The sequence below is a fragment of the Clytia hemisphaerica genome, unplaced genomic scaffold (genome assembly GCF_902728285.1).
Source record: "Clytia hemisphaerica strain Z4C2 unplaced genomic scaffold, Clytia hemisphaerica genome assembly, whole genome shotgun sequence".
NCBI lineage: Eukaryota > Metazoa > Cnidaria > Hydrozoa > Leptothecata > Clytiidae > Clytia > Clytia hemisphaerica.
This window is the reverse complement of record NW_027103528.1, coordinates 2099560-2243738: the sequence shown is the minus strand read 5'-3', so window position 1 is coordinate 2243738 and position 144179 is coordinate 2099560. Positions and strand designations below refer to the sequence as shown.

Genomic DNA, 144179 nt, shown 5'->3' with positions numbered 1-144179 from the left:
CGATTCGGTAATGCTGAAAAACATGTAAAATTTCTGAGATATTTAATCCAAAAAATACAGGTTATATTTTACGACACTGGTAGAATCGAAATAGATCGCTCCATTCGAAAAATCCCCCCGAATGTCCCTTCATTCCATACGCAATACCCAAAAATTGCTCAACGGTCCATTGAGACTCGATTTGTAGAATAGTTTTCAGTTTACTCAATAAGGAATTATGTTACAAAAGGTCGCCATGTCACCACCTAATTAGAAATTTACCCTAAAGTTTCAGCGCCCCACTTGAGATTCAAGGAAAAAGATTGCACCCAAAGACCATCTCCACTGGATTTTGACTTTGAAACAATATAGTTTCCATCCCCCATCGAGACTTCGATAGAAATCTTCAAGCCCTCTGTGGAAAAAATTCTCACCGGGGCTGTGAGACAGGGGTGTTACAAAGGCGTGGACTTGAAGGATGTAAAATTAGTGATTTTGTAGGACTTTATATAGTCTATGGAGAGAATAAATTGAAATAAAGGCAACCTGCTTTCGAATAGCTTTTATACATGTTTAATAGACCAACGTGAAGTAGGAAATCAAGATGTAAAAGGGTCACAAATTTCTCTAAATTCTAAAAAATACAATCGAAATAAAACCTTTCTATATGGGAAAAAATTCAAACAACTTGCTTCGTATGAGGAAAATAAAAAAATAACCTTAAGCTACCGCGCCTAACAAGGCTTGCGGTAACTGTGGGAACACATAAAGAAAGAACCGAATTTCGATAAACATTGGAAAAATAATTGAGTGTCTTCAATTCTTATGTTTGCTTCAGAGAAAGAAATTTATGAGCTGATAAATGTTAACTGGACCATAAGGTGCATACTTTTAAAGAAAGGGAAAACTTTCCCAAGGAAAACATGATGATTAAATAACAAAACTGGTTTGAAAATGAAGTGTTTGTAAGTTTGCACTATACTTCAAAATAAACATAGATTTTGTATGGTGTGGTTGAGATATTCCATGAAAAACTAGAATGCGACTTTTGGAAATGCTTCCCATCCTTGTTTGTCTGTCGTTATATTGTCACTTTGGATGTCACCAGCTTGCATTTGCATCCAAACCATGGAACCGTGAACACGCAGGTTCATCAATGTTAAAAACGCCATCCAAATGGGCGGAAGGGTTCCGTCAGACATACTACCAACAAAAGGAAGGGCCAGAAGCAACACACCAGGTCATAGAAGTACCCACTGTCGACGTTTTCGAACTGTTCGCAACTCGATTAACAAGGACTTTACTATCCAAGGAGTACGCATTGGAGAGAATAAAGCAAGGTGCAATCCACTCTTATAAAACGTTCCATTTCAATCCACATTTCAAATACCTCGATTCAACTAAGGTGAAAAACATGACACAAAAAGTGGTACAGTTTTCAACACATTTTAACATAAGTTATAACACCAGTTTTGTGCATGTCCCCGTTGAGATTTATGATCGTAGTGAAGAAGTAGTGGCTGCATCTATTTTTACCAAGGCATTAGATCAAGTGTTCATTGCGAATCGAGCCAACGACAAACAACTGGTTTCCGCCTGGCAACATTTCGGAAGTTCATCTGGTTTGTGGAGAAATTTCCCTGGTAAAGAAAGGGACAGATACACGTAAGAATTCAGTTACCAGAGTTGGTGATTTTTGTGGGGAAAAAGTGTCGATTAATGAAACAAAACTGTTTGAAGAAAGTGAATATTGTTGTTAAGCTCAGTTGTAGAATATCCCTAGAATGTGAAGCTGTAAAGGGGACCATTCAAAAAGTACACACGCTAATCGGTGAAAACTGACCACCCTCATGTACGCTCTCGCCCCCCTTGCGTACGTACGCTCTTAATATCACCCCATCAGGAACGATTTGAGGTAGTAGTTTTTGTGTTTTTGTTAATGAAATATTCACTACATCTAACCAAACCTTGGCTGAATTTTCGTTCTATTATTTAAAACTGTCACAGCGTACGTACATTTCCATCCGAACTCCTCCTCCCCATGTACACTTTTGGTGGTACCCTCCCCTCCCCCTAGAGCGTATGTACCTTTTGAATGGCCCCAAGAGTGCTCTTGAATATGTGATATTTTGAACTCGACGACTAGTTCACCTATTTCATCTGTAAGCATTGCACCTTTCTTTTTCTGTAGGTTCGAAATTTCAAGGTCAACAAGGTAAGAAAAGTCCATTTAATTAGAAAGCATAACATAATTGTTGAATTTGGATATAAAATACCTATGCATTAAACGGTCAATTTAGTAAGAGTAAGTAAGTAAACACCTCACTCACTTTGAAAATTGGCCAAAAAATTGTTCCCAGTACCACTTAATGAACCAGCCCAATTTGAAAAGTTAGAGTAAATTCTCATTTTCATCGGGAGTATGGCACTAGAGGTTTGATAGGTTTTCTGAAACACTCCCAAAAGGGTACTTGATACTCAGGAACTAAATAGGCGAAACAAGTGGGGGCAATCCATGGAAGAAGTGGCGCCCAAAGAAGAGAGACAGTCAGACAAAAGGGAGCCTTCGAGTCGCCTTCGTGACTGCGCTCGCAAACTTGCTACTAATCTCGTTGAAGATTTTTTTGCACCTAACAATCTTTAAGGATTCACTCTATCTTTTAGTTAGACGATAGATCTAGATATTGGTGTTAAATTAAATTTCCGATAATGCTTTTTACTAGGAACAAAAACAAAAAGCAACACTTATTTCCTAAATAGTTATCAGTTCCATGCAGGGAAAGGATATAATAGGGGAAAACTTTTATTCGGTGCATATAAAGAGACTACTGGCGCGAAGTAGCAGTGATTGAAATGTAAACAACCGGTCCAAATGCTTAGTATCTTACCGAAACAGAAAAATGAGTTTTGGTAGATTTAAATAGAAATGGATCGTTTTCGATTGTGATTTATAGATTGGATATTTCTACAAGCGAATCAAGGGGAGGGAAAATAGTGGTTTCCAATTCAAAAGAGTTTTTTTTGCTTTTTTGAAGTAGGTCAAGGATAAAGGACGAAGATATAAAAAATACTTTTGATTGATTTGTAAAATAGGTTACTGAAGAAAAAGATGTGAATAATAAAGAAGTAGAAGTCTAAAAATGAGATTAATTCCCATTTTTTCCAATTTATCAAACATATAAGGTCTTCGGCCATAAGAAATGATTTAGCCGATTGAAAACTAGTAAGGAGCTTTATAAAATTATTGGCATTTTATGAATTAGTGGTAATGTTCGGAGAGACTTGGTTTCTGGTCATTCTTTACACCAGTGTGGTTATAGCAACTCAAGCAAATGGCGACTGTCTTGGTGAACCTTATTGCATTCAAGGTTTCCTAAACTCATTTGGTCACCTCAAAAACCGTTTCTCACGGAGTATTAGAGAAGGAAAAACAATGCAAAAATATTTACATCCTTCAGGAATATGTCGAACATTTGTTGATGATTTGTATTCATTATTGAAGGAAAAACAGGATGAGGTTGATAATATTAAACAAGGGGCGCAAGACTTGGAAGAGAGTTATTTATTTGATGAAGAAATTGAACCTTTTAATTACTTCCATCGCAAAAATGACCCTCCGAACCTTGTTGGAATCCATATCCCTTTCTCCTTACAAGTAGCAGTCAACATTACACGGAGTCACGTACAAGTTCCAACCGAGATCTTCAAAAACGACAAACAAGTGTTGAACAATGCACGGATGAGTGAGGGTCTGGATGAAACATTCATGAGCAACTATGCGAAAGACCCGGCCCTTTTGTGGCAATATTTTTGTAGTGAGGCTGGTGTTCACCGTGTCTTCCCTGGAGAAAAGTAAGTTGTTGAAAATCTTAGTTCTTGAAGATAACATCGTTTGACCGCGTCGATAGATTCCACCCTTTGACGTCATGAATCACGAAGATCACGCATGGTTAGTTCAAGATTGCATTCCAGCTAAGCCCGGTTGAAAATCAAAGTCAGTAACATTTCTCTCTGTATAGGTAGGAAATACTATTGGCTGTCGTGCGAATTTAAGCTGCTTTGCATTCAAAATAAAACATCAGAAATAAGGCCTTTGCAATTACTTGAAATTATCGCATGTCAGACGGTGTCATACGAGTAAGAAACCCATGTCTCACAGCCCCAATTGAACTTTTTTCCACAGCGAGGATAAATCCCAATGGGGATAGAAATTCTATTGTTTTTAAGTGCAATTTTTTTACATTGAATTTTGAATTGGGATAAAATCAAAGTCAATTTCCCTCCAGGGAAGAAATTTTAGCCAATTTTCAAGTGGGGCTAGGGTCCCAGCGGGTATAATATTTGCGATGTCCTTTATCTACTAACTAGTTTCCAAAATATGGCCTTAGGATCTTTGGATTATTTATACAGTAAGGCCTCAGATTATTTGCTTCTCCTCGGTGTACATTGTGAAAGGTTCTCTCTAATAGATTTAATCTAACATTCTAATATAATATATTTTCGTATCCGGCTACTAGGGAAAAGGTTTTGATCTACTAAATATTGACATATCTCATTTATAACTTTTCTAAGATTTTGATAAGATTGGAAACTTCTAAAAAGTTTTCAAATTCGTGCTTTTATCTCTTACTTCACTTGATAGAATCTACGAAAGGGGAAAGCACTTATCACTAAAACTTGACTTATGAGCAACCTCAAAAATGAAAGATAAAGGTGTCATCTCATTTCTTTGGTGAAATGGAGGTGAACCCTCATGGTTAAACAGAAAATCTTCTTATTTTGAAAAGGTGCAAAGAAAATGAAATGGTAAAATAAAAAAGAAGAAAATTAAGTCAAAATAAAAAGATTTTGAGGTCAAACTTGATACGAATCTTAGGATAGAAAACATTTTGATGATGAAGATCTGTAGAGCAAATATTTTGACGAATTGATATCAATTAAAGGAAATGCTTTTGAAGGTATCACAAATGCAAACATTACGAAAAATGAAATTTGTTATGCTTTTGTTCACCTTAATAATCACAAAACATCAAACTCAATGCAGCAAAATATTGGAAGAAATCGGTGTTTTAAACACTGCTCGCCATTTACAAACAGAATCGCAAACACGACATTCTATAAGACTTACCATTGATCCTAAAAAACTCACCACGAGATTCAAAGAGGGCTTACAGAGATCACTCAAACCTTTTAACGATAATTTAAAAGCCATACAACGAAGAGCGGAGAAACTTTACTCCGAACATCAAAGCATCGAATTAAAGGACAGATACTATTATCACCGTCGTATCAATTACGATCTTCCAGTCAGAAAGGTGATCTCATTTTCTGATAATACCAACATCAATGTAAACGAGAGTTTCATGCAAGTACCGACCGACGTATATGATCAAAACAAACTACTTGTCAATCAAGTCATCTGGTCCAAACGTCTGGATGCAATATTCCAAGAACAGTACGATTCAAATCCACAATTCTCTTGGCAATATGTTGGCTTCACAACAGGCGCTACCAGACAATACCCTGGATCACACTTGGTGAAAGAGTAAGCTATAATTTTCTCACAAATAACTGAATAAATCCGTAGTATTGAGTGAGAGGTTTACACTTCAGTTTTATAGCACATAGCCGCTACTGTCAATTGAAGTATTGTTCATGTTTACGTTAGTGTTAGTAGTTCATTTTTCCTCTACATAACATCAGTGTTTCGATGTATGTATGTACTGTGTAATCGCAGTAGAGGCGATGTAATTATCAGCGTTGTCATATTTCTACCCGCACCAAGCTGCGGGTAGAAATGGATTGCAAAAAACTTGATTTTTTTTCTTGATATTAGGTTTGGATGAATATAGCTTTAACAAAAGAGCTCTATGATTCGCTTAACCAAATTAACCAATTGCAAGACAAATCAAGACATGGCGTTATAAATCCAGATTTAGACACACCATGGACATAGACTACTAGTAGTAATTTTCAGCGAAAAGGGCTTACGCAGATATTTCATGTTTTTAGAAAAACAAAAGGTCATCTGTTCGTATCTAACCGACTCAGAAGAATCTGCTCGGAGACCAATTTCTTCAACAATTTCTCTGATTGGAGCTTCATGTAAGGGTTACGAGCCGGGAAGTATCTTATCCATTTGGTGGACTAACTTTCTTGGGGTTTTTCTTGTTCCTTATGGTAATAAGAATATTTTAAGCTTCTGGGCCACCTGGATTTCTCACCTGGGTATCCATAATGGCGGATTTTTGGTCATGTGACCCCTGTAGGCAAAACTGAAATTTTTTCCAAACCAAATATAGGCTTATCATATATCAATCGATCGGAAATTTGATACTGATTAATTTTGAGATAAAAAGTTAGGTCCGAAAATTTTCCTATCTCGGGATATAAATCACTTTCGTTTTCTCAGGTTTGGCTGCAGTTGTAGGCGGGCTTTCATGGAGTGAGGCAATTCTTTTAGTAATATCTCAAGAAATATGCTTTTAAACATATCAAAACTTTATGTGCTCCTAGAAAAGGCATTAAAAATTGTTTTTGCAAATTTTCAATAAGTTTGCAGTAAAAATGTGTATTTTGCAGACCAGAGTACAATTTCCTTACCTTACCCTTTTCTCTCAAAATTGGCCTTTTTGTCTGAAATGAATGAGTGAAATGATTCTTAATAAGGTTTAGAGCCACTCGATTCTTTATATTATACTCAGAGAGGTATTTGGGGAATATATAAGGGCTAAATGTGTCTGGTCAGCACTTTATAAGCATGTTTTTTTGGTAAGATTTGATCCCAAAAACGGTGAAATTTCCAAGTTGTCACTCAAAGATTTGACAAAGTCTCTCATTGTATCTCGACATTAAACAAAGTTGAACCTTATTCCTTAGTTTGACACATGCAAAGAATTAAGAATACATGTAAATCGTTGTGTGTATTTTACAGACCAGAATTAAGTGCTTCTAAGTGGTTATATTGCTCTAAAATGTTTAGACTTACCACGGGAAAACCCGAGCTGGAGAATTTTACTGAGAATAATCCGTCAAAATCCTCTAATTCTTATATCTTTATTATTCATGCATGTAACGAGACATCTGTGTAGCCTGGCTTTGAGACTTCGAGAAGTGCTTAAAAATTCCAGAACTACGTAGCTATCAAAGCATAAAATTTTGATGAAATTAGTCTGGCTTTGAGCTCACTAAGCCTGGATAACCTTGTATACGGGAGACGTCAGACGCTTATTATGTATGTATTATTTTCCAAAAAAAGAACAAAGCCTGAAAGTTTTTATTTCTTGCATGCTTGCTAGACACTAGCACAGATTTGTCACACAGTCGTTGAATGGCCTGTAGAGTTTCTGTCCACCCAACGACCCTCACGTGGTATGGGTTAGTCCTAGAAAAGTAGCATTTACTTTTCATTAAGTGAAACACAGCACCGAGTTGGAGCTAGTCCTGATCTCCTAGACGACGGTCAATACTTGGTACACTACTGTGCCTTCACATGGGATAAATCATAACTGGACGTCTGTCTTCCATTGTGTTTTTGAAGTGAGCTTCGTTGCCGCCTGCATTTTAAAATTGGTATAAAAAATCCGATAATATTCCAATGCTATTTCTTTGAATTACAGGTAAAATGATTGATAGATAGCTTGATAGCTTGAAAATTCTATACTTTAATCGTAGAAATTTTAGCGAAACTAATTTTTGCGTGTATATTAGCGAGTCAGAAAAATCTTGATTTTTTTGGATTTATTTTAGCGAATCACGATTTCGAAAAATTTCGCGTAGATAAATTTTATCGAATACTTAGCGTGGATTAATTTTGGCGAGGGCAATGATTTTGGAGAAAAAATCAATGTACGAAATGTTTCCCTGAAAAAAGTTTCATCCTTTTCAATGCATTCACATGTCTTTGTAACACATTTCTTGACTGAGAACGGATAAACTCGGAAATTTACGCGCCCATCCCCGGTTACTAGTTTTTGAAAAATAATGAAAATGATAAAAAATGAAAGAAAAACATACTGAATTTATATAGCGTATCAGCTTTTCGAAAAATTTCGCGCGGAAAAATTTTAGCGATCTGTCGATTCGGCGTGTTTTAGCGAGATTTATTTTAGCGAAAATAGGGAAAACTTGCTAAAACGCTAAAATTAGTCTCACTAAAATTTCTACGATTAAAGTATATTAATACGCTAAAACGTGTGTGTTTACAACGTTTTGTAAAAAGTTTTCAAAAATCTAACAAAGCTCTGCAAAGCCTCCTTCATGACGTTGAACTTTTTTCTCCTTTCTTTTATAAAATCAAAAGCTTCTCATCAATCGGCAGCTATCTTTCTTCCATTAGGGTTTTTTAGATGTATAGCGATTTTATGGATTGGGACACGGAGCGTGCGACGCTGCGCATACGGCTAGTTACTCTTAAGTCACAAAATGATCATTTTCAAATTTTTCATACGCTGAAATAGAGAATTTCAACTGCGTGTATACTTTTGAATCACTTTTGTCATTCCAATTAGTTTTCTTATTGATTTGAAAAAAAAGTATGCCAAAGTTGAGAGCCTGTGTCATAAGAATATCATAATTTGAATTTAGAAATATTAGTCGGAGTTTTGACAAATGACGATGATTTCGCATCTGTTATCTTTGTTATGATATAGATAAAAGACTTGAGAAGAGTAGAACAGCAGAGACTTTTGTCGAAGTTTTGACGTTGTTAGCAAGGTATTCCCAAGGTAGATCATCAAAATTTATTGTTTCATTCTATGTTTTAACGAGGCGGCTACGAAGGTAGCAGTGCTTTCTACGAAAATACGAAGGAGAAGGATGATGTCCAGTCGTTTATATGTTTATGTTCTGAGGAAGCCACAGAAACCAGATGATTATAAATAAAACCTTAAAACCTCATGAGGGGAAAGGAAAATGTAATCACCGTCAGCAAGCCATGTCCAAAACAAATAAGAATTTTAAAATCAAGATTTCTTAATATTATACTTAGATTTTTGTAAGAAAACGAGGATAATTTTGACATGTAGCTTAAGAGGAAAAGGGAAGCATTATTTTATGTGGCAATAATAACTTCTTGAAAGCGCTTTTAGTTAAAATTTCTAGAGTCTGGCTTCTTCAACCAGCTGAAGGTGTTGCATTCATGTAGTTAAAGCGGATATACAATGATGCATTGGACCATTATACGCCTCTTATAATTGTAACAGTAGCCAGCATAGCCCCGAGCAGGTTCACAAATATAGCTCTATCACTAGGCTTCCATTACAATGGCCTAGGCTTATCGTCTCTAGAAGCCATATTATGCCGAATTTTGTGGCCCTACAGACAAAACAGATTCTAAGCCCTCTAAATCTCGTTACATGCATGAATATTAAAGATAAAGGAATTGGTGCAATTTGACGGATTAAACTCAGTAAGTTTTCGGGTATTTCTGTAGTAATCCTAAGCGCTTTAGGACAAGACAAGCTCCTAGAAGCACTTAAATCTGGTCTGTAAAATACACACTGTAACGATTTACATTATTCATAATTCTTTGCATTAGTCAATCTAACGAACAGAAGGTTCTCATTTAATGTTAAGATGCAATGAGAGAATTTTCGATTAATTGTTTGGAAATTTCACCGTTTTCGGGATCATGTCTTACCGTAAATCATACTTATAAAGTGCTGACCAGACACATTTAGCCCTTTTGTTGCTAAGTACCCCTTTTGTTGCAAAGTACCCCTCTGAGTGAGATTACGAAGAAGTAATTGGCCCTAAACCCTGTTGGGAAACATTTCACTCATTCATTTCAGAGAAAAAGGCCAATTTTGAGAGAAAAAGATCTTTTTTCTACGGTAAGGAAATTGTACTCAGGTCTGTAAAATACAGGTTTTTACTGAAAACTTATTGAAAATTTGCAAAAACAATTTTTAATGCCTTTTCTAGGAGCACATAAAGTTTTGATATGTTTAAAAGCATATTTCTTGAGATATTACTAAAAGAATTGCCTCACTCCATGAAAGCCCGCCTACAACTGCAGCCAAACCTGAGAAAACGAAAGTGATTTATATCCCGAGATAGGAAAATTTTCGGACCTAACTTTTTATCTCAAAATTAATCAGTATCAAATTTCCGATCGATTGATATATGATAAGCCTATATTTGGTTTGGAAAAAATTTCAGTTTTGCCTACAGGGGTCACATGACCAAAAATCCGCCATTATGGATACCCAGGTGAGAAATCCAGGTGGCCCAGAAGCTTAAAATATTCTTATTACCATAAGGAACAAGAAAAACCCCAAGAAAGTTAGTCCACCAAATGGATAAGATACTTCCCGGCTCGTACCTGTATATGTACTGATATGTCAGGCGTTCAATTCCACAGGGTCATCGATGAATATTAAGGAGTCTAATTAGTCTGTGACAGTCATTTGGAAGGCTAATACCAACGATTCAATAAATATACGAAGTATTTTAAGATGAAGATCATTTTACAAAATAGAAAAAGAGAAAAAAACCAAAAATGTCGTTCTTCATCGACAAAGAAAGAAATTAAGAAGAAAACGTGAACGAGTGAGAAGCCAGAAGAAGATAACATATTTCTCATTGCGATTCGATCAGGCTCGCCCTAAACGCATATGTTTATGCTTACGGAATAGAAAACTAAAGATTTCTGGTAATTTGAAACAAGTCTCTTTTGTAGACCCTCCTCTAATCCGAAATTGAAATGAAAAACTGATTAAATAAAGACATAAATTAGACTAATTAAGAAGATTAGAAGGGAAATAGGAGCTGGATTATTGTTTCACCGGTAAAAAGCTTTCTACTTTTTAGTAGAAACTGTTTGAAATTGAAGTTAGTGTCTTCGTTACTGTAAATAAATGTACGAGGAAAATATGAGAACACATAAATAATGAATTATTTGGTAGTTGCTAGGACAAAACATTATATAATGATACATTAAAAAAATATGCTTGGTTAACTATCACAGTATTGAAACATTTTGATAATTATTCAACAACCATTCGCTTTTTTTTTGAAGAAGAAGAAGAAGAAGAAGAAGGAAGAAGAGAAAACAGAAGATTAACATTGGAAAAAAAATGTTCTCGACGATAAGTTTTTGAGAGCAAGTCAAGCAGTCGTTATTGGAGGCACTAAAGATAACTTTTTTTTCAGCCAAGACCAAAGGAAAAAGACCGTCGTTGATGTTTGAGAAAATTCAACAGATACATACAGATCATATCAAACTCGCGAAGTTGTGAAAAAGAAGTCAAAAGCTTTCTCTTTTTTTAATGAAGTTTCGTGGGAATGAAAAAGAGAAGGGATGCAATGGTCCAACAACATTGAACAAACAGTGAGAAGGGCGTCCTTTTTGAAAGAAGAAACGCCACGGGTGGTTATTGCTTTTCAATCTTTTTTAATGAAGAAGTTGAAGGAAAAAGAATCAATCAGTTTATAAGTTTAGAAAAACTCACTTCATTTTCTATATATTGATTGCTTTGGAATGACATTGTTGAAGTTGAAAGAGAGAATTCTGTTGGAATTGACCTTACGAAATTTTGGAATTTGTTGATCAGTCAAAAACTTATTTGTCATTATGGGCAAGAAGCATATTCAAATGTTCATTCGACATCTTCACATGATGTGCATTTGGTATGTCAAATTAACAATCCTAATTCATTATTGTCAAAGCGTGAATAGCAGTATGATCGGAAGTTTGGATCAAATGTTTAAGGTGGAGAAATTCGAACAAATTTACACAAATAACCGCAAAGAAGTTTTCCAAATGAAGGAAGTCAAAGTTGGTGAATTATCGCAAAAATATGGGTCAGACTTACGCGCGTTTTTACTGTCCCACATTAATGAACTCATGGAAATCAAGAGAACTTCACAATTTCTTGAACAGAAGTACACTTATGATCCCCTTTTGAAACCTTTTTATCAGTTTAACGATAAAGACCCGAATCCTGACCGCTTGGAGATCAGTTATTCAACAGAATTCAACGTTAACATCAATAACAGTTTTGTGCAAGTACCAACTGAAATCTTTCGTAACCATACTACCATTTTGAATGAGATAAATTGGTCCAAAGGTTTAGATGAAGTATTCAGAAGAAATTACGAACGTAATCCAACGTTACAATGGCAATATATCGGTAAAGAGACAGGGGTGATGCGAACATATCCAGGTGTAAAGTAAGTAAGATTTTGGGTTGATCGAGTCATTGCTAAGTCCTTCAATCCAGAAATTATATTTCAAATGGTTGAGCATTTACAATTTTTTCTTTCCTGTAGTAACCTTTATTTGATCTTTGACGCTTATAGAAGGAATTTATTGGGGAAGGTGGATTCCATATCAACATGGAACACAAATTTCTTTTGTCCTTTGCGCAATTCATTTCCTTCTTACTAAGTTCTACAGTGAGAGTCGCACATTGACTGCAAAGTCAATAACCAAGATATGACTGCTGGCAATGATGATATACCAAACAGAAAATTTATAGTGAATTTGTGAGAGTGATAACGCTGCTTTCAAATTTATAAACTTAAAGACAGTTAGTGTGAATTTATATTCTGCGAACTCGTCATTTTTACACCTTATTTCTTTTATAAAAAATTTAAGACCTAAAATTTTCTATTTAGACTGTTTCAGCACATATTGTGACATAATAGACAAAATATTCTAGAAGGTCTTTCTCATGAATTATATACAAACTACACAGATTTTATTCGTTGAAAAAGATCGAAGAAGGTAGAAAAGGAATATTGATTTTTAAGATAGGACACCCTTAACATATGGTAGGAATCGTATAAGAAATAAGAAAAGTTCGAAAGATTTGAAATAATTAGACACTTTAAATACATGTTACAGTGGAGTCTCAATAACTCGAACACGTTCGGAGAACTAAAACTTGTTCGAGTTATACCGTTATACAATATTCGAGGTTGTTAGCAGAAGAGGCAGTAATATTTGTTCATGTAATGGAAACATCCGAGCTACGAAGATTCTACTGTATGTCGAAACTTCGCGAAACTTTCATTGCAACAATTCTACCACTGTCCTATGTTTTAGCACTTGTCTTTTTCCACGGTTAAAGAACAAAGGCACAGTATATAAAGAGAAATTTGATTTTTTATTACAGAACGATGTTTAGGAGTCAGGGTTTTCTGTTATAAAAATCGTTTATCACAATCAGTTTATTTATCTATTTATTTGAAAATATTAGAACGACATAAAATCATGGCTGCGATTTCAATCTTGATTGATGAAAGTAGATTGTGTTCCTGTTCAGTACAAATGAAATATTTTATTTTCCCCTTCAAAATTTTCCTCCATGTTCTTAAAGAAGATAGATGTTCCATTGAGGTTTGAGACCTAAAATACATTTTGAAATTGCAATGGTCTTTTTCTTTTTCCCATAAATTAGATTTGTTTTTTTTGCGAGAAAGGTTTACTTGGTTGAAGAATGTTGTTTCTTACATTTTTGTAAGGATGAGAACATTCCTTTTTAAGACTTAGTTTTTGCAATGAAGTATATAATTTTCAAAATTCTTTATAAAATATGAGGCGATATTTGTTTAGCATGAAAGCCCGAGGAAAACGTTTGTGATGAATGGTACAGGTTATTAGGGCTAAGATAACAAAAAATATTTATTAAAATAAAACAGAAAGATTTGTATGAAAAGAGGAAAATGAAAATGGAAAAGTCTAGATTGCCAACAAAACAACTTTGATTTAGTTGGTGGTGAACGTTTGGAAAAGATCGAATCCACCATCATGGAAAAACGTTTGATAATCTTTCTGTATTGGATTTTGACAAGATTTACAGTGAATATGGAATGCAGTACTGAAGACCTTGTAAAGAACACCTTTCAAATCGTAAAACACCACGCATACCAAAATACTATACAAAATACATTAACGAAAGGGTTGGTGATAGAACAGTCCATTGATTTGGAAAATATCAGTGTATCATTTGAAAGTGATTTACGCGCATTACTGATGCCACGAACCAATCTACTAAACAACATCAAATATAAAGCTAGAGAGCTGATAGACAATTACAAATGTGACCCGGATATAGAAAATTTCAACTACTTCAACCGAAGATATCTACCTCCGAACCCTGTACAAATCCATCCACAATTTTCAGAAGAAGTTCCTGTTGCCATCAATCGCAGTCATGTTCAATGTTCGACTGAGATCTTTCAAGGGTCCAAAGTTGTTTTGAACATCGCCAAAGCGACCGAAATGCTAGATGAAGTTTACCGCACAAATTACGCTCAAGAGCCAACTCTTTTGTGGCAGTTCTTTTGTAGCACAATAGGCACACATCGGGCTTTTCCTGGTAAAAAGTATGTAGTTTTGCCGGTGTATGGAAATGATCTTTATTAGGAATGGATATTTGCAAACGAGTCTCTCTGTTTTTTTTTGTATCTGCTTCCTTACTCTTTGTCCAACATGTTTCTATTTTTAATGGCACGAATAAATCGATCCATTAAGCTTCACTGTGGAAATTAAAGCAATGACATTTCTTCTTCATATCATCCAGGGGATTAGGTCTAATTATTTGAAGAGGGAATTATTGCCAATATCGGGGATAAATTCATCAAAATTTACATCCACAAGTTTTCAGAGTACTGCACTCATCTTTTCATTGTCATGTTAATCTAATATACACATTAGTGCCAATTTTATCCAATAATATCGATCGAAACAACAATAAAGTGAAAACGTGTAAAGAAAGAAACCAAAGAGTTTGAAAACAATCATCTATTAATTAAACAGATAAATTGGGATTTGTTGCATTGGATCTTGAGGTCTGAAAACAAAACAACATTTTCATTTCTAAACATAAGGCGAAATACCATGAGTAAGGATCAAATGAATGTTATGTTACGAAGCACATTTAGAGAGAATAATCTAAAGAAAGTCTGTTCACTAATACACAAATGAACCGTATCGTATTTTCTTTATTGATAGCTCGAACCGGAAGATCGATTTATACGACTGCAGACGTCGATTATGGTACAACCAAGCCATCAATTCTCCCAAAGATGTGGTCATTCTAATGGACATGTCCGGATCAATGACTGGTGCTCATTTCAAAATCTCAAAACTAATCGTCCAATCACTGCTCGATACTTTACAACAAGATGACTTTTTCAACGTTCTCTACTTCAACCAAGCAACAGGCTTTCTTATCGATTGTTTAAATGACACACTAGCCCAAGCGACCTCTTACAATAAGAATCAATTCAAACAAGCAGTAACCAGGCTACAATCACCGAAATCAGTTGCCAATTTCCCTACAGCACTGAAGAAAGCTTTTCGCTTGATTAACAAGGTAGATAATGAAACAAACAAACGAATATGTTTTGAAACCTGAATGTAATTGAACAAATTTTTAAAAGAAAGCAATCAAGGTATCCAAATGACTTTAACAATGATGAAACGATGAAAACCACAGCATGCCATAAGATTGCTATTACTTTTGCTATAATTCCAGATAATTCACGATATTCAAGTCGTAAAGTTTTTTATAGAAACATCACGTTTTGCCAGTAATGGCAAATTTAAGCTAGAGAGAAATTTGCCACTACTGACAAAAATAGTGGTGTTTGCCGTGGAAAACATAAAACGAAATAAAAATCAGAGATGCCAAAATATTTAAAACAGAAAGATTTCAAGTATTCTGTAATCCAGCAAGTGAAATTCTCTGTCCGCCACTCCTCATCTTGTTTTAGTGTAATTCTAATGCCTAATTTTAATAGATATATTTTGCCTCTATTTTTTACCGCAGGTTTCGACACACCGAGCCACGTCTTCATCGAGCTGCAACAAAGTCATCATGCTCATCTCAGACGGTATTGATTTTGATGAACACACACATGAAATATTGGACGATGAGAATGCAGAGAAAGAAGTCGTTATCTTCTCTTACATCGTTGGTCAGTCTACCGATGAAGGACGGGCGGAGATGAAAGATATTGCATGTCAGAGTGGCGGTGAACATTATGATTTCCCAACCGTCGGTAAGCTCGTTTCCTTTCATCTTGCGTATTGCAAGGAGTATATACTATCGTACCAGAATTGAGCTTGATTCCTTTGCAAACGTGGCCCTTTTGATAATTTTGAATCTCAAATGCCCAATAAAGGCCTCAAACCGTTTATAAATTTATCAAAAATAAAGTTACAAAACCAAAAGTTTCTTATTTTGCATTACGTAGTCCGATTTTAGTACAGATTTTTGCCTTATATACAGGAGTACAGTTTGCTAACTTCACACAATATATGTTGCTTCCTGGGTTTGTTTTTAACTAAAAATATCTCGTTAATTTAGTAAAAGAAAATGATTATGATTATGATCAAGTTACTCACTACGCATCTCTTTTTTAACAGGCAATGTCTTAGACGGAGTGCTAAAGTACCAAAAACGTTTAAGTCAACCGCTGGGCCAGAGTTTGGATGATCACGTGATTTTCACACCTTTATATCTCGATGGATCGGGGTTAGGGATGATGACCACTATATCCACAGCTGTATTCAGCAACAAAAATGGTAGCGATACCCGAGAGCTGATTGGTGTAGCTGGAATGGATATTGTTGTCTCGTTGCTACAACAACAATACCCTGTCCAAAAGATGGGCGTTTTCGGACATGCTTTTGCGATCAACAATAATGGTTTGTTTTTAATGCACCCCAAGTTTAAAGACCAGTCAGGTTATTTGCCTGACCCAGCCACCGTTTATTTGGACGAAGTTGAATTTACTACCAATCCATCAAAAGGGATCGAGTTAAAACGAGCTATGATCAACAACGAGACGGGATGTATGAGTGCCGAAGCTGATTGGCTGTTTCCCAAGCATTCCAGTCAACGGGTGGTCCGTTTAAACAATACCTATTGTTATCGACCAATGGAAAAGACTCCTTTCTTCGCAGGTGTTTCTATGCCACAACAAAACGCTATACAGATGGTGGCTGATAAAACGAAAGCTCATTTATTCCGTCGATCAGGTATCAATGCGTTACATTCTGATGATCCGAATGTCATCATTGAAGTTGCTGAATGGTCTTTTTGTGACATTCGAACGGAAGGTGAAAAGAAACAACCCGCTTCCATCAAGTATTATCCAACAGCTGAAGACTTGTATCAGTACTTGAAAAACAATGATGAAGATCTAGACGAAAAATGTGACGAGGAGATGTTGTTAACTTTACTTCTATCAGCATCAGTGGTCGCAAACTTCACCAGAGATCACTGGTCTGTTGAAGAGCTCACTCATAACAACATCACTGACGCTTATATTATCACCTCCTCCGGTTTCACCTACATCTTATCGACAGATGTCAACAATACTAAACGATTGGATCGAGACATCTTTGAAGAGATTCGATTCACACATCCCGCATCATTCTACCAAAAAGAATTTCATAATCAGCTGACTTTCAGCGTCGACATCAAATCAGGAAAACCACAGAATCTCCATGATAAAGAGGTTTTCAATGACGAGGAGATTGGGAATATAGCGATTGGTAAATCAGTTTACACGGGAGATGAAAATACGATGCTTGGAGTCGTCGGAATGTCAGTCCGAGTGGATTTTATGAATCGAATCATGCACGAGGCTGCACAAAATATCACTGATTCTGATTGCAGTAAAAATTCGTCACAAAAATGTTACTTAATTGATGAAAATGGGTATATTGTTGCTACAAATAGACCAGTTAATCGGGTCGGTTATTTTCTTGGTTGGTATGAAGGCCAACTCATCGAGGACATGGAAAAAAGAGAAATTTTGGAAGTGCGAGAATACAACGATACACAAGCAGAATGTCCACAACAATCGGATACTTCATCCTCCTCTCCAGCTAATATCTTGAAAACATTTTACTACACTGTCTTTCAGTTAGTATACAACGTGTTGGCACATACATTAGCAATCACGTGGTGGATGTTGACTAGCCTACTGACCGTCAGTATGAACGCTATTGGGGTTTCAGCGGCTAGTAGAAATGTCAGTTGTACCAAAACTATCGAAATCTATTTACTTAAAAACAGAAGTATTGATACAGAGGGAGCTTTTAATTGCTCCTCTAATTGCAGTCAAAAATATATCATCCAAAGTATTCCAGATACTAACTTAGCTCAGGTCATAATAAATAACAATTGCCGTGGGGCTGACGAATGTCCATTATTTTCAAAAAACAATGAGCCGAAACGGACAAGGGATCTCACTGTATGTGAGCAGCCTCTTCGCTATCGAAGGGCTTTGTCAGTTTGTTATAAATTGACTGGAGAAGACAAACGAGCGTGTTTTGATGTTAATGAGAACAAAGAATCGAACATTATCATTTATCTTATCGTATTCATTTCCATCTGTTTTGCAATCATTATAGCGATTAGTTTTAATATGTATTTTCGTAAATATTTTCATGGCAGGTGTATGTAAGATATCTAAAGGATAATTCTTAATTCTTGTGCCAATTCTTAAAAAAATGGAAAGGGAATGCTGCTTTCCTTAAGCATTGGACCAATGTTTGATTGAGATTTCATACATTAAAGGAAAAATACTCGGCGCACAGATATGGCATGTGAGAGTGAAGGAAAGCGATAAATATTTGGAGGGGTCTGGACACACCGGCAGCTATTTTAGTGCAAAAGAATGTATTAGCAATACCTTTACAAGTTTAATCTTATGCGATTCTGATAAGACATTCTATTAATATTCTGTTTCGACATCAATTACCAGTGCTCCAACTCAAAAGCAGGTTCCCTAAAAGTAAAGAAATTTCTTATAGTTAATTTATTTTAAAGTATATTTTCCATTATGTAGATACTGTAAATTTTATTTATATAAAGCACCACTGTTGCATCGTTGCATTTAGAAAAAAATATTTTCATGAAGTTTGTTTAATAACAATATATTATACTGTATTTTGAAAAGAGTGAAACTAATAATTAACTGACCGTTCATACCTGTTATGCTCATAAGCCAATAATGACGTTCCATAATTGTGATACACCAGTTGTTGAATTTAGACAATCTCTTTTCTAATTTCACTTTATCTTTTATATACACTGGAAACAAGATGGACAAGTAATGATATAAAAGTAAGCAAAAGATCCAGTAAAAAAATGTTCAGGAAGAAGATCTAGAAGAACCCCAAAAACAAACATTCAGAAAACGATCTTTCAAAACCTGTACTGTCCTACACGTTTCTTATTGACTAAAAATAGAGTGTTTTGACAAAAATTTGGGTTAATTTCTAAAGTTACAAAAAAGGTTAATTTTTGCGATCCAGTAATTATTTTTAATTTTGGTGAGAATTAGGCAATTTTGAAGAAATTCGCCGATTAGTTAGAGTCAAATATAATATCACTACAGTCATAAAATTACGAGCCATAGAAAAAAGAAAACCTTGGGACAGGATAAATTTTGATTGTTGATTGTTGAGTTGATTCAAATAATTCTAATCAAAACAATTAACTAAAAATTATATCTAAGTACAGATTTACAAGACAATTTTGGTTGAAATCCTTGTGTCGAAAAAAGGAAAGCTTCCTTCAGCGTTCCTTTACACTGGCGCTTGGATTTGCCGATGACATTGACTATAGTGAATTAAATAAAATTGTTAGCAGTGATTCCCAAGAACAATGTACAAGAAAACATAAATGACACTTTATATAAAAAAGATGAAAAATAACAATCAATATAATATTCATGTGTGATTTTTTCGTTTTATGATGGTAGTTCAGGTAATCCGAATTCATCGACTTTGACACCATCCTGTGTAAAAAAATTGCAAATATTGTATTTAAAACTAAAATGAAACTAAAGTGAAATAAACCAACCAAAAAGGTATCATCAATATGATCTCTCTCTAAAAATTTAACAAAATGAATGAAATGAAGGGGAACAAAACTTTGTCTCATTTTTCATGACCAGCTTTTACCTTAGTTTTGGAACCAGAAGTGTCAGTTTCACCAGGAAGTGTTCCTGGAACAGAAGGTGCACTGGAAGCTTCATCTAAATATGCTGCATCATCTTCCAAAAACATATCATCACCCAAAGCATCCAATTCTAAACATTATGGAAAAATGAAATAATTTGGAAATGTTACAAAGAGCCATTTGTCCTGAAGCTGATCACAAGAGGAGATGAGAAATGTTGACATCGCTACTTTCTTAAGAGATTCTCTTGTCAGAAACAGGCCATGTGTATCAATGAAGGTAGAGAGTCAATCATCATGCTTCTATAACACTCTGCCTGGAAGTATTTGGGATTCAAACACATTATTTTCACCATTCGCAAAATTTCAAATCTCAAATGTAGAACGAATAACTTGCTATATATTCACAGACCTTGTATATTTTTGAAATACTTGTTAAAGAGATTAGGAGCCCAAAAACGTAGATTAAGTAATTTGTTATTTTATTGATTTTGTAGCTCTAAGAAAGACTTTTGGAGAATGTGAATAAAACTGGCTGTTACCATCCACACATGGCGAAGGTTTTTCCACAAACAAACATAACGTTTTCTTTTTAAAGTAGAGTCTAAGAATCTATAAACAATCAAGCAGATCTTTTGGCATACCAGCATCAAGGTCAGCATCGTCCATTTCAGGCATTCCATAAGTTCTTCCTAATGCATCTTGTACTTCATTGGCTTGGTCTAACATATCTTCCATGTCGTCTTGTAAGTCCTAAAGACACAAAAACGTGCTAATGTACACACTTTTTTTTGATGAAATTACATTTTCTAGTGGTCACTTTATTTTTTAACTAACAAGGTAGTAAATACTGAATAAACTTTTAGCAATTTTTACAGTTCAACAGAATAACACGAAGAATAAGTAAAAAGGATTTCACCTCAATTTGATCAATGTCAACTTTTTTGTATTCTTTTTTCATTTGTTTGACACCTAATTTCATTGCATCCACCTGAAATGAAGAAAAAACACATCTATTAGACAAAATACAATTTATGCTTCTAATACTTTCCTTTTTGAAACCACATTTTTGTGATGATTATCAGTTTTGTGATAAAACCTATTTAGTATAAAATCAAGTCAAATAATATATTAGTCAATATTGGAATCACAATAAATAATTAATAATTCTACTAATTAAAGAAGATTCGCTCTATTTATGCTCAACATTTAAAAAAATAGTATGAAACTTACAGTAGTTTTTGTATCTTTGAGTGTCTGAGTAGCGAAATTGGCTTGCTCCATATTGAAGGATTGGTTTCTAAGATTTTCCAGTTGACTTTCATACCTAGAAAAAATTAGTACTTAATATTTGAACATCTGACATGAACCATGATTGATAGAATGGAATTTATTTGATATTTTTCTGAGGAAAAATTATTCTTTGTATATTGCTTCCACCTACAGTGAAGCTAAGCTAACCAGTTCCTCGTTATCAAGTTATCCCCTTTAAAAAAGTCAAAAGTCAAATTTTCTATCTTACATCTTTTTCTGCTTCAGGACTCTCATAGCTTTCTGCTTTACCATATTCTGAAAGAGAAAACTAATTATTAGGAGAATAAAAACTTTCAAACCTTTTAGAAACAAATATCATAAAGCAAGACTATAAATATGATAAAAAGGATTATGGGAAATGAAATCATGAAAAATACCTTTGATGGGCCTTCTCTCATTTTTTTCATCTGCTCTTTGTATTTCATCAATTCTTTGTCCAGCATGCTAATTTTCTTCTGAATTGATTCTCCTCGGCTATCAACCTAAAGATAATTTTTATGTAACCAAAAATTAGTTGAGGTCACAAATTTTACTCAGCGTGACAGGAATTACAATCACTAATTAGGTTTTATCAAAAAATTAGCAAGATTTAAACATTCTTTTTGATTTTTAAAAATTCATTTACAGGGGACAATCTCAAAAAGTAGACTCTTTTGAAATTTGTGTAGTTTTTTCAATACCATGCTTTCACTCTTTATAAATTCTTGAAACAAAATGTTAACCCTAATCTAACCAGATCTAACAAATCTTGTAGACAATATTAAATTAATTAATAAACTTACAGTATTGATACAATCCGTAAGATTAGGAGGTGGAGCTTTGGGTTTTCCTGTTCCAAAAATTCTATTCATTTTAATTTCTATCTAAAAGTAAGAATGAAATTTTTTCATTAAACTTTCAGATGGTTTTACAATATATACATTTCGGCCTTATAACTTTGAGCACATTTATAGTTTACGATTACCAATTTTATGACATACACCTTGAAGAAATAGGGAGATTACGCTTAATTTGTAATATAAATCTCTAAAGTCCATTTGCTGTAAGTGTGAACTAATCTTTTTTTTTGCTTGCCAATTTTCAACAAATGTATCAACCTAACTCTACTATACTAAAAAAAACTCAGAGCACTTTAACCTTTGTATACAATTATTTTAAAAAGTTTAAAAAATAACAATGAAAATTTTAAGAAGAAAAAATTAAACTTTCTTTTATTTTTTTCATGAGCCTTCCTATTGTATATGAATACCCTGATTGGCGAGCATGAAGAAATAGAAGAAGAAAAACTAAAAAATTCAATCCCAGGAAAATTTTAGTTGTATTTTGTATACAATCACCATGATATTGATTGTTTTATTCTGTCCAATCAAATAATTGCCATGCAATTGTTGTGTTTTAAAAGAAATATCAAATCAAATAGCGCTATCCAATCAGAAAGGATTCTTTAAAGAAATAATGCTATAATCAAATTTCCACTTTCGTTTGAGAACTGAAGATAAGAAAAAATCTAACCCTTAGAATCGACAATTGAAACAAATTTTTAAAGACTTAATTTCCGGCGAGCACGATTGAAGTTCAGTCAGGCCTTCCTTGGCTCAAAAAAACTTACATAAATAAGTTAATAATATTCAATATACTATTAATTTGTATCTCTCAGAAAATGAATACTTACAGAACGACATTGTTTATCATTTGAAATACCCCCGTATTTGGACCATTCTATCAAGGGCGCAAAATAGAGCAGAAACTAAGTAGCACCCTCAGTGTAAGATTGCCGCCTCATCCTTATTCGCCCGCGCGAGAATGCGAGCTAATGATTTTTTTCTCACACGCTCAAGGGGAAAAGGAAAGTGATCGATACTCTTTGAAGGAAAAACGTCAGAAACAAACCCAAAGACCAAAAGATGTATTTTGTTGTTGAGAATCGATCCTATGAAGATGAAAAAATTTCTGCAATGCATTTTTTTCGGAACGCTGAAAAACTCTAATTTCGATCTTCCATAAGGTAAAGAGGTTACAAGATTTGGGTTAGCGAGACAAAAATCGCTAAAAAGCTGGTAAAATCATAATCCTCAAAAATCGAAGTTCCAGCTTCACTGAATGAGGTTTATGCGGACTAGTAAGATTGTCCAATTTAGCTTTCTTCGGAACAGTATTTATCAAATATGAGATATCTTTCAAGCTTTTACAATCATCAAACCAGGAAAAATAGTCGATTCTAAGCCAACTTTCAGGCGTGAAAATGCTTAACATGCCAGGGTCTTAGGGGGCTTCGCCCCCTCTGAATAATAACCTACTATTATAGGATATATCAGCTTTTTCTTCTTGTTGTTACGTGTTTGAATTATTGATGAAGGGTCTTGTATAGAAGAAAAAGGTGAATCAAACGCAACATCATTAGCATCTATACAATCCTCATTTTTGTCATCTTCTATTTCACAATGCTAACTAAAGTCCAGGCCTTTGGCACTAAGTTCTCTTGCATAACTACGTGCTTCCTTTTGTAAACGCTGAACTTCTGAAATTTTGAACTCATTTATGACCTTTCGAATTTGCATTATAAGTTTATGTGGACCAGACTGGTCGTAAAAGTTGCTATCAAATGAACCACCTCTTTGCACTACTTTTATGATGTGATCTTTGTGTAAAATGTCAAAAAGCTTCAATCCAAATTCAGTATCCCAGTATTAATAACAAAATGGTACTCTGGATTGGATCTGGTAGATTTTGGTGTACCAGAGATGGGATTAAATAGGATTAGATAATAACATTATTGTTATTAATACTGGGATACTGAATCTATACTATAATAATAAACTATTTATTCAATATATTTTAACATTTTTGCGCACAGCGCGTATCTCGTTTGGTAATACTGTTGGTCTTCATCATCAATTTTCTTTCTTCTTTCTGTTTCCAAGTATATAAGTAAAGTATAAAAATTTGAACCTGGAGCAAAATTGACTTTTTTAATTGATGATTGAATTTTACTTGGTGCTTCTTCTACAACAATAATGACACTCATTGTGAAACCTCTTTGTGAGAGGGAAATTTTATAGCGGCCAGTTTGCAAATTTTTAAGCGCTGATAAGTTAGCTAATCCCATTGAATATGGATGTAGATAATTGGAAGACACCTCACATAAACAAAAACTTTGAAATTATCTTCCACTTACGATTGAAATATGGAAAACTTTCGTCGTGAACTATTAACTTTTCCTTTGCATGGGTTTTAAATGGGGAAAACTTTTGTCGTGAAGTATTAACTTTTTCTTCACATGCATTTAAAATGTGGAAAACTTTTGTCGTGAATTATGAACTTTTGTCGTGAATTATGAACTTTTCCTTTGCATGCGTTTAAAATGGAGAAAACTTTTGTCGTGAACTATTAACTTTTCCTTCGCATGCGTTTAAAATGTGGAATACTTTTGTTGTGAACTATTAACTTTTCCTTTGCATGCGTTTAAAATTTGGAAAACTTTTGTTGTGAACTATTAACTTTTCCTTTGCATGCGTTTAAAATGTTGAATACTTTTGTTATGAATTTGGAGATTTTCTTCAACGTGCGCTTAAAATGTGGAATACTTTTGTCATGAATTTGGAGATTTCTTTCAATGTGCGTTTAAAACTTGGAAAACTTTTGTCTTGAATTATGAAATTTTCCTTTGCATGCGTTTAAAATGTTGAATACTTTTGTTATGAATTTGGAGATTTTCTTCAATGTGCGCTTAAAATGTGGAATACTTTTGTCATGAATTTGGAGATTTCTTTCAATGTGCGTTTAAAACTTGGAAAACTTTTGTCTTGAATTATGAACTTTCTTTTGCATGCGTTAAAAATATGTGGTTTAAAAATACTGTGAAGTTGGGTAACTTGCATCAGTGGAGGGAAACTTGCAAAGCCAAATGACAGACCAATCAAAGCAGCAAAATTTCAAAACAAATGAACTACACAGCTCTACTCTACCATTTTTGTTTTGACTTTTAACTTTGTATTTTAATGACCAGCCAGGTCATTCATTTGAGGGCTATATGCATGTTAGCCTCCACTGATGCAAGTTACCTGATCTCATGGTACTTTTGTCATGAATTTTCCTTTTTTGCATTATTTTGGAAAAAAATAAAATTGTTTCCCCGGTTTGAAAGTTTTTTTCTTTTTGGCATTAGATGAGACCAAATTAATTTGTTGTTCTACAGGCCTGACCCACCCTATTTTTTCAAAACAGAAAAAATAATAATATTGAATTTGCAACTGAACAAGTTGACAATTGATGTATTTGTAAATTCATCCCCAAACTTAGATGAATTCAAAATATCACAATGGAAATGACACAAAATATCATTCATCCATAAAGATGAAAAAGTCTGGTGCTTCAAAATGTCAATCTTGACACCTTTTGACCCTAGATTTTAAGAGATTTAATTTTATTATATACTGATTTGCTGACCAGGAATGACCCATATTCTTAGGAAGGCTTTCCTGTAGAACAATAAATAAAATTTTTCGTGCCTTATTTCAAAAAAAATTATATTAAAATTGGAAATAGACTTTTGCTATCTACGATTTCATATTGAATAATTAAAAATTCTAACATTAAAACAAAAACTCAGTTCCTTTTTTTTAGCATTTTTACACATGATACCGTGAGAGGTCCTAAATCCAACACCACTGCCTAAATCCAACCCCCCCCCCAAATAACTGTTATGAAAAAAAATTCTATGTTTACAAACATTCCCTCTCCAAGTTGAACAATAAACTATTGCTAGAACTCTTGAAACAAAACATCTAACAAGATAGCTGTAATGTCAAGATGTCAATTAATGTAATTAAAAAGTGTGAGTTGTAAAAATAATTACCTTTTATTCTGGATCAGTTGCTCATGTTTAAAATGATAACAGTTTTGTAATAAAAGTGACTTGTGCAGGAAAAATACGAAACGACTGGGGCTGGTCTCCATCAAGAAACAAACAGCCTAAATTGCAAAAATGGCGCGAAGTTGAAAAAAGGGCGGATGCGGTAGCACTTAATTTGAATTACAAACATCGATGAATCAATGAGGCAGCAACTATCAACGCCCTCTTTACCACCCATAAGTCCGGATGTTTATTTACGGAAGGCCTGCAATCAAGCCTTAAGTGCCAGTGTAAAGTAATAAAAACCAGGCTTGATTACGTAACGTTTCAAAATGAGCACGCTCGTACACAGACCTCTTTTATATTTTCGTGTGCTTTGGAAAATCAAAACATCTCATAACTTTTTATGATGCTGTTACTTACTACTGTGTCATTTATGACGTTGTGCATATTGCAATAAAAAAAATATGTATTGTTATAAGAAGCAATTAATGTTATATGGTTCAATTGTTTCAGTGTATCAAATCTCTCAGTTTAGTTGACACTTTGGTATCTTTGTTGCGTCACAGCGAAAGGTTTGTTTTTATTCTAGTTTGTATCTTTGAAAGACTCCATCAGATTTAGGCAGTGGTGTTGGATTTAGGACCTCTCACGGTAGTAAGTATGCAAAAAAAAATCATCTCTCAGAAATTTTGACATTTTCCTTGGTTTATTGTATAAAACTTTCTCCACTTTGTAAAGTAAAGGTGTAAGGTGAAGCATGACGCTATAGATCAAATCTGTGTTTTGACTGGACTCACCAACCCTTATGATTATGAGGGTACAGTCTGTTTATTGCGACAACTATTTTTAAGGGGTCACTCGCATATCGATGTTTCCTGCAACTAACGTCATTGTGACGCGAGGGGGTGGGGGGGTCAGAGCCTATGACGCTAAGAAATTTCAACAGAATATCGATTTTCAAACCTGTAACATTTTGTATTCCATCCCATCCTTCGCTACATCTGCCATCTTAATTCAAACGCATAAAATATAACAGAGATGATATCCAATACCCTTCCGTTACGTTTGTACGAATATGTTATTATCTCCCTAACCAAAAAAAACAGAGATACCGCAATAAAAAATACATGGGCCGTATTTTGATATACAAGGGCCGCGCTGACGGACCGTCTACATAAATATGACAAAACAACGACCCGATTGTCTGGGGACAAACAAATGTGAAAGTCATAAGTCAAAACCACTTGTTTTAAAACCGTGCGAAACGAAGCACAAAAATCAATGTGGCTGGAATATCAATATCTGTAATAATATTGAAGAAATTAATTACTTTCATAGATTTTTGGTATAATTATGTAAATGACGCTAAGAAAGGGGGGTGGGGGGGTTCTTCAGATAGCGTCACAATGACGTTAGTTGCAGGAAAAATCGATATGCGAGTGACCCCTAAATTCAAGATCCCTGAGAGTGTTTATTGTTTTCATCTTTAATATACGGCGTTTGATTGTCATTAAATTTTTTGTTTGCAACTTGCAAATCGAGGAGGCTCTGGATCGCTTCGCAACTTATAAACATGACATTCACACTCTCGCCTCTTGCATGTCTTTGCTATGCTAACAGAGTGGAGGGACGGAAGAGTTCTGAAACGCGCGCAACCCCTTTTATATTGATTTATTATTTTTACTGTCTTACTATTTATTACTATTCATTATTGTATTAGTCAGGGAGCAGAGCGCCAAAAAAAATGTCAAAAGTTGTATTTTGGTGGGACTTTTTAAAACTTACATGAAATGAAAGCTTATGTTCCATAGAGCTCAAAACACTTTACTTGCCATCTTGAATTTACTTGTGGGCTTTGAAATCAATCAAAACACATTTCATTTTTCAGTTACAAAAAAGTTCAGTTTTTTGTCGCCATCTTTCTTTCTCATAACACAGCGTTCAAAATATTTGAATCTTTTCAGGGGGTTCATACAAAATGAAACGAATAAAAGAAATGAGAGAATCATTATCTTTTTGTATCTTTTGTATATTCACCTGTTTTATAAAATTTATTTACATTTCTGTTTACTTTAACAAAATTGAGATAAAAAAGATTCTTTGATCTTTCAGTGAAAGAATAATTTGTATACAAACCCCCGTCTATAACTTTTATAAATGAATACATTCCATTGCATTTCGTAAATAACAAAGATTAAAAGTACGCGAGAAAAGCGCGGGAAACCTTTCTACCATGTGCAATGTGTATTGCACCACAGCAGGCTCACATATGCTTACACATGTTTTTTAATTAGAACACAAGGTTCTATCACTTAGGCCGAAACCCGAGGGTACTTAAGCAAAAATGGATGCTGGGTATGGGCGGACCTTGGGTCGGTTTTTTCACCTTCCAAAGTCTCTCTAAAGGTTATATAAATCAGAAAATTTCAAAGTAGTCTCTCTAAGGCCTAAGGGTCGGAACATTCGCATGAGTTTTAGAAAAAAAATTTAACTTTAACAGGAAAAATTGTAAAAAAGTCTCTCTAAGAGGGAAGGAAGTTTTTCGAAAATCGGAAAAAATTTTCCAAAAAAGTCTCTCTAAGGGTCACTTTTTCACTAAAATTTGGTCTCTCTAAGGGTCGGTTGGTTTTCATCGGAGGTCCGGTCCGCACACATACCCCTCTCATCGATCCGCCAACCCTAGTACCTCCGGCGGCCGAAACCTGAGAAAAAAGAAGAACAATAAGGTTCCAGCCAGACCTTTAATCTCAAAATCGGCGAAGAGTATGTTGTTACTTGTTGGGGAGATTATGGAGAGCCTTTTCATATTATTGACAAATATCTTACGGATCTTACGTACATTCCCAGTTTAAAAATCACGAAAAAAGCTGGTTCTTATAAAAAGAAAGCATGTAACAAAATGCATATTAGGCCTGGGCCCTGGCCTTTTTATTTGACTAGATAAAGAGATAGACCAACGGGATATATTTAAAAAGATTTTGTCGTAGGATAGACCTTACTTAGTACTTTCTTAGAGGGACTGAAAAAGAGAAAATAAAGGACATTTTGTGAATTTTATGAGGCTTATAGGGGATAATTTGACCAAATTTTGATCTTTCAAGCAGCAAAAAGTAGAAATTTCCAGTCCATGGGACTCAAATATAATTTTTGGATTTTTTCAACCCTCTTTTGTCTCAAAAAATGCACCCTTGGCTGGAACATAATATTCATATCCAGAAAGTGGCGTCTGGCGATTTACGAATTTACTCGAATTTACTGACTCAGTAAAGGGTCAAATTAAATTCCTGCCAACAAGATTTTATTTTCAAGAACTTAGATTATTAGTCTGCGGCTCAACTTTGAAAGTGATAGAGTATAGTGACTAAAGGCCCCCCCAGCGGTTTGCGTGAATGCGTGAATGGGCTTTTTTGGTTGCGTGAATGCGTGAATTGAAAAAACTTGCGTGAATGTGAAAATCCATATTTCTATTGCGTGAATGCGTGAATCTGCCCTGTTTTTTGCGTGAACGCGTGAATTTTTCCTTTACACAGTTTGTAGAAAACCCCAAGGTGCGCACCTATCCCAAATTCAAGGGATGCCAGGTGAAGGTGCACAAAAAAATCAGGAACTTTCAAATTCTCTATTTTATAAAACGATTCATGATTTAGATGCGCTCTCTTTCTTTGCCCCCTTGAAAGTGTTTAAGATAAAACCATGGTTATGCATGATGAGTAATCGAGGGTCAGGGCCAGCCAGGGCCAGAGCCACTGCGGGCAGGAGGCGGCCATGACTTCACCACGTTTTTGCAAATAAAATGAAACTTATTTCAAAGAAATTTTTACCCATGATGTAGACTTTCGATAACCTGATTTCTTGGCAAAACTAGTCTGAAATGGAGTTGTATTTAAGCACATCAGAGGGTTAAAATATAAATTTTCTTCTGTCGGCCCAAAACATGGTTGCGCTTCCTTTATAGTCACTATGTTTTTGGCCCCTCCACGTTAGGAAATTAATTCGCGAGCCCTGATTAAAACCTTTCTTTTTAAATTTCTTTGATCGCTTCATTCGCAACAAATGTTCATTCTTTTACCTCATTTTACAAGCTATCAAGCGATTGTACCTTGCCTCTATCGAATTTAGACTACATTCTTTTTCAATGGTGTTAAAGAGAGCATTTTTAGACAAACGCAAGTGACAGAAATGCAAAAATTTCCTCTCTGCGTAAACCATGGTTGCGCCTCCTTACCCTGAGCTAAGCATCATGGTGTCATACTCGAGTTTGTTTGACCTATTTTTGATAATGTTTAAGCTATTTTTTGTACAAAAATAGCGTGAATTGCGAAAAATTTTTGCGTGAATGCGTGAAATTTGGGTCCGCTGGGGGGGGGGCTCGACTAAGGAGGTACAGATGGAAAAAAATTATAATCTAAACCCTGCAATCAATCTTGATTAACTAAAATAGATCTTTTTCAAGACTATTCAGGCCCGGTGGAAGCAGGCAGAGGAGGCTTCACTTTAGCCTCGCTTTTTTTCAGCAAAATGCACTATTTTCTCCATATCCTGGTCTGGTGAAATTTAACTCATTTAATATGTTTTCAGCCCCAACATATTTACGGTCGTTCCTCCGGGCCTGTTTATTAAAGCAGAATTTGGATTGATTAGTAAATTTTCCTTTTGCTTTGAAAAAATGTGGTCGGGCAAAGCCAGGCTGCCCCTTCCATACTGCCGTGGTCCCTGCTTAGTTAAATCAAAGCAGAATTAGCTGTCTTGTTCAAGAATACACTTCACTGGCTTATGATACACGATGGAAAATTACGTACAGAGGTGACAGTGGAGTGATAGCGGCTCATTTTGAATGTGTTTCAGCATTTCCTCAGCACCTCTTACAGGTCAATATTTTAAATCTTATCATGGTAGTTTTGAAAGAGCACTTATGAATTCGAGTTAGAGTTTTCAGGACAAAATATATCGCTAAATACAGGGATGTTTTCCTTTACCTTTCTATATATTGCAGTTCATCCGTATACTTTATAACACATAGAACATTCCCTTTTAGAGTTAAGTAATTTTACAGACCGATCGACAGGGTAAAAAATAAACTTTTCTCCATCGATATTCATCAACTCCCTTGACCAAGACACATAAAATATTAGATTTAATATGTTTGTTACAATTTCATTGGTAAAACCGTTACGGTCAAAGAATTCTAAAGTGAAAAGAGTGCAAAAGTATTGGTCTGTAAAATACCCTCTAAGGTCACGTGACTAGACCAAAATACAATACAATCATTTTGTTTTATGAAGGTCTTTTAGTGGTCAAAATTTGGAATCAATAGCATTTGGCGATCCCAAGATATCAGGGGGGTCAAATATGTCCCCCCTGGGATTAGCCATACAGTAAACTTTTGTCCGTGCAAGGCCCCACAAGTAAATTCAGAAAGGCAAGTAAACGGTTTTGTGACCCTTTAGGTCTACTTAACCATCCCTGAAAGTTTCAAAAAGTCCCGAGTGTTATTTGATTTTTTTGGCGCTCTGCTCCATGACTATATAACTATTTATTATTGTATAATATTCTTTTTCCTTTTTATACTTTTTTATTTTTATAAACAAGTTTTTGTTAAATATTTGCGATGTTAGCTTTTTTAGGCTTATGCAAATAAATGGATAGAAATAGAAATAGAAATATTGTAGGTATCATGCATATTGTAATAATTATGCAAGGTTTTATCATTGTTTTTCTGCTGGACTACATAATTATTCAACAGGGTGGCCTCTTTGAAAAGAGGCCTATTGTCAGGGGAAATTATTAAATAAATGTCATTTTAAAAATTTTAAAAGAGTATGCACAAGTGTTACGCGTAAGCCAAATCGCGTATTACGAACAACCTCTAAATTGCCGAGTACAGGAGAAAAAAAATCGAAATTCAAAATGGCGGCCAAGCCCACGATGATAACTATCAAAAATCTTCGTTTTTCATTCAGCTATTGCAGCTCAATAAATCAATGAAATAATTTGAAATTAAAAGTAAACAAACCTTGAACCTTTCATGAATCCAAATAAATAAAAGTATTCATCTAAAGTGAAAATTACATTTCATAAAACGATTTCCAAACCAACCTAAAGTCAGTGTCTGCCAACTAAAAACTTCTCTGCGGGGTCACTGACAAGGAGTTACGACTTCAGACTTTAGATTCCAATTCTTGTATAGGCTGCAACTACACTGCCAAATGATCTGTATTACAAAGACTTCCAAATGGGTCCATAAGTTAAGAAAATGAGATTTTCTTATAGCACGGGGGTTCTGTTTTTAAAAACAAACTTCAAAATAAAATTGTTAATGAGCTTGTTACTTAAAATATCACTTAACATAATTCATTTATGATATAACACCCCTTTCTTGAATAAATGGCCTCTTAAAGTCTTTTATGTTTGCCGCAAGAAGGAAGAAAAATTTCATTTGACCCCCGATTTTTTCTCTCGTTTTCTAGCCATTTCCCGCTTGTTAGTGTAGAGACACAACTTTAATCCGGGGAAATGAAGCGTTTTCATTGGTCTAAAATCATGGATGGTCACGTGACCAGAATTTTTATCCAGGGAAATGCCGTGGCCGCAATGTTTTGCTTTAGTGAGATTGACCATTTTGTTGTTTAGATTTGAGCGGGCGAAATTTCTGTACACACCAAAAAATATGGCTTCGTTGGAATACCGGTTGAAACACTTGTGTATGAGAGAGAGCTTTTAATATTTAAATCAAAAACAGAACACACATAACGACCCTGTCAACGCACCAAACTTTACAAAAAGGACACGCCAGACAAACACACCTGCCTGACTGTCCGGTTTGTTGGCCAGGCAGGGTGTCATCACACCAAACAAACACACACAAGATTTTACCAAACTGTTTGATGATGCTGTAAGCCATCACCACACACATGCTAAAAATGTCTATAAAAAATTGTAGATATTTATCTTAACAAAATGTCGTCTGACTAAAACTAAAAGTGATACGTTCTTCTGTCTTAAAAGAAATCACAAAACATAAAATTCTGACTAAAGACCAAAATTCAGAAATTGATGATACTGCCATATTTTTTGTTTTCATTTTGAGACTACCATTTTAAACATTACGTCATTAGATTTAGAGCTCGTGTAATTTATCATTAAATGGATAAAAGTTTGTGGTGTAGCAATCCATTAAAAATGGTGGAATAAATTCAGTCTGCCGTGCCGGGTCAATCCTCTGAGCCTCCTAAAAGACAACAGACTCAGTTCATAAATTTATCCACTCATAACTGGTATGAAGATAACTTTTTTTCTTATTTTGTTTTTAATTTCAATTGTGATGGCAGTCCTTCTGAGATGATATCTTGGTGATATGCCGGGTGGTAAAATTATAAATATCTCCTAATCATAAAGTGATGTCATGCATAATTATGTTTTAATAATAAACCAGGCGGTGTCACCCGAACCCTATCGAACCAATTTACGAAAATTTTCCCGGTTCGATAGGTGTTCGATTGGGTTCGGTAATCGAACAGCTATCGTTCGATAGGGTTCGATTTAGTTCGATTAGTTCGATAATCGAACAGTTCGATTGACACCGCCTGGTAATAACTGGTAACATTATTAAATTTGAGATTATACTTACTTCCAGCAGACCATAAGTTGGTCTAATGTCGACATCCCTCTTCGATTCCGACACCCATTTTTTAGAAATAGGAATAATAGTAAGGTCAGAATCACTGATAGATAAAAGTTTTTTTCCTCTCTGGTCGCTATAAAGCAAAGAAATTTAGTTTCCGTAAGCAATTCCAGACCTTTCTACTAATCCTATTTCTAAAGAAGGGTGTTGAGATTAGAAGAGGGATGTTGACATTAGACCACATGACGGTAGCAAGATTATGTATCGGATATATTCTACGGCTACAGTTGCGGGGCTGCCCATACGGGTCGTCACCAAAGGCAACATGTCGTCTACTATGTGTATGTACTTTGCTCTGTTGTCTGTACGGGAAAAACACCAAACCACAAATTATTGTTTCAGCAAAAACAACAGCAGCATGATGTACAAGCACAGGAACTAAGCCTGCCTGTTTACACATCTGCATATGCTTATTAAAAAATGGCTTATATCTGAAATAAATTTGTTCTTTAAGTCTAGTCATAATTAGGGAGTGGGAGTGGGGCAAAAGTTGGACCCCCAAAATGGAACCCTTTGAAAAATGATTTTGGCCGGTCTAAGGGTCCTGGAGGGATGTACGTACGGTCGTAAGTTGGCCCAAATGAGCAACCAGAGTTGGCAAAATAGTTCGTTTCTAAGACGTCCTAATTTTGGTTAGGTTGCTGAGACAAAAGAAGAAGCTCGTTAATGATTTTAGTTCTAGTTCTATTAATTAATCACATAATACGCTATCGTACATTATGATGATATTTATAACGTATATTATCATGATAACAGATCGTGCAACAATATTCAGACAAAATAACTGTCAGAGAAGACATGCCAGGCTGATTCAATTTTGTCTAGATTCGCACTGTTTTGCTGTTGGACAAGAGAGTGTCAGACTAGTGAGATGTACCCGCAAGCCGAGCTGCTTAGTTGATTTATTTTGAAATTTTACTGCTTTGAATGGTCAGGCATTTGATGGCTATGCAAGTTTCCCTCCACTGATGCAAGTTAACTTCAATGTAGTCCTTTAAGCCAAAATAGCACTAGTACCATTTTGATAGCAAAACTGCATTTAGCTAAATGATATTGAGGCAATTAAGTGCCCCAATTTTTGTCTCTTTTGTCTCTTTCACCTTTGTTTTTGAATTAAAAATCTAAAACAAAAATGTGACTAAGCAAATTTCTAACATATGGCCTGAAAAGTATTACCTAGTCTTAATGACAGGATAAACTGATTAGCCGATTAATTTCTTACGCTTACTTACTTTTTATCTTTATTTTTTTAGCTATCTTGAGTAAGTTACGGTACGTTCAGCTTTGCCATGATCCAATGCAACCCAATAGCACTCATGATGGGGATACTCATAATACATCAAAAGAAGCGTATTCTGATGTACATTAACAAAATTGCTGTGTTGAAATTAAATTTGAAGTTATACCCGAAATCATGGTTTTTGACGTCATAACGAGTTGGACACACCGTAACTTGCCAGAGAAATTAAAACACCGTGTTTTTGTTGATAACTTTTGGAGTCAAAATGTTATTATGATTTGTAAAGGGCAGTTTTTGAGCAGTTACCATCATTTTGGGTCAATTTGATATGTGTATAACCAGTGTGGAAATGATGAAAATTCACGCTGAATTATTATTTTTTTAAACTGAGGTCTATCATAGATGCATAGACCATCTATGCCCAAAAAAGTTTCGCTTGCAAACAGCGTAGACCAGCCTTAGTTAAAACAAATAACAATTCTGCTTGGACTTTGAGCGACGTTGCAGCCCCCAGTTTTCTGCAAAAAAACTTATGTCCTGTTTGGACATGCCATAAGTTACATGAGTATACAGTAGGCTGGAGCAGCAAAAATAAGGTCATATTATAACTGTTGTTTTCCACCTTAAAAATGAAAACAATTCAATTTCCTAACCACTGTGTGGCTGGAAATGATTTTCTGAGGTATATTCTAACTGATATTTCTCAAAATTTCCTCCTAAATATGACAAGTCTTTCAATCCTAGGTAGCTCAAGTTATTTTGAACTCTAAATTGTAGGTTTGTGGCTCACAAGTTTTCTTAGAATCTCTAATTTTCTTTTTCATAACACAAAAAATATGACAACTTAAACTAAAACTTGAAAATAATGACAAGGTTTTTAGACATGATGTAAGAGGCTTATGGTACACAAGAAAAATATACCATGGGCGTCCAGCTCACACCCACCTCTCCCTCAACTGCCATATAACAATGTAGAGTGTAAATAGAATATAAAGCTTATTTTGAGCAACTTTTAGGCACGAGAGGATCAAATATCTCAACCCCCAAATCCCATAGGGTTTAATAAGTTGCAGAAGTAATTAAAGTACCTTCATACAAGCCATCGAAATTGAATCCTAATAAATCGCATAATCAATTGGTGATTACTACATCTAATAAGAAACCACTTTGTAACCCCCGGTTTTTCTATTTTGTTCAAATCTCAATTTTTTTCAAAAACACACAATCTACTGAACATTATGTTAAATATTGCAAATTTCAAATTATATTTCCTAGTAAAAGTATATATTTTTGAAATCGCCAAGCTTTAAGCTTTCCAAAGATGTAAAAATTACGTTTATACGACCTATCCATAAAAAGTTGAATTTTTTCTTCTTCATTTTTCTTCATGTTCTTTTCAAATTTCACGGAAAAAGCTAACAGTAAATTAATAAGCTCCTTCCTACCTTTCCAACGATACCAAACTTTTTAAGATTGAAGCATTGGTTGAGAAATAACAAGCAAGTCAAAATTTAGTGCACACTTATCGTGAATAGACTTTAATTATGGGGCTCCCCCAGGGGTTGGCGTGACACGTGAATGACCCTTTTTTCTGTCGTGAATACGTGAATTGGACTTTTTCGGCGCGTGAATACGTGAATCGAGATATCAGCGTGAACGTGAAAACGCTGTAAAATTTTCTTGCTCGCTTCGCTCGCATAATTTCCCATATCATATTGACGTATTGTCATTGTAGCGTTATTCAAAATAATCAAAACTTTATAAAGTTTAAAGATAAACAAATATTTTGTCCTTACTTTACTGAGGGCGCATTTTGTAATATTTAATGAAAACTTTTGTGATGCAAATACTGCATCTAACCAGAGCGTTTTGAGCCAAACAAAAGTCTAAATGAGAAAATTTTCTCCGTCGGCGCTACTGATGTAGTAGTCACTTATGTTGTTACTAAATGCAGTACACAAAATGATACCGCACTAACTTGGAGACAGGGAAGGGTATTTGTCCCTTCAATGAGTAGGTAATTCTAAAAAATCTTGTATGAATGCATCATCAAGCATTCAGAAAAAACTCTTGTGACGCCGATTCATGTACGACAGGTACTTCACTCGCCGTACCAGGTTTTTGCCAGTAAATAGTCAGTGTTGAATATAATCAAAGATTTTAAATGAATTTTGTGACCAAGATTGCATACTTGGGTAACAATAGCGTGTTAAGACCGTTTTCTCACCAATAAAAGAGCGAAAATTCGCTCGCGTTCTTCTTTCCAATTGATATTTCCTTCTATGAGACAAGGATCAAACTCTGGAATTTGCGCTCTGTGGTTGCACCATCTCTTTGAAGCCTGCGACTTTCCAGATCATGTTTTCGGCGGCGAACCTCGATTTGACATTTATTCTCAATTTAAAAGATTTTTATATGGGTCTGCGACGAAGAAAATTGGGCGGGAAATCCTTAAAGCTAAGGCTTAACTTTGCATTTGCCTTAAAAAGTAAATTCAGGCAGGGTTTATACCACCGTGTACGCCAGAGAGGTAGTACATCCCTGTCTCAGTACCCCGGTGGAACCTTTTCCCTCAGTGGGGATGAAAATTTCTATCGGAATCCCAATGGGGATAGAAACTCTATTGTTTCCAGCTCAAAAATTCCAGTGGGGATGGTTTGGGGCACCATTTTTTCCATTCAATTTTCAATGGGGATAAAACCCGAGCAATTTCCCAGTAGGGTTGAAATTGAAGGATTTTTTTTCTACCGGGAGCGTTTTTTTTCACCGGGGCGGCGGGGGGGGGGTCCACGGGTCTGTGGCACAGGGGTGTGTTAGTTCTTTCTAACTTTGGCGTGACAGACCTAAAAAATTGCCCTAAAGGGTCGACGCTATCGAAAATAAGATCACAAAACTGCAAAAACTTCATTTTGGCGAAAATGTTTGGTATAGAAGTCAAACAGCTTTAAAAGATGCCATAAAAATGCCATACTTAGCCCAATAAGGTCACAATCATTTAACAAAAGAATTAACAGCAAAATTATCACGTGAACGTGACAATGGGTTTTTTTGCGCGTGAATACGTGAATTGGCAAAAATCTGCACGTGAATACGTGAATTGAGGGTCGACTGGGGGGGGGGGGGCTCAATTATCGAAATAGGATGAAACCTTAGATGCATCCTATTGAGAGGAAGCAATGCATGGGAAAAGCTTTTTAAAAAAAGGTGACATATCATTTATTCAGACAAAGTAGATTTTTGCAAATTCTACTGATGTCATCAGAAAAATTGAAAAACATTGGAGATTACTTTTTCCCTGACTTCTCAAAAAGACAAAATATTGACTTTATTACAGGCATTTCTGAAATTATATCCTAATATACTTCTTTTGACGTATAAATAACCATGTCCGAGGCCCCCAGTTTGTTGCGCCAAACTTATGTCGTTTTTGGACATTAAATAAACATAAAATTTCTCAAGCCTGCTTATAGATCACATAGATGATACCTATGTGAACATAATATATATATAACTATGTATGCAGGCTTGAGAAAAATTTTTTTCTTGAACCAGGCAACTTTCTCTATCAGGAACAATTTACAGTTTTTCCCTACATTAGTCACAGCTCTTGAATAATCAAGGAAAATATTCCACTTTTTGTGTTTAGCACCTTTTAGGGACAGCAGAGCATGGCCAGGTTAAGTGAAACACTTCAAATGTTCACTTTCAATGCTTTATCTTTGTTAGTAAATGAACACTATAGGTAAAAAATAAAATCCTAAAGTGCTCCTAGGCTGAATAATTGAGACTTAAAATTTTTTCAAAAAATTAGCAAAGTCAGACTTTTACACTTGAAAAAAAACGCGAAAACTTCAACTAGGCCTAAACCCGTAATTGTGGATTATGGATTATGGAAAGTTTAGGATTCTAAGTTTTTTCACTATATATTTTCTACAAAATATCCTAAAATAAAGGCAAACTAAATTTCTTACCAATAAAATTGTCCAAATCTGTCTCCTGGTTCTTAGAGAATCTAGCTCTTAAGTAATCGATGTAAGCGTCATACTTGTGATAAGAATGAAGTATTCAATTTTTAATATACATCTTTTACACTCTGAAGTACTTATTACAAAGATACCACTAAAGAGTTGCTTTCAAAAGTATATACCATCATAAATTGAGGAAATTTCACAGCTTAAGGAAATAAATACAGTTGTTTTTACTCGATATTTCAGTAAACAAACATACTATAAGGAAAAGTATAGAGTTTTTGTAATCGTAAAAAAATGAAGTCGATTTCAAGGCTCTGGGATATGGCGCGCCAGAGCGGAAATAAATACTATCTTTTTAAAACATACTATCTTTTTTTTAAAACATACTATCTTCGTTTAAAACATACTATCTTTTTTAAAACATACTATTTTTTGCTTAAAAAATACTATTTTCGTTTAAAACATAGTATCTTTAAAAAATAATACTATTTTTACTATCTTTCATACTATCTTTTTAAAACAATACTATCTTTGTTGTAAACATACTATCTTCGTTTAAAAAATACTATCTTTTAAAAAAAATACTATCTTTTTAAAAAATACTATCTTTTTTCGAATATAGGTTGCCTCGATTATTCAAATTTGTGTAATTTTCATTTTGAGGGGCGTGTAATGGGTGTTGGTTTTTCGTGTTTATTTTATATGGCCTCATCCGCCCACATGCAGGACCAACATAACAAGATGGCTTCCGGCTCCCTACTCCATTTAAAGCAGCTTTCAGGCATTTACACCATAATCAATAGAAGAAAAAAAGGACATGACCACATAACATTGAGATCAAAACCAAAACAGTGGTGTTTTCACCAAATTTAGGTGTTTTCACCACATTTAGGACTTTCTGTTCCGCCATTTCCATATAAAGCATGTTGTTCTTTCCATCCAGCAAGCATGGTCCCGCCCATTGAGTTTCAAGCCGAAGGCTAGAGGTCAATCTCCTTGGTAGGATTTGAAGCCAAACAAATCCTACCAAAGTTGCGCGGCCTTGAGCGATCCGCCTGGTTTTTACACAAATGACAGATTGACACTAAAATTTACCCCTTAATTTTGAAAAATATATCACTCGAAAACAAAGGAATTGCTAGATTCAATCCGTCATCAAAAATACGTCGCATATTTTAAGGCTTCAATTTTTCTTGCCTGAGAAAGGTTAGAGATTGACCTCTAGCCCTTCGGGCTTGAAACTCAATGGTCCCGCCGTCCCACCATGCGCGGGTCATGCATGCAAACTTTAAAATGAGCGAGGCAAGACGTGCCAACCTCGTTTCCAGACTGTTTTCGAAAAGATAGTATCGTTTTAAAATAGATAGTATTGTTTAAAAAAAGATAGTATCATTACAAAAGATAGTATGTTTTTAAACGAAGATAGTATGTTTTAAACGAGAATAGTATTTTTTCAAACGGAAATAGTATTTTTTCAACGAAAATAATATTTTTTGAACGAAAATAGTATGTTTTAATCGAAAATAGTATTTTCTAAAAAAGATAGTATGTTTTAAACGAAAATAGTATGTTTTAATCGAAAATAGTATTTTTTTAAAAAGATAGTATGTTTTAAACGAAGATAGTATTGTTTTAAAGAGATAGTATTTATTTCCGCTTTGGCGCGCCATACTGGGAAGTCAGAGCAAATTACATTCTTAGCATAAAAATCGAATCTAAATAAAGAAATTGTCTTTAAGAAGATAAAACACTGATTCAAGAAATTGCTTCGTCGCCCCTTGCTTCTGTCTTTCTCTTTTAATGAAACCATTGTTTGATTTTTAGTAATGGTTTACAGCAACTTCAATGCCATCCTTGAATTTGACTCCGAAAGTTGTCGTGAAGTATGTTCTTTATAATTTATATCTTTCAGCGGTTTCTCGCATTGACTATTCATTGAACATTAACACCTCCTGTTTCAATTCCATTTCCGCTCGGCTGCTTTGAAGCCCTGACTTTTAATATACGTGATTGAAAATATTTTAATACATTTTTTCTCAATTTTTTTAAGAGTAATTTCATCGTGGTTACTGATGTGAATGTTGATGGCAACTTTTTGATCCACCATTTCATATCCCATTTTACTAAAAGTAAGTGAGTTCTTTTTCGAGATTCTATTATTTTGGTAACCTTTTTAATTTCAAAGTTTTTTGTATAAGTTATCAGGGTCCCCTAAAATGTTTTAATTTTGATCCCTTCTATTCTTTGCTTTACTGATGGATGTCAGCGGATATTGTGTCCATTCCACGTAACGCCCTGCAGGCGACCATCCCAGGGGGGGGGTACTAGGGTTGCGAGCTGACGGGGGATGCCGCCCGACTTTCGAACTTTGGACCCTTACCGGGACTAAAAAGGAGAAAACAAAGGAAAATTTTGGGAATTTTACGACCCTTAGCGGGTCAAATTTGACCAATTTTGACCAAATTTCGATCTCAGGGGGTAAAAAGTTGAAATTTTCCTATTTTTCTAACCCTTAGTGGGACTGAAATTTGATTTTCTGATTTTTCCGACCCTTAGCGGGACTTTGGCTAAGTCCAAAAAAAGGTATCCTTAAGGGCGGCACATACCGTACCCTCCATTTGCCTAAGTAACCCCCCCCCCCCGGGGCGACCATTAACATCTAAATGAAAAAGGAAACTATTCATCTCTCTGAAATTACTCTTTGTCTTTGAAATAAAAGGTAATGGGAGCATCTCAATCCTTGGCATGGCACAAACTCAAACACATTACTCGAGCGCTACTCACAAATTGGTTAGTAATTTGTATCAAAAATGTTCTGCTATTTTCTAAGAATATTCTATAATTTTGATATTTTGAATAAGTGTAAAGTTATCTGAAAAGAAGTTTAGACCTGCTAAGGTTTAAACATCTAAGGCTTAGGTCTGCTAAATTTGTATCATGATCAAAAGCTTCTTTTTTTTTTCATTTCAGACATCCTTCTCTACTGATTTCAATGATATATCTCCTTCTTTTAGGGAGTAAACTTGCAACAATTATTGAAAGATGGCAGATTGAAGTTCATAGACGGCCTCCAATATGTTTGTGATGCCTTTACAGATAAAACTAATGAACGGTTCGTGTCGGAAACCTTTAGCTTTTGATGGGTAAATTTTGAACAAGCGCTCCCTAACACCTCTTGTGCCAGTGATATAATGGTCAAAGGTTTTCTTTAAGCTCGCTTTCTTGGATGGGGTAGAAAAAAGAGGACACAAGCAAAGTGTTTTTAATTATAGTTGAATGGACCCATTTTTTCCTCTGAATGGCAATGACAGTATAATGAGTAATTCTTAATGCAATTATTTCAGTTCGCCGTTGAAAGATTTAACAGTAATAGTAGACGAAGCAATAACAAGCACATCGACGCATCAGAATGGACATTTGTTTGTCATAGATGATCTGACTGCCCTCCTCAACATTGGATGCTCCACTCAAAACGTTTTCGATTTTGTTCATCACTGCAAAGTGATGTCCGAGAAACATGTAAGTCTTAGTAAGCTTTAGTTAAATCGTATGAATATCGTTAAAAATTGTAGACTCCATAACCACCGCCCTGTCCCCATTCTAAGCGAGAATATACCCGATTTACAGTGCAATTTTGAGCTTCTTATTCAAATAAGAACATCACAGACAGCAACGACAGCAGTCAATATTAAGCAGATATTCGATATTCGATATCCGATTTTCACGTTGAATACATGATTTATCGTTCATCAACTTAGCAGAAATTAATTTCCCCTATTTCGTTCAGTCTTTCTCCTTTTTATGACGTTTTGCTTAGAGGTGGACGATAAACAAAATAATTGTCACTTTAGAACATCTCATTCTTATTGTTGAGTCACGCTGACATGGAAGATGATGAATACGCCGTGCTCTCGTCAAGACTTCAACAATATGCTTCTCTACACATCAATGCCCAAGCATTGAGAACGGGTTACAGTAAAGATCTTTCAGGAGAGGTGATTTATGTTTTCTCATTTGATTACTTTCATAATCAGTATCCTTATAGTTCTTTACATTTATTTATGGGGCAGCTTCATTAGCCTCATGGCTGCTTGGCCAATACTTCGGAGTTAGACTGTTGGATTTTTGCACCCTTGTTACCAAGGGAAAATTTGTTTGCGAAGTTTTTTTGATAATGTCTCAGCTTTTTTGGTTGAAAACTGCTTTTTGGTGGGTGGCACAGAAAATGCTGCGGAGGTTAATGATGTGAGATTGGGAGCGTTTTGATGCGCCTTCTCTTTTGGTGACCTTTAAAAATGACCGAATGTCGTCACCATGTAGTTGGACCGTTGTTTCTTTTCACTGTTTCCCTATGTTTAAAATTATTTTAAGCAATGTTAAGGTAACTTAAAAGGTGTTTGACTGTTGAAATACTTTTAATGTTTTCTTTTTCTACACTATTAGATGCAAGTGTATAATTTCAAAAACCCATACGCGACGTCGAAGAAGGTGTTACACTTCAAACTGATGGATCGAGACATGCGGACTTTTGCACCTGGCACATCGAGTGCTGTGCTTTGAACATCAAGTTTGTTTGCTACAGGTAACCTATCGTTGATTTGTCCATTTATCTCTAGACATCGTTTCGTCGCATCACTTCTAAAACATTAAACATAGCAAGAATGTGAGGGCTATTTTTTTCTTCGGGTGAACATTTCGGCAATACAACACTTCTTAAGATAACTAAGACGAACGAACGGAAGGGAAATGAAAGAATGTTGGTCATTTGAAGAATAGTTTCCATAATATCATACCAAATCTTTATAAAATACTAGGAAATGCTTGAAAAAATATTTTCAAAAAGTTTCAATGGAATGATATGGACATATTTTGCAGACCACATTAACGTCATTTTTAAAGCGATATATACCGGCCAAAAACTTTTAAGTATCTTTGATTAAAAATGAATTTCGAAATCCTTCTTTTTATCTTTTCCCTGATATCAGGGGCTCTTACGCACAAGAACTGAAAAACACAAACCACGTAGTCGTAGCAGTTAGTAAAGGAGGTATTTTGTTTTGAACAACGATTCTTCCTCTTTATGTTATCATAACTTCCCACCACATTGGTGTATACAGTAACTACTCTTTGTTTCGTTCAATTCAGTTCAGTATATATTCGATGAAAACGCTCCCTTTCTCAGCAAAAAATGATCATTCATTCATTCAGCTTATTTAAATTTTGACCTATTAAACATTATGAACTATCAAGTTTTTCCAACCATTCTCCTCCTCATTTACACGACGAAAGGTAATTGATAATAAGGGCGTTCTATTTCATTGGTTATACTTGTGCTTGGTAGTCCAGTCTTTTCATTTAAGATCAATTAGTTTTAAAACCATTGCCGATTGCGTCTCCGCGTCACTTATCACCGTATTATTATTTTCACGAACTTGATGAAACACGTAACTGATTACTAATTAGTTAATGCATGCTCTCATGGTGTACGCCAAACAACTTTCAAGTATATTTGTTCATACACTCGTTTTATTTCTTCTTTTACAGGACGGACCATATGGAATGCACGACAGATGCCGTTAGAAGAATCCCCACGAAACGATCAAACAGTGGAAAACATGAAACGCACGAATGGCAATGAGGATGAACGAGCCTTGATGTTGAGAGATACTGTTAAAGAACTTGTCCTCCAAAAAATTAGGCTGTCTTCGCAGAAATATGGCGAACAAAAAGAGCTGTGTGGTACTTTTCGTCGTTTGAAAAGACGCTTGCAAGAAATTGAAAATGATAAAATGGCGGGAAAATGTCGCTCACAGATATGCGTGTGGAGAGGTCGTTGACTCGTTGACACTCTTTGGATCCTGCTTTTTAAAGAGACAATACCCTGTTATCCTTTTATATAGAAGTACAGATTGTATATACTTCATTTCTTCTCTAAAAATTAATTTTTCAAGAAAAGTTCAAACTGTCAGGATAGCAGGATTGAAATTACCAAGGTAGTCGATCGTTCGGAGCAATAGAAAAGTCATTTCTATCTTTGAATATTTTGTTCAAATTGTGAAATCCCTCGGTTTTTTATGAGGTACTGCATCATTTCGCCGAATTTCTACTATATTTAGCCGTTTAAGTGCCGATTGTTCCATTTCGATGTCTGATATATTTTGACATCGCCAGTCATGTTCAATACAAAGTTGGTGGGCATTTATTCTGTATTCAATTTCAACAGTAGAAATAGGATTTGGTATTTTTCACTGAGGCAAAAAATGCCAAAACTTGACAAAAATCATAGCTTTGTCAAACCTTAACAGATTTTTTTTCACCCTGGCAAACCTTCCCTTAACCCAGTCTATGTTCGTCTAGAAAAAGAAAGTCGAGACCCAAAAGACAAAACCAAAATTTGAAGAAAAAAATTCTGCCATGATATAATAGCCGTGGTATATCAGGAATTATTCAACAAAACTTATTGAATATATGTTTTATTATATACCCAGAGGCAAAAACAAAACATAAATTATGTCAACAGTCGAACGTTTCACTTAAAACACTTCCCATAATCGAACACGTTCGAATGTTTTTCTTTTTTTCGTAAAATTTGTTCATAAAATTGACAATAGATTTATTTTAATGAATTTCTTTGATAACAACAAGAGCGACAAAAAAATCAAACTTTGAAGGCAAAATTTGAAAAAAAATTCTACCGTGGTATAATTGCCATGGTATATCAGCCCGGGGGGTAACAAATTGAACATTTACAAGAATTTTTGTCATTGGATTGGTCGTTAACTATTCAAACAAAAACATTTATTATATTTTTCCAAAGAACGCGTCATCTCTATTGTTTTGAATAACCAATTATGTGAGCATCTTGTAAAAACTTCAATATAACTGGCCCGGGGGCACTCATATGATCTGGCCTACGTCATGTGCCGCGCTTAAGGGTGGGGTTTTTCAGCATCCCAAAATGTAATGTAAGGGTGTGTTTCTGTGAGATTGCTCTGCAAGGGTCGAATTTTGAAACAAATTCAAAGTAATTGATAAAAAGAAAGGTTTTTACTTCTCGCTTGTTTGAACAAGTTTCTATTGTCTGATAATTATAGTGCACTATAAGGGTTGGGTAAATCAAGAGAAAATTTACTGAAAGGGTACTTTTTCAGCCATATTGAACTGCACTGTTAGGGTACAGTTTTGAAAATCAGATTTTACGCGGCATATACCGTCGTTTCGAAATCGAGTGACCCCCGGGTATATCAGGAATTTGGGCACATTATTCAATGGCTGTTTTTGCCTACATGTACTTTTATGAATAACTTTTACAAATAAACAACTCTCAATAACTTTAACGGGGCTTTAACGTCATGAAAATTGTAAAGAAAGTTAATTCTTTTTAGTCATAAACTCGGTCATAAACATAATGACTGTTGTAAAAACAATTATTTTGTTAAACACTCACAACAATCTTTTACTTAGACTCAAAATTTCAGAAAAAAACACTCTTACCTCAACATACAAAGTTTCTAAAATTTTAGAGTCTGGTGCAACTAAAAAAGTTGGGTACAGTTTGTCACTGCCTGTGAGTGAACTCTTGTTGACAGACTATCAAAACTTTGTAAACCCAGGCAGACACACATAATTAACTTACTATAAAACCTCTTTAACAAGCTCAAAAAACTTTCAAAACTACTTCAAGCTACATCAAAACATCAGCCACATTTATAAAGGCTCCTTTCCAGCGGCCATTTTGTTTAGAAATGAACCTGCATTTTCATTTTCATTTGTTTATCTTTTTTTTGCAAGGTCAGCTTTTTCCATAAATTATGCGCGCGCATCGAAAAATATCAAAAACCCCGCGAAAATTCTGCTCAGTGACTGGGCGCGTACTGACCAATTAGAGACACTCGCATATTCAGGGACAGATATCCCTGCAGACGAGTTACTTCGACCAGACCGTAAACCAGAGATAAAATATTAAAAAAACTAGACGGTGAAATAGTTTACGGTCTGGATATCCAGGCTATCTTTTACTCAGAATCATGTTCGAAATCGATACTTTTTTTCCGGGACACCCTGTAGTTTGAGCAAAGTAGACGAGTTTTAATTTAGTTTGCTCTAACTAACGTATAATGTTATAATGCACAATGAATTTTGTTAACCACTTAACACTGAGTTGTTAATTTGGAATCAATTTCGTTAAATACGTCATCGAATTTCTTTTCAGGAATCAAATTTCCGAAAAACAATCTATTGCTCGGAATTGTTCACAACACACTGGTTTTTAAAAAACGACATCACTTTTTAGAACTTCATTAATGTTGGACAGGAAGGCTCATATAATGAGAAGTTGAAAGATGGAAGCTAGTTTTCCATTACCAATGACTTCGTTTCGTGGACTCGAAAAAAAAACTTGTCTTAAACAACGTGAAGAGCCTGATCTCATGTTGTGTTCACTCTTATCCAAAAAACAGTTTTCAAGTTAAACTTCAAACTGAGACAAGACTTTTTCTAATTTACATTATTGGCTTTTCGAAAAAAATATTTTGTAAATCAATCTTCAGTTTTTTCTTTAGAATATCTTTGGCTTTTTTCATACTATTCAATGACGATATCTAGGAGTCAAGTCACCAGCTATTTTAGCCTGAAACTAATTAAGTTCAAAATTATAAGATCTTTCTCAAAAGTAAAGAAAACATATGGTAATTAATAATGAAAACTTTAATAATTCATCTAAGAAAAAATTAATTTTAGCTTCCGTTTGTTTTTATCAGATGGCTCGTTTGCCACCAAGAACGAAAATGGAGAACACGAACCTGCTATACTATGAAGTACCGATCGGTTGTGTCGGCTTCTTATTGAATTTTGTCGAAATCATTTACATCGGGTGTATAAAGAAAATCAGACGAAATCCTGATACGATCTTGTTGAGCTTATGCCTGGCTGATTTACTAACGTGTACTTCAACGACACTTTCGACAGCTCTAGTAAATGATTTCTCGACTCACATTAAAAGCAGTACGGAGATTTTGGCAGCTTTATCAGGTTTGAATGCCGTTTTACTGTCCATCGATAGATTCTTTGCTATCATCTACCCCTTGAAACATCGTAGTGTGTTCACCAAGAGCCTTATAATCAAACTTATCATACTTGTATGGGTGTTGGGCATTGCAGTCGGTGCAATTGGTTTCAAATATACAGAATATCGTTTTCTTTTCGTCCCCGTAGTGGTCGCCTTGGCAAGTGTTGTGTTCGTCTTTGTCTACACTTCGATTGCTATTACCGTCAAAAGACGCAAACTTACCTCCTCAAGGTCTTCCAACAACAAAACCGTCATCATCTGTCTCATAACAACCGTTCTTTTCGTCGCTACTTCAATACCAATTTGTCTCGAATCAATGAGAAATTCACTTTTCTTTTACATCAACGGTATTTCGAACTCATTGGTGTACTTTGTGTATAACGTGGTTGCGCGTCTATGTTGTGCTCGTACCAGGAACAACTCTTCGCGAAGATCGACGACGAGCAGTCGAATCAGTCATTCGACTAAAAATTCTGTCATTGAACGAGGTATATCAAATGGTAACTTTGAGTTGCCCGAAATACCAAAAACATCCGAAGAATAATGAAACTATTCTCTAATTTACACCAAATATGATATTGTTTTTCAGGCATTTGACTTTTTAAAGATCATACTTTTGACGGTTGTATTTGAAAAACCAAAAAGGCACTTCGAATGTTATATACTATAGGTTGTAAATTTCAGTCACACTAAGGGTCGGAAAAATAGAAAAATTTCTACTTTTTGCTCCTTGTATAGTCAAAATTTGGTTAAATTAGTCCCAATAAGGGTCGTAAAAATCGCTAAATTTTACCAATTTTTTCTCCTTTTTAGTCCCGCTAAGGGTCCGAGGGTCGAAATTCGGGTGGCACATACCCGTCAGCTCGTAACCCTTGTGCCCACAGGATTTTATGTGAATCTTTCGACTATTTCCAATACTGTTAGGTTCCAAATAAAATAATTTTTCGAAAATTTTCCAACCCTCCAAACCTTATTAGCACCCCCTCCCCCCCCCCATTTATTAATTTTTAAGAATATTTTCAGCTGTCAAAGAGAAAGCCCCTTAATTCGCTCTGAATAGCCTGATTTTAGTCTATATTTATCTTATTTAAGGGTTTTCAGAAGTACAATTTCCAACCCCCGGCTATTACGCCCCCCCCCCCGTTTATTAAAATCTAGAAAATTTTCCAACCCTTCCCACGTTTATTCGAAACCTAAGAGTAATTGCAAAACATCAAATGGCACTCTCCTATTTTTAATAGTGGCCTTAAAGCCTCTAGTGTTTTGTATCTAGTATTGTATCTGTATTTTCTTAGTTTTACTGTATTTATGTTTTACAGAAATCATTTGCCTGAATGATGTATATGATACTATACGAAATATAGCTGTTTTTAAATCAAAATTTTCACCTTTGCTTCGAATATCTTCGTATCTTGCTTGGATTGATGATTTTTCTCGGACTTGCTTTTATTTAGAAGATTTCTTTTGAAAAAAACTAATTTTAATTACACTTGGTGGTTTCTGGGGGAATTCTTCAATAGTAAACATGCATACTGATAAGTCTGCTGATAAAATTTTTATATTTGGTCGTCAGAGGTGTTGATATGTTTCTTTTAAAAGTCGACCTCTAATACTCAGAGCATCTGTTTGAGGTGTGGTTTACTACAATAAAAGAGCCTCTAATCTAGTCAAGCTGTGCGGGGAAAGACTTTGGTAAATATGAGAGAAGTAGGGGATAGGTAATTAGTTTTGGTTTTCATGTAAATCAAAGATTATGAGATTAGCAAAAGCTCACTAAAGTCTGTTCACGATAAGTGTGCACTCTTTTTTCTTTTACCTATAACTTTTGAAGGAATTCTTCAACCTTTATAAATTTGGTATCGTTGGAGAGATATTTGTGAGTGGAACAATTTGAAATAAAAAAGTCTTTAAAAAAATTTAAAAAACGAAGATGAAAATAAAGAAGAAAAAACTGAAGATCTTGTAGAAAAGTGCTATAACTTTCATTTTCACTGGAGAGATTCTTTGATCTTAGGAGGTCATCTCTGTGAAAAAAATTCACTAAGATATTTATTCAATATTCAATATATAGTTAATAAGTAATTGACCCCAAAAAAACAGCAGAAAACCGTTTTTAGACGTCAATCAGCTTTCTGGCAACAGAAGCAGGGGTGAAAAATTTCATTCGAATTCTCTAACTTTGAAAACAGTAAATAACGGCGCAGCGATTTTTTGAAATTTATACCATCTAGGAAGAGTTGAAACTTGAGTTGAAAATATCATAGTTTATAAATGGAATAAATACCGAAATACCGTAAAATTCTTTTGATTCTTTGCCTAGACAGAAAAATGGGTAATGCATGTAAAGTTATGTACAACTCGTTCCCTGCGTATTAAAAGCTTTTTTATGCTTACTGATAGCGCAGATACTACCCTGGCATTGTCTGTTTTTCGAACTGACGTCAATCAGTAATGTAAATAAAGCCTTAAATACACGGGGATGAGGTTGAGTTATGTAATGCAAAAAGAAATATAGCATTAGCGCCAGAGCATATCCTCACGAAATAAGTGGCTCTCAATCTCTCGTTCTTACTTTTTATTTGTACCATGATTTTATTGATGCTCTGATGGACATGGTAGGATACAATCGTGAGCAAACTAAGGGGCTGGCGATTTTGCGAAGCTCTGATCTGTTGTTAGACCACTACTAGCCCAGGGGCCACTTATAGCTTTTTGATAGACTGCTGCGTAGCGCTGATAGTGATATGGCCCGGTGTAATTTGGCCGAATTGATTTTTTTGCTATGTCTGAGGTGGTAGCAAATACTGCAACGGCTTCTGTAACGAACTGACGTTTTTTTAGAACTGACGTTTAAAAAGTAAAAATCGGGAAGTTTTTCGCTAAATATTTGACCAATTTGCAGTTTAGAGCGCTAAAATATGCATCAAAAGAAGAAGATTGTCACGCTGCTTCTCCTGGTATATTTTTTGTCACGCAGATCGGAAAATTCGCACAACAGATCGAGATTTGCTGCTTCGAAAAATAACAACAAACATAAATTCTGTGCACCGATCCACTTGTATGCCAACCATATTGTTACGTTCCAGCTTAACATCTCAGGTACCGATATCCTTTTGTCAGGCGATATTGAATCCAATCCTGGGCCATCTCTATGAACTTTGTGTGCCAAAACAGTACGCAAAAACAGTAAACTTGTGACCTGCTGTCGCTGCCAACAAAAGACCCATCTTCGGTGCGTTGACCCGAAGCGCAATTCGACAATCACTGGTTGGATTAGCCAGTACCTTCCCACAAACCAAATTTTTTCTTTGTTTTATGGTCAGTTACACTTTGAAGCGTTTGTCGAAAGTTATCGCACTGCGGTGGAGGGTGACGTCGATTCCGTGCGGAGTGCATAATTGTCTGTACACAAACCCAATATCTACGGCTAATTTCAAAATTCATTGCCGTAGAACTACGCTACGATAATCGTGAGATACACTCTGGTACAGAGTAAGTGCATAAAGGCAGGAAAAACACGGAAATCGAAAGCAAAGACTGGAATGGACGACCGAATAGAATTTTTTGGTGGAGAGGTTGCGCGTCGATGTCAAGTCTTAATTTTAGAGTTATGTGCATAAAATCAAAACAAAAGAATCCTCGGGATCGGGGTAAAGTTTTGGTGAGCTAAAAATGCTTGTTTTTCCAAACGAGAATATTTTGATACACCGCTTTATAACGAAAGAACTGTAGGAGCAAAAAAGTCTCCAAGCAGCTCCAATTAATGGTATTGTCCACAGGCTCTTAATTTAATAAAAAAGGAAACCCCCCTTCTTCAAAAGGTTTTCTTCCTTGCAGAGAAACAACCAAAATCAAAAAACTCTCAGCACTAGCCATAGCCAGTCTTTGAAACAGGGGTGTAAAATAATGAGGATTCCAAGACTAGTATTTGATGGAATAAGTCGATCTCGTACAATTCCAAGATACAGAGGTACAAAATAAAAATAAATATTTGCTACATCATTTATTTACTTGAAAAATTATCAAAGTTTTTATAAAAGTTTTAATAAAATTATTACCACGACTGTAAAATCTTAAAAGAAAAGTCAGATAAAAGTAACAAAATTTAGGTACCACAGTTCGAAGCAAAACCTCCAAATTTTACTGGCTATCTAGTTTCCAAAGTTGAGGAATTTGGAAGTTTTTAATCTTCACTCAAAATTAATTGGTAGTAAACCTTTAAACTCTAATTATACAGAACAAAACTTTTCACATAAAAATATAAAAAATCTGTCATTGTATCAACTTCAGCGCATAAGTTTTAAATCAAAATCAAAAAAATAGTGTCAAGCTTTGATATGTCAAGATTTACCAATGACAATGGTCACTGGTGCTGAGAGATGAAGAAAATCATTTCCACACCCAGCAACATTCATTAAATTCTTTCGAATCGAATACAATCAAATTTCAGTTTACTTTCAATCGTATGTCAATTTACATTCTACAATTCAATTTATGTCACATTTTCAAACAAGCGATCACAAACCACGTCGAACCGCCAATAAAAACAATAACAAACAAACAGTTCTTCTTTCCACTGGAATAAGCGAGATATAAATTTTTCTAGGTTTTAAGTGATATCCAAAAGATATTCGTTGCCATCCCAAAACATACAAAAAGTCCAAACCAAGTTCGTATATCATCATCAGCACTATTATGGCTGGGATCCAACCCAAAGCAAAGAAATGATTTGATAATTTTCATTCACCATAACAGGATTGTAGAAGCCGAGAGATTAAACTTTTAGTGGATTTTTAACATACGAGTTGCGAGTTGGTCCTACGAGTTGCGAGTTGTTATCAAATATGCGAGTTGCGAGTTACGAGCTGCTATTTTAACCAAATAAAAGTGCGAGTTGCGAGTTGAAAACTTCACGTTAAGACATCAAAATCACGAGTTGCAGATCAAAATCGCGAGTTGCAAATTAAAATCGCGAGTTGAAAAATCAAAAGTGCGAGTTGCAAATTAAAATCGCGAGTTGAAAAATCAAAAGTGCGAGTTGCAAATTAAAATCGCGGGTTGCAAATTAAAATCACGAGTTGAAAAATCAAAAGTGCGAGTTGAAAATTCAAATCGAGAGTTGAAATGAAATTTTGTTTTCGTACTTTCTTAGTTACATGAATTTCGCATTTTTGCAGTTTGATTAGTATATGTAATCACATGATAACGAGTGCAATTCGAGAATAATTGCACGAGTGATTTTTTTGTTATTAATTTTCCGAGTCCGAAAGGACGAGGAAAATTCGAAACAAAAAAATCACGAGTGGAATTTTCGAATTGTACGAGTTATTATGTGATTACGAGCTAATCGCACAATGGCTGTCTATACTTTTTCCCAGTTAGGAAAGTAAATTACAGAAATTACACTGAAAGTTTTAAATTTTTCTCTTATTTCTATGTTTTTCTTTAACTGTTGTTTATAGATTTTTTTCCTCACAAAATGAATTTCGAATGCAATTAAAACGTTCGATGAAAAAAAAATGTAAGAAAAAACATTAAAATCAATTTTGTAAACATTGGCGCCTCATTAAGAGTGTGATTAACGATTAATTGCTCTCTACAGGATGCAATTAACGATTAATTGCTCTCTTTGAAGGCGCGCCAAATAAGAAAAAATAACTCATCGTGCGATTATTGTCTTTATTTTGCAGAAATACGGTATATTTTGATGGTAAAGAAATATTTTTTTAGACCATCATTGCATCAAGCGTCTGAATGGTGGGGGGCGTACGAGGCTTTGAATTACCGCCATCCCGGCCATTTTTTTGAAAATTACCGTTATCCCGTCCAAAATTTTCGAAAATACCGGTCCCGCTGTTTTTCCCATACAATTTTAAGGACTAGAAGTAAAAAATTCGGCAAAGTGTGGAATAGGATGTGTATGAGGTACATCACTTTTTTCGTATTTTGTTTCGATTGTACAATTTCATCCTAATTAGACAATTTTAGAATTCTTTAGCCTGTCCCAAAGTTTCTAGACTCGTTTTAAGGCTAAAACTCGTGACCACGCCCCTAAATATCAAAATTTTGAAAAAATGAAAAAAAACACCCCCAGATATTCACCCATAGAACAAGTGTGCAAAATTTCAGCCGAATCTGACAATTTTTAAAGTCTCCAGGTTCCAGCCTGCACCAAAGTTTTTAGCATCGTTTTGAGGCTAAAATTTTTTGACCACGCCCCCAAGAAGTCAAAATTTTGAAAAAATGAAAAAAGACACAGATATCTGTAAATCCCGAAGGGCTAGAGCCGCGGCCTTTGATCAAAAAGTGAAGCTCATCCTTGTTGGCTTGCGTGAGTTAAGGCAAGTCCTTAACATATTTTGCGTGACGCACACCGCTTCCCAACATTTTTACGAAGTCATGTATAGCTTTAAAGAAGCGTATTAATGAGGGGATTTCGAAAAGTGACGGGCCATAAATTCAAACCGACAGTTTGACGGTTTTTTTCAACGGATTTCATAACGTCAAAATCAGTTTTTGGCCGATATTTTAGGATAGGCTTATTTCAAATTTATGGCCCAGCACTTTTCGAAATCCCCTCATTAATACGCTTCTTTAAAGCTATACATGACTTCGTAAAAATGACGGGAAGCGGTGCGCGTCACGCAAAATATGTTAAGGACTTGCCTTAACTCACCCGAGGCGGGCTTTGGTAGGATTTCCTACCAAAGTCACGTGACTAAAATCATGCAATTTCACTGGTTTGAGAGATGCGAAATAGTGTTTGCCGCCTACTTTTCTTGATCTCGCACTCCGAGAACCCGAGAACAATGAAAATGCTAGATCCAATCCATCACCTCGAAATGCAAAAAGTCACAAAATCGTGATTGTTTTTGCTGCAAATCTAGAAAAAAACACCCCAGGGATTCACCCAAGGAACAAGAACAAGCGTGAACAGTTTCAGCCGAATTCGACCATTTTTGAAGACTCCAGCCTGCCCCAAAGTTTCGAAATTCGAATCTTTGTCTGGTTTCTCCGTGCCCATTAATAATTGAAATAAACAATACATTTTCATATTTGCATTAATGTTTCAAATAAGGTTTTTAATGAAATGGTGTAAGATCCTTATTTTTTTTAGGTGTTTTTTGCGTTTTTTTACCTTTTTGTTGACTCCTAAGACAAGCTTTTTTATAGCCCCAAAATTTTATGTACCGTCTACGAATGAGTTTTACCGAAATACCGTTGTTTTTTATAAAAATTACCTCATCCCGGACGAAAAATCAGGTGTTTTACCGTCACCGTGGCTCTTGCAAAATACCGTTTCCCGAACACTTTTTATCGTTTTTACCGCTTCCCGGCCCTAAATTAGGCCTTATCCCGAGTACCGCCAGATCGTACGCCCCCCACTGAATGGGTGTTTTTTTGTCATTTCGAAAAAGAAGTCATTGCATTGTTTTTTCGCGCGCGTTCTATTTTATACTGAAAGATTCGAAAATGTTGCAATCATAACAAAACAAATAGTTTCATTTGGGATTTGGGATTTTTGCTTTTTGGAAAGAACACATGTCATATTTGAATTATTGTGATTTTATTATTAAAAAAACTTTAAGAATGAAGTAAAATTATAAAATTTTATAAATTTAGATTTGATTGAAAGAAGTATCTATCTATGTAGGGGAATGAAATGCTTTGTTTGCTTCAGTTTTCACACACAGTAGACTTTTCCTGCCTTCGAAAGGAGCCTTCGAGCCTTTATTTATAAAAACTTTATTTTCATCAATGGTGATTCATTTTTCGACAGCAAAACCTTCCAAGGATAACTAGTAAGTTTTATTTAATTTGGAGATGAAAAATGCCCGAAAGAAAATGAGTAGAAAACATATCCCGTCGGCGGTGATTCGTTAAAAAAATGGATTTCTTTTTCGAATTTTCTTTCTTCCATCGACACTATCAAATTCTCTGCAAGGTTTTTTGTGCGTAACGTCAATTTTCACAAGCAAGATTATTTTATATAAGTGAAAAGTGACGGTTATAGATATTTATAGCTTAATAAAATACCCTACATGTATTCATGCATTGAATTGGTGATCTATTTCTATTGATTTTTTTTGAGTTTCGAAATAACGAATCAAGCGAAAAATAACTCGAGAATGTTAAAGAAGGAAAAAAAATCGATTTAAAACACGAAATAACTCGAAAATTTAAAGGAACGCAAAATAACTCGATAATCTACAGGAAGGAAAATAACTCAAAAATCTAAAAGACCGAAAAAAAATCGAGAAATAACTCGAAAATTTAAAGGAAGGAAAAATACTTGAGTTAAAAAAAACAGAAATAACTCGAAATTTTAAAGTCACGGAAAAAAAACGAGTTACGAAATTTAGAATGATGTCATAAAAGGTACAAAATGACGTGATAACTTGGTTTTTTCGTAACTCGGTTTTTTAACTCGAGAAAAATAACTCGGGTTTTCTGAGCCTCTATTTTAAATGCTCCTAAAAGTAGATCTTCCCATTAAACAGTTAAAGGGTAGAAATTCTAGGTAGGTAGTAATTCTCTATTTTCTCTTGCTAGTAAATGTAGTCGGTCGGTGTGTAAAACAGTGCTAAAGGTGAGTCCCCTTGAAAGGGCAGCCTCATTCGTTCGAAATGAACTTGCGTCGCAAGGGCCCAGTGGATCGGTGAGATGGGATTGAGGTCAGCAGATCTCCGTGTGCAGTTCCACTGTTGCGATAAAAGTGTCGGGATTCTCAAAGTATCGCAAGGACATGACAGAACGAAACTATCGAGCCAATGCTCACAAAAGAACGAGTACAATTTATTATTTCCAATCTAGGATTTTCTTGTTGTTTTCCCGAGCGAAAACAGCAATTCTATCGTAAATATTTATTATACCACCTAATAAGGAAATTTTAAGATTCGAATTACACGAGTTTCACAGTATAAATACTTTTTATATATCAGCTTTTAATCTTTCGATACAAAACTTTTCTCCAATTTTGAACCTAGACATGTCGCCCTAACGACAAAATGCTCCACACTGGTTGAACAAGCGTGCAACTCGCACTTTTGATTTTTCAACTCGCGATTTTAATTTGCAACTCGCACTTTTTATTTTTCAACTCGCGATTTTAATTTGCAACTCGCGATTTTAATTTGCAACTCGCACTTTTGATTTTTCAACTCGCGATTTTAATTTGCAACTCGCACTTTTGATTTTGCAACTCGCGATTTTAATTTGCAACTCGCGATTTTAATTTACAACTCGCACTTTTGATTTTTCAACTCGCGATTTTAATTTGCAACTCGCACTTTTGATTTTTCAACTCGCGATTTTAATCTGCAACTCGCGATTTTAATCTGCAACTCGCGATTTTAATCTGCAACTCGCGATTTTGATGTCTTAACGTGAAATTTTCAACTCGCAACTCGCACTTTTATTTACTTAAAATAGCAACTCGTAACTCGTAACTCGCAACTTGCAACTCGCAACTCGCATATTTGATAGCAACTCGCAACTCGCAGGACCAACTCGCAACTCGCATATTATCAATTCACCAACTTTTATGGGAATAACCTAACGACTCTGCTACTGTTGATGCAATGATAAAATTTCCATCTTCTTTCTCATCCTTCCGCAGATTTTTGTTTCTTTTCAAGAAAGAGCCATTCACTTTTCAAAACAAAAAAAAATCACTCAAACAATGTTCAACATTCGAATCACAAAACTCGAAAGTTCGAAAATATATTTGAACTTTACCGCTCGAAGCAATGTAATGACTTCTTGAAAATCAGAAAAAGGCACATGCGATGGGGAGTGCAACTTGTCCAAAGTCACGGCAAAATGCGCCGCGCCGAAGAGAAAATCTTGGACGGACTTTCCCGTCCAAGAACATTCGATTCCACGGCAAAAAGTAACAGACGTTAAATCGCGATAAAAAAGCGGTTTTCGTCTGACAGGCTATGGTTGGATGTGTTCCCAATGCTTACCATCTGTATTACCATTCTGCAACGTACGAGATCTTTCGCTTATTGATCAAGAGATGCAACAAGAACAATTCCAAGATCTACAATTTGAAAAACTCAATGAAAATAGACATTTGTTTAGCATCGCTTACATCAATACACAGTCCATGGTATCCACGTTCGATGAATTTGTGCTCTTTGTTGATAAATACAAATTCGATGCGGTAACACTCACCGAAACCTGGCTAAAAGACAATCCTTTCTTACTTGATTATGTTAAAATTGAAGGTTACAAACTTTACTATCATCATAACCGAGACAACAGGCGTGGTAGTGGTGTCGGCATATACATCAAAGATGACATCAAGCACAAAATACGCAAAGATATCACCAACATCAACCCAGCCCTCCAACATCTATGGGTTGAAATTGAAGGAAAAAACAAACAATCTAAACTCCTCCTCAATGTTGCGTATCAACCGAGCTTCACAAATTAAGAAAAAGCGGAACAGTTGGAACAGCTGCTCTTGACTGGACAGGAAACGTGGTGATAACGGGTGATTTTAATATCGATCTATTATCGAACTCTCAAATAAAAGATTCCTATCTCAAAACCCTTCGTTCGTTCAACATTGTATGCATCGAACGCCACGCACCCTAAAAAAGAATCAAAGTCACTCGTCCGTAAGCACCCTGGATGAAAGACTTACAAATCAATGTTCTACAGCAAAGCTGCCTCAAGAAGCGCATTGCTGCTCACCAAACTCAATCAGACTCCGACTGGAACGAACTTCGTGACGCTCGTAATGCATTAAAAAGAAAGATAAAACACGCTAAAAAGACTTTCTACAGCAGACTTCTTTCGTCAATCCAACAAAAAAATGTGATAAATATCCAACCATCCGTACTAAATGCACACTACCTATCCACGGCACCAAGAATGCTTGGATCGCAATCAACTTCCACTGAAGAAATGCAATATCTTCTTCGAGATTTCGTTACTTGATCAGGAATTTGAGTTTCAACCCGTCACTTATGATCAAGTCGTCAAAGAGATAAAGAATCTTTGAAGTGACTTCCCTGCCGGGTATGACAATAATCTACCAGTATCACTGATCAAACCTATCGCCGACCATCTAGCGTTACCAATAACTCACATCATAAACACAGAGATCGCTCAAACCACTTGCCATCAGCAATGGAAAATCGGCAAAGTAACACCGATTCCAAAAACTGAACAGTCCGTCACTCTTGACCAATTCAGACCCGTCACTGTCTTATCAAATCTTTACGAACGCTTAATGGCAAAGGAGATCGTCGAGTACATCGAAAGAAACCAGATATATCAACAAACCATGTCTGGTCTCCGCAAGCGTCATTCTACCGAAACACTCCTAATGAAAATACGAGACGACATTATTGGTGCGATGAACAAAAGCGAAGTCACCCTATCCGCCTTTCTTGATTATTCTAAAACCTTCGATACCGTCGATTACAAAACGCTACTGGTAAGATTACGAAAGATAGGCTTTTCGAACAGTGCTGCCATGCTTATGCTTTCGTACTTATGTAATCGTCGCCAATTCGTCCAGATTGACGACAAAAATCTGACCCCATATATATGGAACTGTATCGTTTGGGGTACCTCAAGGCTCTATACTTGGACCAATTATATTTAACCTTTATACCGTCGACCTACAAGATAACGTCGATGGTGGAAGTACAAACTAATATGCAGAAGACATTACTATCTATGAACACTGTAACACATTGAACCTCCCAGCTTCAATCGTCAACTTAACACATCGTTTAAACAAACTTAGAGAATGGTCAACCACTAATAATCTAGCGTTTAACAACAAAAAAACCAAAATCATGCTACTGTCAACACTGAGAATATCGAACCTTCACGATTTCATGAACCCCGATCACGCAACCTTTCATATCTATCACACAGACCAACTGATAGAACGAGTTACCGTGTTTGAACTTCTTGGCATCCAATTCGATCAAAATCTAAACTGGGAAACTCATATTGATAAAATATATATTCGTCTCCGGAAGCAACTGGCAGAAGCCCTTCTTATATCAAAATTACACTACTGTTGTTCATTGTTCTGGAATCTGCCACAAATCCAGTTGAAAAAACTTGATAAACTACTATGCAGAATTGCAGCTTTCGTGACGCTGAGATATTCTACAATCGAGGATGTAGTACAGCTTGGTTGGTTACCGATCCAGCAGCAAATTCATTTTGAACTTTTGAAACTGGCACACAAATCGATTCACCAGGATGAGTGTCCATCGTACTTAAAAGGTTTTAAATTAAGAGTCGCAGACGTAATATTCGCAACGTTGAGGAATTGGATCTAAATACGAGACTAATGTATCGGAAAAATTATTTTTTGGCAAGGCAAGTCGCCTTTTGAATGATATTCTAAAAGCAACCAGGGAAGAACCTGATCACAAAAATTTTTGCAATATTTAAAAAAATGTATTTATTAGAGTAGTCTGGCAATATTTTTTGCACATTATATCTACTAATTTTATTTTCTACAATCGGTAACCTTACAGCAATCTATACATTACACAATCTTATAATTTTCTTCGTTTGAGTTAGCAGTATTTAACTCTACAATTTCTCATCATGTTCAAGTCTTAGCAACGTTTTTCGGGTCGTGTCAGTTTTTCTTTTCAATCTTGGCACCATTTCTCACTTTTGACCAAATTTTATTGTAGATTATATGATCATGAGTTCTAGCGGTTATATTATTAATATTTACCTAAAATATTTACAATTTATATTCACTTAATATTTTAGTCTGGTGGTCTGATCAACACTGAAATTTCCGCAGGATTAGCCACTTCAATAATACTACAACTTAACCGAACTTCTCCTAAATGAACCACTATAACATCAAAGATATACGTTCTGGTTTTTTCTGCAATTTTGTGAGCTCTGTCAGTATCCTTGAGTTTTTTTTGTGTTTTGTTTCTACAGCATATTTTTTTCATAGAATACAATTATCTTTTTATTTAAATATGATTACTTTTACATAGGACGAATAGCCATTGGAAAATATAGAAGAGCCGGAAAGACAATTAATCGGAAATCCGTGAATTTTTGCTTCGAATTTCGATATTATAAAGTTTTTATCCCCCTTTTTCGGAATTCATACATGAAAAATTTAATTTGATGAAAAATTAGTCAAAACACGAGGAAAAATACCGGAAAAATCGGTATCGGATTTGCGAGTATTTCTTACGGAATTTCAGAATCATCAGCATCAAGAAACATCATGATAGGTACAATGACATTTTGACAAATACTTTGTAATGTGTCTTCAGCTTTAAAAATGTCTTTGTAGTAGTAACGAGGACGCTCACAAACGCAACGGACGTCAAGAATTGAATGGCATTACTACTGACCAGTTAAATATCACCCAGGGTACTACCCTTGCTGACCGATGGGGGTGCTCCGCTGAGGCTCGAAAAATATCATATCACAAAGTCACAAAGAGAAAATTTATTCGCGCTGTGATACTCACGGTCACGCCCGGTCACGGTAACTCTTACCACCACCTTGCCTGTACCAGACGACGACCACGGCTTTTTCCTCGACACAGGCGGCGTCGACAAATTTCATGATATTCATGACGTAATCTTTTTTACGGAAGCACCCGAGATAACCCGGAACTAGTGGCAAAATTTGCCACTAGTCTTTTGTTATTTTGCCACTAGTTCCGGGTTATCTCGGGTGCTTCCGTATAAAAGATTACGTCATGAATATCATGATTTACGGCCATTTTACAAAAAAATTTCCTTTGTATAATCAAAATTGAAATTCAGTCGTATTCAGGTAGATAATATAATGTAGTTTGCAAATCTAAGTTTTTTTAGTTACGCTCATTTTACTGATTCGTGATAATATAATTTACTTGAATAATGTTGGAATTAAACTTGACGGTTGAACCCGATTGGTGAAAAAGTAAAATACAATGTGATGACTGAGGAAAAGATCAAAGACCTGCAGACGTCCATGCTCAGAGAGTTTAATTTAGAGTTATTTGTAAAACTTACCAGTGGTCAATGGACAGCCTTCCTACCACTGTATGCGGTCAGAGATCTATTTTAATTGGAAATCTAGGGTTTCTTGTTCAACAGTCCTCTCTGTCTAGACAGCTGGAGAAATTAATATATACAAACAGGAAATTTTAATATTAGTTTACTTTCATTTTTCAATTACCCATTGGCATTGGGCAGTTCCAGTTTTAGTTACCCCCTGTGGATGACATGGATTTTTCGTAACAATTTACCTGTAAAAAACTTCAGGATTTCCGTTACATTCAGTATAGCATAAGGGAGGTTTCAAAATTGTTTATATACCAAATAAATTTATCATTTTCAGTGTCATTCTGAAACAAAAATTTGATCCCAGGTTTCGTGACCTCGATTATTAAGGGGGAATCTGAGAACTTTATATAGAGGGGGGTTGATTATATGGGGGGGGGGTTGATTTTACGGGCGGGGAGTTTGAACCATTGAGTTTCAAGCCGAAAAGGCTAGAGGTCAATCTCCTTGGTAGGATTTGAAGCCAACAAATCCTACCAAAGTTGCGCGGCCTTGAGCGACCCGCCTGGTTTTAACACAAATGACAGATTGAAACTAAAATTTACCGCTTAATTTCGAAAAATATTTTACTCGAAAACAAAGGAATTGCTAGATTCAATCCGTCATCAAAAATACGGCGCATATTTTAAGGCTTCACTTTTTCTTGCCTAAGAAAGGTTAAAGATTGACCTCTAGCCCTTCGGGCTTGAAACTCAATGGTTTGAACACCACCCAGGAAACTATAGTTAGGGTGGTCAGGCCAAAATTTTGTTATAGATCGTGACCTTACTTCAACAAGGTTCTATCATGAATTTTGAAAAAATTGAGTTTTTTGGTTCATAACGTTTAATATGACCAAAACTAATTGTTAAAGCTGTAAACTTATATATCTTAATTCCATGGCTCAAAATAACCGGCTAGTTCGAAACGCAGGTCACAGGTCACAGGTCGCAGGTCACAGGTCACAGGTCACAGGTCAGTGATGACAGGTTGACTCTAATCAATGTCATTGCAGAGGAAAATGTTTGGAAAACACAAAGAATTATCAAAAACATAATTCTCAAGCAATTTCATCCATATAAAACCATTTCAAACATCAAAATTTAACCATGTGCTTTTATCGATCTTTCGCAGTTTGCGCCGTGTATAACGCAGACCAGAAAATTTAAAAACATATTATACGTATAACAGGTATATTACATATTGTAATGTTTGTAATGTTATATGATGGTTACATATAATAAAACTCGTCGCTCTAAAACTACCTTCTCAGAGAACTCACAAGCTTCTGATTGGTGTAATTTTATATCCAGCCATATTGTTATCATCACATTCGGTATGCTAAATTTTTTTGGTGTTTTTCTCTTGTAAGACATGATATTTTGTGATTCTGTCAACATTTTTGTCAAAAATTGTCATTAAGTCATTAAAATAACAATTGAATGATTAATTAGTTTCATCCTTCTAAAACCACTCTCTTAGGGACCTCACAAGCTTCTGATTGGTGCCGTTTTATATCCATTCACACCATCCACATCACATTCTGTATTATAAATATTTTTCGTGTTTTTCTCTTTTCTTGCATCAGATTTTATGATTCTGTTAATATTTTTGTAAGTAAGTGTCACTAAAGTCTATTCACGATAAGTGTGCACTCTTTTTTCTTTTACCTATAACTTTTGAAGGAATTCTTCAATCTTTATAAATTTGGTATCATTGGAAAGATATTAGTGAGTGGAACAATTTGGAATAAAAAAATCTTTAAAAAAATTCCAAAAATGAAGATGAAAATGAAGAAGAAAAAAATGAAGATCTTGTAGAATACTGCTATAACTTTCATTTTCACTGGAGAGATTCTTTGATCTTAGAAGATCATCACTGTGAAGAAATTTCATTAAGATATTTATTCAATATAAAGTTATGATACAAAGTTAATAAGTGATTGACCCCAAAAAACAGCAAAAAACTGCAGAAAACAGCGTTTTTAGACGTCAATCAGCTTATAACTTTGTTTGATATCTTTTGACTGAATGATTATTTTTGAGAAATTTTTTCACAGTAATAACGTTCGATGATCAAGGATTCACTTCACGGAAAATGGTAGTTATAGCACTTTTTTACAAGATCTTCATTTTTTTCTTCTTCATTTTCATTTTCATTTTTAGAATGTTTTTGAAGATTTTTTTATTTTAAATTGTTCCACTAACTAATATCTTTCCAATGATACCAAATTTATAAAGATTGAAGAATTCCTTCAAAAGTTATCGGTAAATGAAAAAAGAGTGCACACTTATCGTGAATAGACTTTAGGTTGTTATTTTATTCAATTGTCATTTTATAATATCTAAATAACATGTATTAATTTTTTGTAATTTAATGCGTTATGTATTGATGTTATGTTATGTATAATGTTATGATCTTATTATCTTTTTTCCGGTCTGCACTTTGTTGACCTGTGACCTGTGACCTGTAGACCTGTGACCTGTGACCTGCGTTTCGAACTAGCCGCAAAATAACATATTCCACTAAGTTCTATCAGTTAATTTGGTCTTTGACACATTACAACAATCGGTAATCTTCAAGCAAAAATCCTTAGCGCGATCCGCAATAACGTCTTTTCCAATAATATTAAGGTCAACAAGGTTCTATCATGAAAATAGAAGATTTCTTTGATATGAAACTGAAATTTGTGAAAATTCCAACTGGAAAAGCTAGTTTATGTCTTATGTTTATTTTTGCATGCTATTTCTTCTTTAAAGTTTATAAAAATAAGGTAGTTTCAGTAGATGGAACCTTGTTGACTTTGCGCATTTGTGAATCTTCGAGGCAACAAGGTTCTATCGAAAATTTTATTTCTTTTTTAACTCTTTAATATTTTGGTTTTTCACAGCTTTTAAAGATTTATTTATGCTAAAATTATATTTCTGTAACAGAAAAAAGCAAAGTGAAGACCCAAGCTTCAAACTAAGGTCTATTTTAAAGTCACTGAATTTTCAAATGCATTTTACTCAGAACCACAATTTGCAGAGTTGGAACCTTGTTGAAGTAAGGTCGCTAGATGTTTTGGCGAGCGCAACAGTCTTTTGAATAACTAATTACTCCACATACATTACTTTTCCTCAGCCAATAAAAACATGATAAATTATCTTGTCTCTAGGTACCGTGAGTGGTCCTAAATTCAACAGGTCTGCCTAAATCCGATTGGGTCTTCCAAAGAAACAAACAAACTAAAATAAAAAAAAACCTTTCGATGTGATGCAATGAAGGTACAAAGTGTCAACTAAACTGAGAGGTTTGATACACTGAACCAATTGAACCAAATAACAATAATCATTTACATGTTTTTTTTATAAGCAAGTCTTTGCCCCTTGGTCAGGCTCGAGTATGCTTAAGTTCTCAAAGCATCCAGGCATAGTTTATGCTTATTATATGCTTAAAAATCATGCTTATGATTCACCCCGAGCCAAGTTTTTAGTGAAATTTCAGAAATGTCCTGAAAATTTATTCAGATTTTGGGAGCAGTGGAATGTAGCGAGCCGTCGAATTTCTCTTTTTACTTGACCTGTCTACCAAACCTTTTTAAACAGATAAGAAATGACAACTTGAAAAATATTTCAGGCAGGCTGACATATATGCTTAGGAATTCTGCAAATCTGAGCCTTTGTATGCTTATAAGCGTTATTTTTATAAAAAAACAACATGTAATATAATTGCTTCTTATACAAAACATACCGTGAGTGGTCCTAAATCCGACATCCCTGCCTAAATGCGATGGGGTCTTTCAAAGATACGAACTAAAATAAAAACAAACCTTTCGCTGTTATCAATGAAGATACCGTCAACTGCTCTAACTTGGGACTATCTGACAAAACATGGGACGGCAATTCTGCCAACATTTCATCCAATCTCCAAAGTCATTTGATTTGAGTTAATGAACAGCGTATTAAAAAATACACGATTTCTCTTTTGCACCGAGTAGGCTTGAAAATGGAAATATGAAAAAAATCTGTAGTGGAACACCCGCAAGTGTCTGTGCACTCTAGAGGAAAGAAGAACTTCAAGTATGATTGATAAACTTTGTGGAGTTATCAAAACAAATTTGTTGTCAAAGAGATTTAATAGTATAATTAATTTTTATTTTTAATCCTATTTTTATATCTACTCTTGAATTTTAACCATACCATAAAGGACTTTAAATGAAAGTGATTACAAAAGAATGAAAAAAATGAAGAAAATCCATTGTATTCATGATATGCACCACTGGAGAGTATTCTGAGAATTTTTAAAATGTTCCACCCAATACGTCACTTAAACAATAGAAAAAGTGACGTATTGGGTGGAACAAAAACAGATAAATTGCATAATTTTGTTAAGTCGTTGCAGTGGTGCATATCATGAATACACAAAGAGTTTATAATTTAGTTTTTTTTTGTGGATAGGGAAATTTCATGGGGAATTTCCCTGATATATTAAGGGAAGGATCAAAGTATCTTTTTATTGGCAGAACAGGACACAGCTGTGTTAGATCATTTTTAACCCTATCCAACCTAGGCTTTTAGGGGCGGTTCAGAACTAGGGGGGGGGGGGCTTTTCCTGTACCACCCCTTAACTTTTGATCTAGTGGGTCTTTTTTGATGAAATTTGGCACACAAGATCCTTGTCATGTAAGGTAACTTTTGACGAAAAATTTTTTTGATGACGTTACTCATGCCCAAAGTGAGCAAAAACCGGAAATTTCCTTTGTTCTTATAAATAGCTATTGTATTCTAACAAAAGCTTTAGAAAAAAGTTGCCTGAGTTTAAAATACTTATTTTATCCTAAATATTCAATAAATTACGGTTTTTAAACGATATATTTGACATTAAAAATAAATTTGTATTGGAAAAGTGTCAATTTTTGTGACACCTTACTGTCAGAAATGTCATCATGCTCAAGGTGTGAAAATCTTTATGTGTCAAATTTTTTTTTATTTTGAAGCTAAATAAAAGTTAGGAATTTACAGAAAATTTCAAGGCAAAAGCTCTATTATTTCAGGAGCTATTACCAATAGTTTGAACTTCAAACAGAAAGAGCCCCCCCCCCCCTAGGCTGAATAGGGTTAAAACCCCCTCTCTCTTTCTCTTCTCTTTTTCCTGTTTAAGTAAAGGTTATTTTATTTCTTCTGATTTCTTCTTTTATGAAGGTTGAAGGAGAAAAATTAAACAAAAGTTTTTAAAATCTCTATTTTATTTTAATTCAAAAATGACGTCCGCGGATCCGTAAACTAATTAAATAAAAAAGTATTTGCCTAATAGGGTGTAGAATTGAAAAAAAAAATTTGCCCTTCGAATCTCCTGCAGTTTTCGAGTGAATCGATTTTCAGTTAATCGATAGAATTTATCAAGGTTTTACTAACGGTTTTTTCCAGGTTTGAAAATCAAATATTTGATGCTACCAACAGATTTAGCGTGAAAAGTAGATGAAGAAAATGGGGTTATTTATTAAGTTTCAAACACCTGGTGCCGAAAAACGGCATTGATAAGGCAAAAAATTGATGTTTTTTGCGTTTTGCGATGACGTCAGCATTTTGCTGGGATCATTTTGCTTTACCCACCTTAAAAATGAATTGACTCGTATTTTGTCGGTTGTTAGCCCCCAGGACTTTTGACCCTAGACACTTTCAAAAAATTGATCCAGGTAAAAAAGGGTTTTCCAATGTAAATTGCATTCAGTTCTAAGTTTAAGATAAAATTTTTCAGATTCATGAGCTTCAATTTGAGTAATTGAAGCCAACTATTTACTTGAATTATTTTAGCCCCCACATTGAGTGATGAGATTTTAACTCTCCCCCCAAGTACATAGGTTCCCCAAAAAAATGGTGTACTTCCAGCCCCCTCCTTTTTTGGGAAAAATTTAGGGTGAAACCCCCCAACCAGCAGGGGCTGATGCTATGGTCAGAACAGATACTTACAGTGTGATCCCTACACGATGATCCAATATCTGGTCTTTTAATGAGTAGTGCACCTAATTAATTGGTCATAAGAAACAAGGAAACAGTAAAATTTTCTGGTCAATTTGTAGATTTTAGGATGCTCTTCCCTTTTAAATACTTTAAATTGAATGTTATAAAGATATTACAATAATGTTATGTCTTTGTATACTAAGATATAGAGCAAGGTCTTATCTACAGTTAAGAGCGACGGAATTACCATACTCCAGCAAAAAATTTCCTAATGATAACATCATATAATTGATTTGGCTTTTGCAGCACAGCTTTTACTTAGGTACAAGATAATTTATCCTGTTTGTACTGGTATTGTATTTTGTAACCAATGATGCACTTTCAATTTCACCATGCTGAATAAAAAACCTGTAAAACCAGACGATCTCAATCAAATGATCAAACCAGTCGAACCAAACCGAATGCAATCGACTGATTGAAATTTGATTGTTGAACACAAATTTAGGCCGTTTTTACCAAAAATTAGTCATTGCAAAATATTTAAAATCTCAAAATTGGTCAAAAACCCAAAAGCAAAATGAAAGAAATACTCTCTGGTACCTAATAGCCGGGGGGGGGGCCTGCTAATTAATTTTTCGAAAATTTTCCACCCAGGACATTCTTATTCCAACCCCCCCGCTTATTGATTTTTGGGAAAATTTTTTTTGAAAGTTACCTCTTTTGCCCTAATTCTGCTGTATCAGCCTCCTTTTCGAACATTTTCCACCCAGGACATTTTTATTCCAACCTTTCCGACCCCCCTGCTTATTCCAAACCCCCCGGCTATTAGGTACCCGAGAGTAGAGCGACAATGAGACTGATTTGCGAAATTTTGTCCACACCAAAATTTTTAATTCTCGATTTGCAAAAAAAGTCTGCGCAAAAATTAATCTAACATACTGATCTAAAGGTGTTTGATCATTTCTTTACAAAAAAAGATGATTCATGGTGATGCCCAAAACATTGTTTGACTTTCAAAGATTTCATTTCTTAAACCAGGAACTCCTTAAAAAATCAATGATTAATGTTCTTAGCCAAATTATTATTTTTATTGGAGTAGAGTGCAATGGTTTGAGTTTTCTAGAAACCTTATTATTAAGCTGTACATTTTTCTCATAGTGGATTGTTTAAAAAAACGTTTTTGATAATAGCTTTTTTATTTCTTTTTCAAAAGTCTTTTTTAAATGTGTTGATAGTTTTTTTTTTGACCAGTTATGTCATTGATTAGTTTTGATAACCAGGTAGGTCAATAAATAAGTATCACTTGTTTTAGTTACTTTTGACAGGTTTGTATGACTTTTTGCACAATTAAAGCAATATAGTGCTCCCAAAATTTGACGGACCCAATATATTGGGGTTTTTTATATATTGGGATTTGTTGAATAAATTATTCATAAAAAAATCTGGGTCTCCAGATTTTGGAAATATTCCAAGAAAAGTGGTTGTTGGAGATTTTTTGAGATTTTCTTATTAGTGTTTCCGGATTTCTTGTTTATTTTCGATTCATTAGCCAGACATGAACATAAAGTCTTGTTTTTTTAAATGTTCTAGAAAATAAAATAAAGTAACATATAAAATTGAATACTAACAACAGATGATCTGTGACACTATTTTGAAGCTAATTGCTCATCATAATTCTCGCTTGATAATATAATCGACAGGTTAAAAAGACCTTTTTTAAGATGCAATGTATTTCATTTTGACTCCAATAATACAATAATGACCGGTTAGTGAGGGCTGTACTGAGAAATATTGCCCGAGGTCAAGTAACGACCGAGCTTGCGAGGTTGTTGCGTTGACCGAGGGCAATATTTTCAGTACAGCCCGAAAAAACCGGTCATTATTGTATTTGTTAACCGTTTCCTTCAGCTTCAATTGATTTTTAGCGCTTTATCCAGGAAAAATAGCGAAATAAAGTGAAAAAAAAACAAGCGAAAAGAGATAAAAAATTGTTATAATTTCTGACGTCAGAAATAACAAATTAGAGAAATGATGTCAACACATTGCTCATTTTCCTTTGAAAAAGTGACGTCACAATGAATTTTCCTAACGACGGGCAACTCTGGACAATGTAAGCCCGTCGTCATGGGAAAAGAACCAATTGCATTGCGCAAAAAGTCATGTAGCCCGCTTCGAAAAAGTAACCGGTTAACAAAAGTTAATAGTGAATGACTTGAAAAATATCATTACATTATTATATTAAATCCTTACTGTAGCACATTTTATTGTTTGGTAAAATTATTAAGGTTTACTTTTTATGTGGGTGTTAGAGTGTCCTTTCCCAATATGGTTTTGTGCTATCTTCAAATCGCTTCCTTTATTTTGGCTATTATTTTCGTTAAACAAAAGATAGAAAATAAAGATTTTATAATGGCACAACCTCCAAGCTACGAAGCGTCACAAAATCCTGGATACCAAGCACCTCTATACCAACCTCAGGATGGTGCCTACCCACCTCAGAATGGTGCCTACCCTCCTCAGAATGGTGCTTACCCTCCTCCTAATACAGGGATGGCTTATCCACCACCAACGCAAGGCTACCAACCAGTACCAGCAGACCAACAGCAACCTTATGTTTATCCTGGAAAGCAAGAACCAGGCGTAGATGTAGAGTACCAAGGACATTCGGACGACAGCGATAAACAGACAATGGGAATCATTTCATTTGATGACAAAAGTATTCGGCTAAGTAAGTCATTTTCCGTATTTGTCCCTCTTCAGCTTATGGCTTATGATTTGTTATTATTATTACTATTACCACTGTTAAAAGGGCTCCTGGATACTACTAAAATGAAGTTGGTAAATTCTTTTTTTAAACTGTCATTAATTTTTATTTTGTTGTTTCAGGTTTCATCAGAAAGGTTTTTAGCATCTTGATTTTGCAAATGTCAGTCACCTTGGCATTTATTGCTTGGTTCATCTTTCAGTAAGTGTACTTCCTTTTCTTAAACATAAATTTGATAGTTGATGATATTCAGTTTTTCTTACCAGTTGTTTTTGGTATCTGGTCTTTCTTATGATCGAATCAGTGCTTTTCAGACTTTTGGTTTTTATGTGTAAATGTAATGGATGGGCCATAGAATTGGAGTCCAAAATTACAACTTAAATAAATAACTGGCGTATTTTTCAATGTTTTTTTGTGGGTTACATCCACCTTTTTGCTGTGCCCTCTCACAATTGAAACCTTTTAAAGAATCTAGAAAATAGTTTTGAAATTTAGATGCCATCTACAATCTCGGTCAAAATATATTAGGAATTTTGGTTAATGCCTCGTTTTCAACAATTTAAAGTTCGGGCGAAAAAGTCGCTTTTGGGCAAATTGATAAATTTATTGTAATATTTCAATTCGGGAGGGGATTATTGACTTCCAGGCTATATTCTGAGCCCTATTGGACCATTATTGGACTTTTAGTTCCTCTTAAGTCTAATTGTTAAAACTCTACCCGCCAAACCTAATTTCGAGCGCTTCCTGGTTGTAAGATTTCGTGGGAATTTCCTTTTTTTCTCAAATATTACTTTAACCCTATTCATACTAGGCTTTTAGGGGCGGTTCAGAACTAGGGGGGGGCTTTTCCTGTACCACCCCTTAACTTTTGATCTAGTGGGTCTTTTTGGATGAAATTTGGCACACAAGATCCTTGTCACGTAAGGTAACTTTTGACAAAAAGTTTTTTTGATGACGTCACTCATCATGCCCAAAGTGAGTAAAAACCGAAAATTTCCTTTGTTCTTATAAATAGCTATTGTATTCTAACAAAGGCTTTAGAAAAAAGTTGCCTGAGTTTAAAATGCTTACTTTATCCTAAATATTCAATAAATTACGGTTTAAACGATATATTTGACAATGAAAATAAATTTGTATTGGAAAAGTGTCAATTTTTGTGACACCTTACTGTCAGAAATGTCATCATGCTCAAGGTGTGAAAATATTTAGGTGTCAAATTTTTTTTTATTTTGAAGCTAAATAAAAGTTAGGAATTTACAGAAAATTTCACGGCAAAAGCTCTATTATTTCAGGAGCTATTAGCAATAGTTTGACCTCCGAACAGAAAGAGCCCCCCCCCCTAGTACGAATAGGGTTAAAGGAAGAAACTTTAAAGGAAGAAACTTTCGTGAATTCGCGATTTTTAGGCCAAATCGCGAATATTAAATTCCGGAGAAAATGCTATACGAATGTGATGATACATTTATTGTTTGTATTTGCTTTTATTTGGTATGTGAGTAACAGACGAAGGTTTACGGAAGTGAATAAAAACAATTTTCTTCTAGAATAGAATAATGTTAAAAATGTTTTTAAATTGCCTTTATTCGCGAAAGTTCACTCTCGCGAAATATAATCAAAGGTGCTATGTATTCGCGAAAATAAATTCCCAAAATTTCGCGATTTTTTCGCCTCGCTAAAGTTTCTTCCTTTAAAGTATGACTTTGATTGTACGTATTTTCAAGTTGTCCAATACTTTAACGTCGAAAATATTTTTGTAGAAAAAGAAAAAAAAAATTAATGTTTTGTTATCGAGCCCAATATTTGTAAAGCGCAACAAAAGAAAGGTTTTTATTCTCAACTTCAGTTGAGTTAGAATCTGAGAATGTGTGTCTGTGTGTGTGTCTGTCTGTGTGTATGTCCCAAAACTTTGGGGCAGCCTGGAGACTTCAAAAATTGTTCGATTTGGCTGAAATTTGGCACACTTGTTCCTTGGGTGAATATCTGGGGGTGTTTTTTTTTATTTTTCAAAAATTTTGATTTTTGGGGCCTGGGGAAGAGTTTTTCGCCAAAACGAGGCTAAAACTTTGGGGCAGCCTGGAGGCTTCAAAAATTGTTCGATTTGGCTGAAATTTTGCACACTTGTTCCTTGGGTGAATATTTGGGGGTGTTTTTTTTATTTTTCAAAAATTTTGATTTTTGGGGCCTGGGGAAGAGTTTTTCGCCAAAACGAGGCGAAAACTTTGGGGCAGCCTGGAGACTTCAAAAATTGTTCGATTTGGCTAAAATTTTGCACACTTGTTCCCCGGGTGAATATCTGGGGGAGTTTTTTTCAATTTTTGGAAATTTTGATTCTTGGGCCCTGGGGACGAGTTTTTCGCCAAAACGAGGCTAAAACCTTAGGGCAGCCTGGAGATTTCAAAAATTGTTCGATTTGGCTGAAATTTTGCACACTTGTTCCTTGGGTGAATATCTGGGGGTGTTTTTTGCATTTTTCAAAAATTTAGATTTTTGGGACCTAGAGCGAGTTTTTTGCCAAAACGGCCAGCCTACAGGCTTTCAAAATGGTTGGATTTGATTGAAATTTGGCACACTTGTTCATTGGGTAAATATCTGGGGGTCTACAATTGGGCCTATGAATAATTTGAAGCCACTGAAGTTGAGCCCAGTGCGTTGCGCACGTTCGACTATTTTATAAATGAGGACATTGCATTGCTACTTTAATTTCTAAATTACTTTTCAAACTGGGCGCGTCATTTCAACTTTGTTCCGTTTGCATACGCATGTCAAAATGAGGTTTTCAACATGACGATAAGGGGGTTGTCAAGAATAATTAGATGGAAAAAGGTGGAACCGTTTGCCATTATGTAAAGATTATCTTTGTGTTCTTGATTCTGGTACAGTGCTCGGCATTATATGAAACAATTAGTTTCTTTCAATTTCAGTGAACCAACGAAAGTGTTTGTCCAGAATCATGTTGGAATGTACATTGCCGGATAGTGAGTTTCTCTTCTGTTACTCTTAGGTGCCTTATATAAATGGTCAATTTTTCACTTCTTTTTCAAACTCCCAGAACCTAATTAATTTAATTTTTGAAAACGTTTTTAACGTCAAAAGAAGAGTCCATTATTTTACTCCAAATAGTCAGATTTAGTCTATAATTACCTTATTTTGGGGGGTTTTTTAAAGGTATAATTTTATTCCAACCCCTGTTTATTAGTCACCTGAGTACTCCACGAGTTTTTTTTAAGAAACAGTTAAACTTTTATTCGCTTTTCTTAATTTTTCAGAAATATTTAACTGAGGTTAAAGAAAACATTCCTTAAACACTTCCCATTTTATTTTCAGTGTTATTTTCTTGGTCCTGTATTTCGTGTTGGTGTGCTGCACAAGTGTGGCTCGACGACATCCAATCAATTTGGTTTTGCTTGCCATTTTCACCATCAGTCTTTCTTACATGGTTGCTGTCATCTCAAGCTTTCACGATACTAAAATTGTATTGGCTTTGTTTGGAATGACATTGGTAATTTTTGTTTAAGAGTTTTTTGGTAATAATATCTTCGATCCCAAGGGACTGGTATGTATATTTCCCCTTGCATGGTATTGCAATAAAGAATTTTCTGTTATTTTTCAGTTGATCAGTGTTGGCATTATTGGATTTGCATCCCAAACAAAGGTTAGTTAACAATATAACGGAAAGAACCGCTATGGAACTGCTAAAACATCATTTAAACGGGATTAGGCGAAATAAAATTTTATTGAGATCACCAGAGCATATATGGGATCTTTTTCACCCAAATGGCCTTTTTTGATTTTTTTTTATCCTTTATCCACGAACTCGAGAAAGATCTCAAATTCGGAATCAAATTCATTTAAATATATTTAGTCATTGAAATCGAGCATGCATCTAAAGTTTTTTGAAGTATCAGCTTGCGAAATGCGCTAAATATTTCCTCTAACTACCATCAACCCCTCATTATAATTGTGTTGCTTTGCTTTTCAGTATGACTTCACCAAGTGGGCTGGTGTTTTGTTTGTCTGTTGTTTCGCTTTGTTCATTTTTGGATTATTTGCCGCCATCTTGATCCCAACTGGTGCTATGCAGGTAAAATTTATTCGTTTTGTTTCATCTCGAACTACCTGTAATATGAAAAATGTCCAACGAGCCTTTCTATCTACATTTCCAGCCTACTTTCGCTATTCAATTTCCCAAACACCTATTAGCATACATATTTTTTTTTTGTGTTGAAAAATGAGGGTGATATACACACTTTAAAATGAAAAGGCTTTCATTAATTCATCTTTTGAAATATTTTCAGGGTGTACGAATGGTGTATGCTGGACTTGGCGCGCTCCTCTTCATGGCTGTGAGTAGTTTTCTGATATTGTGTGTTTAATTTTACCATTCCTTCCATTGATAATTATGCAGTATTTATGTGAAGCTTATTCTGTAGCATAATTATTCGTTTTAAAAAAAATGTAACTTCATGAAGAATCGTGTCTCATAACCTATTTTTGTTTTACATTAGTTCTTGGCATTCGACACTCAATTGATCATGGGAGGTAAAAAGTACGAGATCAGTCCGGAGGATTACGTCTTTGCCGCCATGATGCTTTATGTGGACATCATCTACATCTTTTTGTATCTGTTGGCTTTGTTCGGTGGAAACAACTAACAACTTCCGTCGTCAACCACATTCTGTCAATCTCTTGGATTGAGCAAAGTCAAATTGAATTGTTCAACGTCAAAATTTATATGATGTCCATATTTGATATATTTGAAATTGCTATATCAATTATTTCATCTCAATCCATTTGGTTCAGTTTTCCAAGTGAAGGCTTCGAACTTTTTGTATATATCAAATCAACTTGCTTTTTCATACTCAATTAGCAGGTCAAATTCTCGACTTAGGATACTATATGTAAATTTTCATTTTTATTTTTTCCCAAATTTGTGATGATCAAGAGTTTATTTAGATTAATTATGTGTGATTATTGTATTGATGACACATTGTAGAAAATAGTTGTATGTAAATAACCACGCATGTTTGAAATAACAAAGTTGATTGGATGGCTTTTTCACTCATCTAATGAACTTTGTTTTGGCATTACACAATGAAAAGAGGAGCACATGGGGTTTAATTTCACGAATATGGCTGACAACAGCTGAAAAAGCTATTTTTTGCCACAAATGGAGACTTTGGACTCGTTCCTCCTCCGAAAATGCGATTTCAAAAATCAGTCAGGAATCTTACGCGTTTTCACGAGTTTTAAGTTCGCGAAAATGGCAAAAATTCGAAATCGCGAAATTTAATCTCGCGAAAGTTAGTCCAATTAAAGTACGTTTGGAAAAAAAATACAAAATAAATTTTTTGTTTGGACAATTTTACTAATACTCATAATTAGTAATTACCGTTCGAACGTGCACTCAATTCAATGTAATGATAGGGGGTTTTTATTAATTTTATAATTTTGGTAGGCGCAAACAGCTTCCCAAACACATCATATTTCGTTTCTTTTTGTAACCTAATAAGATCTTTTTGTATGATAAAGTTTTATTTTCTACTAATTGAAATAATAAAACTCTTCTTGTTTGAAATGAATGTGTCTTTTGTTCGGAAAATATAATTTGAACCTCAGGCTAAGTCAAATCCTGTGGACACAGACAGGAGATTGTTTTTGTTTTATCTTGTAAATTGCTAGCCAATCATTTCTTTGAATGTATTTCAATGATATCGATGGAACAAAGACGTTTGATAATCTGAATAAAGTGTGAAATGAAGAGTTATAAAACTTTTGTTCTGTTTTAGAAACGTCAACATAATTATTCAATAGAAAAAGATCTGGTTACCTTTTGGTGGTTAACCAGAATGATGAAATTGAACCCGAAAAAATGTCCCAGCCCAGAGAAGAAAAAAAAGCATAGTCAACAATGGTTATTGGATTTCCCACATGTTTCAACTGCTCTGATTGGTTAACTACTCATGATATTGAATGGCGATTGGCTGCTTTAAACAATGAATCAAAACCGAAACAAAGGAAGACTTCATATCACTTGAAACCACCGGATATGGGTGAAGCCAGTGAAATATCAAATCTTACTTCACCAAGAACAGAACATCAAATTGAAAAGAAAAATCAAAGACAACACACACACACGACTTGTTGTTGTGGAAAAGAGCCTCTTATCTTACAGTGCGTGGCTTGGAGTATTGAGGAGGTATAATTCTTGTTATTCTTTTTTGTTATTCTTTTTTTGATGATTGAATTATTTCTTTGAAGAAATTGGTACAGTTCTTCATCGAAAGATGTATCTGAGTTGAGGTCGCTCCTTAGAATCGCTCTTTTTTATCCATTAAGTACAATCATTCTGTAATCTCAAATTTCAAAACATTTTTTTGATTTCGAAAGGGTGAACACGCCCCAAATAATAATTTTTTCTTTCGACTTTTTCATTCGATTAGGGTAAAAAAACAGGGTGTATTAGGTTGTATATAGGGACATAGCGACGCATATGGTATAAACTCTAGTGATTTCATACAATTTTCTTTTTCCAGGGCGATCTCTCTCATTAGCCAGCCAGCTGGAAGATGAAGCTGTCAGCCTCATCAGCTGCAGGCCTTCTGCTGATTTTCATTTACCTTACTGCAAGTGTACGAGCCCAAGAAGAAGACGACCTATGTAAGAAAATATTCTTCCTTTATTCAATCTTTCATCGTCGTTGTTGCAAATTTTCGAATTATTTTAAGAATTAAAATAAATGGCTTACATTTTGACGGATCAAGGAAATATTTTCTAATGCCTTTGCAAGATCAGTATACAGCTTCATATACAGAAATATAGATATATTATATATAGATTGGTTTTAATGGAGAGAGTTTTAGTAACCAAACTAAGATCTACAATTATAGCATTTTTTGCAACTTTTAATGAAGCTCTTCACTTTATGTAACGTCATTTTTAAGTTGGGAACGACAACAAAAAGCCTGGCAAATGTCCAGTAGTTGAAGACATCCCTGGAGAATGTCCAGATATTGACGATCAAGAATGTTTGACTGATGATATGTGTTCTGGTGATTTGAAATGTTGCTCTGACGGATGTATGTTAAGATGTACGGTTGCTGAGGCTTCCATCATCGTCAAGAAGGGTGAAATTGGCGAACCAGGAGATCCTGGAGAAGATGTAAGATTTAATCATTTGTTTTATATAACGTTTTTAATCAAGCACAACAATCAACCATTTTCATATTAAAATAATCTTAGGTCCTTACAATTCACCCCATCACACAAGTAAAGCATTTAAGCATACATCAAAGGAAGAAATTTTGGCGGGAATTTAGTTTGGCGGATGGCCGAAAAAGTTTTTTCAGCCGGAATTTAATTTGGCGGATGGCCGAGAAAATTAAATTTGTCGGGAATTTAATTTAGCGGTTGCAGGATATTTCGTGTCAAAAATGATAGCAAAATTGTTGAAAACCCTATTTTGGAGCCTAAAATAGGACGAACTTTGGCGGTACATATAGGTTAAGATTGGCGGACGGCGGAAAATATAAATTTTTGAGGGAACTTAATTTCTCGGGGAACTTAATTAATGCATTTCCCAGCATTGCTTTAATTTTTCCGCCCCAGTTCCAGTCCCTAAACCATAACAAACTTTACATTTTTGGAAGCATATTTGTATGTAGAATACCGTATTCGGTGTAACTTAATTTTTTTCTCAGTAGAATTAGAGATATCTTAAGAAAACCTGATTATGATGTCACGATTGATGACGTCATAAATACAAAAAGTTGAGTATCTCGAAAAATATAAATCAAAAGTTAGTGAAATTTGGACCAGTGACAAAGTATGTTTCAATGAGATGTTTCAAAAATTTTAAAAGTATTTCCCAAAATTAATGACGTCGGCAGAAATTGCAAGAATTCGAATTTTTGCGATAAAATGCTGACATCAGAAAATTTTCAATTTTTTAAAAAGAATTCTCCTCTTATTGATAAGTTCTATCCTTGGTTCAAATTTCATAAAGTTTCGAGTATTAGTTCTTGAGATATTCATCTTTTTAAAATTATGACGTCATAAATAAAGACGTCATAATCACTTTTTCTTAAAAAAACTCAAATTCTGCTGAGAAGAAAATTAAGTTACACCGAATACAGTATTCTACATCCAAATATGCTTCCGAAAATGTATAGTTTGTTATGGTTTAGGGACTGGAACTGGGGCGGAGAAATTAATGCTATACACCTTTTTCCGGTTAGCCGTTTCCTATAAAAAGTCACCAAAATTTCGAGTAAACAAACCATCCCATTGGCTAAAAGCAAAAGCATGAACAAAAAAACGTGCAAAGTATGAAAAAAATGTGCTTTCTCTGCTCTTTCTCTGGATATTTTTTATTCTTTTGCTTTTAGCCAATGAGATGGTTTGTTTACTCGAAATTTTGGTGACTTTTTATACGAAGCAGCTAACCGTAAAAAGGTGTATTCTGGGACATGCATTAAGTTACCCGAGTTGGCGGATTTTGGCAAAATTTCTATCTTTAATGTATCTTACGAAAACTGTCCTCAAAAAAATATAACGACGCGATGACCCGAGTCAAAATTAATAAAAAGGAACTTTACCTGATCGAGATTTCTGTCTGATTTGTTTAGGGAGCACAAGGTGAAAGCGCTGTTGATGGAAAAGAAGGACCTGCTGGAGCCAAGGTAAGAAAAATATCTCGTTATTCAGGACGAAATTTTTGTTGCATACACATTTATTCTATTACAAAAACTTTAACATTTTAATTTCCAAAAGGAAATTTTGTGTCAAGAAAGGTCAAATTTTTAAATACTCTTTTTATTCATATAAGTCTTTTCACTATAGGAAAAAGCTTTTCATAGACCTACAAAGTGGGTCTGCTATAAAGCATTGTTTTACAAAATACTTTTTTTAGAAATTTTATCCGTATACCTCATCATCACCAAATCTTTTTATTTTCAATCTGTAGGGAAAACCTGGTAAAGACGGTTCCAAGGGAAAGAAAGGAAAACGGGGACGACCAGGACCTCCAGGACCAGCAGCCGGCGGTGTCGTACCAGGGCCAGTTGTTGAGCGACCCGTGAGTTGTCTTTTATTCTTACCGTATATGAATTAACGGCAAATATGGGGACAATATTAATCATGTTTAGGAGGCTAGGGGTCAAAAGGAGATAAGGATGAGGATAAAACTATATACGAAGATTTATATACAAGTTGACTTTATTGAAATTGCTAAAACTGATATTGTTCGTTCGAAATGCTAATAATGTTCAATTTTTATCTCATTGAAGTTCTCGCCAATTGATGTTTAATCATTTTCCTTCTCTTGAATCATCAGCTTGGCAGCAAACCACAGGCACCATGGTTGAGTGGCGCATTGAACAGTGAATTTGGAGAAGATATCATGCCACCCATCCCAACAAGCAAAGATGCACCAACTGGCGCAAAAGGCGAAGAAGGTCCCGAAGGATATCTCGGACCTTACGTAAGTACATATTGATCTCTCTCTAACGAACCAGGCTGTGAAATATTCATCATTATTATACAGTAACAGTTTCTACAACACGAACATCAATAACTTAAATATCAAATCGAACAAGCTCTTAGAAATCGTGGAAAAAGATTTCTCGATGGACTAAGATACCTACAGTAGTTTGGAATCTCCTGCTGTATCAAGCTATTTTGAAAGAATTAAATATTGTTATCAACATTTTGGCATCAGGATTAGATTGAAAACAATTCATTATTAAATAAAATACATAGCCTAAAAACAGCTTCACAAACTCGAATATCACCGTAATTTGAACGATTTGAGTTATGAAGACTCCATTGCATTCGAAATTTGATCATTTTCTTTTTCAGGGTGAACGTGGCAACCCAGGGCTTCCAGGTGTGATTGGTGCTGGAGGAGATGCGGTAAGACACACCTTTCTTTCGTTTGATTCTACACTGCTAAGAGTGGCAAAGTTTGCACTCACTATGGAGAAAAAGACTTACCCAGGCTAGCTAAATATTTGTTTAGAAAACTAACAAATACAAAACCAATAAAACATCGAGCCAGCATCACCTTCCCCTCGATACTTGAACCTAGGCCCTTGAATTATCACTCTGACTTATTCCCAAAAGTTTGTTTGTTCATTTATCGTAAAAGGTGTCGTTTGGGTTTTTTGACCTGTCATTGTTGTGTAAGATTGATGAAACCGAACGAGTCGTTTTGGAAAACTCTTCTGATGTCTCTTCCGATAGTTGTTTCTTTCGGCAAATCAAAACACTCAATTGATCATGAATATCCACTTTTTCTTCAGGGACCAAAAGGTTACCCAGGACCATCAGGTGCGACTGGACGTTCCGGATTACCCGGACGCCGTGGTCCTTCCGGTGATACTGGAGAAGCAGGATTCCCCGGACCAATGGTGAGTTTGCTAATCATTTACTTCTGTTCTTTTTACTGCTTGAGACTAAACATTAATGCAATTACGGATTTTGCATCACGAGTTAAAGAAAAAACTGGTTTCGACCGAAAGGACCAAAAATGCCAATATTTGACACAAATCTAGCAAATTGATTAGAAGCTTTACCTCTGGTATCCCTTGTATCGAGCCAGTCAAACAGATCCACGCAGCGAAAAAACGATGTATCAATGTAGCTTTAATTACAGCTACAAGGAAATCTTGTTCCAATCTTTCATGTGATGCCTTTTTTGACACCAATGTAAACTTCCTATGACTCTTTTCAAGCTAAAATTTGGAACTGATAGCCTTTCATTGACCCATTCTTACATCGAATGGCAGCAAGTCGGCAGCCTGAAGTAGGTATAAGAAACGTCACATCTTTCTGTATAGGGAGAAGCTGGATCTCCAGGAATCCGTGGTCCATCAGGCTACAAAGGGAACAAAGGAGATCGTGGAGCAGCTGGAGAAGTCGGTGTCGCTGGAGAAGCAGGTGAAAAAGGAGAAGCAGGAGAAGCAGGAGCTGATGGTGACCAAGGAAGAACTGGTAGCCCTGGTGAGCGTGGCCAACGCGGTCCACAAGGACCTGCAGGTGGAGCAGGAGCTAAAGGAGATCTTGGTGCCGCTGGTGCCCCTGGACCTGTCGTAAGTATTGTTGTCTACCCTTCAATGGATTTTGTTTGAAAACTTTCGGTTTTATTTTTAGTTACTCACGTCTTTTTTGTTTTTCAAGCATTTCTATACCTTTTGAAAAGTTGTACATCATAAAATTAAAGGTTTAAGTTTTGAATTCAATACCTTAGGGTGTTGCTGGATTCCCTGGAGACCAAGGAGATGCTGGAGCTGACGGAGTAAAAGGAGAAGGGGGAGACCCTGGACCAAGAGGTGTTCAAGGACCTCAAGGAAACATGGGAGACTCTGGTGCACCTGGTTCTCAAGGAAAGAAAGGAGAACGAGGTCGCAATGGACGCAATGGTAACACTGGTCTCAAAGGTAATACTGGACGTCGAGGAAGCTTTGGTATTCCTGGACCTGTTGGACAAACTGGATATACAGGAGCCACTGGACCAGAAGGATTGATCGGTGCTACTGGAGCTACTGGACCAAGAGGAGACACAGGAGCTCAAGGACCTGGAGGATTCAAAGGACAAACAGGTGATCAAGGAAGTCAAGGTCAATCTGGCGCCATGGGTGTTCAAGGGTCTGTTGGCAAAAAAGGTGCTGCTGGTCCACCAGGAGCAGCTGGCGCACCAGGAAAAACAGGATTTATGGGCAAAATAGGAGAACGAGGATCAGTCGGTGCATTAGGAGCCAAAGGAGGTCTTGGTGACCGTGGAGCTCGCGGAGAACAAGGTAGTAGTGGAAATGCTGGAGGACCAGGAATTGATGGAGCTGATGGAGCTAAAGGAGAAGTTGGTGCCCCAGGTGTTCAAGGTGAACAAGGACCATCAGGAAACCCTGGCAAGCGAGGTGCAGGTGGTAAAGACGGACGGAATGGTGTAGAGGGTGCTCGTGGTGCACCTGGAAGTCCTGGAGCCATTGGTCTTCAAGGAGCCAAAGGAGCAGCAGGTTATCCAGGCAACGGTGGTGAAGCTGGTGTTAGAGGTGCAAAAGGAGCTCGAGTAAGTGGCAAAAAGAAATCTTTTTCAGATAGCAATGACGAGGGACAACAGGAACTTTTTTTTTTACAAATGACCTGTATAATTTATGAGAATGATTTTTGGTTCTTTTATTTATTGGTTTTATTGATAAGCTGCGATACCTCTGAGCCATATTTAGAGAATTAAAAAGTGATTTTTTATGATTTTAGGGAGATATCGGAGAGAAAGGGGGAAATGGACCTGTTGGAGTGAGTGGTTTACCAGGAGGCTCAGGAAGCCGTGGCGCAACCGGTGCACCAGGACAAATGGGTGCACCTGGACCAGGCGGACCCATCGGAAATGCTGGACAACCAGGAAAAACAGGACAGACAGGTGCCAATGGATTACAAGGAGACCGAGGAACAAGTGGAGCTGCTGGACAACGTGGTCAAACAGGACCAGGTGGAAAACCTGGAATGACTGTAAGTACACACTCTTTCGATAAAATATTATCAAGTTGGTCAGTCTGAGGCAAAAACGGCCTGAAATCAATTTTCTACGCACACTTACTGAGCTGGTGTACATAATTCTAGTCTGAAAGAATAAGAGCACATTAGAATATTCCAGCCTTAATTTTGAAAACATTCTAAAGGATACCCACTAGCCAAGACAACTAGTCATATACAAATATTCTTTGAAAAGTAGAACTTGAGTGTGTATTTTGTAGATGGAAAAGACTTACTTTGATTTTAATTCATCTTTTAGGGCACACGTGGAAACGATGGAGAAACTGGGGAGACTGGACCTGAAGGAAAACAGGGTGCTAAAGGACCAAGTGGACCACAAGGACCCCCTGGTATCATCGGAGCCGTTGGTCGACCAGGAATGCACGGAGCCCGTGGATCACCCGGCGGTAAAGGAGCGCCAGGACCACGAGGAAAGAATGGAAAACGAGGCGAAGATGGACTACCAGGAGAAGTTGGTGCTGATGGACCTGTAGGACCCACTGGTACCGCTGGTGCACCTGGAGCTAAAGGAGTGGCCGGACGTAAAGGGTCCAGTGGTCTGACCGGTAAACCAGGACAGCAAGGGTTGGCTGGACCCGCTGGTGAACAAGGAACACGTGGTGATGGAGGACGACTTGTGAGTATTTCACTTCAATTTTGCAAAAATGACTCCACAGCCTTTGATTTGAAAATAGTTTTGGTTTTCTATAAAAAATGAATAACAATGACCTAAAGTGAATTTCAAAAATGTCATAGATCTCTACGGAGAGACAATTTTCAACATCTTTCTTTTCTTTCATTTATAGGGAGAGAAAGGCGGTGCAGGAAGCAAAGGTGCAAGAGGAGTCCGTGGTGACCGCGGAGCAACAGGAAAAGCTGGTGCTGATGGACCCGATGGTATTACTGGTCCCGAAGTAAGTCATCCATTGAAAGTTTAGTATTTTCATTTGAAAGTTTACTCTACACACGCCATTTTTTCAGTTGATCTTTGAAAATCTCTTTCAAAACTCGCATTTTGCTTGTGGTTTGATCAGACTTTGAAAGGGCATTATCGCGATTTTCTTGATCTGACTATATTTTTTATATTATATTCTTTCATATTTGGCTCGAATATCAATGTTCTTTATTCATAGGGTATTAACGGAGCGTTTGGAACGAAAGGAAGCAAAGGACCCAACGGTCAATCCGGTGGTATGGGTTTCCGTGGTGAAGATGGACCGGTCGGAGCACAAGGAGAACGAGTAAGTCTAATACTGTTTTGATGCTTCATGTCTTTGGAATACTTAACAGAGGCCAGAGATTTCATTTGCAAGTTACTAAAGATGAGACTACCTATTCGAATCAAAGAGGGCTTCCGACTGATGGTCTTTCCAGGTGATTTAGTTTGTTACGGAATGCTCTAGAAAGAGTCAACTGATCCTGAACATTTGTTAAAGATTTTCGCATTCTGTTTTGCTTCAAGGTTGACGTTTTACATTGTTTTTAGGGTATCATTGGAAACCTTGGACCACGTGGAAAGATTGGACGCGATGGATTGAAAGGAAATCAAGGTCTTGAAGGACGTCAAGGAGCCGATGGACCACGTGGTGAAGATGGAAGACCTGGCAAAGATGGTCTCAATGGAGAACCAGGAAAAGATGGTGCCACTGTACGTTTACAAGTGTCCTACAGCTGATGATAGACTTTTAGTTCACTATCTTTAGGCTGAAAGTATTAATTATAAAATTCTACCAGAACAATTCTGAAATTCTATTTTTTTTTAGAGTTTGTTTTGATTTTTGATTTTTGAGCAAAAGATTATAAGAAATAGATTTCGCTCTGCAAATGGTAGTGGACATTTTTTTGAGACTTTCTTCATATTAACGATTTCTAAGGGCGAACAAGGAGAACCAGGAAAAGCAGGACAACCCGGATTCCGCGGAATGTGGGTGAGTAAAACTTTTCCATTTTTTCATCTTTCATCATTTCATTTCAAAAAGACTTTATTAAGCTGAAAAAAATTCGAAATATCTTTTAAACCTGTAAACATAATAACAAACTATTTTCAGCTATACTTTGCGATGTTTTGAAACGTAACTTGTCTTTCAGGGAGGACTTGGATTACCAGGGCGTCCAGGACCACAAGGAGAAGCTGGTGAATCAGGAGACGCCGGTCTTGATGGTATTGATGGAGCCAAGGGAAAGAAAGGATCTACTGGTCTCCAAGGACGTGTTGGTAAACGCGGTGCTACCGGAAATGCTGGCCTCTCTGTAAGTTCTTTAGCAATGACTCAGAATTTTAATTTTTAATATCTTTTAAAGGGGACAAAACACATTTCCTGAAGAACCTTCACCGAACGAATGGTTTTTTCACAATAGCCATATCATCGAAAGCTGTCTATCGAAAGTAAGTGCACATCTGTATATTACTGTTGGATTCATTTTTATTTCAATCTTGTTTTTGACAGGGCGTGAATGGCGTTGACGGTAAACCAGGAACCAACGGTGAAGACGGTGGCAAAGGAGAAACAGGGGAGACTGGCCTCGCCGGACAACCCGGATCACAAGGAGATGTCGGCGCAAGAGGACCAATGGGAACCAAAGGAAAAACTGGACCGAAAGGAGAAGATGGTATAATCAATAATTTTCTGATTTGAACTATTGAAGTTTTTCCTAATCTCTGTTTAACTGGAGCCTCCACGATGAAAGCTTTCAATAAAATCGAACGTTGAGGCAAAACTTTAAAATCCTTCAACATTAAAATCTTTCTCTTACTCAAAAAAGACCTAAAATCATCAAAGGTGTTTTACCATTGTATCTACTTTCACCATTTTGTATGTTTGTAGTTTGTATTTTAAAGATTTAAAGACTGATTTAAAAAATTACATTTTTCTCGAAGGTGTCGACGGAGTTTCTGGAAACCCCGGGAGAAACGGTGATGCTGGTGCCAATGGAGATCGCGGAGAGAAAGGAAACCGTGGTGCACGAGGAGACAAAGGAGCAAAAGGATGGAAAGGTTACCGTGGATACCCCGGTTACCCAGGATACCGTGGACGATCAGGAGCACGTGGTGAACCAGGTGTCAATGGTGAAAAAGGAGAAATTGGAATGGCTGTGAGTTTCTCTTTGCTTTGGAGATCTTATTCATAATTGTGATCTTGATTGAAAATGTTTTTTTTGTTAAATGGTTGTTTAACTAACTTAGCTTGTTAAATTACTTTTCGCCCGAAACATCCAAGACATTTTATTTTTTAGTGTTCGCAGATCCCTCTCACTAAATTACCCAAATATCATATCGGGGAAGTTTATAAATCTAACGTTTCACATCTTAGGGATCAGCAGGTGCTCCTGGACCTCGTGGTCGTGAAGGAGAACCTGGAGAAATTGGAGACGCCGGCCTCGATGGTGCCAAAGGAATAAAGGGTCCTCTAGGTCTTCAAGGAGAAAACGGATTTTCCGGACCCGCAGGACCACCTGGACCAAGAGGATCACCAGGACCTGCCGGAGGCTTATTCGATGCAGGCTCTCTTCAGAATTATTACCCATACCAACAACAAGCTCCACAAGAGAAAGGACCAGCTCATTATGGTTATTACTACAATAATTACTACAAATCAAAGCAACGCCGACGTCAAGGTGCAATGGACCTTATGGACGATTTGGAGATCCGTGTTGAGGCTGAAGGAAAACCCGACGGCAGCAAACAATTCCCTGGTAAAACATGCCGTGATATCCAAATGTGCTTCCCTGAAAGCAAAACCGGTAAGAAAACCTATTTCTTGTTTCTTTCTCCTACTGGAAGTTTCTTCTACCTGCTCTCCTTAAATAAATGTGCAATTTGCAGCGTCGGCCCCTTATTTGTTGTTACCATCCATTATTGAATATCTACATTTTTTACATTGAAAAAGGCTACTAATAGAATTTGTTGTTGTATATGACTGGACCGACTTTTTAATTTTAGGTTATTACTTCATCGATCCTAATGGTGGTGGCAGCGACGACGCCATTGTTGCTCATTGCAACTTCGAGAAAGCAGGCGAAGTAGAGACATGCGTCAATGCTGTACAGACGTCTTACGAATTAAAAGACTGGGTACCAACTGGTCAAGATGCTTACAAATGGTTCATGTGGGACATCCAAACCACTTTCGATGATAAGGTTAATATTTGCGCAAATTTTTATGCGGTATAATTTGCGTAAACTGAATTAAACTGACTTAAGCGAATGACACAATATTAATCCCTGACTCTCTAATCAAAATAAACTTTCTAAATTTAAAATTAAAGGATATATTTTGTGAAAGTGAGTTTTTAAGGCAGTTTTGCGAAGAAGTCAATTTGACATTCCCTATGATGTATGATTCTCATGTAATATTTTCATAATCTGGCTTTTCAATTTCATTTCTTTCCTGTAACTAACTTCGTCAAAAGGGCGGTTTTTTATTAGGTGTTTGAAACCTTATGATAATTTTAAGGTTCCTTTTGCTATGACTTTCTCTCCTCTTTTCGTGATAGACTTTCGTGTTGGCTCTAGCACATCATCCTCCCCTTAATGTCAAGGCTAAAGTCTAGATAATGTAATTCATTACATGCAAAGACTAAAATTTTCTTCAATAAAGTAGAAACTCCGTTGAACTTGGTTTTGCTAAAATCGCGTCAGCTCACTGTGAATGACAATACGTTAAGCACTCCTTTCATGTTCTTCCCACAGATTCGCTACGAACAACTGAATACAAACGCACAAATCAAATCATTGAGGATTGGTCACACTCAAGCTCGTCAAAACATCACCTATTTGTGTAAAAACTCGTTCGCACACAAAGACGCTGACGGCAAATCCAACTCTTTCGTCAAAGTTTTATCCAACAATGGAGACGAAGTTCACGTCAATGGACGCCGTCATAAACGACTTGACGTATTGAGGGATAACTGTCACGTCAAAGACGGAAAATCAAGAGAAACTGTTTTCGAATATTCGTCACGACGTACAAACGACTTACCTATTCGAGACGTTGCCGTTTTTGACGTTGCCGACTCCGACGAATCTTTTGGATTGCAAATCGGTCCCGTATGTTTCTCATGAATGTGAGATATAAAAAATTATTAAAATTTATGCACATACATTAAAGTTTTATTTTTCATATAAAATTCTTTTAGTTTTGTAAAATATTTTGAAAAATCAACATTTTAACGCGCGCGCATTGGGACAAAAAGGAACTGGCTGAAAATATGGGGGGTATTAAAAAATGAAATATAACAATGATGAAAATCAAAAGATTTCAGTTTTCTTTCTTCTGGAATCAATACCATTAGCCTGTATTCCTCCGATTAGTCAATTGAAGTGCATTAAATAATATTAACTCGATACTGTAAATTAATCTTGAATGTTTTGACTTGATGGCTGAGAAATGTTTTGACTTTGGTTTTGAACTTTATCAAAAACATATCATGAAAAGAAGTCTATTATGTTTTCATGTAGAAAAGTCACGAAATTCACCCATCATTATCTTATTGTCTTTCAAGAAATCGATAAAGTGCTAAAGATGAGTGAACAAGGACATTGTACGACAATAACAATAGTCAACGAATACATTAACGATTTGTTAATCTTGCAAACACCATCTCATGCTTAATGAACTATCCTTTTGTCTTAGTGCATGACCACATAAAGTTTTGATGCTGATTGGTCCATTTAAAACAAAGGGTATTGTTGACATCCTTCCGGTTGTACACAGGACGTGAAAATCATGCAATGCAAGGGTGGGAACGGGATGAGGGCAAATAGAACAAACTTGAACGAGCGAAGGTGTATACATCTCTTACAGAGCTTGGCTTGGAGTAATTGAAGAGGTTACTTTTTGACCTCTCATTAGCCAGCCAGCTGGAAGATGAAGCTGTCAGCCTCATCAGCTGCAGGCCTTCTGCTGATTTTCGTTTACCTTACTGCAAGTGTACGAGCTCAGTGTAAGTCATTTTAATATTTAAAGTCTTTAAACTTTCAATCTGGAAAAACTATTTGTTTCCCCTTTACTCTTAACAATTGGGAATTTCAAGTCGAGAGGGTCTGTGTAAGGTCTCATGTTTTTTTTTTAGAAGCAAGTGTATGCTTAAGCTTTCAAAGCATCCAGGCATAGCTTATGCTTATTATATACTTATGAATCATGCTTATAATCATCTCATAATTATCACCTCGAGTTAAGTTTTTAGTGAAATTTCAGAAATTTTGTTCAGATTTTGGGAGCAGTGGAATGTAGCTAGCCGTGGAACGTCCTTTTTTTTACTTGACCTCTACCAAACCTTTTTAAACAGATAAAAAATGACAACTTGAAAATTATTTCAGGCTGACATATAATGCTCATGCAATGCTTAGGAATTCTGCAAATCTGAGCCTTCGTATGGTTATAAGCGTTATGCTTATAAAAAAACATGTATGTGCTTAAATTCTAAGATTGGACTACTTGTACAAATTAAACTTCTAGTATCTTTGCTGTTACAACCTACAGCTGACAATTAGTACCCAGAAAATAGTTCGGAAAAGGTTTTCAGATAGTCTCAGAGGGAAGGAGGCTTATTTGAATATTTTGTTTGTGTTTAGTTGTGAAACCTGGCAAGTGTCCGAACGTTGACGCAAAGTCTTTAGAATGTCCGGATAATGTTGCCAGTATTTGTTTATCGGACATTGACTGCAAAGAAAAGGAGAAATGTTGTTCGGATGGTTGCTCGTTGAAATGTACATTAGCCGTCATTGAAGGAGCAGAAGGATTGCAACCACAAAGAATCAAAGGTGAAATTGGAGAGAAAGGATCTCGTGGTGAAAAGGTACACTTCTTATGTTACACTATTTTATATAGATAGAAAGAAAGATAGATAGATAGATAGAAATGAGCCCTCCGAATGCATTCGGGATGGGTCCTACCCACGAAGGAGTAGGAATCACGGCGCTGACAGACACTGCGACTTGACAAGCCATGACGTATACTTTGACACTCGAACAACACTGGGAGAGCGATGCTCACGCGAGACCGAACCTTATGAGTGCCACGGCACGTCACAATGCCTCTGTCTAGTCTACCCACACTCTTGTATCAGAGTAATGGTACTGTCGAGGCCCTACCTGTCTTACCTTTACAAAATGTAATTTTTATCAGAACAGAGAAAATCTGAAAAGGTGTTTTGGATAAATTGGTCGAAATGATTTGAAAAGATTGATTCAGCTTTTAAGAAGTTCAAACTCAATGAAGGAAAACGTTGACAGTGTCGAAACAGCCTAACACAGAGAATTTATATTTAAAACAAAACTTGGTTCAATGGGTACATGGTGTAATGAGATTTCCGAGCCCTCCATCTGAACTTACTAAATTTCATGATAAGATAGAGTACACATATTAAAACAATCAAAAAAAGATGTTGCACTTACATTGTGAAAATAAATCGAAGAAGGTTGAAATACCTTAACCTTTACCACGCCTTCTCTCAGGAAACTTCACCCCCAGCACGCCTTGTGTTTTTGGTAAAAATGACAGTTTTACGCTTTCCGTCATATCTTTTGATCTACTAAACCGATTCAAAAAAAGTAAGCCCATTCTGGAAAGCCCAACTATCCTGCTTTCCAAAATGTTAAATAAAGGATTTTCCTCTACCAATGGTGACACAGTAGTCTTCTGCCTTAGAGTTGAAAAATTTTCAAAACAAATTTGTCATATGTCCAGGTTAAAAAAAAAGTGGGGAGAACATTTGTGATACCATAATTTTCTGGCTTATTGTTTCCACCTTCATAACTACAAATGCTAGCCAAAAAATCACAATCATACCTTTACAAGCCCTAGCAACGTGGTTGCTTATAAAAAAATCTTGCAATTGCATCCTTAACTTGGTGGTTTACAGGAGGTGAATAATTTACAGCCAGTACTAAAGCATAATCTTTGACAAGTATTACTTTTGTTTTCTTTCAGGGATTACAGGGTTCGAAAGGTGAAGACGGAGATCCCGGAGTTCAAGGTGGAAAGGTAAAATAATAACAATAATGACCAGTTATTGAGGGCTGTACTGAGAAATATTGCCCGAGGTCAAGTAACGACCGAGATTGCTTCCGTTTCCTTCAGTTTCGATTGATTTCTCGCGCTTTATCCAGAAAAAAATACGAGAAAAGAGATTTCTGACATAAAAAATTGAAAAATTAAGACAAATGATTTCAACGCGCTGATTTCATGGGCTGTCGTGTATTCAGGCTTTGTCCTGAATTCTAGTTCGACCTTTTCTATCATTGACATCCTCTCTTACTAAAACTTTGACACCCTTTCCTTTGCCACAACATCTTTTCAAGGGCTTCAAAGGCAACAATGGTAAACGTGGCTCCAAAGGACGCAAAGGAAGACAAGGGCGACCTGGACCTCCAGGACCCAGTATTGTCGACCCTGATGCACCAGTCATTGGACCAGTAAGTCACATATTAAACAATAATCATTAGAATCTGAGGTCGATTTCAAGATGGGTTTCTTTAAGGTTCCTAACAGGAACTCGCTTATCAAGAAATGGGAAGTAGAAGACTTGAATGAATATTTTGTATCAGAGTTTCAATTCATCTTTACAGTACTTATAGCCTGACATCAAACTTTCTAGTGAAGAATTTTTCTCCTTTTCAGTTAGCAACGGGAGATATGAAAGGGCCAGGACCAGGCTTGTTAGCAGGTGCAGCAAATGATTATGGTGTGAAAACTACAGAGGATGCTCCTATTGGTCCAAAAGGAGAAAAAGGAATCATCGGGCAACGTGGACCATACGTAAGTGAAATCTTGTTCGGATCACAATTTTTTTATCACAGCCACGGGCCTTCTCCTCGGGCTTTTACTCAACCCACTGGAATGAAATAGTCAAAGATTTCGCTTTAAGCACGAAACTCAGGTTAGCATAATAATGATTGTTTTCAAATTCAAAAAATGCAATTTCATTGAATCACTCAATATTTTACCTGAGTTTGAAAAAGGATGGTCATCAAATCGAATTAGGACTCTTCTGTCACCATTCTTCATTCAAACAGGGTGAGCGTGGAAATCCAGGACCGATTGGAGAGCAGGGACCAGAAGGTGAAAAAGGACCAGACGGACTTCAAGGGCCAGAAGGGACGTCGGGAGCGGATGGTATACCTGGTGTTCGGGGTCGAGTTGGTGATATGGGACAGCCTGGTCAATCAGGAACGCAGGTAATTGACATGAGTTTTACAATCAAGGGCAGAAGTATTGGGAAAACGCAATAATTTCAATAAATTATCTTCCACTTTTTTCAGACATTTCACCCCACCCCTCGCCAATACTTTGATTAGGAGGAAAGGGGGCTGTTCGACAATTATGCTTTTCTCAAAATACTTTGTCTACGATTCTAGTTCTTTTTGAACTTCTGATTCTACTTTCGAAAGAACAATGTACAGTATGTGGCCCCCAAAACGGCGATCAAATTTGAAATTTCTCTCAAATCTAGAGGAAAAGAGATTTTACAAAAATTTTTGCTGCATGAAAACCTTTAACATCTCTACTTTATTTCCTGGAAGTTCTTTTTCAAAATTTTCAATTTCAACAATATTTTTCAATCGCTTAAAGATAGGTATCTTTTTTCTAATGGCCCCCAAAACGGAGGTTTGAAATTTTAGCGATTTCTCGAGATATCTTTAAGATATGAAAATTTTGACCATAGTTTTGAAATATGATTTAGAGGGTTTTGGGCATAAATTTATTTGATAAAATTTTTACAGTATACCCCTGGTTGTCAAAATGCAGGTTTGGGGCCCCCAAAACGGAGGTGTAGTTAAAATAAAATTATTAAGCCCAGTGGTAAAAGGGGGAAAAACTATGAACATATTTGTGTTTTCCCTTAAATTTACGACCCGATGGATGTAAAATTTATGATTTTTATGAAATATTTCAACATTTTCGATATTGCAAAGTCCAAACTAAAAATTTAGAAATTTTCAAAATGACAATTTTGATTTAACAACGTCTTAATCAAGTTTTTGAAAACAAACCTCTTTTGAAAATAGTTCCATTCATGTATGGAATAAGCTGTGAAAATTTTAGAAAAAAAGCTTAACTGAAACTGAAAATATTAAGCTTTAAAGATATTTTTCTCCTATATTTTGCAAAAAAAATACAGAATTTGCCGTTTTTGCTGATTCAGCGAAAAATTTTATATGTAATTTTAATTTTTTGTTATAAACTATTAACTCAAGGTGATAGGAGTAGAATTCCAAGATTTTTTGCTTTTTCTCATATTTAGAATTTTCGGTTTTATCAATGCTGATTATAGGGCTCCAAAATACTGGTTGACCTTCAAGATGCTATATCTTTTACCCAGCCTCTAAAGTCACAGATGTATTTGCATTTTCTGAACGGCATTAGGTGTAGAAAGTTTCCTATACCCCGTTTTCATAACTTATTTTCAATATCCAAGGAGTTAGAGTGAGTTATATGCAATTTTTATCTAATTTTGGTGTTAAAATATTTCCTTTAGACGCAAATATGTTATTTTGAATCTCAAACCAGCAAAAACATGCTCATTTTTAAGTATAACCATCATTCTTTCAAAATAAACAAAAATCGTTTAATTCTGATAAATCTACAAGTCAGAATCTTCATTTTAATGACCTCCGTTTTGGGGGATTCTTCTTTCTGTGCCACTAAATGATTTGGAAAGTCACAGACAATTTTTGTATTTAAATGATTCCCTAATTCGACAAAAAATCGGTCCCTTGAAAATCAGAGTAGAGATGAACAGATAAATGAAACAATAATTGAACGACACGTAATAACTCTTTCCACCACAGGGATTACAAGGCGAACCAGGTCTTCGAGGCCCAACAGGATATAAAGGGATCAAAGGAGATCGTGGAATGAGTGGAGAAAAAGGATCCAGAGGAGAGAATGGTCCCAAAGGTGAAGGTGGGGAAGATGGAGTGGACGGAGCACGTGGACCAACGGTGAGTGGCTTGTAATCAATAAAGAACTTCTTGCCAAAGTTGCTTTTCAAAGTTCAAAACTGAAATGGAAAATAATTTTGAGAGAAGTTTTCAAGAAACACTAGAAAATGATCGACAAGTAAATAACACATGCAAGCTAATTTTGCATTGATGAAACTTTATTCAACTTATTTCACATCAGGGTTTGATTGGTCTTCGAGGACGAAATGGAATAAGCGGCCGCGATGGAAGAGCAGGACCCAAAGGTTTCAGAGGATCTTTCGGTAGACCCGGACCAGATGTAAGTACTAACTAATTCCTTTAGTTGATGGTAAGTAGGTACCAGTCTTTAAAGGGTTAAAATAATGACTTTCAAATTGTTATTTTCAGTTAAGTTTTCGCTACCTCTCTTCAGGGCTTACCAGGTGTATATGGAAAGGTTGGAGATCAGGGACCAAAGGGACCTAAAGGAGAAAATGGATCGAGAGGATTGGAAGGTGAGAGAGGTTCAATTGGACTTCGTGGACTTCCAGGAGATATTGGCACCAAAGGAGAGAAAGGTTTGGATGGACAACGTGGAAGAGATGGTAGAGTTGGAGATAAAGGACGATCTGGAAGACCTGGTTCTATCGGGCCAGCTGGAACAGTCGGCCCAATCGGACCAAGAGGATTTCCTGGATCTGATGGCCTGTTTGGATTACCAGGGAAACGAGGCGCATCTGGAGATGTGGGGAGGACTGGACCTATTGGCTTCAAAGGGCAACAAGGTGATTCTGGTCTCCAGGGACGACCTGGAGCCGCAGGTGCTAAAGGAAAGAAAGGAGAAAATGGGTTTATGGGACCACCGGGACAAGCTGGAAAGCCTGGAAAAGCGGGACCACAAGGTTTACCTGGAAGCATGGGGAATGCAGGGGGACCAGGCGAAAAAGGTGAGCGTGGAGATCAAGGTTTAGAAGGAAAAGCAGGCGAACCTGGCAGCTCTGGAGGTCCTGGCTTAGATGGAGAGGATGGACGAAAAGGTGATCAAGGTTTGCCAGGAGTACAAGGTAAAAGAGGTCCTGCAGGGAAACCTGGCGGTGCGGGATTGCCGGGGAAAGACGGTATTCCAGGACGTATGGGTCAACGAGGTAAACCCGGAAATCCAGGATCCATTGGATTGCAAGGCTCGAAAGGAATGCAAGGAACTTCAGGTATTGGTGGTGAACGCGGTACAAATGGTGCTAAAGGACAAAATGTAAGAACAGTTTTCATTGTAACTATAAGATTTTTGTCATCATTACCTGATTAAAAATATTTCTTGATAAGAAATATAAGAGCTTAGATTTCAAAGAAAGCTATTTTTGAAATGACAACTTCTCAAGTTAATAGTTTTTTCTGACCTGGGTATTGAGCTATCATTGCAGGCGAAGGTTTATTTCTTATTGTATTCAATCATAATTTCAGGGTGAATTTGGTGAGAAAGGAGCAATGGGAATGGAAGGACAACCAGGGATTGATGGAACACCTGGTGACCGTGGTCTCCCTGGAATTACTGGACCCATCGGAAAGACTGGACCAGCTGGCTCTATTGGGCAAGCAGGAAGTCCTGGAGCACAAGGTTTACCAGGGTTGCCCGGACAACAAGGCGACCGTGGACGAAAAGGTGATCCTGGAACTCGAGGACAGCCAGGACGTAATGGAAAGATTGGACCATTGGTAAGCCTTAAGGAGAATTCTGAGAATTGTCCTAGTAGCAAAAAGTATTTATCACATTAATGACTAATTTGAACAATGTTTGGGATTTTGTTTATTGTACGTGTGCTGTTGATGAGACTTTGTTTAATATAAAAAATGAATAAATAAAAATAACAGAAATAAAAAAATTTTTAGGATCTTTATCCTTGATTTTAGGGTACAGCTGGAGATGCTGGAAAGCCTGGGGAGCCAGGAGATGTAGGGATGGCAGGACCCAAGGGGCCGACCGGTGCACAAGGTATTCCTGGTGTGATGGGGCTACCTGGGAATCAAGGACCGAAAGGACGCAAAGGAGCAGGTGGTGGCAAAGGATCTGCAGTAAGAACATTTCTTCTTATATTCACATCATGGTAACTTCTTTGAAAATTAAAGTCATCGTAATATTACGATTCACTCCATGTAATAGAAAATGACGTTTTTAAATCATTGGTAATCGGTCTTAGTAAGTAACATTTTTCCGTCTTGTGGTAGAGGGAATCGAAACGTGGCCAAGCGTAAATCTCGTAATCTATGTTACGACGATATCCAATAATATTACTGGGTCAATAAACATATATAGATGAACTAAAACGACTTCAGGTGTTTGACGAACATTGATTGTAGAACGATGACAAAGCTGATGTGATGAGGATGTTCTGATCAGAAAGTGATCATAGTATAAATCATTCTACTTTCTATAGGGTGTGCGTGGAACAAAGGGTAAGCGAGGTGAAGATGGACTTGATGGAGGACCAGGAAAAGAGGGCCCTGCTGGACCAGCAGGACAACCAGGAGATACAGGACGTAAAGGAGAGCCAGGTCGAAGCGGTTCCAATGGGTTGAGTGGGAAACCAGGAACACCTGGAGGACCAGGAAACGCTGGACAACGTGGAAACCATGGAGAGCCAGGAAATCGGGTTATTATTTCTAACTATTTTGTTTATTTTCCCGCATTTTATACTTCGGAATCAATGATATGCACTATTATTACTAATCGTAGATTTTCCAGCCAGGAAAAGTCTTATAGCACACCGAACTGAATTGAGAATTTGCCTCGATCATCATAAAAGAACAAGATGAAAATCATTACAAAAATAACGAAAATTGTAACATTTACAGGGTGAACCTGGAAGCATTGGACCAAAAGGGCCATCGGGACCAAGAGGAGACAAAGGGCCACCAGGAAGACGTGGTCCAACTGGGACATCTGGAGAAGCCGGACAAATTGTAAGTTGATCAAACCATGTTGAATGTGATTTTTCCTGAATTATAAGGACAATACTCAGAAGTGACATCTCAGTTACAACAGAAAATGATTGAAAGATAGAATGACCTTTTTTGAAATGATATATAATTTCGTGCTTCTTTTATTCATATTCCAGGGCCAGCTTGGTGAGTTAGGGTTGAAAGGAAATCGTGGAGGTCCTGGTTTGATCGGAAGTCAAGGTTTGCAAGGACCAACAGGAGGTCGTGGAGAACAAGGACCACCTGTAAGAAATAATATTTTTTCACATTCACGTACTTCAATGCATTTCAATGGAGAATTTCAGGGGGTAACATAGAATTCACCCCCTCAGCTCACCAATCTTCTTGATTGGAGGCTGTATCTTTTTAAGAAATACTGGGACAAGTTTGCTAGGTGCTGAGTGTTGAGTAATAGAACTGGGGGCAGGGCTGATAGGTTACAAGTATTTTAAATCATGTTAAAATATAGGGGAAGGTTTTGACCCCTTTTGAAAATGTTTTTGCATGTGGTGTCATAAATTTATTGAGAATTTACATGCACAATATCTTCGATATTTTGCATTATGAAAAGGGGGGGGGGGGGCTACGTTTTTTAAATTTAGCCCCGGGGCTGGGCTATTTTCCTTGACCCCCCCCCCATATGGAAAATGCTGGGAGCTGGACCCCTCTGCATTCTATTGGTAATTCCACGATGTCAATTTGAAATTGAATAATCATTTAGTTCCAATATTCCACTATTTACTGCGCAATTTTTAAAAAGTATAAAAATTTCTATATTCTGTTTGAGATCATTTTACTACCAACCAATGAGGTGGTATTAATTTTCTTTTCTATTTTCATCTTTATTAGGGTTTTCAAGGTAAACGTGGCCCTGGCGGAAGCGAAGGACGAACCGGATTAAAAGGACTTGAAGGACAACGAGGACAAATCGGTATGAATGGAGAAACCGGACAACCGGGTGTTCCAGGAAAAGACGGAGAGAACGGGTCACCTGGCGATGATGGATTGATGGTGCGTATTTATTTTTCAGTCACCCTAAAGTGAACAAGCTTCTTTCAATGTGTAATGACGCCTTATTGATTATACTAAGGTTCCTCCCATAAATTTCGAACATATACCAGGATGCATGTCACTCGCTAAAAAGACCAAGTCTGAATCAAACATCAAACTCCTACTTAGTCCCATGAACCGCTGATAAGGCATGACCAGCAGTAAAATCAAGAATAAGTAGTGTAAGTGGCTCTTGGGTGTGAGATTGGTTTAAATGAAGTTTTTAAATCCATGGATCCCTGCAATTTAAGTCATTCTTCGAATTGTTCATTTTTTACAGGGCGAACCAGGACCAAGAGGAAAGGAAGGTTTGAGAGGAGGTCGCGGACAAATGGTAAGCAGTTTGAATTATTACCATGTCTATTTGATTAAAAAAGAACCATTAAAAACGCAATACTCGTGTGCTTTCCAAAGGACGTGGTTTAGCAGCATCAACTATGTTAATGGTCTAATTTCTGTCAAAACTTTGTTTAGGGAGCACTTGGTTTACCAGGTTATCCAGGCAAGCAAGGTGAGGCTGGTGTGAAAGGTGACGCTGGAAGACCTGGACGAGAAGGTTCGAAAGGTCGGCCTGGTGGAGCCGGACGACAAGGAAATGTTGGGATGACTGGGGGTAGAGGAAAGCCAGGAAAAGATGTAAGTGCCTAATATTCATACTATTCATGGAAAGGAATATATCAAAATGAGACTGAAAGCCATTATAAGACTACTATAGATAATAAAGCCTATTTTGATTTTAATGCCTAAAGAAACCATTATACTTCTAATACTTTTTCAACTGACAGGGCTTTCCAGGGACAACGGGCGTTGATGGTCAACCAGGAAACTCAGGAGAGAAAGGTGTAAAAGGAATCAATGGATTCGTCGGAGCTTCGGGAACAGAAGGGATGAATGGGAGACAAGGACAACCAGGAAAGAAAGGGAAGCGAGGAGATGGAGGACCCAAGGTAAGTGCCGCTATATTTGGATATCGATACCAATTGTAAAAACCAATTTGGAATTTGATTCCTATTTGCTAGAATCCCGCTCTCAAATAAATAAACTGACGTGAATTTACGATGGGTGAGATGTCAGAACCAACTTCAACACAATGTGAGGGATTACTAAAATTACTTTAAGTCTGGTTTTAAAGCCCTTTCAAGCCTATAAGTAGAGTTTGATAAAATTAACAAAATGAATAGCTAGTGCAAATAAGAACGGCAATAAAATCTAAATATCAAGTTTTTGTCAGCAAACTATTAACAAAAGAATCTATTCTAGGGTGAAGATGGCTTAGCAGGATTGAAGGGAGAAAAAGGTTCTGACGGTCAACTTGGTGCGCTCGGTAAGAAAGGAGACCGAGGAGAAGAAGGAACGAAAGGAGAGAAAGGACACAAAGGATTCCGTGGATTTCGTGGCATGCCTGGCATCCGTGGAAGGGCTGGAACGTCTGGTGATACTGGTATAGATGGAGAGAAGGGGCAAACTGGTCCAGTAGTAAGTTATTAGCTTCATAAACTTCCTTTTGTGAAAGAAAAGGGCTGACTGATTTTTCTAAGACCTGCACTAAATCAACGGAGTAAAGACAGCGCTTTTTTTTAACCTTTTACGCAAAAACTCTTACAATCTCTAAGTAATGTTAAGGTTATCAAAATGAAAAAAGCAATGACATGAATCTGATGCAGAAGTTGCTTTTCAACAGAAAAAAATGAACGAAGTTATAATAATGTTGAGAAATTTATGAGTTTGAGAGAATATATGAGATATGATATGGCATGGTAAATATTTTCCCTGCAAAGACTTTCCGAACATGAAACCTGTATTAACCAATAAAATTAACATTTTTATCCTTTCAGGGAACAAATGGACTGAGAGGACGTCCCGGCCGTGAGGGCGATCCTGGCCCAATCGGAGATGCAGGACCTGATGGAGATAAAGGACGCACGGGAACGAGAGGACCTGACGGGGAACTTGGCATAGTAGGGCCTAGTGGATCACCAGGACCACCCGGAAGTCCTGGGCCCGCAGGTGGATTATTTGATGCAGGCTCTTTAGCAGGCTATTACCCTCGACCATCGCGGCTACAAGAGAAAGGACCAGAAATGCAACAATATATGGGTCAACACGGGCAATATTACAAATATTACCGGACACAAACAAAGGATATGAAGCGGAAGAGAGGAGCTATGGAATTGATGGATGATATGGAGGTCAGGATCGAAGCTGAACGAAAACCCGACGGCAGCCGACAATTTCCCGCCAAAACATGCCGTGATATTCAAATGTGTTTCCCAGAAAGTCAATCAGGTAATTTGATTGAGTGGCTATGGCTAACTAATACACATTAGCCCTGCAAAAACAATACAACACTCAAGTCAAGCGTCACTTTATAAAGATAGGATCTTAAGCGGAAGAAAACAAGTTTAAAAACCTTTTTCTGATCACGTCTCCGATGCATGAGTATGCTCAGATCTTTACAAACAATAACACTATTATCACTCCTTTCTCACAGGGATGTACTGGCTTGATCCAAATGGAGGAAGCAAAGAGGATGCCATTTTTGTTCGGTGCAACTACCACGCATCAGAAATCGAAACGTGTTTGTTCCCGTTGGAAGAAAAATATCCGTTAAGGAATTGGGTTCATCACGGTGAAGATAAGTTCAGATGGTTTGTCGCTGATATTTTAACCTCTCATAACGAAAAGGTAATTATTTAACAATACTATCGCTTTAATTTGAGAAAACGAATCACAAAGTTTCAAAGCTTCCACTTACGTGCCAAAACAAACGGTCGTATCTATGTTAATAAAACTCCCTTAACAACACTTTAAAGACGAGACAAGAACAATGAAACAACTCTAAATGCATAATGTTCTTCTTCGCTTTTTAGTTGACGTACGAAGCAACAAACGCACAAATCAAATCATTGAGGATTGGTCACACTCAAGCTCGTCAAAACATCACCTATTTGTGTAAAAACTCGTTCGCACACAAAGACGCTGACGGCAAATCCAACTCTTTCGTCAAATTTTTATCCAATAATGGAGACGAAGTTCACGTCAATGGACGCCGTCACAAACGACTTGACGTATTGAGGGATGACTGTCACATCAAGGATGGAAAAGAACGGGAGACGGTGTTCCATTATACGTCGTTTCGATCCAAACATCTTCCGATTATCGACGTCGCAATTTATGACGTTGCTGACTCCGAGGAAGCGTTCGGGTTGGAAATTGGTCCTGTCTGTTTTCTATAAAAGAACAATTTTATCAACCCTCTTTACAGCAAATAAAGAGTGAATCATCATTGTACAGTTAGGAATATATTTTCATTTTATTTAAATTAAAAAATACTATGACGCGCGCGCGAAAAAAATTGGGACAAATGCAACGGCGAATAAACAGGGATTTTAGGCTATTAAAAAAAGTCGTGTTAATTTATTGTTTAATTGGTTCATCCGAAATTCTTAAATTCAAAGTTTTCTCTTTAGCCTGATTAACTACACTGTAAAAATCCTTTCGTGTAGTAATGCGACTCGGCTGAGGCCGAGGAAATTTTTTTAGGAGCCAAAAATTGACGTCAAAAGCAAAACCCCTTGACCCCTACACTTTACGAAGTTTCACAAAAAACAATATAGATATTTCTAAGTGAACATAATTGTTTACCAACGTAACTCGAGTAAATCGACCGGAAATGACGTCAAAACGTAATTTTGACGTTAATTTTCTTGAGAAAGGTTGAGAAATCGACTATATCCACTTATCGTTTTTTGAGGATTTGAGATTGGTATAAGCATGGATTTATTATAGAGACCCTGGATAAACATCGAATGAAACGGTGGAGAGCGAAGTATTGTCTTTCTTTTGTTTCAGAAAACAATCGCTGTACAGGCTTTGTCCGCAAAGGACAACTGTCATGGCGGCTCGAAGGTCTCTGATTTTGAAAAATGATTAATACTCTTATTTCTAAAAAGTTCTCTAACTTTTTCTATGCGTACTTTTGCTGGCCAAAAGTTTGAAAATAAATGCTAGAATACCAAGCGAATACATTTATGAAATCTGGTGTGAGAAAAACATCATCAGACGAGTAAATTCAAACAATTTGCTTATAATGACACGAAATTTTGAATTGGGAATATCTTTCCAATATTTCTCCGAGAAGAGCTGAGATTGACATGTGTTAGACGTGAGTCACATAGCTCCACTGTGGTATAAAAAATCTTTTGGTGGCACGTGGTAGCACCGCAGATTTTTTGAGGTTGAAGTTTAGAAATTTCTGGTGTCAATATTCAATTTCTTATACATAACATGTTTTTGCATCTTCCTCTCATTTTAAAACGTCACAACGACGTATAATTAGTAATTAACTAGATGAGTTTGAATCTCGGAGGAGAACTTAAAGGCTCATTTGGGAATTAGATAAGTGTATTTTGGTGAGAAATGCAATTAAAATGCTATGAAAAATCATGTTAATGGTGGAAGGAGGGTGAACAATAGTGTCATTACTGCGGACGAGGCTTGTACATGAGAAATTGGCGAAAATCAGCGAGTTGTTTTTCCAGTGTCTATAATAATTCCATGGTATAAGTGATTTTGAGTTTTATTGACTTCGAAATTTCGTCAAATTTTAGGGGATGAGGGGTTTTGCTTGTGACCTCAGTTTTTGAGTCCTAAAAAAATATTCCTAGGCCTTAGCCCTCGCAAAAAACCCTTTAAAAACTACATTCTTTGAAATGGACCATAAAAGATGTCACGGGTACTAAGGGTCTGCCCCCTACTTTTAACAAAAAGGATATCTTTGACAATGGAGAAATTCTCAACATCTATAATATGTTATGATTTGGACTTTTTATAGTTCGTGACGATTAAGGGCAATCTAAGTTGACTTGTTTTGTTTTTCTCCGTCAAATTGTTCGTAGTATTTTTCTGAAAATCAGCTTGGTCAAAAAACAACGACGAAGTTACAAACCATATTGTCGATTGAATGGCTCAATTATATCCATTTTACATCCAACATTTCCAGGGGAAAATCCAAAAAAAATTTCCAGGGGGTGTTTTTTCAATTTTCCAAGGGTGTAAAAAGTTATTCTATAATTTTCAGGGGACAAAAGACTGATTTTAGTTCGTCCACCCTCACCTTAATGTATGAGAAGAATTTTTCCAAGGGTATTATTGCAAAGTTTGCCATTTTCCAGGGGGCATTCACACATTTTCAATAATTTGACTTGAAAAGGTTCGTCCACCCCCTTGTATGTTTTCTTTAATGGAACAGCCCATTGGTACAGACTGTTTCAACGTCACTGGACAAAGTTCAGAGTGACAAGAAACGTAAGAAGGGGGAGGGGATAGAGCGAGTCTTGATGTACACTTCACTAAATACTAATTCTTTTGACAGTTTGTCTGATCACAAATAATATAAATAGTACAACATCAAAATAAGATTTCATTAAAAAATAGATGACTTCAAAAGTCTGATAATAAAGCCTTTTCTATCAAATATTAATAAAACTAAACAAAATATAATCAACAAAAATCCAAAATAGAATGATTCCTTATCATCAAAAGAGGATTAAAAGGCGTATCAAGGGAAATATGCGAACGATACCAACTCAAAGAATGCTTTAATAAACAATACAAAGTAAAAAAAAACAAAAAACAATTTCGGAAAACGATAAATACAAAATAACTGAACAAAAAAGGCAATAAAATTCGTCATATATTACTAAACGTTTCCTGCTGGGGAGTAAACCGTATCGGCTTTTTTCTAGACGAGCCTTAATCTAAAGCCGGCCCATTTAAAACTATAGCCAGACATTCAGCTTAGTAATCTTCAAGAATTTTAAGATAGACTTGGATAGTTAATAATAAAAAGGCTTATGGCTTTCCAATTTTGGTCTTATTCTCTTAAATGCAGTATTATAGTAGAATCTTTGCAATGAGAATTCTCTTCATTCCTATCTCCCCATCGTATACCTTTGTTGAAAGCGCTTGGATACTGAATGCTTATAAAAACGTATAAAAATTCAAATACCATTCGGAAACTGCAAAAATACTTTAAAAAATACCTAATTTGATACTGTTAAGTCAATATTAGCGTTGTACACATTTACTTTGAGATGTGTTTTTTTATATACTTTAAAACTACCCACCAAGGGCGTTGTTCGAACTCTGTTTTCATCTCCTTGGTGATGTTCACTTGGTCACCTAGCAACCGATCCAACAAGGCCACACAAACAACACTTGCTTTGATACCAGCTCGATTGCAAAGCGACGCGAAAAGGGTGGATTCCATTTCGATATTACGAACACCTTTTTGGTGAAGTTCCTTCAAGTATCCCATCTTATCTTCTTCAGTATAGTTGCAAAAAGCTCCATCCAGCCTCGCTTGTCCTTTATGTTGGGGAATAGGATTATACGAAAGCATGGATAAACGACAGATCACGTGACTCGAAACAAAGTGGAATGAATTATGAAAATATTTTCCCAGGGGATTAACTTCTTAGTAAAGAAAAATTTTATCACCTGAAGAGAAGACATTTTGGCGGGAAATTATTTGGCGGATGGGGGAAAAAGTTTTTTCAGAGGGAATCTAATCTGACGGACGAAGGATGGCGGGAAAAGTCCAATTTGGCCAAACCCGCCAAATTTTCTTCCCTTAACCCTTTAAGTGCCAATGTCGTATATATCAGACATAGGCTTTATAGGAGGGCGAAGCGCAGCGGACCTGACTGCTTTCGAAGGCACCTAAAAGAAAGAGGTGACTCTGAGCTATCCAACGGACTATAAACGAGCTTCTAATTCCTTTTAGATCCGTAGATATAAGCCTCTAAAGTTTGAACAAGCGATTTTCTTTAAAAAGCTTAGAAATAAATGACCGTGGCACTTAAAGGGTTAAGATACATAACGGTAAACTACTTTAACAAAAATCAAACTTTATTATACTGTAGTGTACTGGTACGATCCCAAACACTGAAAACTTTATGAAAAACAGTGTGCGCATCGCGTTATCTTTTAAGCAAGTTTGGTAAGATAATCGTTTATAACTTTTGAACTTTAGTTAAACCAAAGGTTACATAAGGCAATTGATGTATCAAATCATAATTGGCTGATCCTTTAAAACCATATTGATATTATCTTATGACAGATTTTTTATCTTGTTGCAAACACTTTATACTAGCTAAACATAACAAAAAACAATGTTTCTAATCTCCCTTGCCTACGTCATAAATAAGGAGAAATATACATTTTGACAAGAATTGGTAGCGTCCAATTAAATTCACTGAATACTATTTAATAGCCCTTCAAATGATATCGAGCCTTGATAAATGGTTCAAACAGATCAATAAACTAAAAGAACTAAAAGCGATTTTTTTTGAAATTTCTCTGCAGATAACATCTATCTTCCCACATAACCCTCCCCCACACATAATTGTGACAAACCTTCATAGAAGTCATCACAGCACATGGTATCTCCAATGACCACTTCGAACAAGACTTTCTCTTCGCTATCACGCGTCAACGACATCAACTCATCTGATATACTGTTCAAAAATGATGCATCTTGCTCCACAGTTTTCCCAAGCACTACCTGAAGAAGGAGAGTAATCATCACGTCATTCGAAACATTTAAAAATTTCAGCTTCAAAAAGCACTTTTACTTTCAGGTATTATATATACATCTTCACATCCTTGATTAATTGTATTGAAAACTTGAATCTGGTCTTCAAATATAATGACATGCAACAAACCTGTGTAAATTTTGGCTCAGCATATGCATTCAGGGCACGATTTGTGATAACAACTGTTCCAGGTGTCAAACCTAAGAGTTCAAAAACAAATAGCAAACATTGAAATCATATTATTTCTTCAAAAAGATCTCCTTGCTACGAGTTAAATAATTTATCCAATAGAAAGAAGAATATATATACACAACAGGCATGAATACCTAATCCTCCAGATGTTCCGATCCTAAAGAAAGCAACATCCTCTGCACCAGCATAATGTAATAGCTTGAATAGTTCGTGCATCAAAATGCTTGTTGAGGGGACGCCCATGCCATGCTGCAAAATAATAATAATTCTGGTAAGTTAATTGATTCTGGTATTAGCAGATTTCAATTTTTTAATCCAGTCAATGACAAAACAATTTAGCCTGATGGTCTAAGAGCCTTGATGGTCTAAGAATTATGCCTATAAAAACCTGTATGAGAAAAGTAATTGAAATCTAATGTCATGCAAATGTATGTGCAGGTGGGGGTAATCTTTAAAACAACAGAAACTGGGCTTACATTAGCCATCAAAACAGGACCAACTTTATACATGACATAGCGATCACCAGTGCATAGATTGACAATGTCCTCATCTTTCAGTACTTGAAGTTGGCTATTGATGAACTTTGCAAATTTGGAAATTCTGTTGCTGCTGCCACTAACACAAACAAACTTGAAATAAATGCAAAAAAAAAAGATTTTTCTCGGCGCTTTTTTATGTTTGTATACCGGCCGAAATTCTTGATCTAAGAGTGAGTTTCAGAAACTTAAAATTCGAATAGAAAAAATTATTTCTAGCAAAATCCAACTTTTTTTGTTGTAACAGAAATAACCAATATTTTCTACATAATCAAAATCTTTCAGGAGCTTCGCACTCTGAGCCCCCTGGTGCAGACCATTAAAAACCATATTAACGAACCCTTATATGCGTTATATATCCAACAAATAATAATAGCAAAAATATATATATACATTTGTAAAAAATTTACCTTGACATCACTGAATTTTTTCCTCACGTCAACACTCTGTGTATCGAAACCAAGATGGTGGAAATGATCTGCTTCAAGAGCTTCAAGGTGCTTGTTTGATAGTTTCATCTTTACAAATTATTCTGTTAAATTAAATTCTATGCTCAGTGAAAAAAGGAAACCACAGTCTAAGCTTAAACTTCTATATCAGGATAAGAAACTAGGCTAGTCTTACCTCTTTTATCTTTCCCTTAACAACAATACAATGCTGACAAGTTGACACAACACATCGACTAAGTAATCCCTGAGAGAAGTTTATATTGAAATCTGCAACAAAAACGAAAGTGGTCTCTTCTACTGATTGCTTCCTGGCACTCCTTTGCAGCTGTTTATCAAATTTCCACCAATGAAATTGTTGCATTTCACACGACCCTTATTTTTGGCACCCATGGCTGCTTTTAGTACCTTTCACAACGGGCGGCTCAACAGTTAAGATTGTCAACAGAGTGCCATGAAAAATCATTGAATAAAATAAGAACTTTAAATCTTAAATGTTTTTCAGATCATATCACACTTTGCATGAAAACATTTAAAGGTTTAGAGAAATTAAAAACTAACAGTCAAGAAAAATATTTAGGAAGTGTTATCTAGCCCTCAGAATTACATAAACTAATGCAGGTCCCCCCCAACATAGAGCTCTCCCCGCCCTGTCGGGAAAAACAACTCCAGCTCCCACCCGGTTAGTGTAAAACGCAGGTCACAGGTCACAGGTCGCAGGTCACAGGTCACAGGTCAGTGATGACAGGTTAACTCTAATCAATGTCATTGCAGAGGAAAATGTTTGGAAAACACAAAGAATTATCAAAAACATAATTCTCAAGCAATTTCATCCATATAAAACCATTTCAAACATCAAAATTTAACCATGTGCTTTTATCGATCTTTCGTGGTTTGCGCCGTGTATAACGCAGACCAGAAAATATTTGAAACCATATTATACGTATAACAGGTATATTACATATTGTAATGTTTGTAATGTTATATGATGGTTACATATAATAAAACAAATCGCTCTAAAACTACCTTCTCAGAGAGCTCACGAGCTTCTGATTGGTGTAATTTTATATCCAGCCATATTGTTATCATCACATTCGGCATGCTGAATATTTTTGGTGTTTTTCTCTTGTAAGACATGATATTTTGTAATTCTGTCAATATTTTTGTCAAAAATTGTCATTAAGTCATTAAAATGACAATTGAATAATTAATTAGTTTCATCCTTCTAAAACCACTCTCTTAGGGACCTCACAAGCTTCTGATTGGTGCCGTTTTATATCCATTCACACTATCTACATCACGTTCTGTATTATAAATATTTTTCGTTTTTTTGTCTGTTCTTGCATCATATTTTATGATTCTGTTAATATTTTTGTCAAAAATTGTCATTAAGACATTAAAATAATAACTGAATAATTAATTAGTTCCATCCTTCTAAAACCACTCTCTTAGGGTCTTTGCAAGCTTCTGTTTGGTTTCATTTTATATCCAGTCACACCATCCACATCACATTTTGCCTAATAAATATTTTTCGTGCTTTTGTCTTGCTAGGCATCATATTTTATGATTTTGTCATTATTTTTGTAAGTAAGTGTCACTATGTCAAAATAGGTTGTTATTCTATTCAATTGTCATTTTATAATATCTAAATAGCATGTATTACTTTTTTGTAATTTAATGCGCTATGTATTGATGTTATGTTATGTATCTGTTATGATCTTATTTTTTTTTCCGGTCTGCACTTTGTTGACCTGTGACCTGCGACCTGTGACCTGCGACCTGTGACCTGTGACCTGCGACCTGTGACCTGCGTTTTACACTAACCGGCTCCCACCTCTTATATATGGCAAATTCTAGGTGTAGCTCCCCCGCTCAGGCGGGGGAGGGGTGCGAGCCATAAATCCCTGTAACTAATGGGCAAGCACCCTGTTGCTAAGATGTTGGCTTGAAATTGAAAGTGAAACCACGCACTGTCACTGAAAACGAAAGTAAAATCGGTCTGCACTCCAAATCACGTAATCTTGACATGACGTCCTCCAGCTTTTTGGTCCCCCTAATATGAGCTAAAATCCCCCATCTGGCCTTCCCCCACACCTGTCTTTCAAAATCATGCTCCCCCAATTGGGAAATCCCCCTAGCCGTACTGTATAAGGGTTGCAAAGTGATGATCCAGACTCGCCTCAATTCGCAAGCTAATATAGCAAAAAAAAAGACTCTCAAAATCCCTAGAAAGACAGGCTCATAAGCCTGAATGCCCAAACACACCAGGAAGGTCTGTATTTACCCTAGTACTCCCCCCACTAGGTAGAGGACTGAATATACCCCCTATTCGCCTTTCTCTCCCCATCAAGCTTGAAATTTTCCCCCTTAAATTAAAATATCCACAAATATAAAGTATATTACATATGGACAGGTTCAGCACCCATTTATCATATTTCTGCCAAACCAAACGAGCATTTTTGTTCCGAAAATATTCATTTTTTCCACAAGTTGAAGTAGCTATATATAATAGACAAATTTTGCTTTATCAGCATCAGAATCAAAAGATATTTCTTACACACAGTTTTAAACCATCATCACAATGTGTGATGACATGTAAATTACATTGTCACACGTACATTGTATGTCATTATGTGAAGTGGTGTTAAAAGTGAAAAAAGCAGCCAAGCTGTCCCAGCTCTGTATGTCAATTTTCTGAATGCAAAACAGTCATCCACTTAACAAATTCCAGAGTGAGTGTCAATAATGTGATGAAGAGCTGTCACCACCCTGAACACTGTCACCAGTCGTCAAAGAAAGATGATGCTATTTTCACTTTAATGTGATTTTTCAAAAGGTATTTTGATTTTTTTGAAAAGTAAACTAATATCGATTAATCCGATATTTCCCCGTTTCTTTCCCGATAACGGGTCACTTTTGCGCGGGAAATATCTCGAAGCAAATAAAGCGCGGGAAACATTTAACATGGCGGCTAAGGTGACTTTTTGATAAATAACGAGATTTCTCCACAGATATCTGTAAAGCCCGAAGGGCTAGATAGGCAACTTTAAGCTTTCTCCAGCAAAAAAAAGTGAAGCAAAAATTTGACTTTTTAAATTTCGTGCCGATGGATAGGATCTAGCATTTTAATTGTTTTCGGAGCGCGAGATAAAAAAAAGTAGTCGGCAAACGCTATTTCACATCTCTCAAACCGGTGAAATTGCATATTTTAGTCACGTGACTTTGGTAAGAAATCCTTCCAAACCTAGGCTTCACTTTTCGATAAAACCCGCAAATCTAGCCCTTCGGGCTTTACAGATCTGTGGATTGCTCACGGGAATTTTTTGACCTGCATTCCGCGCGATCGTGTTTAATCGCCCGCGCGTGTACGCTCTGTGAATTCTGTCTGCTGTATATGGGTACTATATACTAGAAAAAGCTCCTCTCTTCATTCTTTTGAGAATTCAAGGAGATTGGAGAGTGTCCTAACCCCCCAGATGGAAATCCCTGCACTAGCAGGGTATACAATCCGTTTGCTGCAGTCCCACTTTAAAAAAGACTAAAGAGTCCTGAAAATCCCCTGAAAATCTCGATGAGTTATCGGCTCCCGCATGTTGGAAATGATCTAAAATCATTTGTTTAAGAAGTTAAATAAAATTATACAGGTCATTGCAAATAAAGAGATAACATTCTTAATCATTGTTCGATAATTTCATTATCTTGAGTGGCCGGCGGAGTGGATAAGGCGATGAGCTGTTAAATATGTGATAGTCATTTTTGAGCGTTCGAATCCTATACGGTGTAGACTGGAGTCGTTTATAATGGATGTAATACTAATAATAAACACAAATAATGATACGGGATTTAGTTTGTATAAACGACTGGAAGAATCCGGTGTTCCAGCCTTATAGATACCGGGCCTAGCTACGCAGAAACTTGCGTAGCGAGAAAACAATTTATTAAGCAACAACAAACTCTCAAAATAAAATCAACTCAAATGAAACATTTTTAACACACAAATCCACACACATTTTATTTTCAAGAACTTTTTTTGAGCGGGAAAAAAATTTAATTGCGATATTGACACTTTTTTTTTTTGTTTGGAGTTAGTGCACAAAGGTTTCTAGACGACTAAAATTTACTTTTTTGCTTTATTTCTAATATGTCTGAATTAGTCGTCTAGCTTGCTAGACTATATACGGTGCGTTGAAGTTTGTGTTATTTTGTCAGCATTGACCAACCTTTTTCTGGTTTTATGAGCTCTTATTGATATTTTTGGAAATTCCCGTTATATTTTTAAGAAACAAAAATTATATAAGTAGTGTCACCTCCCTCAGTGCCCAAGAAGGGTACTTTTTTGTCTTTACACGACACGCACTGGGCGAAATAAGAGATTTCCAATCCTGGAAATATCTTGAAAATATGATATTATTTCCACATACTTTTGTAAATATGGAAATATGACTTTTCTATATTTCTAAAGTTGTGGAAATATCATATTTCATGATTTCCAATTCTGAAATTCAATGAAACGTCATATTTTCCAATTTTTGGAAATATCATATTTCCAAAAGTGAGAAAGAGGTTTGAGTGGCCAAATATTTTGAGTTGTGTGACTAAATAAACAAATCCCTTATCCCTTTATCAATCTCGACCTAAATAAATATATATATAATATATATTTTTTGGCGAGAGGAAAATTTTTTTAGAACTGGGTCGGGGGAAATGACAATTCAATACTTGATCGGATCGGACTAAATAGACAAAGATTTTCTCCTATTTTTCCCTGATTAGGTAACTCTAGGTTCTATAATACGTCATGAAAACAAGTACTCGCTGGCTAACATGTTTGGGGCGCTGATTCTATAGTTATATTCAACTTAAATTCTTATAAGGAAAATGGTTAGTCTCACCTTACCACGCATACTCTTAATGCTTCAATATGATAAGCACGCATCGGGAAAACACACTATTTTTGTGAAATCTCTTGCACTGTTTTAAGGATGTATATATCTTGGACAGCGAGGAAAGAGAAACAAAGAGATTTTATAACGAGTTCGAATTCTTTTGTATGGAAAATACAAGTAGAAAGAATATAATTACATAATATAAGAAAGTTCTATAAACAATTTGAAAGTATGCATTGATCTAGACAGTAATAAGATAAGTTAACCCAAGAGTACAAAGGGAGAAGGCTATTTAATCATACTCGTTGTACCACACATTACAAGTGAAAGCATTATAAGAGCAATAACTCAAATCGGCCTTAAAGCGTAACAAATATTGGTGACATCGGGTTTTTATCAAGTTTTCATGCCAAACTCCTTCTTGTTATGTCTCCTGTTTAAATTTATCCCCATCTAAAAATTAGAAAATTCTACTAACCTGAACGTTATCAAAATTAAATTAATATTCATATTATAAAAGAGACGAAAGGTAAAATTTATAAGAGATATAATAAAAATTCAATAGAGAAAATATTCACAAAGATTTTAGAAAAATACCAAAATATATATAAAAACATTATTAACAAAAAAAAATTATTTGTGACCAGCGTAGGTTGGGTTTTGATATTCTTGTTTGGCACCCTTGTAAATGGGATTTTCAGCCTGAAATAACAAGATAGAGGTAAAAAAATACGATAGGCGCTATGTGATGGATGCGAGGTGGGTAACTTAATAATTCAAAATATTCCTCGTTGATGTTAAACTTAATAATTCAAAATACCGTCTCAAAAAAACTCGAATAAGCACAAAACTATTATCGCAATTACAATGAAGTCAGGGGAACTAAGGATTCTCAAATTTAGATGAATAAAGTTCTGGTGCTCATTTTCAGAAATAGCGAAGGAAAATTACGGCAACCTTTGTAACAAGTTACAAGCTCTGTTTCATGCAAAAATCAGTCGATCCTCTATCATCACTTTAATGACATGATTGATTTCTTACCTTTTCCCATTTCGATTTCATTCTGTCATTTTCAAACTTGTGGTATTCATATTTGTCCTGAAATGCAAAAACGATTAGAAATAACAGCCATTCAAAAAAAGACGATTTCTTCTAAATAATCTAAAATGCAGCCATAAACCAGACAGTGGCTGTATAAAGCTGTATTAGCAAGCAAATACATCAATACCTAAGTGATATCCATGAGGATATCTTTAATTTTGAGCATTCTAAAAAGTGATAAGCAAAGCGGGAAAGGGCTCGTCTTGTTTGAGCTTCCTAAAGATTTCATAATCCACATATCTGGAAAGGAAAGAACTTATCGGGACAAAGCAAATGGTCAAACTTACAAATCCAGTGACGACCAGCTTCCAGATGATCAACAACAACAAACCAACTAAAACAATACCAGCAATCGTACCCAAAACGATTACCAAGATCTTTGTCTCCTCCGTCAATTTCTGACTGCATTCTAAACAGCAAAACATATGGAGGTTGGATGAATATCAATCACTCCATGATATTGATGAATAAATAACTTGTAGGACTAGATTGTGAATTCTTCGATATAAGAGCTATTATTGTAACCATTGCAATAGGAGTTTTGGGTAAATTTTGTAAGTTTTTCGAAGACAATACTGAGTTTTAGTAAATTGCTTACTTCTTTCCTTGACAACAAGGACCGTTTCGTTTTCGCTACCAAAATTCTTCTCGAAATTAAAAACAGTCAGACAGCCATCATCATTATAAACACAATTGGGTTCGGTTTCGTTGACAAATTTGATATTGAGGCTGCAATCACTACAATCGTCTTTGATGCATTTTTGGAAAGCTTGATATAACACACATGCCGCGTGGTTGTCACACTTCTCCGGACAAGCCTGATAAAAGTAAGTCAAAGTATATTAAAGACCTTGAAGAAAACTAAAATGAAGAAATTGAATTGCCACATAAAGTTCTCTCTGGCAAGGGAAGAGTAGCGGGCTCCCCCGGCTATTAGGTACCCGAAAGTACAAGGGTGAGGAACAATTTCAGGTGTACTTACGATACATTTTTCGCAATGTTTTCCTTCATAGCCTCCGTTGCAATTGCAAATACCACAATTACATTCTCCTTTGCCACTACACTCGACCTATGAAGGCAAATAAATCATATACAATTTTTGATATACAGAGGTAGAGTTTGATAACTATTTTTTCTAAAGTAGGATGCGATATTTTTCAACATAATTCACGCTCTTATTTGGAAAACAAAGCGATACTAGAGGCGACTTTGGTATGACAGTCGATGTTAGTAAGACCGGAATTCTATAAAACCGGGCAACAACCACTCCCTTTTTAAATTCACACTATACGATTGAGGAAATTATGTCATTCTGAGACTGAATAGATAACAAGGCGTGAGTCTAACTTACGCCATTTTTATCGCTACATTGTTTGTCAGCGATTGTACAGTTGACTTCTCCACAGTTTTGACCAATGAAAGGCTCGTTGCAAACACATTTGTTACAAACACAGATACCACGATCAGCTATAATAAAAAGGATGAATCAAAATAATCTTTGATTGAGCGTATTTTGCTCAAAAAACAACTAAATCGCCTTTGGTGCTCCTGATAAAGAATAAAAAGAAAAAAATATTTGAAGAGAGGAAGATTGAACACATACCACCACCGCAAACTTCTCCCTTATGATAATCACAACCAAAGTTTGTACATTGACAATATTTACCACTCACAATATTTGTTGGTATGTCCTGTAAAGAAATGAAGCGAAACACTGGATGGTGAGCCTGATATTGAATGAGAATTTTCACAAAGATGCAAATAATGTGTCAACGTACGTAGTCAGAAACTGACACGTTGTCTCGTTCATAACTCAAGAACTTGGGATTCTGTAATGCTGCTGAATGTATAAATTTTTGGTTCACGTTGAGTTAAAAATTGAAAAAGAAGAAGAAAAGTAGCCAGAGAGAAGAGCACACCAGCTTACCTGTCTATGACAGACACATTTTCCACAGACGCAATTTCCCATACCACTACACACCGTCTCTGTGGTGTTGTTTGGTTTACACTCTTTATCGCTGAGTTTTGTGAAGCCATCACACTGACATTGTTCACCATACCGTCCTTCAGGGCAATAACAAATTCCACATTGGAATGTGCCAGTACCGTTACATTTGACAGAGTTTTCTTCGCGCATGTTGGGTAGGGTTTCACATGGGCATTGACAGATGAGCTCTACATCAACCTTGACCTCGCCGAATCCAGGAATGTTGATGTTGAAGCTAAATAAAAAGAAGAAAAATAAAATGCTCTTCTTCTGGTGTGAGAAAACTTACAACGGATTTTTAAATTTCTAATAAAGTCTAAGCTAAAATCAATTTGATGAAAAGTGGAATATGTTAATTACGGACACGAAACGTTGCTAAGTACAAATTATAGTATTCCCCCCTACCTGGTTGCTATTTGACGCTGAAGATGCGTCATTTTGCCACCATTAAAAATTCAAATTAAAAGTAAAGGCAAATTGTAAATGAAAAAAGACTTTGGTCAAAGGGATCTTACGTTCGGTCACCTTTCTTGGACAGGTCGATGGGACATTGAGTGGCAGTGAGAGTGACGGAGAACTCGACTTCTTGCTCGATCTTCACATCTGTACATGTATCATCACCGTCTGGTGAGTCGCACACTTTCGGTTTGTACTCCACTCGAATGTTGTCAACGGGATCATTAGATAGACGAACTGTTTGGAGAATAGCCTGACAGAGAACGGGAGATGAAAACCAGGATAATGTACCATCATTTAAAAGCAGCTAGGCTATATGGAAGAGTAAGTTAAGCACCACCTTGGTCAGTCTTGACAATTGTTCAGTTATAATTCAATGAGACATGGCCAACTTATTAGTACTAGTAATCGTATGGTTTGGAGTGCAATTAACGATTAATCACGAGTAACAAAGGAGAGAATAGTAATTTGCAAGAGTTCGAAGGACGAGTGCAAATTACGGTATTTTCTCCTTTGTTACGAGTGATTAATCGTTAATTGCACGACAAAACATACGATTCCGAGGTAATCGACAGTAAATAGTTTTGAAAAAGAATCTTTTTCTAACTTTTATATTTTTGTAAACATTCGAAAACCTCCTTTTTTTCTTTTGTTTAAAAAGAAAACATTGCAGTGTAATTTTTCTTTGTTTTCAATTAAAAGAAGCTATTGTAACGTAAAATTTCTTTGTTTTTATTATATAGTAAAAAGTAGAAAAAAGTCTCTGACACAGGACTTGGGAGAGAAAAGAATAAGGGGACAAAACTGTCCCCCCGCCGAAGAGTGCAAAAAGTTAACGATTAATTGCACTCCTCTAAACCAATCAGATTCGAGTAATTTTGCACGGCTGACGATTACTTATATTATACACCCTAATACACCGAGAGTAGCTAGTGATATTCCTCATTTAAGAAGCATCGAAATTTCTGGAATGTTAAGGTTCCCTCTCTTCTTTACCTTATAACTGTCTCTGATCAAATTGACGATGTTGTCAGAGTTTCCAGATAGTTCACCAATTGATGATCCGATATCTTTCCATTGGTTACTGATTTTCTAAGGAAAGCGAAAACGACATCTGTTTTGAGTTTCAATCTTGAAATATAGCGAGAGCTCTGCGACTCAAGAGTACGGGAATGTATACAACTTTATAAATTACATAAAATTAGAGTATCAAGTTTTGTATTATGGAATCGATGGTGCACTGGTATCAGATACAAGAGAAAGAAATACACTCAACATTGAATAGAGGAAAAATAGATTCTACAACAATGAGTAAAAACTTACGTTGTACGTATCAACAACATCTCCTGTCACTGCGAAAATTGGAATAATTTTGTTCTCCTTCAGTTTGGCACGAACTTGTGATAGTGATGGATAGTCCTGACAAAAAAGTATTCATTACAGTCATACAGCTAACCCTAAGTTGTATTTGGGCCCTGGGTAGCTAGTAGAAAATTCATATGATTCTGAGTGTTAAGTTCATTATTCGAGAGAGTAGTGCTTATTCTGAAATATCAAAGAAACACCTTTCTTGGAAAATAAATGGAAAGAATCAATTCATTTCCCTCGGAAAATACAATCAAGGAGCTTCTTTAAAATGTTTAAATAAACGAGAAAGAGATTGATATCTTTGACACCAAAGTCTTCACAACCTTCACAATACAGAAAAATAAGAGAAATCTTTGGGAAATTTGCCTGCAGACAGGAAAATCGCTAAGACATTAGAATTTTTCAAAAATTTGAGTATGTTTTTAAAGTGTGATAATAATGCTCAAAAGGGAGAGCCTTAAATAAAGATTTTGCTGTCTGTTTGTTTTAAGATTTTCCATTCTTGCTTATTATAGAGGACAAGAAATTTTTCAATGAGAAGAAGATATAGCTAGAAAGACTGTTCAAAATCTTACCATTGTGTTGGATTCAGTGTAGCGCCCTTGAGCATCCAGATGACATTCTCCATCGTTTGGAATAACAATACCACCCAACTACAGGGTGAAAAAAAAAGTTAAAAAACATCATAACAGGCAAAACAGAGCCTTAAAAGTTTTGTTTTTAAATATCGTTTTCTTACTCATCAATTTTAATTTATAAGCTTTTTCACATTGGATTGACACGGATGTGGAGTAAGATTGGTCAGAAAGAGGGGAGGAATATTTTTTTTGCTTATATCAGCATAATATAACAATAGTAAGACACTGTCCTGATATGAGATATGTGTCTGATATGAAACGAAAACACTTATGTAAAAAATAAAACCTTTAATGCAAGAGCTGTCCTTAGCCCTTTAAGTGCCGATGTCGTATATATACGACATGGGCTATATAGGAGGGCGAAGCCCTCCTGTAATGCCCAGTTTGAGTTAGAAATCGTTATTTTTGGTCGAACTCGTAGGAATTAGATTGTCCTTTATGGTCAAGCAAAAAAAAATTCAAAAGTGAGTCTTTCCAGCGAAATTTTAAGCAAAAAAGTCAAAAAAATGCAAAAAATTGACAAAAATTCACTTTTTTGAGATTCTGACCGTTTTTTGACTATTTTTGGTCAACGAGTGATCCAAGAACCTCCAAATTTGGCCCTGTTTTACTTTATTCTGTCTTCTAGTGAATTGATTTGAAATTTTACCACTGGGCACCTTTTCATCAGCTATATACGAGCTTCTAATTCCTTCTAGATCAGGAGATATAAGCCCTTAAAGTTTGAACTAGCGATTTTTTAAAAAAAACTTAGAAAAAAGGACCCTGGCACTCAAAGGGTTAGTTTGAATGAGGATTAAATAATTTAGCATTGCATTTCATTCAAGTACAAGATAACAAAGAAGGGGCTGCGAGTTTTATCAGCAAACAAATATTTTTACCTTTCCATCTCCTGAGATATGAGGCAGAGCGTCTGTAACAAATACAACAAGCCTCCGAGCTCTATCTTTTTCAGGCCATTGTAATATCTGTTGAGTAAAAAAAGCAAAACTTATTAAAAAAAAGATGCTGAAGGCAAACACCTTTTGTATCTTTGATCGAGTCTAGTTCCTAATCTAAAGAAAATATCGTCTACTTGTAGAGCTAATTTGTTAACCAATGATCTGAAATAGTAGGATATCAATGTTTCTGGTGGTATTTCATTACAAGTTACCTTTTCGCAAGTAGCAACTTGCATCAAACCGTCCATTCCTCCTTCTGGGGTGTCCAAATTTCCTGAAATAATTTGCTTTTTCACAGCAGCCTGAAAAAGCAAAAGAAAGCTATAAGGTTTGTTTGATAATATGTTGTTGTCCTAGCTCAGCAAAACGTTGCAAAACTTCTTTCACCAGCCTGATATTTTTTTAAATTCATCAAACATCACTAACCTCAAAGGCTTGAGCATCTTTACTAAAATTGAAGACATGTCGATAACCAAAAGTAGGTACACAAAACCCTTGGAAATTCCCGTTCTTGTCATTTGCACGGGTACAAGGACGATCTCTAAGAAAAAAGATTACATGAAATTTCATTTTTTGTTTAAATTTATTGCAGAAGAAAAATTATAGATGAATTTGGAACCCTTATTTTGGGGCATTGATGCTTTAGACTATTTTTATATCACTGATCTAGAATTCTCGACAAACAGTTAATGACTTTAAGGAATTACCTCCTAGTGCACATAAAGAGAAAGGAGTTTACAACGAAAAGCTTTCAACAAAAAAGCTTGTTATTGTGTCCCATTTTTGGCCCAAAATTCTTTTATCGAAAATCGGGCTCCGTCACATTCGAGGGTTTACGATTTTGATTCTTTGTGCATATCAGAAAAATTGAATAAGCCAATCTGGAGAAAAGCTCGAACGAACGAACGAACGAACGAACGAACGAACGAACGAACGAACGAACGAACGAACGAACGAACGAACGAACGAACGAACAAACGAACGAATAATTTATAGGACCTCCATCGGTGTAGGTCCAACAAGCAACATGCTGAATGGACCTACCTGTTGATCAAAATCAGATAAAAGTAGGTGTTCTACATTTTACTATTGGTATTGAGCAAACACAATAAGTTTTAGAACAATGCAAAAACGTCTGATTTATTTTCTTTTATCATTGTGTAACTTGGTCGTCTTTTTTTGAAAATTTTATGACAAAAAAGAATTTTCCGAGAAAAATTACTTCAGCCACATTTTAGGGTACCTTGCACTCTATCTTTCTGCCAAAAATCAGGAAAAACTAATGAAGCAATTTTGCACAAAGTCCAAAAAACCTTATTTTTAGGTAGTTTTTGGCCCAAATTTGCCCCCCCAAAATTTTTTTCAAAAATCGGGCTCCGTCACTGTTCAGGCATTGCTATTTTGTATCATTGTGCAAAAAATTAAAAAAAACTAATGAGCCAATTCTGAGAAAATCTGCTAACAGGAAAATGGTAAAAGGGAATTTCCCCAAAAAAGCGAAAATCCGTATTTGACGACGAAAAAAAATTTTCCGAGAAAAATTACTTCAGCCAAATTTTAGGGTACCTTGCACTCTATCTTTCTGCCAAAAATCAGGAAAAACTAATGAAGCAATTTTGCACAAAGTCCAAAAAACCTTATTTTTAGGTAGTTTTTGGCCCAAATTTGGCCCCCAAAATTTTTTTTCAAAAATCGGGCTCGTCACTTTTCAGGCATTGCCATTTTGTATCATTGTGCAAAAAATAAAAAAAAACTAATGAGCCAATCCCGAGGAGAAAGCTGCTAACAGGAAAATGGTAAAAGGGAATTTCCCCAAAAAAGCGAAAATCCGTATTTGACGACGAAAAAAAATTTTCTGAGAAAAATTACTTCAGCCACATTTTAGGGTACCTTGCACTCTATCTTTCTGCCAAAAATCAGGAAAAAACTAATGAAGCAATTTTGCACACAAAGTCCAAAAAACCTTATTTTTAGGTAGTTTTTGGCCCAAATTTGGCCCCCAAAATTTTTTTTCAAAAATCGGGCTCCGTCACTTTTCAGGCATTGCCATTTTGTATCATTGTGCAAAAAATAAAAATAAACTAATGAGCCAATCCCGAGAAAAGCTGCTAACAGGAAAATGGTTAAAAGGGGAATTTCCCCAAAAAAAGCGACAATCCGTATTTGACGACGAAAAACATTTTTCCGAGAAAAATTACTTCAGCCACATTTTAGGGTACCTTGCACTCTATCTTTCTGCCAAAAATCAGAAAAAACTAATGAAGCAATTTTGCACCAAGTCCAAAAAACCTTATTTTTAGGTAGTTTTTGGCCCAAATTTGCGAAAATCCGTATTTGACGACGAAAAAAAAATTTCCGAGAAAAATTACTTCAGCCACATTTTAGGGTACCTTGCACTCTATCTTTCTGCCAAAAATCAGGAAAAACTAATGAAGCAAATTTGCACCAAGTCCAAAAAAACCTTATTTTTAGGTAGTTTTTGGCCAAATTGCCCCCCAAAATTTCTTTTCAAAAATCGGGCTCCGTCACTTTTCAGGCATTGCCATTTTGTATCATTGTGCAAAAAATTAAAAAAAACTAATGAGCCAATCCCGAGAAAAGCTTGTAACAGACGAACGGACAACGGTCAAATTAAAGGACCTCCCGGTAGGTCCAAAAAAGTAGTACAAACGACCATGCTTACTTTTTATTAACTTGTATAAAAGGGGCAACCGTCTTGTCTACGAAAGAGCCAAAACCAAGCTTGTATTTTGTCGTGATTGTTCCAATTTCAGCAGCTGAAAAATAATTGATTGAATTGTATAATAGTACCTATTAACTTCATTTTGTTCTTGGAATGCATATTAGTTCAAATAGTAATTGATTCTTTTCTAAAAAGTCTCCTATCAAGATAATCTGTTTCAACATTTTGCCATTGATTCTTTTCTAAAAAGTCTCCAATCTTCTCAATAAATGTATGTTCTAATTACCAATTTTTGTGCCAAGCGATTGTAGTTTTTCTAAATCATCTTCCATAGATTTTGACATGTCCATAAGGTAATAAAGGTTGACTGGAAAGTTCTTTGCAGGTGTCACTTTGATGCTAAATGTTTTGGGCGCACCTGAAAATTGTTACAAAGTCAAGAAAATAAAAATCTTTTTGAAACCGCAGAAAATGGTTTTCCTTCAAGTGAGGGAAATCCTTCTACTTTTCAACATTCTGAAGGAACACCAGAGCCTTTTGGTTTTTTCCACCAAAGGAGAACAACGTTTCTGATTTGATGTCCAAGCTAGAAAACAGTGATACAAAGATGATCGAGATGATATGGGAGTTGCATAAAATCAGTGCTCAAAATGCATTACCTGGTCGAAGCTTTAATTTGACTTCTTTTGGACGAACTTGAAGTGTTGCATCATTCGTAACTACCTGTGAATGTGACAGAAGAAATAAAATAAAACACCATAAATTTACAGTCAAATTTATTGAAGTTTTTCATTAAAAAAAAAAGGTTTTATCAAGGAGGACTACCAACCTTCACTTCACCTTGTACATTCATTATATCTTTACAATCTTTCAAGTTAGAGGGAAGATCACATCTTGGTTGTTGCACTGTTGATGTAAAGTTCTAGTAAGAGAAAAAAAACAACAACATCGTTAAAATTTATTTTGCTGCTGTTTAAACATAAACGATTTTTTTGGATAAATACTCAGCAAAATAATTATAGCTTACCCAATTCATACATATACTACAAAGGAAAGGCTCTTGAACCACTTCATAATAAAAGTCAGTTACCAGACCACTAAATCACAACAACCGTCAATGATCATCTATCAGAACATAACAGTCAAGAATAGAGACAAATTTATAATAAACAGAAACCACAATCTCTGAAAAAAAATACAAATACCTATGCAGCCTCCTTGATGCGAGTGAGGACAACAACCATCACAGAACCCTTACTATTATCACTAAAAACAAGCTACAAACATCATTCTTCAATAAAAAGCTGACATTACCTACTTAAGCCTACATCGAACCCATATTTCTAATAAAATAGCAAAATCTAGAGTGTGGTTTTTTTATACATCACCATATCAACGGCCCAGAGAGAAACCAAAAAAAACATGGATAAGTTACTAATTAAAAACGACTTTAAGAATCTGAACTTAAGCTGGGAAAGATGCAATGGATATTGCTGGAGGCAAGAAAGAATGGCAATATCATTATCCATGGATAATCACTGTCTTTTATCCACCACCTCACTTCTCCTTTCTGTTATCTGCCCCACTGTGAATTTATAACAATTCATCATTTGTTCTTTTCTCATAGTTTCTCAAGTACATTTTGTGAAATAATACCAGTAATGTAAAGTCTATTTCAAATTAGCTGGCAGTGTTTTTTCAAACCTCAATAACTTTTTGATAGAATTTGAATTAAGTAGCGATTGTGTTTGTTGAAAAGACAAACAAGAGTGGATTATTGTCATAAAGAAAAAACTCAAAAAAGATCAGAAAATGAAGATAGAAAATGAAGAGGAAGAAATCAACTTCTTCAATGATTGTGCTATAATTATCCTTTTCACACGAGTGATTCTTTGATCTTAGAACATCATTAATGTTAAAAAAATTTTCAAAAAAATTTATTCCATCAAAGATATGGTCCAAAAAGCAACAAAAAAGAGTCTTTTTTTAAGTCAACCAGGGCAAAGTTTTAAGCTGTATTTTTTTCTGTATCTTTTTTTGCATCTATGATATTCTAAGATTGAAGAGATTCTGATACAAAAATGAAGATCATAACATTTCTTCTTCTTCATTTTTCATATCTTTGTTTTTCCATCCATTCTTTTTTGATAATATTCCACTCCGAATAATCTTTTTAACAAGCACAAAACTGCAAACTAATTCAAATTCTATCAAAAGTTATTGAAGTTTGAAAAACACTACATGTTTTTTTTTAAGAAACTGGTTTTATCAAGCAGCCTCAATGTTTCCTAAGAAATCGGCCTTTTGAGCCTTAAATGTTTCTTACATGTTTCTAAACTTTTTGACATAATCAGCCTCATGGAAGGCTGAATTGGAAGGTTCTTAAAAGAAACCGAATTAAAAAATGTTATTTTCTCATTCTCAGCCTCAGCATGTTTCTTAGATGTTTCTTAGATTTTAGGCATTCTGAGCCTCATGTTTCTTAAAAGTGTGTTTCTTAAAAAAAAAACATGTACCAGCTAATTTGAAATAGACTGTAGTAATTTTTTTTACAGAAAAACCGAATGAATTAAATGAATACCTCATCTTTGCACCAACTGCAACTTCCACTTGATCTTAAACAACTGCCGCAATCAGTATTTGGAGTACATACATTGTCTGCGTAAGAAAGTAGTATAGTTGGTTACTGTAAAACCCAGCTTACAGAACCCCCTATTAATAAATTGATTTGATGGGAAAATTACAAAAAAATATTATCTAATATCTTCTTTTATTAATCAATCATTTTCCTCATGCCATTGGTTGTATTTTTGCTTTTTTGCGCGACTTTTGAGCATAATTCTAATGAATTTTTGAAAATGCAGGATACCCAGCAGGACAAAGTGACTATGTAAATTATTTCTGGCACACCAAGTAAACCAAAGTCTATAACTAAAACTATGTAAAATTTGATGAATCTAATTAAAGTAAACACTTACCATCTGAATGAATTATGGAGAAAATATTAACCAGCAAAAGAGTGCGCCAAATAATGTTTATTTTCATTTTTAAATAAATTAAATTCTAAAATCAGAAGACAAAATTTTGTGAAATTTTAAAGATTTTATAGATTTAGGTGTCATTCACAAAATGCAAAAATTAGTTTACCATTTATATGTTTATCCAACTTAAAAAAAAGTTTTATCGAGAGTGGAAAATGTACATTGTTTTCAAACCCAACCCCAAAATCTCAACCAGACATTTAAAAGTATTGACCATATAAAATTACTCCACCCATTATGACCAGAAATTTTCTGCTCATCCATATTATGGCAATTAAACCCTAATACTCGAGCTAATACTTTATAGGATGTTGCGCAGGAAGATTCGCAGCGTTATTGCATGCTATTTTTTGGGAGAATGTTAGGCCGCGATCATGCATATTTATCATGCAGTGCTGTCCTCATTTGCGGACGATACAAGACTGCTGAAAGAAGTGTCCAGTCAAGATAATGTTCAGTTTCTTCAAAATGACCTCAACAGAGTACCTTATTGGTAATAAATTTTGCGGGTACGATTTTTGCGATTTTTGCGATTTTTAGGTCAAATTTTGAAAAATTGAATACCTCGCGAAATTAAATACACATGAAAAATTTTCAAAATAGACCGAAAATCGAAAAATACTTATTTGTTACACTTAGTTATCATTTTTGTCACTAGTTTTGTTACTAGTTTGGTTACTATCTTTAGTATGTTTAGACCTATACGTTTTGTTTTAAGCAAAATCAGTCATTTTCTTGCTTTTATTCCCACTTTTTGAAAATGCCCAATTTAATGAATTGTGAAATTTGATACACGCGAAACATGTTTCCTCAAAACCCACAAAATTGAATATATACCGCAATAAGGTATAAATGGTCAGAGATCAATAACATGCGACTCAATGGACTGAAATTTGAACATAAATACATACACGCTTTTTCTTTTATAAGAATAACTTCTATAAGAATATCAGGGTGAGATTTCGGGTTTAAAACAATAGGCCTATTGTTTAGAACAATAGAAAAATAAAAATAATGCTCACCCTCAACCAAAGTACACTATTCTTATAAAAAAAAAGCGTGTAGTATGTGTTATGGGAAAAACGAACAGGAACAATGGTGTAATGCTAACCCCTTGGAAGTCACTTGCTATTCCACACCTTGACTACTGCTCCCAAATGTTCTCCGTCAAAGCAATGCCAACAATTGGAGCTGCTACAAAAATGATTTTTGAATCTGTTTGAATGAGATTTCCTTGTTGAACCACTTAATTAAATTATTGGGAAAAATTGAGTCAATTGAAAATTGACAACGCTGACGCAGACGGGTCGACCCGGGCGAAGGTACATTTACTTGCCAAGTGAATCATCATAGCACCGAGTGAGAATAGAACCCTGACCTCCCAGACAGGAATCAAGGTTGCTAACCACTTACACTACTACGCCAACAGTGTACATCAGTAATGGTCAATCATCAGATTCCACAAATTGGATGAGTACAAAATCAAAATGAAGTAACGACCCTGCTGACGCAACAGACTTTTCGAACACCGGACACGCAAAGCCCGGTGTTGGATGTTGGATGAGGATACTTTTTAACACTGGACAATCTCAAAACCTGATATGAGCCCGGTGCGTTCGCTGCACACCCATTTTTTTTTAAACAAACTTTGTCCGGTGTCCAGAAGAGAAGTTAAAAAAATGAACACCAGAAATATCACCGGACAAAAGGTTTCTTTACTTTTTGGCACCCGACTGTCTGGTGCGTCGGCAGGAGGGTTGTATGAGGGTTGCATCACCTCTTTGTGATACACAAAGAAGTAAGTATCTAATTTCCCGCTTGTTTAACTTGCACCCACTGAAGTGTGGAGTAATTAGTTATGCAATAGACCGCCGTGTATGCCTACTTATAATACTATGTATAAACTAAAGGAGTATTCCCAGGCGGTGTCAACTGAACCCTATCGAACCGATTTTCGTTATCGAAACATTGAACTTTATCGAACAAAATCGAACAATAGCTGTTCGATTACAGAACCCGATCGAACAGCTATCGAACTTTACGAAAATTTCTTGATAAGTTCGATTTAGTTCGATGAGTGTTCTTTGTTCGATGAAAATCGATTGATGGTCGATGAGTTTGATCTAAGTTCGATGTGGTTCAATGAAAATTCGATGTTGTTCGATGATTGTGTTGGATTGATTCTACTTTTCTTTACCTTTCAGAAAATTACGAGGTTGTTTAATCAAAACACAGGCATCGTATGCTTCACTCATTATTGTTCATTTGAAATAATAGAGATGACACTTTTTTAAAAGAAAGTAATAAAAATCATTTTTTTACAAATTAACGACCAAAGAGCCTGTAAAAGATCCAGCTTGATAGATATAGGATGGCCCGCGAGGATGGCCCGTAGACGGCCGCCAACACCCCCTCGGAATATAAATAAAAAATTCTGCGGCAAGGTAATAAATCGATTTAATCAAACTTCATCGATCTTAATCGAACTGTCGAACTTCAATCGTATTCATCGAACTGCGATCAAACTATAATCATTTAATCGAACAGTCATCAAACTTTATGAAAGTTTTCCCGGTTTGATAGGTGTTCGATTGGGTTCGGTAATCGAACAGCTATCGTTCGATAGGGTTGGATGAAGTTCGATTAGTTCGATAATCGAACAGTTCGATTGACACCGCCTGGGTATTCACACCAGCCCAGAATCTAGAAGTATTCACAAGCCAGTTTTCAGAGCATGTCATGGTTGCCCCCAAGGAAAAATTTCCAACATAAAACTCTGCCCCTAAGATCCGTTTCCCACTACAAAAAAAGGCAGAAAAACAGGTAAATATAGCCAGTTTTCAATGATTTTGCCCCTGAACTGTAGATTATCAAAATTTTGTCCCTGCCCTTGAAAAGTAAGCAATCTCTACCCTCGAGATCTCAATGATTTCTGCCATGCTCTGAAAACTGGTTCACAAGGTGTTTTTTCTATCTATGGTAAAAATACAATTGAATTGATTGAATTAATGATTAGAATTTTCAAAATTTTGTGAATTATACATTCCTGTTAGCAGAATTCTTGACACGATGTGAATTCTTGGAGCTGTTGTAAACCTTTTTGAAATTGCAACAAAAGGATCGAAACATTAAGAATTAAAAATATCTAATCAATAAAATGAATACAAAGTTTTCATACCAATAAAATGAAGTTTTCATACTACAATCAGAAGAAAAGCCAGGAATGATTTAAAATTAGAAATCAAGTTAAAATTAAAACGCCCAACAAAAATCTGAACAGGAAAATTCTCTTCTTGCAGCTACCACCAGCCATTATTGCTTCTTGCTTATCAAAACATTGATCTATGCTTTTGACCGTGATCGATGAATAAAATGGTATAAAAAAGTTTGTTTTGAAATGACGTCATGCTTTTAACAGTGATCATTATAATAATGTTTCGAAATATGATTTTTTCAAGAGAGAAATTTCTCCTTATTTGCACAGTCAATTTAATTTTGCAAATGATTAGTAATCTTCTGACCTATGGTAGGCCATGGTATGATAAATCAGATCTAGCTCTAGATGACGAAAAAAGTGACTGTCTGCGGTTGAATCGTCATGATTCTTACAATTTATAGTCATAAAGTTGTGACGAAACTTTTTGAACAGTTTATTCTCGAAATCTTAGAACTTATTAGCTATTTGATGCAACGCCAAGAAAATGACACAGTAATGTAAAGGTTAGAATTTCTAAAAAGCATATTTTAAAAAATAGATCAACTTATACATATTCAAATTTATAGGCAATAATGATTTTTAAGAAAAAAATAAATTTTGTCTAGATCTTTTGTGCACTTATCGCTAGTCATTAATGAAATCATTATGACGAACAGATGTCGAACAGCAGTGCTCACAACGAATCACCATTGACAAATATTTAATTCACCTCTCATCATTAATGCAATGTTACTAACTGTCACGATTTATATACAAACGACAGTCTTAAAGTTTTCCAAAGTTGTTTAGAGTTTTGTTATAAGGAAATTGAGGTTATGGCGTGTGTTTGGTTAGAATGATAAACAGGGAAATAGCGAAAAGTATAAATACGGACAAAATAAGAAATAAATATTCAGTGTCGATGTTAGGATAATGTTAAAAAATCTTTAAAACGAAGGCGAGCCCTGTTCAGAACACTACTTAAGAAAATCCTCTGGATACCTACAAGTTTGAACAGTATTTTGAAGCACTTTTTACCAAATAAGAAAATCCAAAATTATAATACACCGTCTTCTCACAGACCCGGTAGGATTTTTTCAGCTAGTGGGGATAAAAATAACGGACTGAAATTCGATGGAGATTGATATTCCCATATGTTTTATTGCTGGGGATGTCAATTCTTTTGTTTTTTAAGTCAGATAATTCAGTGGGGATGGAAAAAATAACATAATATTTTGCAGTGAGGATTGGTTTATTTGATTATTTTCAAAAGGGACAAAAATTGAAGAATAATTTTCACCGGGGACGATATTTTGGCCAATTTTTCAGTGGGAACGGGTCCCAGTGGGTCTGTGAGAAGGGGGTGTTATAATATAATATTAATAATGAAAAAAATACGAAGCATATAAAAAGCACCTTAATAATAGTAACAATAAACAGTATTTTTAATCAATTGAAGTATAATTTACATCAAAAATAAAATTAGAAAATCATAAGAAATCAGCATTTTGTGAAACGGAGCATGCAAAGGTATAACGTATCTTAAGCAACATATAAGGGTCAAATATTTCTACTTAAGTTATATATAAAATCGGTGTTAAAAATAAAAACAAGTCTATAGTACATATTTTCCAACGTCATTCTCATTCTTTCGTAACCTTGACTGACACAGTATCATTTTTGATACATCGATTCGGAAAGCTCTCATCTACTTTTCTCAACGAAAAGATTTCGAAGAAGTAAAGATTACGAGTGAATGTTGAAGGTTCTCGGGCTGTTTAAAAACTTGAAAGATCTGTTTCAAGTCATGATAGATGATTAGTAAAGCGAAACCACTATGATTTACCAGCGTATGTAGGGTTTTGATAGTTAGTCTGGGATGGTTTGTAAATCGGATTGTCAGTCTATAAACAAAATATTCATGGAGGTCACAAACGAAAGTCTCGCGTGAGAATTGAAATGAGCAAGGAAATTTCTTGACAGGCAAACATTGATCCACACTATGATCAATCGTCATATTATATATAATCCTTATGTAAACGATTGAAATATTGACCGAACAGAAATGATTTGCAGGTCAGAGCGTGCAAGGGAAGCAGTAAGGAATTCAACAGAGAAGTTAACACAAAGTCATATAAGGTAGAAAAAAATCGTCGATTAGGAATTGGAATTTATCAAAATGGGTATCATTTTCGTGTCAATAGAAAGCAGATCGCTCATCAAACATTTCATTATAAAATGGGTTTGGAAGAAAAAAATTACAAGTAGCAACTCGATTTATTTAGTTAGTTCAGATGGACAATTGTTATTTCTACTCTAGAAAGAGGCAGGACTGATATCATCTTTATAAGTAAATAATCGTGCAGAACAAAAAACTTACATTTGCCCAGTTTGGATTTTGATTTTCTTTCAAGAATTTCTGATATTCGTAGTTATCCTGAAGAGAAGGAAAGGATTTGGGAAATATCAAAATATGTAATGAAATTCACAAAAATAAGAAATCAATTCAAACATTTTAGTTGATATCCCTCCTCTAGAAAAATAGCAACATAGACAAAACAGGACAAGGTTGGAGTAATTGGCACTTACGTAAGCTGTGATCAAGAGTTTCCATAGCAACAACAAGATGAGAGCCAATAAAATGAGACCTCCGATGATACCAAGGACAATGGCGAGGATGGGCGTTGGCTTTGTGAACACAATGATACAGCCTAAAATATAAAGTTTACTCCTATGAAAAAAATATCGTTTCCATTTTCCAAATTACACACTCATTAAGCTTGGTACTCACTTGTTGAAAAAGTGGCGTTTAACACTAAACGCCGGTGTATAACTTTATACGCGCGCGTCTAAAACCATGAGATCTCTAGTGAGTACACTCAATAAACGCCGGCGTTTAATTTATACGCCCGCGTTTAATGTTAAACGCCGGCGTTTATCGAACTTAGAAAAAAAATATTTAAACGCGCATATCAAAAAATTTTGATATGTGCGTTTAAAGTTCAAAGGCACCGCAATGTAAACAAGATTAAATCTTTTTAATTCTTTTGTAATTTTTGGTTTTTACTTTCGATTTCGTTTCACTTTTCCCCTCTTTTACTATTTCTCTTTGCTAAAGAGCTCCTAGTGAGTACATAGATGATCTGAAAAGTTAAACGCCTGCGTTTATCATTTAAACGCCACTTTTTCAACAAGTGAGTACTAAGCTAAGTTTTCTCTTGATTAAAGGAAAAACAACATTTGCATTCCCTACAAGCTACCGACCACTATCATCTGGATAATGTCTTTTAAGAAGCATTTTATTTCATTATTTTCGATAGCAGAAATAAAATAAATTTTTGAAGCTGTTAAGAATTATCCAAATTAAAATACACGGAATATACGACAATTTACACTCACGTTTATCTTTTTGGACTAAAATGGTTTCGTTGGCGTCATTGATTGTTTCAAAGCGATAGTGGAAGAAACAGTTATTGTCGTCTTTGTATTCGCAGTCAGCTCTGGTTTCGTTCACCATTTGAATATCGTATTGCGAACATCTCTGTTCACACGTGTTGTCTTCGGCGAATGGTCCTTCGTCCCAAGCAACACATTGAACGCAATCTTTGTAGTTGGAACATTTACTTGGACAAGACTAAAAATATGATAAAACAAAATTTTTGACTGAGATATAATTGGACAAGCTTCATTATCGTAGACACAATTCGTCATTTTAAGATACCCACTAATCAAAAAAGGAAAATTACCGAAACTCTGTAAATTCCTTTGAAATACTTGACTTTCTTATCAGGCTGCTAAAAGGGAATAACAACAAGCAAATATGTTGAAATCCTTACCACACATTTTTGGCAATATTTACCACCATAACCTCGTTCGCAATCACACGTATCGCACGCGCACTGTCCTTTACCACTGCATTTCGACTGAATAAATGCAAACGAATGGGATTAATTAGATGAAATAAGAAATAATTAGTCCATGTTTTCAGGTATCAACTGAGGCAATAATGAAGAGTACCCCATATTGCCTCGAGTTGGGCGAAGCACTGAAGTTGAACATAAAATATTTTGCTGGTCGAAGGCCTACATGTTTCACCATCTAAAATAGGAAATAATTTTGTCCAAAACAGATTCTAAGATCAATACATTTTAGAATAGATACTAGTAGCAAGGTGTCTTACTCAGAAGATATACCTTGCAATTAACATATATACTAGTTTCATAAAAGATTGTGCAGGGAAAAAGCTAGAGATTATAATGCTCTCTTACCCCATCTGGACCAATACAATTTTTTTCGCCCAACGTGCAATTAACTTCGCCACAATTATCACCCAAGAAGGCTTCGGTACACTTGCATTCACCACAGTCACACTCTCCACGTCCAGGTCCTGTTTAAAACAAATAAACAAACTCCACTTTTTTTCTCTTCTTCGCGATTGTAAAGATCAAAATTTTACTCAGGATTATAACCAAAATGGGGGACTCAGTGGCAATATCTATTAATTTGCAATTCAAAAAATGGGGCAAAAACCATGGCAACATTATCTTTACCTCCACATAGTTTGCCGTCATAACGATCACACCCGTAATTGTTACATTCACAATATTTGCCAGAAATCTTTTCATCAGGGTTCTGAAACGAGAAAAATAGCGATTTCTCAATCCGGAATGCTTAAAGACGTAAAAGAAACGATTTGCTTAAAAGGTATAATAAAATTTAACTTCAACGAAAAAATGTCAAAAATTGAATACGAACATCTCGTTTGTTGCATACACATTTTCCACAAACGCAGGAGCCAGCATTACTGCAAACAACGTCAGGATTCGTGGAGTTGGCTTGTTTACATTTGCTATCATCAGCTTGTGCCTGTTCATTACATTCGCATATTTCTCCAAATCGACCAGGGTTACAATAACAGATTCCGCATTTGTAGGTTCCAAGGTTGGTACACTTGGCCGAGTTGTCTTCTCCACTCTTTTCACATTCACATTCACAGATCAATTCAACTTCCACCTCGACTTTACCGAGACCTGGTGCAGTGATGGTGAACCTAACAAAAAATGACAAAAATGAATGATGTATTTTTTCGACGTAATTCAATCCGCAAGGTTTTATACCGGGTGCACCAAAAAAAAGTATACAGGTTTGTCGAGATATTATGAGCTTCAGGATTTAAATTTTTTGTTCATTCTTTTTTTATTGTATAGAGGATGCTCAAACATTAAGTTTAAAAAAGTAGTTCAAAAGTTATTTCCATAAAACTGACTTTTTTCCATGTCGAAAATTCAAAAAATCATTAAAAACAGCGAGCAAACTTTTCTCTAGATCTTCTTTACACATTAAAATACCAAAAGAAACAGGGGGGGGGGTCGGTAGTAAAATCACAGACATATATATGAGTAGTAAAAGGATTTTTACGAATTTTTACATACCACCACCCAGACTCTTGGAAGAGGTATTTTACTACCCTGGTAGTAAAAGTTTTTGAGACAATTTGTCTAAAGACCACCTATTTTTTGGTTGCTTTTCGGACTGATTTTACAAAAAAAGCTAAAAAATGATTATTTCTGTGACACATTTTTCACTTTGCGCAAAAATTAATGTTTTGCCCTTAGAATTAAAGTCTTTTTTATATGGACAAAAAATTTCGAGAATTTTTTGTTTGCAGCAAACAAATTTCCAACAGAAAATTTTTTCGAGTTTTTCGTCACACCACCACCGTATTAAACGTCATTGTGTCTGAGATTTTACTACCGACCCCCCCTGAAAGAAAAATGCAATTGTGCTCATCAAAACTCGTTGCGGAATTTAAGTTTTTTCCGGCATATTTCCGGCATTTTTGGCCAAAAAATTTTTTTCTTCGCCATTGCCATTTTGCATCATTGTGCCAAAAATCAGAAAAAGCTAACGAGCCAATCTCATGTCTACTTGGACATTTAGATTTTCGTATTTTAAATAACATAATTAAACTTACGTGTGTTTTTTATCCCAATCTTTTTTATCAGGGCAGGAGACAGCAGTTAAACTAGCAGTAAATCCGTATGTTTGCCCTGCTTTAACCTCCTGACAGAAATCCTTGTCTTCAGAAGGTTTCAAGCAACTTTCGTCGACTTTGTATTTGACGACGATTTCTTTCGGAGAGTCGTCGCTCATCCGGATTGTTTTGATAATTTCCTGCAACCCGAAGATAGAAACGAGTTTTAAAAAGGTTAAAGAAGATTATCATTTTCTACAGAACTTTACGTACAAAAAATTTGCCAATAGAGACAAAATAAAAATAGGTAGCGGAAAAAAAAAAATCAATGAGCTCACTGAGTATTTTTCTTTAATGAGAGTGACAATATTTGAAGAATCGCCTTCCAATTTTCCGACAGCTGTATTCAAATCCTTCCATTCTTCTCCGATAAACTGTAAAGTAAGATTATATGTATATTCTTTTATTTTTAATTCTAAAAAATTCACCCAACAATCTTGACATTGACCACTAAAGGCATCAGAAGAAATCCATTAATTTTATAAACCCAAGTACCGTTTTAAAGCGTAACAGAACCACAAAATACATACCTTGTACACGGGTAGCACTGATTCAGTGACAGCAAATATGGGGATTATACCGCTATTCTTTAACGAATCTTTTAGTTTCGAAATAGATGGATAATCCTGTAAGTGGAAAATGAATATATAATTTTCAACAAAGCCTGTCTGAGTTGAAATATGCTGATGAAGAAAAAATAGTGCATTTCGGAGGAAGTTAAACGTGCGCCTAATCGCAGCAATAATGAAATGCTCGTCCCTCGGCACCAAAAATAAAATTTTCTGGAGAAATGAAAAAACTCCCTCGGGTAATCACCAAAGGAACAAGTGTGTAAATTTCAGTCGGATCTCTAAGTTTCAGCTACGTTTTGGTAAAAAAACTCATCCCAAGACCCCAGAAAATCATATTTTTGGAAAATGATATTGAACCAAGGAACAAATGTGTCAAATTTGTGCCAAATCCGACCATTTAGGATGTCAGAAGGCTGCCTCCGAAATTTTTTGTTCCCTATTCTTAGCCTACTTTCCTCATAAAAATTAAAAAATCCATGGTGAAAATAAAACAAGGTCCTCTTTTAAAATAATACAACCTAATTTATATTAAAGGATAAAAACTTATCTTTACACACTCTTCTAAATAGATTGAGTGAACATCCAGATACCTGTTTAAAGTATAGGCGCCCACTCTGTAAAGAGTGAACAACCAATTCAACTCACCAATTCATTCAATTTATCGTAGAACTTTGGGGTATTTGTATTCGTCAAGTGACATCTTGCATCGTTTGGTGTTGTGATCCCTCCAAGCTGGCAAAAAGAGGCCAAATAAAAAAACTTAGCTGCTTCTTCAAAATATGGGAAGACTTTCTTTATACTCATCTTCACGAAAATACTGACTACCTATTGTTTTTAGTTTGAAGAATTTCAGAGCTGGGATAATATATGCACAGAAATAAGAATTTATGTTTAACTATATTCACTCACGAGATTTGGGTGGCAGAGTAGCATATGCATTTCCTCTTTATTGGGAATCAATAGTGGGCAGAGGGGTATTAACCTCTTAAAAATGGAAATTTCTCGACCCCCCTTTTTTTCCCAGGTTTTAGTTTAACCCCCCTTTTTTTTTTATCTTTTACTAAACCTTTTACAAAAGCAGCTGTCTTACAAAGGTTGAAAAAGCAACATACTCCATCAAGAGTTGTAGAAACAGAGTATTTCCTTTATTCAAATGAATGGAAATATAATAATTGTTGAGAAATTTAAAAATGAATGGAAAACACTCTTTTCCAAATTGCCAAATCTTTCAAGCCCGCCCTTAAAAATTAACCCCCCCTCTTTTTGTCCAAGCCATCCCTTTTATTTGAAATTTTCACAAGCCCCTCTTCTTTTAAATTCAGTAAAATTTTCAAACCCCCCCCCTCTTTTTCAAGGGGGGGGGGGGGTGTGCCCACTATGGACTCATCAGCACTGCGTAGCAGACAAGCACAAAAATCAAAATGTGATGTGAGTGAGAGAAAAACAAAATCACATTGAAAAAAGAATATATTTCCGCCTTTACTTTCACTTTCGTTTTTGTGTTACGCGATTCTGATTGGACAAACCACAAAATCACTTTTGGTTCAAACTGAGAGAAATAGTGGACAGAAGGGGCAGTCCACATAGTACGTACGCACTAAAATGTCGAAAATCGAGTACCCCCTCCCCCCCTGTACGCAAGCGTACGCAAATAGCTATACCCCCTCTGGTAAGTACGTAGTTTTTCATTCACCCCCCCCCCTCGGTTGAAGAAAATTTCGAATTCAAATCGTTTGGTTCGGACCTTTTTTTCATACATGAAACTCAATGTTTATCAAGAAACTTTTTCTTTTCGTTGATGCGTATAACAAGCATAAAAGTCGACAAAAAAACAAGCGAAAAAGGGCTATAAAAAAATTTTCTTTGCGTACGTACATTTTATTTTGACCCCTCCCCTCCCCCTGTACGCAAGCATACGCTTTTGAGAAGACTCCCCCTCCCCCCTTAGTGCGTACGTACTATGTGGACGGGAAATTCCCTACGGAATTCTTTATTGCCGGGCTTTACCGTCTCAAGAGGGATTATATAAGATATAAAGAACATCAACAAAAAGGGAGGGGATGGAGGTGAGAAAGGAGGAAAGCTAAAAACCTACCTTTCCATCTCCAGCAATATGTGGTAATGCATCAGTGACAAAGACTACAATACGATGCGCTTTATCGATTGATCTCCATTGTAAGGTTGTGTTGCAGGAGGCCACTTGCATCATAGCATCAAACCCTCCTTCGGGTGTGTCCAAGTTACCAGAAATCTTTTGAGCATTGATTTGGGACTAAATAATATTTAAAACAAAATCATGTTTAAAAAAAGACAAGTTCAATTGAAGATCAACCTATGAGCTGTGGGAGTGCCAAAAATACAAAAGAGTCTCTATAACTCCAATGGCAAGGGAGTTATAGAGACATTCGGGGTTTTGAGGTTATTGGAGTTGTAGAGGTTTTTTCGTGGCTAAGAACAACATGGAAAGTTTACATACAAAATTCAATTATTTTTTAAGACGGTGTTCTGACATTATGGCAACACATTATAATTTCCTTTGAAAGATAGCGTTATTTTCTTACATCAATAAGTAGGACAACCAGTCAGCTTTTCATTTAGAACCTTTTAGCTCCACTTTTATTATTAGAGATTTGGTGATTTTAAGAAAATTTAGTAAGTTATATTAGGTTTATATTACTAAGTTTACCTGAAAGGTGTTTTTGTCATCGGTAAAATCTAAGACATGTTTATAACCAAACGTTTTGACACAGGCTCCTTGTGTTAATTCCAGCTCGCATGGTTTATCTCTGCAGAACGAATATGGTAGAATATACATCAGTAACCATAAGCTCTTTCGAAAAAGGCAAAAAAATGCACATTTGAGAATTAATATCTCCATCATGGTGAGAAAAGGACCAGGATCCCAATGCAATGAAATCAACTGGAAAAAAATAATGGACTTACAATTGCGCTGGCTGAATAAATGGTGCAACAGTTTTATCAACAAAGGAACCGAAGGCTAATTTGTAGTATTTTGTAATGCCACCAACAGCATCCGCTAAAATAAAGGATGAGATAATCTTTGGGTTCAACTTTTGGACTATAAAATCTCCAATTGAATTTGTTTGCCTAAATAAAAATAGTTATCTATCGGAAACTAGTATATGATCACTAATAAACAAAGAAAGTTCTCAAAGCTTGCAATGGATGCTGGTCAAAAATGGAGGGGGTATTTTTGACATTTTTGTCGAGGTTTACATTTAGCCCCATAAAATTTGCTAAGTTTGAGGTTGACAACTGAAACTTTAGAATGGTTAGGCTGAATAATTTTGCTTTCTAGACATATGAGTATCTTTTTACGAGGTTTACCCTAACTCAGAGAAATGCTTTTTTGAAGTAGGAGCCAAAGTTGAGGTTAACATGGCCTGAGGTTGACACTGTTTAGGGTTCTTTGACTCCCTGTAAGTTGACTTTTGAATTAGATTTTGGATATGTTATAGCTCTGAAATTATCTCAAAGGATTGAAAATTGCTATGAAGGGTGTTATTTGAGGTTGACATTTATTAGTATTTTTTTTCAAGGTTTTCAAGGTTTTTTTGGTCATTTTTAAGTGGTTTTTCAAGGTTTTTTGGCAAAACCTTTGGCACTTTTCAAGGCTTTTTGATACTCAGTTGATATGGCTCTTTACAGGAATTTTTTTTTTCAGAGTGGTAAGTAAAAAAATAGAGGACAGCAAATAAAATCTATTCGCTTTTGGTGCCCTGGGAATTACTTCCACAGTTAAATTCCTATCTCCCTCTCGAGAACAATACCACAAAAAGAAAAAAATCCAGCTCCCTAGTGTTCCAACTTTAGAAATAAAGAATTAGAAGCAAAACCAATTGTTTACAGTGACCGAGGAGGCGCAACCATGGTTTGCGCCGACGAGAGAAAATTTTGATTTCGACTCTTTCAAATGGCTAAAAAACACCTTGTTTTTGATTTTGTTTTTTACAAAAATCAACTGCCAAAAGAGTTGTTTTAAGGAATCCTCGAAATTTTATTGATGAACGGCCATTATTTCAAGACGCCCTGAAGCGATTTGAAGATTGGGGAACAGTAGATTTCTTAGGGCTCATGCAAACGGAAAATTAGTGACAAAACTCAGCTAATGATAAAAGAATATGTTGCATTCGTTGCGACAGAATCGCAACAGAAACAGGAAAATATGGAATTCTCTAAATGTTATAAAGGTTTAGCGCCGCAGGCGGTTTTTTACTTATTCTTACTTTTCGAATGACAGGTTTTTAACGATTTTTCAAGGCTTTCAAGGTTTTTCCCGGAAAATTGATAGTTTTCAAGGTTTTCAAGGTTGGGTGGTTCATTTTCAAGGTTTTCAAGGTTTTCAAGGTCCCGTAGACACCCTGATCTTATTTCAGGATACCAAGTTTTGAGAAAGATATTAACAAAATTCTAAATTTGGTGGTTTTTTTGAGAAATAAAAATGTCACACTATTTTTGACCAGCATCAATGGTAATAAAGAAACAATTTGATTTTCAGATGGGTGAGTTCCTGAAGACTCATGGCATGGACCAGGAGTTTAGGTACCCCCTAAGAAAATAGGTACCCCCTGAATTTTAGGTACCCCCCAAACAACAGACGTTAGCAGGTACCCCCTGTGATTGGTACCCCCTGTGACTTGAGTATATGTCAAGAAATGAAAAAAATTGTATATTTTTACAATTAAAAAGAATAATGATAGTTAGATAAAAGCAAGATAAAATATAGTTCCCAAGCCCCCAGACCTTACTGCATAAAAGTTGGATACCCCCAGAGATCATAGGTACCCCCTAAAATTGAAAAAAAATCCAGCCCCCAGCCTTTTTCAGGAAGATTTTGGTTGTAGCCCCCCCCCTGCGGGCTGGGGGGGGTTCATGCCACTACATTAACCTAACCAAGATTAGAATGCTAGCAATAAATAAAGTAACAGTATGGTGAAGTGATGAACTAGTACTTACCAATTTGTGTACCCAAAGATCGCAATTTTTCTAAATCATCTTCCATGGATTTTGACATGTCCATAAGGTAATACAAATCAACAGGGAAATCCACGGCTGGTTTGACTGAAAGTTTAATTTCTTTAGTTTGGGCTAAAATAAAATATGAAAGAGAATTGAGTTTGTGTTTTCTTAAATTTTAATGTATTTAACGGAAGATTGTTACATTATATAGAAAACTGACAAACAGAAAAAGAGACAGACATACCTGGTCTTAATTTGACTGAAACTTTTTGGGGTGAAATTTGGACAGTCGGTTGAAAGGGATCTTTCTTGACTTCCTGTAAAGTAAACAAAAGTGATTCTCATGATAATCTTTAATAAAGACCTCCAAATAAAACTTCAGTTTCATTTTAGAAGTATATAGTTCTTATCTCGAGTTTTTCACTGTTATCCATCTTTCATCTTTTATTGTTCTGCTAAGTGGCCATTGATGGAAGCCATTCTTAAGTTACCAAAAGTATTCTTGGAGCAGGCCAAGCTTTATTATCATTACTTACTGTAATTTTGCCTTGGATGTCCATAATATCTTTACAATCAAATCCTTCTAATACATTCTTGTAGTTGCATCTTGGTCGTGCATAGTTATCTCCTTCAGTATAGTCCTAGTGTAAATAAATCAAAATATTTAAAGAAAGTTCAATTATGATAGACCAAGCTGTAAAATAACAAGAAACCTGATATTTTTGTTTCCGAGCAGCAAATTTTCTAAAATTTAAAAGTGGTCTCAATCAATTTGCTAAATCAAACTTTGTCTTTATGGGTGTTATTTGTGTAAAAGGGTTAGCAAAAGTTGGCAATCAATAAACTTTTTTTGTCATAAAAATTTGGCACTTACTGGATCTTTACAAAATGCACAGTCACCATTAGCCCGCAAGCAGGAGCCACAATCACTGTTTACAATGCATGGATTTTTGGCTATAATATTGATAAAAAGCATATAATAAATAAAAGGGAATTTTTGGCAAAAATTAGTGATGGCAAAAAACACAAAACAATTTTCAAAGAGGGAATGGTAAAAAGAAAACAATATACCTTGTATGTGTAACCAAGCAATTGAAAACAGTATTAAAATCTCTAGTTTCATGTTTTTATCTTTAACTAAAAGATAACATAAAGAAATTAAAATTTATCATTTATAAAGAATAACTGGTAACAAACTGATGACAAGCTTAAAGAGATTACTCTACTTGCATAAATATAAAATGTCAAATGTGTCGATTCATTGGAAACATTATTGGTCAAAAGGTTGAGTAGTTAAAGTCTAATAAAACAATAGCATTTGGCAAAAAGATGTGATTTTAGTTAACATATGATCAACGCAGTTCTCATATGTGGTTTGTAAGAGAAAAAAAGCTAATTCAAAAGTTTGCAGGGGTTGGTCCTCAATTTCTTAGAAAATTTTATTCCCTGACATTCAACAAAAATTCAATAAAACTTATTATGAGTTGATTAGGTCATCATCATTAAATTTTGGAATTATTCTTAACTACTTATGAAACTTGCTTAGATCTTGTAAATTTGTGTTCCACTTTCAAAGCTAAATAGATTCTTGTCAGTATCAATAACAACCTTTTTGTTTCAAAACAAACCAGTAATGCAGAATTCAATTTCAATTCTGGAAAAAATAACCAATATCATTTAACAAAATGTTAAAATATTACTTCAAATTAACGCCTTCTTCTTTTAAACGCCCCTGCTTTAGGGAAAGGTGTTCAATTAACGGCTAGTTTTCACCTCCTTCTTTTAATAGGAGGATGCCAATTTTTTGGGAGCCTTTTTTGTGGGGTACCAATATCTTTATATTGTGAAATTGTTGACACTTGACTGTACACATTTTGTGCTCTTTGATCTTTGGTATGAAGTTTAGATTTTCTAGATTTTATTAATTATTGTTGATGTGGGGGGAGGGAAGGGGAGTAGGGAAATAAAAAGAAATAGGAAAATCATTTTATGGACAGTTGAATCATGCTTGAGGTGGGCATTGTTATCAATAATGTTTTCATGTGAAAAACCCCAACGAAAATTTGCAAAAACTGCGATTTCTGGCATATTTCCAGCATTTTCGACTGGAAAAAATATTCCTCAAAAATTGGACTCAGCCATTTTTTGGGCATTATTAATACCATATCTTTTTTCAAAAAAATCAGAAAACAACTAATGTTGGAATCTCAAGAAAATGCCAAAAAACGGGTTAGCCGAAAAGGGTGGTTAGCGACCGGACTTCCAGATAAAAATACTATTTTTTTTTGGTCTTGCAATCATGGGTTGCCATGAAACTTTTACAAGCAAACCTTTTTTAATAGTTTGACTTTGAATGAAGAATCATGTCATCTCATAAATGGTCAGACGGTGTCAATTGAGCAAATCGAATGCCAAAGCAATTGAACACAATCCAACACAATTCAATTTGCAATTTGATTGTTGGACACAATCGAATCATAATAGAATATTACCAAGGATTTGCTGATCAATTGCTTCAATTACGTTTGCATTAATTTCTCCTCTGTACGATATTTACGCACTCCCTCTTATCTGATTTCCCATTGGTGTATTGGCGGCTGCCCACAGCATAGTTCTGAAGCTCTAGAGGAGTGGGCTAATTTAATTGCAATCAATCTTGACGAACACTATCGTAATCAAACTAATTGAACAAAATTGAGATCAAGATTTTCTTATTTGGTTGGTCTATGAAAGCAGGATGCATCATGGTAGGTCCATCTTGATTTCAGCATGGTCACACTTTCTTGCTTCAGAAGGATTACTGTCAGTCTAAGCTTAAACTTCTATATGTCGGCTTGAAATCAAACCCAGTCGGTCAAACTCAAAATCCTCTCGGTATTTCATTCTAAAATTATTATAATTTTTTAACCAACAGGAATATTTTCTAACCTTATTAAAAATAAGTGAACTTAAACACTCTTATTTAAAGATACAAAAAGTGATTTGATAAAAGTGATTTGATAAAAGTGAATTTAGAAACACTCTTCAAAGTTATAAAGAAAGCGATTTGATAAAAGTCAACTTAGAAACACTCTTCAAAGTTACAAAGAAAGCGATTCAATATCAAAAGTGATCTTTAAAGCACTCTTAAAGGTTACAAAAAAAGCGATAATGGTCTTATTCATCTTTTCATTCGGACATCATAAGGGCAAAAAAAATAGTAGTCTTGTTCCAGAAATCAGCCGGTTGAACTTATTTTTGAAAGTCACCTGGCCGCAAAAAAGAAATTTTTTTTGTGCTGTCAGAAAAAATATATTTTTTCAAACTGAATATTTCAGACAACTAGGCTCAAAAAGCAAAACGTTTTCTTAAGAAAACACAAAAGTTTTGTAACTGAGTAAATAATACACAGCAAAGACGAACGAACGTTCTTAAATATTAGTATTGTATAATACTTGTGATGTCAATCGTAAATATAAATGATTTCCCCTTTCTCTTTTATTTTCGTTTGTTGTTTGTTCTACTGTAACAATGCTTTTTGTTTATATTCCATGTGCGTTTGATCGCAGAGAATTTTATACAATTTTAAATAGAAAGGGAAAAATTTAAGAGTGTAAGAAAAATCTAAAAATGTGAAGAAAAAAAATTCAGCGACCGCCTGGGTGAGTTTTTTTTTCGTCACCCGCATTTCTGGAACCAAAACTACTTTTTTTTGACCTGACTGATACAAAGGGTTTTCAGTCGGTCAAATGGCTTTTTCAGTCAGTTAGGGAAACCATCCAGGATCCTGCCATTCTATAAGCCAGCAAAAACTAAAGGCCACTTGTAAACTTAAGTTTCTTACTATTTTCCATCAAAAACAACCAAAAACATTGCTACTTCCCAAAGCTGGAGACCAAAACAAATTATCTTCCAAGATTATGGCGCCCTTTTGGATCTATTGTTATGGCCATCTGAAATGGTGGAAAGAGTTGCGGAAAGTCAGGGGCGCCCGCTAGCTTCGAGGGTGGTAACGCCAAAACGCCCAATATGATCTTCCAACTAAAGGCGAGTTAGTTACCGCGCGAGTTACGTCATCCACTCCACCGCAGCGCACAACAAACGGTGTTTTAGTGAATATCAATAATTATAAGAATATATCTTATGTGCTTAAATTCAGTAAACTTTGAGTGCTTCATTGAAGATTAAGAAGATAAGAAGATAAAAAATGCGCTGGTTAATTTTCATTTTAACAGTTTCAATCATTGCTGAAAGTTTGAAAAAGTTTTTCCAACGCAAAAAAAAATTTCAGCCAATTAAAAGCACAGTGTGCTTATATTTACTATGTTTGCTAAATCGTCTAGGCTAAAAAAAGTGCGAAAAGACACAAGCGTCATTTTTTAATGAGTGTTGTTATGATTTTTTAGATTGCGGTTGCGTACAGGAACTCGCCAAATGTTCCTAACTGTCAGTCGGACATTGACCGATGACCAACGCTTATTTGCAGCCCTGCACCTGTGACAGGCCTTTCAGTGCATTGCACAACAGACGCCTATAAAATCCCACCCTTCATATATTTGTTTCAATCCGTGATCCTAGGGCTTAGGTTTTTTCTCATCATCAATTTACAGAAGAAAGCGGGAAATTGATTTTCGCGCAAGCGTCCAAACACAGAAAGAAAGTTCATTCTTCCGTGAACAATTGTGAGATCTGTTATCGACAGCATTCGGCAACTTTGACATGCCAATCAATAGCGCACGCTGGGAAAAGCGTACCTCTAGAAAAAAACAACACCAAATAAATAATGCCATCAGGACTTGAAATAACGGTTAAACATCAGGTATTTGCTATATAATTGCTCCTTGTCAGACCAATAAATCATATTTTTCAAGCTAAAGCAAACCTGATCGAACATTTTGTCCAACCCACTTGAAATCTTGAGCATTGAGTTTGTGATTAAATTGTTAATTACTCCCTCAAATTATGTACTTTAAATGCTTTAAAACAGCTTGGCAAAATCTGTGTGTTTCCATTTCAAGAAGTTTTGCGCAAGTCATTGATGACACAAGAAATCAACAAAAGAAGAAGCCAATAAAAAATCAAAGAGAAAAAGCCGTAAGTGGGAAAAATTTATTGTTTGCCAATCTTGGGGATTTCCCAAACTCAAGATTAAGTTAGCAGGTTTCGTGAGTTTTCCTTTAGTATATTATATATGAAGACTCCCCAGATTGGCGAACATGACAGTTACATCAAAATGCCTCGAAAATGTCAATATGAAAATTGCGTAGTCAGAGAACGTATGTCTCG

General features: G+C 35.7%; 8 protein-coding genes across 13 annotated transcripts in view; 4 read left to right on the top strand and 4 right to left on the bottom strand.

Annotated features, from left to right (window-relative positions):
- LOC136799525 (voltage-dependent calcium channel subunit alpha-2/delta-3-like) overlaps positions 1-18626 on the top strand; it is a 19616-nt gene extending 990 nt beyond the window's left edge. The window contains exons 1-4 of one of the 6 annotated variants that reach the window (XM_067056240.1): positions 2622-3831; positions 14942-15305; positions 15762-15993; positions 16361-18626. In XM_067056240.1, coding sequence (XP_066912341.1) covers positions 3248-3831; positions 14942-15305; positions 15762-15993; positions 16361-18411 — 3231 coding nt within the window. In that variant the 5' untranslated portion in view covers positions 2622-3247 and the 3' untranslated portion in view covers positions 18412-18626. Of the gene's footprint in view, positions 1-2621; positions 3832-4829; positions 5525-11030; positions 12154-13465; positions 14314-14941; positions 15306-15761; positions 15994-16360 lie in introns of those variants that run through there. The other 5 variants (XM_067056239.1, XM_067056238.1, XM_067056242.1 and 2 more) reach the window with 5 other exon arrangements.
- Positions 18627-19392: 766 nt separating this feature from the next.
- On the bottom strand, positions 19393-22123 carry LOC136799526 (charged multivesicular body protein 5-like). Its single transcript, XM_067056245.1, has 8 exons — positions 22009-22123; positions 21604-21708; positions 21435-21481; positions 21146-21239; positions 20832-20903; positions 20557-20665; positions 19916-20043; positions 19393-19749 (listed from the first exon to the last, which is right to left on the bottom strand). Exons 1-8 carry the CDS (start codon positions 22075-22077, stop codon positions 19702-19704), a joined length of 672 nt encoding a protein of 223 aa, XP_066912346.1. The 5' UTR covers positions 22078-22123; the 3' UTR covers positions 19393-19701.
- An 11115-nt stretch (positions 22124-33238) lies between these two features.
- Positions 33239-43556, top strand: LOC136799524 (elongator complex protein 6-like). The gene is made up of 8 exons (XM_067056237.1): positions 33239-33355; positions 40798-40856; positions 41024-41102; positions 41693-41763; positions 41988-42085; positions 42318-42492; positions 42825-42968; positions 43417-43556. The coding sequence occupies exons 2-8, from the start codon at positions 40800-40802 to the stop codon at positions 43531-43533; spliced, it is 741 nt and encodes a 246-aa protein (XP_066912338.1). The 5' UTR covers positions 33239-33355; positions 40798-40799; the 3' UTR covers positions 43534-43556.
- A 26843-nt stretch (positions 43557-70399) lies between these two features.
- LOC136799515 (protein lifeguard 1-like) lies at positions 70400-75861 on the top strand. The gene is made up of 8 exons (XM_067056228.1): positions 70400-70764; positions 70923-71001; positions 73722-73775; positions 74125-74299; positions 74411-74452; positions 74780-74881; positions 75096-75143; positions 75306-75861. The coding sequence occupies exons 1-8, from the start codon at positions 70446-70448 to the stop codon at positions 75450-75452; spliced, it is 966 nt and encodes a 321-aa protein (XP_066912329.1). The 5' UTR covers positions 70400-70445; the 3' UTR covers positions 75453-75861.
- A 1041-nt stretch (positions 75862-76902) lies between these two features.
- Positions 76903-101523, top strand: LOC136799595 (uncharacterized). Its single transcript, XM_067056318.1, has 44 exons — positions 76903-76996; positions 77334-77457; positions 77742-77959; positions 79425-79478; positions 79763-79873; positions 80132-80278; positions 80656-80709; positions 81099-81206; positions 81636-81887; positions 82046-82864; positions 83053-83304; positions 83588-83965; positions 84135-84242; positions 84462-84569; positions 84815-84976; positions 85203-85256; positions 85417-85578; positions 85776-85938; positions 86207-86421; positions 86640-87069; positions 87269-87465; positions 88018-88386; positions 89180-89270; positions 89902-90125; positions 91259-91312; positions 91630-91743; positions 91949-92086; positions 92344-92505; positions 94120-94272; positions 94454-94552; positions 94667-95485; positions 95695-95946; positions 96142-96303; positions 96666-96881; positions 97084-97191; positions 97347-97454; positions 98059-98220; positions 98540-98593; positions 98734-98895; positions 99045-99206; positions 99520-99735; positions 100095-100545; positions 100751-100944; positions 101130-101523. Exons 2-44 carry the CDS (start codon positions 77367-77369, stop codon positions 101493-101495), a joined length of 8919 nt encoding a protein of 2972 aa, XP_066912419.1. The 5' UTR covers positions 76903-76996; positions 77334-77366; the 3' UTR covers positions 101496-101523.
- A 2724-nt stretch (positions 101524-104247) lies between these two features.
- Positions 104248-107117, bottom strand: LOC136799519 (uridine phosphorylase 1-like). Its single transcript, XM_067056233.1, has 6 exons — positions 106996-107117; positions 106526-106678; positions 106184-106298; positions 105987-106057; positions 105679-105826; positions 104248-104628 (listed from the first exon to the last, which is right to left on the bottom strand). Exons 1-6 carry the CDS (start codon positions 107101-107103, stop codon positions 104345-104347), a joined length of 879 nt encoding a protein of 292 aa, XP_066912334.1. The 5' UTR covers positions 107104-107117; the 3' UTR covers positions 104248-104344.
- Positions 107118-112474: 5357 nt separating this feature from the next.
- Positions 112475-124176, bottom strand: LOC136799518 (integrin beta-1-like). The gene is made up of 21 exons (XM_067056232.1): positions 124070-124176; positions 123673-123749; positions 121921-122013; positions 121751-121814; positions 121378-121509; positions 121092-121185; positions 118835-118949; positions 118621-118710; positions 118349-118435; positions 117405-117482; positions 116785-116880; positions 116458-116553; positions 115521-115714; positions 114946-115240; positions 114622-114709; positions 114370-114485; positions 114001-114087; positions 113617-113836; positions 113306-113427; positions 112959-113015; positions 112475-112619 (listed from the first exon to the last, which is right to left on the bottom strand). Exons 1-21 carry the CDS (start codon positions 124134-124136, stop codon positions 112551-112553), a joined length of 2337 nt encoding a protein of 778 aa, XP_066912333.1. The 5' UTR covers positions 124137-124176; the 3' UTR covers positions 112475-112550.
- A 4077-nt stretch (positions 124177-128253) lies between these two features.
- LOC136799517 (integrin beta-1-like) lies at positions 128254-140052 on the bottom strand. Its single transcript, XM_067056231.1, has 20 exons — positions 139986-140052; positions 139789-139868; positions 139451-139555; positions 139159-139231; positions 138912-139043; positions 136878-136971; positions 136621-136720; positions 136030-136206; positions 134580-134666; positions 133893-133988; positions 133641-133736; positions 133303-133502; positions 132084-132378; positions 131879-131960; positions 131597-131715; positions 131165-131251; positions 130728-130962; positions 129918-130039; positions 129709-129765; positions 128254-129232 (listed from the first exon to the last, which is right to left on the bottom strand). The coding sequence occupies exons 1-20, from the start codon at positions 140035-140037 to the stop codon at positions 129164-129166; spliced, it is 2358 nt and encodes a 785-aa protein (XP_066912332.1). The 5' UTR covers positions 140038-140052; the 3' UTR covers positions 128254-129163.
- Between the last annotated feature and the right edge of the window lie 4127 nt (positions 140053-144179).

Excerpts from the sequence above, each read along its gene's own strand:
- LOC136799518 (XM_067056232.1), bottom strand. The coding sequence starts at position 124,136 with ATGAAAATAAACATTATTTGGCGCACTCTTTTGCTGGTTAATATTTTC. Across the intron at positions 123,750-124,069 it reads CTCCATAATTCATTCAGATG|ACAATGTATGTACTCCAAAT; the intron begins GTAAGTGTTTAC and ends TTTCTTACGCAG. Across the intron at positions 113,016-113,305 it reads AGCTGGTCGTCACTGGATTT|GACAAATATGAATACCACAA; the intron begins GTAAGTTTGACC and ends TTTGCATTTCAG.
- LOC136799519 (XM_067056233.1), bottom strand. The coding sequence starts at position 107,103 with ATGAAACTATCAAACAAGCACCTTGAAGCTCTTGAAGCAGATCATTTC. Across the intron at positions 106,299-106,525 it reads GTCCTGTTTTGATGGCTAAT|CATGGCATGGGCGTCCCCTC; the intron begins GTAAGCCCAGTT and ends ATTATTTTGCAG. Across the intron at positions 104,629-105,678 it reads CTGTGATGACTTCTATGAAG|GACAAGCGAGGCTGGATGGA; the intron begins GTTTGTCACAAT and ends CCCAACATAAAG.
- LOC136799526 (XM_067056245.1), bottom strand. The coding sequence starts at position 22,077 with ATGAATAGAATTTTTGGAACAGGAAAACCCAAAGCTCCACCTCCTAAT. Across the intron at positions 21,709-22,008 it reads TTACGGATTGTATCAATACT|GTTGATAGCCGAGGAGAATC; the intron begins GTAAGTTTATTA and ends AATTATCTTTAG. Across the intron at positions 19,750-19,915 it reads CTTCTGGTTCCAAAACTAAG|GATGGTGTCAAAGTCGATGA; the intron begins GTAAAAGCTGGT and ends TTTTTTACACAG.
- LOC136799595 (XM_067056318.1), top strand. The coding sequence starts at position 77,367 with ATGAAGCTGTCAGCCTCATCAGCTGCAGGCCTTCTGCTGATTTTCATT. Across the intron at positions 79,874-80,131 it reads GGCCAGTTGTTGAGCGACCC|CTTGGCAGCAAACCACAGGC; the intron begins GTGAGTTGTCTT and ends TTGAATCATCAG. Across the intron at positions 81,888-82,045 it reads CTGGTGCCCCTGGACCTGTC|GGTGTTGCTGGATTCCCTGG; the intron begins GTAAGTATTGTT and ends TCAATACCTTAG.
- LOC136799524 (XM_067056237.1), top strand. The coding sequence starts at position 40,800 with ATGGTTTACAGCAACTTCAATGCCATCCTTGAATTTGACTCCGAAAGT. Across the intron at positions 40,857-41,023 it reads ACTCCGAAAGTTGTCGTGAA|AGTAATTTCATCGTGGTTAC; the intron begins GTATGTTCTTTA and ends AATTTTTTTAAG. Across the intron at positions 41,764-41,987 it reads CGAGCGCTACTCACAAATTG|GGAGTAAACTTGCAACAATT; the intron begins GTTAGTAATTTG and ends TCCTTCTTTTAG.
- LOC136799517 (XM_067056231.1), bottom strand. The coding sequence starts at position 140,037 with ATGAAACTAGAGATTTTAATACTGTTTTCAATTGCTTGGTTACACATA. Across the intron at positions 139,556-139,788 it reads GTGCATTTTGTAAAGATCCA|GACTATACTGAAGGAGATAA; the intron begins GTAAGTGCCAAA and ends TATTTACACTAG. Across the intron at positions 129,233-129,708 it reads AAAATCCAAACTGGGCAAAT|ACTGACAATCCGATTTACAA; the intron begins GTAAGTTTTTTG and ends TTTTGTTTATAG.
- LOC136799515 (XM_067056228.1), top strand. The coding sequence starts at position 70,446 with ATGGCACAACCTCCAAGCTACGAAGCGTCACAAAATCCTGGATACCAA. Across the intron at positions 73,776-74,124 it reads GGAATGTACATTGCCGGATA|TGTTATTTTCTTGGTCCTGT; the intron begins GTGAGTTTCTCT and ends TTTTATTTTCAG. Across the intron at positions 74,453-74,779 it reads GATTTGCATCCCAAACAAAG|TATGACTTCACCAAGTGGGC; the intron begins GTTAGTTAACAA and ends TTTGCTTTTCAG.